At 45.7% G+C, this 126,550-nt stretch overlaps 1 protein-coding gene across 3 annotated transcripts; it reads left to right on the forward strand.

Moving 5' to 3' along the window:
- Positions 1-11,973: 11,973 nt before the first annotated feature.
- Positions 11,974-93,441, forward strand: FGD3 (FYVE, RhoGEF and PH domain containing 3). Of its 3 annotated transcripts, none has more exons than XM_053577843.1 (19): positions 11,974-12,254; positions 40,653-40,774; positions 41,818-42,319; positions 59,481-59,570; positions 60,277-60,413; positions 61,080-61,236; positions 65,086-65,224; positions 65,991-66,049; positions 67,362-67,508; positions 69,119-69,211; positions 70,401-70,480; positions 72,033-72,063; positions 72,490-72,597; positions 74,046-74,108; positions 81,100-81,222; positions 88,579-88,638; positions 89,048-89,188; positions 89,864-90,004; positions 90,719-93,441. In XM_053577843.1, the coding sequence occupies exons 3-19, from the start codon at positions 41,867-41,869 to the stop codon at positions 90,968-90,970; spliced, it is 2,274 nt and encodes a 757-aa protein (XP_053433818.1). In that variant the 5' UTR covers positions 11,974-12,254; positions 40,653-40,774; positions 41,818-41,866; the 3' UTR covers positions 90,971-93,441. The 3 variants fall into 3 exon arrangements, with proteins under 3 accessions (XP_053433818.1, XP_053433836.1, XP_053433826.1); XM_053577851.1 differs by lacking the exon at positions 11,974-12,254 and adding an exon at positions 28,956-29,038; XM_053577861.1 differs by lacking the exon at positions 88,579-88,638 and having other exon boundaries at positions 90,719-93,440.
- The last annotated feature ends 33,109 nt before the right edge of the window (positions 93,442-126,550 follow it).

The raw sequence follows: 126,550 nt of genomic DNA on the forward strand, positions 1-126,550 counted from the left end.
GGGAGGTTTCATTTTCATTTTCTCTCTCTCAACACTGAGTCAGACTTACTTGGGGTTTTCTTTTAAGAACTAAGTCATGCACTAGACTGTTTATTGCAGCTCAATTTACAATCGCCAAAATGTGGAAACAGCCTAAATGCCCACCAACCCAGGGATGGATTAACAAGCTGTGGTATATGTACACCATGGAATACTATTCAGCCATTAAAAAAAAATGGAGACTTTACAGCTTTTGTATTCACCTGGATGGAAGTGGAATACATTATTCTTAGTAAAGCATCACAAGAATGGAGAATCATGAATGCTGTGTACTCAATTTTGATATGAGGACAATTAATGACAATTAAGGACACTATGGGGGTGGGGGAAGGGGAGAGCAGAGAGAGAAAGAAGGGTGGGGGTGGGGAAAGGAAGAGCAGAGAGAGGGAAGGAGGGAGGGGGTGGGACCTTGGTATGTGCCAGAACTTTTGGGGGCAAGGCACAATTGTAAGAGGGACTTTACCTAACAAATGCAATCAGTAGAAGTAAACCTGGTTTCTTGTACTCTCAATGAATCCCCCACAATTTGAAGAAAAAAAAAAAAGAACTAAGTCATTACAAAGTCCCACAATCCACTCTCTAGCTCCAATCCCCCACCTTTCCTTCCCTGGAGAAAACCACCATCATAAATTTGCCTTCTTTGCAATCCAGGGTGTCTTAATTTTTAGCAGGTGTGCCTGTGCATTCATTTCTAAGTTCCCAAGAGTATTTTATACTGCACATAAAATTCTGGAACTTGCTTTGATCATTCAATGTTGTATCATTTATGTTGACATGTAGTTTAGTTCATTAATTTTTACTGTATTATATTGTATTTAATCATATTTATATACCTTCTCCAGATCATGGACATTTGGCATTTCACAAGTAAAAAAACATTTCAATGAATATTCTTGTGCTAATGGCCTTGTGAGAAAACACTAGCTGTTCCTGCTATTTTCCTGATCTTTACAAGAGATATTAACACTGCAAACATTTCCTAAAAATTAAAAATAGTCATAAGCTACATTTAAGAAGATATCTTCGTGGTAACAAATTTGCAAACCTAGATAAAATAGATGAGCACCTAGAAAAACATGATTTACTAAACTGACTCAGATAGAAACATTCCTGAAAATTCTAATAACCACTAATGAAATAAAATCAGTAATTTAAAAATTACTGAAAAAAGCCCCATTCTGAAAAAAGTCCTGGCCCAGTTTTATAGAAAGTACTACCAGACTAGAAAGGAGCACATAATTCCAATATTTAGCAGACTTTCCAGAATATGGAAGAGGAAGAAATACTCCCAATTCATTTTATAATACCAACATAAGCTGAATACTAAAACCTGAAAAGGATCATGTGGGAACTGCAAGTTAGAGACCAGTCTTCCAGGGGCAAGGTTATAACTCTCCTCACCAGAACATTAGAAGCCAAGCCAACCACCCATATGGAAGATACATTGTGTTCGAGTAGAGCTCCTCTCTACAGGTTTATAAGGCCACATCTGTCCTATGTCCAGCTTTCATTCTACATGGGTGTTTTCCAGGGTGTTTTGGTCCATTTTATTGATCATTTCCCTATGTCTGGGCCAACTCATCATAGCCCTTTATAATATATCTTGGGATTTTAGAGCATGTATTCCACCACTCTGTTTATTTCTTACGGCTGCAGCAACAAATTGCCACAAATTTGTTGGCTTAAGACAATGCAAATTTATTCTGTCACAGTTCTGGAGGCCAGAAGTCTAAAATCAAGGAATAGACTAGGCCAGACTCCCTCCAAGGTGCTAGGGGAGATCTGTTCCAGGCCTCTGCCAGGTCTGGTGGCTCTAGGTGTCCCTGACTTGTGGCCTCATCACTCCAACCTCTACTTCCATCTTCACATGGCCTTCCCTCTGTGTGTCACAGAGTCTCTCTCTCTCCTCTGGGGGGAAAAAAAAACAGTCATTGAATTTGAGGACTATCCTAGTTCAGGATGATTTCATCCTGAGATCTTTGACTTAATTAAACTTAGAAAGATCTTGTTTCTAAATGAGGTCACAGTCACAGGTTCCAGGGGTTAGGGCTTGGACATATCTTTTGGGGGGAAATAATTCAATCCATGACACCCACCTAGGTCTTCTTTTGCAAATTTGTCTTAGTTCTTGAACTTTTAGTGGTTTAGATGAAGTTTTGAATCAATTCTGTAGTTGTAAGAAAAATCCTGTATTAGTATTCTATTGCCTTTTTTTTTTTTTTAGACAGAGTGTCACTATGTCACCCTGGCTGGGACAACAGGTGCTTACCACAAAGCCCGGCCCAGCTATTCTATTGCCATTTTAAACAAATTCCTACAAACTTATGGTTTGAAACAACACAAGTATATATATATATTTTTTTACAGTTTTTCAACTCAGAGGTCCAGTAGAGGTCTCACCAGACTAAAATGCAGGTGTCACAGGCCTGCGTTTCTCTCTGGAGGCTCTAGGGGAGAATCTGTTGCCTTGCTCTTTGGAGTTGTTGGCAGAACTCAGTTCCTTGCTGTTGTAGGATTGAGAGATTCTCATTTCTTTGCTAGCTGTCAGCTGAGGCTGTGTCAACTCTCAGAGCTGCTGCATTCCTTGACTCATGGACCCCTCCTCTGTTTTCAGAGGCAGGAACAGTGAGTTGTGTCTCTCTCTAGACCTCAAATCTCTCTTGCCTTTTCCATTGCCACATCTCTCTGATCCTTTGTTTTCTTTTAAATCTTTTAGATTTCCATAGTATCCAGCTAAGCCCTGAAGAAAAGTTTGATGTGAAAAGCTCTCAGAACGTCAAGGAAATCCAGTCTGAAGTGGCACCTTTCGTGAGGAAGCAGCCTAGCCTCTCAGCGTCCATATCCTGTGAAAGGACCCTCAGCAGAGTTACCAGGGTCAAAAGAGAAATTCCTAAATGCCAGTGAACTCTGTGCCTGTGCAGTGCCTTAGTGCTCTGTGGGAAGGTTGGCTTTTCATTTCAGAAGCTGCCTTTAATGTTTGAAACTTGCTATAGAAAGGTTTGTTGTTTTTACAATTGAGGAGCAGAACAAAATGGCCAAGGGTGCCTGGGAGCTTGACCACACCTCCTCCCCATCCACTGGTCTCTCTCAGCTCAGGTTTCTGTGGTCAGAAGCGTTACCCACCCCTGCTCTGCTGATGCATGACTGAGGAGTCAGGAAGGAACTTGACCAGGTGGAGGCTTTCTCAGTGAGCTTGAGGGTGACTCAAAAGCAGTCCATCCTCCATGGTGGGTGGGTTTGTGTAGCCTCTCAAGTTTCTGACAAATAACAATTGGAGTGCTTTCATTTGGGGTTTACTCCTTGATCTACATGAATGTGGTGAGTTTTGGTGTGAGGAGAGTGCCAACTATATGCCCCTGGGCACCTTGGGCAAAGATGCTGTGTCTGTTTAAATTCAATTTGGCTCAAATGGATTGATGGTGGTTTTGCAGCTCAGAACACAATACCTTAAAATACAACACCTTGGAAACTGAGAAAACAGCAGAAACAGAGAGGTCCTGTTCTGACCTTTCCCTGCCTTTCTGTGGGAGAGCTGGCCATAAAACAAAGTCCTCTGGCCCAGCACCTGTGGCTCAAGCCAGTAAGGCGTCAGCCACATACATCTGAGCTGGCGGGTTCGAATCCAGCCCAGGCCTGCCAAACAATAATGATGGCTGCAACCAAAAACTAGCTGGGCGTTGTGGCAGGCACCTGTAGTCCCAGCTACTTGGGAGGCAGAGGCAGGAGAATCGCTTGAGCCCAGGAGTTAGAGGTTGCTGTGAGCTGTGATGCCATAGTACTCTACCCAGGGTGACAGCTTGAGGCTCTGTCTCAACAAACAAACAAGCAAACAAAAAAACAAAGTCCTCTGATCTGCCTACCCTAAAAGAGGGTCATAAGTCCCTTACTGGTCCCTCATTTCAAAGGGACCCTGCCCTATGCTCAAAAGAAAAAAGTATTTCACAGGAACTGCAAGAAAAGTCTGAACAAACAGGCCATGCTAAGTTCCTCTAATTTATTAATGTGAGGTCAGACCCCCTGTTTATCAAATCATATTAATAATTTTACAGGGGTCCCATTTTTTATCAAACCTGAGTATGAAAATATAGTTTTCCCTGGGGCTTTTGGCTGTTCCTTTCTGAAAGCTCCCATGTCACATGAAACTTTGGTTAAATAAATTTGTTATGCTTTTCTCTTATCTTTGGGTATAGGGATGTCAGCCATGAACCTTGCAATGGGTAAGGAAAAGATACTAATTTTTCTCCCTTACAGTGGCCAGGGGTGTAATGCCATATAGAGCATTGCCAAAATGTCATAGAGAACTCCAAGCCCTGTGGGAGGTGATATTACAGTAGTGTGGCTGCAGAGGGTGACAGTGCAGGTCTTGTGTTAAGCCTTAACATGTGATGCCTTTTTTAAATTTCTCAGTAACCAGAAGAGGTTGGTACTCTTTTAAAAAAATTTTTTTTAAGACTTTTTTTTTTTTGAGACAGAGTCTCACTGTGTTGCCCTCAGTAGAGCGCTATAGCATAACAGCTCACAGCAACCTCAAACTCTTGGGCTTAAGAGAGTCTCTTGCCTCAGCCTCCCAAGTAGCTGAGATTACAGGTGTCTGCCACAATGCCCAGCTATTTTTTTTTTTGGCAGGCCTGGGCTGGATTCCAACCGGCCAGCTCTAGTGTATGTGGCTGGTGCCCTAGCCACTGAGCTACAGGCGCTGAGCTGAGGATGGTACTCTTGTTATTCTTATTATATGGGTGAGGAAATGGAGACTCAGCGAGGGTAACTTGCCCAGCAATACACAGCTCCTAACCAGATGAGGTATAGGCACAAAGAACAGTCCTCAAAGAGATGATCACTGTTTTGAGACCCTGCCCAGTGACCCTGGGGATCAGAAGTTGAGGACATCTTGAACAATGTGTGTGTGTACGTGCGTATCTATGGTGTGGAGGTGACATCTTCGAGGACAGGCCTCCAAGATAGGTAGGAAGGTGTGACATTAACCTTATTTTAACCAGAATAGCTTTTCTCTTGAAGGATGAACTAAATGTCCTCCTAGAACTTACAGAAAAGTTGCAAAACAAGTACGAAGGATTCTCTTATATTTCTCACCTAGCTTCTTCTAATATAAACCCATACAAAACCATAGTATAATATTCAAAACTAAGGAAGTTTACATTAGGACAGTATTTTTAATTAACTATAGGCCTTTTTAAAATTTCACCAAATTGTCCACAAATGGTCTTTTTTCTGTTCCAAGATCTCACTCTGCGTCGAGTTGTTATTTCTCCTGCATTGTCCGCAGCTCATAATGGTGCCTTGGTTTTTTCTTGTCTGTCATGATTTGGACTAAGAGTACAGATCAACTATTTTTATAGAACAAATTTATTTAACCAAGCCCCTCCGTTTGGGCTTGTCCTGTGTTTTCTCATCACTGGAGTGAGGTTATATATTTTTGGCAGGAATACAATAGAAATGATGTGTCCTTTTCAGTGCATCCTGTCAAAGTTGGTATGTCATCACTGGCCACAACATGAATCCTGACCATTTGGTTAAGTTGGTTAAGTTTCTCCACAATAAAGTTACTATCTTTCCCTTAGTAGTTGATAATTGTCTTTGGGGAAACATATGCAAATGCTGTTTTTCTCCCCAGATTTTCACCTGCTGATTTTTGCCTCCATTGTATGATCTTGTCTGCAACCTTTATTCCTGGTATTTGTCTGTTAGTGGGGTCTCTGTTTTTGTCTCCTTTGTTCATTGGAAATCTGTGAGGAAATACCAACATTTCTGCATTTGTTTATTGATTTCTTCAATTACTGTGCCAGCATGGATTCATGGGTATTTATTTTATTCCTTAGGTTAAAATATGATTATTGCTCAACACTTTGCTGCTTAAATTGTTTCAGCTTTGACAATTAGAAGCTCCTTCATATTGGGTCCTGGGTTCTTTGGACCAGCCCTCATTTATCTTCTATATTTTCCCTCCTTCCTCCCTCTGTACCTCCTCATTTTGGGGTACTACAACATGCTTCAGGCTCATCTTGTTATTTTCCCTGCCCCAGCCCTTGAATTAGCCACTTCTCTTAGGATGCTGGGTTCTTGTTAAAACTTGGTGTTTAGAGACCAAGCTCTGGGTACAGGGGTGCTAATTGTTATTGGGGTGTTAATGTTTGGCTATTCTGATGATGAGAACCCATTTTAATTTATTTGTTTATCTGGGCTCTCCTATAATCAGGGCTTGGACTAGCCCTGTGTATGCCTGGTGCAGGTTGCTTGCTAAAATTGGACAATGCAGAGACTAACCCAGAATCCCCAAAATCAGAGCCTGGTTGAGAAGAGAGTTCAGGGGAGGCTGAGCTTAGTTTGGTCAAGGAGAGAATCTTGTCAGCTACTGTCATGGTTGGGGTTGGAAGCTTCCTTTCCATGGAAACCTGGACACTAAAGCTAAGAGGACACCATGCCAGGATCTCTCTCTCTCTCTCTTTTTTTTTTTTTTTTTGAGACAGAGTCTCACTATGTCGCCCTCTGTAGACTGCTGTGGTGTCACAGCTCACAGCAACCTCAAACTCTTGGGCTTAGGCCATTCTCTTGCCTCAGCCTCCCGAGTAGCTGGGACTACAGGTGCCCGCCACAATGCCTGGCTTTTTTTTTTTTTTTTTTGAGATAGGGTCTCAAGCTTTTGCCCTGTGTAGAATGCTGTGGCATCACAGCTCACAGCATCCTCAAACTCTTGGTCTTAAGCTATTCTCTTGCCTCAGCCTCCCAAGTAGCTGGGACATAGGTGTACAGCTATTTTTTTTTTTTTTTTGGTTGTAGTTGTCATTGTTGTTTAGCTGGCCTGGGCTGTGTTCAGACTGGCCAGCCTGGGTGTATGTGGCCGGTGCCCTAGCCGCTTTAGCTACAGGCACCGAGCCCCGGCTATTTTTTTTTGCAGTTGTCATTGTTGTTTAGCTGGCCTGGGCTGGGTTGGAACTGGCGAGCCTGGGTGTATATGGCTGGTGTCCTACCCACTGAGCTACAGGTGCCGCCCATGCCAGGATTGTGACTGGGCTTCTGGGTCCCTCCCCTCTTGCTCTTTTTCTCTGAGTAAAGAAAGTGTCTGAAATTGAGGTTTTGAAACACACCATTTTCCAAGGAAGAGTTGGCATGAGTTTAAGTACCATATTCCCGGAACACTGATGTGCTGATGCTGCCCTTACTACATTTTTTGTCTCGGCCTGAAAACATACCAGCAGCTGTGGTTGGGAGCCTCCTCTCAATGGGTGGAAACACTGTGTGTTCCCCTGTGTTTAGGTGCCCGTGGGTTTGCACAGCCTGTAATGATAGGATTGGGGATCTGGGATATGTTATCCCAGAGCATTGGAGCCTTAGGCAGAGCTGGAAAATGGAACTGCACAGAGGGAGCAGGGAGGACCCTGGCAGGGAGGATGCTAGGTGCATCACAGAGATCGTTTTGGAAACTCTTGCAAAGTCTCCCCACTGAGGCACTTTCTGGAGCAAAGTAGTTGTTAATAAAGCATCATATGTATGTGGCCTTGGTGGTCTCACACCTCCCTGGCATCCTTTATCCAGCCACCTCCACTCCTTTCTGCCAACATCCTCAGCCCTCAGTACCTGAGGCTTCTGGTCCCCTAATGTTCTCCTTTGTTGAGGTCTAGGGGCTGCTGCCATGCAAGACAGAAACTGCTACCCACTTCAGATGGATTCCAGGGTGCAGGAGGGGGAATCCCTGTTCAGTGTGGGGGGCACTTCTTTAGGCTACCGGGGAACCCCAGTGTCTCGGGGCTGACATGGCTACACCAGGTCAAGATTCAAAGCGAGACCAGGAACCCAGGAGGGAGAATCTGGAACTGCCATGTCAGGGCATGTTCGCTGATCACTCTTGCTAAGAACTGCTTCAGTTTGACCAATGGACACCCAAACAAATTCCATTTCAAAATGGGTTTTTGTCTGCAGGATACTGCTCAGTCTGCTACGTGTCCAGGCAGGTAGACTCAACATCTCTGAGGGACACTGCCCTTCCTGGCTTGGTTGGCCCTGGCAGGTGTGACACAGCAGGTGCCTTGCAGCCACACCCAGATACTGAAGGTTGTTCCTGGCTCAGCAGTTTGGGTGAGTCCATGCTGTCACCTGTTCCTTCTCCTCCAGACTCAGACCTAGAGGGGGCCAACAGGAGCCTGTGGGAGTCTGAGTCTGCTGGATCCATGGGAAGTCCCATTCATGCCTCTCTCATAAAATGTTACAGGCTCATGGCTGAAAGCTATAAAGAAACGAGAGTGTGTGTGGCTCTTTGGGGATGAGGTACTGCCACCTTTGTGCCCCCTAGTAGCAAAGGAGAACCATGTTATTGGCATGGGCAGCTGCTTGGATATATCTATTTTTTTTGAGACAGAGTCTCACTTTATTGCCCTCTGTAGAGTGCTGTGAAGTCACAGCTCACAGCAACCTCCACCTCCTGGGCTTAGGCGATTCTCTTGTCTCAGCCTCCTGAGTAGCTAAGACTACAGGTGCCTGCCACAACACCCGGCTATTTTTTTGTTGCAGTTTGGCTGGGGCTGAGTTCGAACCCGCCACCCTCGGTATATGGGGCCGGCGCCCTTCCCACTGAGCCACAGTTGCTGCCCATGCTTGGATATTTTTAAACCCAGTAGGTAAAGCTTGGAGTTGAAGTGTTTCTGCCGCTTTTCTCGGTGCCGTGGAGAAATTTATGCTGCTCAAAGCTCAAGTAAAGATGTTTTTTGTTGCTGAGGCTTCTGAATAAAATGTCCAGTATGGTCTCAGACCCTGTGGGGCAGGGTCTTGTGGGGAAGGACTTGCAGCTCTTGCCCCCTCCAGTCTTCAGGAGTTGGGGGTGTAGCCTATCTCTGAGAGGTGTGTGAATTTGAGGTGAAAGACCTAGATGATTACATGAATTCGCCTAGGGAAAAGTGCCTGGAGCATAGTGGATGCTCAGAAACAAAGGAAATTCCCTTCTTTGCTGGTTTTTGTTTATTATACATTTTTCATCACAACAATAAGAGAAAAAAGAAGAAAACTTGTACAGAGTCCCATGACACATGCAGAAATAGTTTTTACCAAGTGGCAACATGACTTCTACAGTTCTGCCTTTTCTCTTCCAAGTGTTTTCTCATGTTGCTACATAATCCTAATTATTTTAATGGCCACATAATATTTTGCACATCAGCTCTTCAGGAGCAAAAGAGCATCTAGTGAGACGAAGGCATTTTTCCTAGACCACGAGTCTATGTTTTTACTTGTGGAGATTTTCCATGCAAACAGTAAAGTTCAGATCAGGACATTTAGAGTGATGAACTCAGAGTCGTGTCCCAGGGAGAAATGAGAAGCCCAGCATTTCCTGGGGGCCAGGCCCTCTTCAGGCATGGCTTCGCATTTCTGACACTGTCACCCACTGTGTGGGCCTGCAGTGATGGTCCCGTGAAGCTGACCCTGCAGGACTGGGGCACAGGCTGCCTGCCACACTGCCAGTCCTTTCCCATCACAAGAATCAAGAATCAAAGGGGCCTGGGGTGGATCTCAGTTCCTTATACTCTGGACTTGCAGGAATTTTCCCATCCATCTGTGAAATGGACATGTGAACATGTAAAAACAAGTCATCATTTATGACAGCATGTAGGGCTGGGTGGGTTCTGCACTTCGGTGCTAGGGGAGAGAAGAGGCTCCATTGCTGGTTTCCATCCATTTCCACCTGCTGTCAGGGGCTGGAGTGGTGGAGGGTAGATAGGCACCAGCAGAAAACTGACTGGGACCCAGGAAGGACTGGGTAGGAAGAATCCAGTGGCCATAGGAGAATATTTATTGATAGGGGAAAGTTTGCAATACATCACAGGGTGAGAAAAACCTGTCTAAAACAACACATATGGTAGATTCTGGTCAAAAATTTAAGAGCACATGTAAATTCTGGAGTAATGGCTCCATACCTGTAGCACAGTGCTTACGGTGCCAGCTGCATACACTGAGAGTGGCGGATTCAAACCTGGCCTGGGTCAGCTAAACAACTGTAACAAAAAAATAGCCAGGTGTTGTGATGGGCACCCGTAGTCCCAGCTACTTGTGAGGCTGAGGCAAGAGAATCGCTTAAGCCCAAGAGTTTGAGGTTTCTGTGAGCTATGATGCTGTAACACTCCACTGAGCATAACAGAGTGAGAATCTGTCTCCAAAAAAAAAAAAGTCTTAAAAAAATTTTTTTTAAAAAAGAGTACCAACCTCTTCTGGTTATAGCTATGATGCCACAGCACTCTACTGAGGGTGACATAGTGAGACTCTGTCTCAAAAAAAGGAAAAGATTCTGGAGTAATATAATGGTACCTAATGATATTAAGGAAGCAGGGACCATGAGCTGAGCCCTAGTTGGGAACTGCATGTGCATTAGCATCTCATGGGATTCTCTAGCAACACAGGAGGGGGGCGGGGGGGGGGGTGTTGGAAGGCCTTTACTTAACGGATGAGAGTACTGAGACTCCTTGCTTGAAGAGTGGGCTGAGCCTCAGATCCCCCGTTCTGTGCTTATGGACAACCTTTTCCCTTAAAATATTTTCTCTTTGTTGAATTTATTTTTAATTTCACAAGTAATACATAAGTGCATTTTTTTGCAAGATATTTTATATACCTGTACATATACAGATACACACACACATATATAAACAGAAGAAGTGACAACTTTTGAATTTCTGACCTCCTCTATATCCTAACAGCTCCCTGCTGGAGGAAACCATGGTGGGCATTTGTGCATCTGTGGACATTTTTCTGAAGATTTCAGAAGGCTGGTAAGATGGTGAGTGAAAGGAGACTAGGCTGGACAGTGCTGGCCTTGCCTCAGGGCTGTCACTTCATGTTCCTGCCTGTGGGCTGGCATGAACTTGGGGACAGGGTTTCTGCAAGGCCCACTCACCTTTCCCACTTATAATAAGTGTGCACCTTATTGCACTGACTGTCCAGGTGCCTCACCTGAGCAGGATATTTATCTTCTCTGTCTAGGGGATGGAAATGCTGCAGTAATAGTACCTTAACTTTGCAGCAGCAGTTCTCAACCTGTGGATTGTGACCCCTTTGTGGTTTAAACGACCCTTTCACAGGGGTCACCTAAGACCATCCTGCATATCAGATATTTACATTACGATTCATAACAGTAGCAAAATTACAGTTAAGAAGTAGCAAGGAAAATAATTTTATGGTTGGGGGTCACCACAACATGAGGAACTGTATTAAAGGGTCGCAGCATTAGGAAGGTTGAGAACCACTACTTTACAGGTTTGTGGCAAGAATTAAACAGGTAAATCTGTCAGGTACTCAGCACACGCCTGGTGGAGAGGACAAAAAGATTCCCATCACTGAGGGCACACACACATCGCACATCACACACCACACACAGACACACAACACTAAACACAGCACATACCATACACCACCTACACACAACACACACATACCACACATCATCTACACACCACACACATACACAGCACACATACCACAACACACCATGCATATAACACACACATACACCACACAAACCACACACACAGCACGCACAGGCTCTACACAAAGGCCTCTTTAAGCAAATGCATGTTTCCCACTGTACCCTCCCTCTGCATGAGTAGTGTCCAGACACCTAAAAAGGGGGCTCATTGTGGTGACCTAGTTCTTAAAGTTCCTGCTGCCTCTGGACCCTCTAGAAAGTCGGTCAGAGGTGGTGGGTCAGGGTAAAGGTGTCAGGGCAAAGAAAAATAAAGAGTATTTCCTTCCTGCTGTCTGGACCCTCGGAAGCCCCAAGCCGCAGGACCGGCCCGACCGGCCGCCGCCCAGCCCCGGCCCCGCCCCCCGCCCGGTTGCCATGGTGAGCAGGCGGCGGCATCGCGGCCCGCGCCCCTGCCCGCCGCGCAGGCTTTCCACGTGCGGCTTTGTCAGGGCTCAGCGTGTCCCTGCAGCTGCGGCGACGAGAAGACAAGGCGGCTGCCTGCGGGTGCCGCGGGGACCTGCGGGGCTGGGCCGGAGGCAGGACCGCTCGGCAGGACCCAGCCCTGGGCTGACGCTGCCTGACCGGAGCTGCCCTTCCCGGCCGCCGGCTCTCTTGGGACCCGCCCCGGGCACCTCCCGAAGCTGTCCCGGCTGGCTGAGTTTGTCCGTGCTCGGCTGTGGAGAGCCGCGGGCTTTTCTTGTTTTTTCTTTCTTTCTTTTTTTTTTTTTTTTTTAATAGTTTTCGTCCTCCAGGGAAGGCGGTGAGTAGGATTTGAAAAGGTGGAGACTTTCCCTTGTCTCAGGTGGCTTTGAGAGCCCTGTGGGTCTTTTCCCGGGTATCCTGACTGAGCAGCTGCTCATTTTCCAGGGGGTGGGGATGGTGGGAGCCTTCTCCAGGAGGAGGCGGCGGCTGCCTGGAGTGTAATTTGAACAGGGGGTTTAATCAGCCCTCTGCCCCTCTTCAGCATGGCAAAGTTGGGAAGGAGCTGTGGAAGGCCACCGTGACGGCCCCTGCGGCGCGTCCTGGGGTCCCTGGCTGGTGGACAGAATGATCCATATTGGACGCTGTAATGAGACCTGTTTTTTATTTTTCTTCTGGATTTACCCCCCCTTCCCCACTCTTTCCATTTCTTTTCAAATGAATGAATGGAAGGAAAAATAGTGTGCTTAAAAAACATACCATTGCCTATGAGGTTTCCATGGAGACCCCATGTCAGACTGCCTTTTCTTTCTTTGTGTTAATGTTACTATCCTTGGTCAACATTTCCCCTAAGTGTCGCCTCTTGTAAGGGAGAAAATAAGACCAGGTTGAAAAGGGGTGCGTTGCCATGTGGAAGTTTGAGATTCATTAAGACAGCTAGCTTTTGGGATAACCACACCAGGAACTTTATAGAAAGAGGCTTGGAGGGTCATGGCCCTGATTTGTGGTTTGTGCCTCTGGTCCTTGGGGACTCCAGATTGTCATTGACACTTTGGCTCTATGTTTCTTGGGTTCTGTGTGTGTGAATCAGGATAGTTAAAATTGTTGTCATTTTCTAGGATAAATGAAAAAATGGGCATCATTGTCTAAAATCAATTTGAAGTGAAAATAATGAGTGTGTTGTATCTAATGCATGTGTGTTTGTGTGTGGGAGGGGGGTAGGATTTAATTTTTAAAAAGATGACAGCAAACACAGCTCCAGTGTCCCAAGGAAGTCATATTGTACAGAAAAGTTACACATTTCTCAGTGGCAGTGAATCCCAGCTGCTCTCTAGCAGCCATGCTTCCTTTCCAGGGTCCTGTGTTGGGGCAGTGGATGGCTAGCGGAGGCTAGCTGGCTTTAGACATAGGGTCCCAGGGGCCAGGGGCCCCTCCTGGCTCAACAAAGGCCATTGGCTCACTCTGTCTGCTCCAGGGTCAGGCTATGTCTTGAGGGCACCTCCTTATCCTCAGGCTTCAGGACTCAAAGAGAGCACCATTAGGCAGGGGTTGGGCAGGGGCCAGAGGCCTCAGTTTTCTCATCTGCTAACTGAGATCATGAAAGCTCCTTCTCTGGACCCTTGCTAATTGTCATGTGGTTCCTAGCTAACTTTCATGGTCTTGGCTCTGCTCTGAATGCCCATGAGAGGGGGGTCACACGTGGTCTGGGGTGTCACATCCTCCTGCCACTGTGGGGTATGCAAACTGAGGGGCTGGTGCCTGAAAGGGGATGTGGATAGAAATCTGGCCCCATTCTACTGTGTTTTTCCAGCTATAAATGGGGTCATGTGTCACCCACTGTGGCTTGCTCTTGGGTGAAGGAGCTGAGGGATGCATTTGCACTGTGTGTGGCTCATATGGGAGTGTCTCATCCTCAGTTATGTCTAACAACTTTGTGCCTATCTGCAGTGGGGTGGGAAGTCTGCCCACCCTCTCTGTGGGGGAGATGTGCACGTCCGTTTCTCCATTGTCCCTATATGCCCCTTCCTCAGCTTATGAGCATGACTGCTGACTGAGGCCTGCAGCATCAGGTCGGCGTCAGAGTGCATGTTCTCCAGGACATCCCAAGGTGGTGCACCCAGGGACTAGTATATGGGGATGCTTAGGAACAGAATGGGTTTGGGGTATGGCTGTGGCTTAGCATTCCCAGGTTCCCTGGGGCCACTAGGTAGTTCTCAGCCTGGCATGTGTCTGTGTGGGCTGGTGGTCCTGCAAGGTATGAGATGCTCACATGTGTAAAGATGTGCCCAGAAAGCAGGGAGGCTGAGGCTATCCCTGGTTGTGTTGCTGTCACTGCCCTTATTTGCTGGTGAGGGGTGTGGCCCCTTCCTCCTACCACAGCCCGCTGAGGAGCTCTCCCTGTCCTTGCTGCCCAGGGAGCCATGTGCCCACCAGCAAGGGCTCAACTAACTAAGTAACCAACCAGCTCATCAGCTCCCTTCCTTCTCTCCGTTGTCTCCCCTTTCTTCCTACCCTCTTCTCTCTTTGCTTGCATCCCTCTTTCTTCCTTTTTTCCCTTTCCTTCTTTCTTCTTTTGTTCACATCTTATTATGAAAGGATTTGGTTCAGCTTAATGTACAGAGGATAAAAATAACCAGATAAATCCTTAAGAGCATCTATGCAGAGAAGTGAGATGACTTTTAAAAAGAAAAGAAAGGGGGAAAAGTAATAGAAAAGTGAAAGCAGGTTGTATTTTCCAGGTAGATCTTGGAGTGGGGACAGCAAAGCCTGAATACACTTGTCTTGAGTTGTGACAACAGATGGGGGACAAAGTGGGTGAGGAAGGGCCATTCTAGGTTGGCAAATTTAGTACAGGAGCGGTTTGGAGAATAAGAGCCCCTAAAAGACTGTGGATGGCTCAGGGACAGTGCTATTCCCTCCACCTGGATGGGCAGAAACGGAGGCAGGGCCCTCCAGCTCTGGAGGTCTGCTTCTCACATAGAGCTGGCTGCCTCTGTCCATCTGGCCCTGAGAAGTGTGAAGAGAGGTGGGTGGCCCAGGAGAAAGACCTTGGAAGTGGAGGGAGCCCACACGGTGAGGGCTGCTTGGACACCAGGACGCTCCCAATTCAGGTCTAGTGTGTTCACAAAGGAATCCAATTAGTCTTTTAGAAATTTTACTGCAGGGCTTTTAAAATGAAAATGGAGAGTATGAATATATACTTGTTGAACAAATAAATGAGGAAGGCATCTTATTTTCTGGAAGCTAATTTCTAGTCATTCTAATCATGCCTAGCCTGTCTTCTCTGGGTAAATTATTTTGCATCTCAGAATAGTCCAGCTAGACATAATCAACAAGGTGGAATTTTTTTGTTGAATTTGTCTTACGCTGAACTTGTAACATCCTAAAGTAAACTGCACCTCGTGTACACTTTGCTTCTTGTGTTCTTAGTCCTTGAAACATCTGTGCCCCAAGGATCTGTGCAGCTGCTGTGGTAGTGGTAAACTGAATGAACAAAACTGCTGGCTTGGCCGGGTGCGGTGGCTCACGCCTGTAATCCTAGCAGTCTGGGAGGCTGAGGCGTGTGGATTGCTTGAGGTCATGAATTTGAGACCAGCCTGAGCAAAAGAGACACCCTGTCTCTACTAAAAATAGAAAAACTGAGGCTAGAGGATCGCTTGAGCCTGAGTTAGAGGTCACTGTGAGCTATGAAGTCACAACACTCTACCCAGGGTGACAGCTCCCCATCTCAAAAAACAAAATAAAAAAACAACAAAACTGCTGGCCTTTCACCACAGGCATGAAGTAGGCTTGCAGGTCCTGGTCAGCAGACCCTGACTTTTTCCCCAGGTATAGAATAGAGGAAATTTGACGGTCTAAGATCTTCAGTGGCAAAGCGGGTATCTGTTCCTCTGATCTTCTCCATGATCGTTTTCCTTAAGTTTGAAAAACTTTTGTCTGAAAAACAAACTATGCTGCTTCAGGGATAATTAATTGCCCTAATCTGTCTATTAGAGACCATTCATGACTCCCCAAGGGTTTCTTAACATGCCCTGGTTTCCAGCTCATGTGCATGTTGCATGGGGTTCATGGTGGGTGTAAGCAGATGTTCATAAATATCTCTGTTTATTCTCAAGTGTATGCAAAGGACACATTCATATATTATTGTTGAAATGAAAATGTAAATAAAGCTGAAGCCCTCCCAGCCTTGTCCTCCACCTTCCAATTCAGAAGCTGTCCTTAACACTGTGTTGCTCAGACCCCTGCTGAGGGACATGCCTCCCTTTCCTTCCCTTCCTTCTTCTTTTTTTCCTCCCTTAAGACCATGCTGCTATAAGCATCCTTAGGGGTCTGCACTCCCATCTTTTTTAGTTATCTTCTCTTCCCAGACCTCCCAGCTCAGCATTGTATCCTTAAAAGAAGACCTCTAAATAAACGCATGCTGAATTCTGAATAGTCTTTGGTTAATCAGGAGCTGGGACTAAAGACTGAAAAGTAAAGGGTGGATCCAAGTGATGGTGAAAATGCCACTTGGCAGAGTGAGATGTCTAGATTGGGCATAGAATGCACAGGAAGGGTCCCTGCATCTCCCTGAGCTTATGAGCAGTTCTGGTTGACGCTGTGCAGCTGCCCCTTAACAATGCTGGAATTATCCTTTATTCAGGCCCTGATTGAGTGGGGGCGTGGCCACCCCTTTATTGCCTTAGTTTTTATGTATCACTGTCTATTTACATATTGATAATTTTTTTACTTGCAGGATAAAAAAAAAAAAAAAGGCACCAGCACTTTGTTTAAATATAGACACATCAGAGCTTTTTATTAAAGATAAGAAACAATTGCTTCCACTTCAGTCTTAAATGTTATCACAGCTGACCCTGCTCTGTAATTGTCTCCTGAGTGGAAAGCTCTCAAAATGTCACTTTGTCTAACAATTTGGAACTGGGATTGCCTCTCCAGTTCAATGCTAAAAGCTCCTCTTGGCTGAGGTGACTAAACTGTCAAATATTTTTAAAGCAACTCTTTTTAAAAAATATATGGACATTAAAGGGAGTGAGGCTAGTGAGCTCCTCACACCTCAGTGTTTTACATGTGTTTTCCAGTAGCCTGGTGTTGAGGGATATTCGCCCCATATTGGGTGAAGGGCCTCAGCCAACATCACTTGTACAGGAGCCTCACGCTTCCAGATCTGAGCTTGTCCACACTCCTAGCTGCCTGATGAGGAGAGAGGGCAGGTTATGTTAAAGGCAGTGCCAAGGTTTAGGAAATAACGTCTATCTTTGGACCAAATGCAATTTCAGTTTAAAGCAACCTAGAAAACTTTTTGCAAAAAATGTATTTTCAGAAAGCAAAATTATACTTGGAGTCCCTTCTTTTTTGGTTTCTTGACCACATTTTTCCTTAGAGAGATTTACAACAGCTAAGTAGCAATTAAATTTTCCATACGTAAACAGATGTGGAGATAGCTGCCTTTTATTGGGCAATAGTTTCAGGTTAGGAATCTTGGATGAGCAACAAGAAGCTTTTATTCTTTTAATTTTAAACATGGCTTTTCTCCCAATTACAAATATAATAAGTAGCTTTTTTTTTTCCCTGTGAAAATATATATATTACTGAGGAGCATTGAGAAGAAAATTAAAATTCCTGGAAGCTCACCACCCAGAGACAGCCGTGGTCAAGGTTTCCCTGGGTCTGTCTGTTGTTAGGTCCTATGTTCAGTGGGACTTGTCTTAGGACCTGAAAGCTGACAAAGATGCTCCCCATCTAAAGCCCATTGGAAATAACTACTCTGATCTCACCCCTTCTGCCCCTGGCTAGTCTGATATTTCTGTGGCTTTCTCCTATTCTGTCAAAGGGATAAGAATAACTCAATGTAGACACTTTGTCCTATCCTTGGGGACTGAAGGGTGCCAAGAAGGAAGTGAGACTTGTGGCTCTTGGTTCCCCAAAACAGGCGGGTGACTGGAGAAGCATCTGAGCTCTGACCCCCGTGCCTTTGCAGCCCTAATGGCTGGCTGTGACTCTAACAATTAAGCAGAAAGGCAGGTACAGGGGTCACATTGTTCAGGAGGAGTGGCAGCCTTGAGGGTCTCTACAGGTCTCCTTTGCAAACTGTCTTCAGAGTCTGCAAAGTGTTTGTCTGTAACCTAGCAGCTACTCAGAAAATGGTTGTTGACTGAGTAAAGGCATCCGACTTCTCTGAACTTCAGTTTCCCCGTCACTGAATGGGGTTCTTTCCTTGCCTCCACCCCCTCTCCTTGAGCCCCTGGCTTCCCTGTGCCCTGCACCTCGGGCTACATCCTAGTAGTACCTGGGCTGCATTTCACTAGTTTCTGAGTGGCATGGCCTTGACAGTCCACCTCTCTGAACCATAACTTTCTCTTCTGGAAGAGGAGAAATAGAGAGGATGCTTTGTTCACCTGTGTTTATGGGAACTCAAAGTCTGGCTGGAGAATGACAGTGATGTGAAATCTGCCAGTCTGCAGATCCTGGAGTTTGTGTGGGCAGTGAAAGAGGTCTGGCCAGGTAGCCAAGGAGCTGAGGGAACAGGGTGATAAGCAGGACACATGAGGGCAAGAAAAAGTGCTCTGAGTGCTGTTGGTGAGGCCAGGTATAAGGCCGGGAGACAGGCAGGGGCCAGGAGGCCCAACTCTGATTCTGCCGAGGAATTCTGTCACTCATCAACCTGCTGTTTCTCCTAAGAGCCAAGAGACTCCATTAGCTCTTTTTTTTAAATTAAACTTTTTTTATTTTGAAACAACTGTATAGTCTTATGCAGTTGTAAGAAATAATAATATAGAGCTCCTGTGGGCCTTTATCCAGTCCCCTCAATGGGACATCTTGCACAATGGCATAGGACAGTATCATAGCTGAGAATTCAATATTGGTACAGTCTAGATGTAGATCAGCCAACACCACAGAAACCCTCCTACTGCCTTTTGACATCCTCCCCCACTTCCTGCCTGCCCCTGACAGAAGCTAATCTGTTCTCTATTTCTATAATTTTGCCATTTTAAGAATGGTATATAAATGAATCATATAGTGTGTAGGCTTTTGGACTTGTCTGTTTTTTTTGGTCAGCATAATTTCTTGGGATTCCACCTGATTGTTGGCTGTATCTATGGTGTATTCCTTTTTGTTGCTGAATAGCATTCCATGGTACGGACATAACACAGTTTAATCACTCATTGAAGAAAATTTGGGTTGTTTTTGACTATTAAGAATAAAGCTTCTTTGACGAAAAAAGAAACAAAAATTAAAAAAAAAAAGCTTCTCTGAGTATAGTTGAACAGATTTTTATGTAAATATAAGTTTTTATTTCTCTGGAATAAATGCCTGGAAGCACAACTGCCGGGCTGCAGGATAGTTGCATATTTAGTCTTGTAAGAACCTGCCAAACTGTTTTTCAGGGTGGCTGCACCATTTTACATTTCCACTAACAGTGTATGAATGATCCAGCTTCTCAGCATCTTCATCAGAATTAGGTGCTGTCACTATTTTTTATTTTAGCTGATCTGATAGGTGTGTAGTGATACCTCATTGTGATTTTGATTGGCGTTTCCTAATGATGATGATAACATCTTTTCTTTTCTTTTTTTTTTTTTTATTGTTGGGGATTCATTGAGGGTACAATAAGCCAGGGATGATAACATCTTTTCATGTGGTTATTTGCCATCTGTATATCCTCTTTGGTGAAATGTCTCTTAGTATCTTTTACCCATTTTCAAATTGGATTGGATTACAGTTGAGTTCTCAGAGTTCTTTGTGTATTTTATAAACTAGTCCTTCACTGGATATGTGGTTTGTAAAACTTTTTCTCCCTGTCTGTAGCTTGTCTTTTTGTCCTCTTCACAGGGTCTTTTACAAAGCAGATTAAAATTTTGATGAACTCTTTATTTGTCAGCTTTTCCTTTTATGGATGCTTTTGCTGTCAAGTCTAGGAATTCTTTGCCCAGGCCTAGATCCCAAATGTTTTCTATTTTTTCTTTAAGTTTTATAGTTTTACACTTTACATTTAAATCTGTGATCCATTTTGCATTAAGTTTTGTGTAAGGTTTGAGGTTTAGATACAGGTTCACTTTTTTCCTATGGGTGTCCAGTTGTTTCAGCACCATTTGTTGAAAAGACTGCTGAATTTGTGCCTTTGTCAAAAACCTATTGGCTGAGCCTGTCTGGGTCTCTTTCTGGTTTCTCCATGCTGTCCCATTGATCCTTGTGTTCATCCCTCAACCAGTACTACACTGTCTTCACCTCCGTAGCTGCAGATGAAGCCCTCATACTGTGTACAGTAATTCCTCACACTTTATTTCTCTTTGTCAAAATTGCTTTAGCTATTTAGGTCACATGCTTTTCCATAAAGATTTTAGAACAAATGTGTCTATATCTATACAAGATATTGCTGGAATTTTGATAAAAATTTAACTAAACCTGCTGATCACTGTGGCAAGAATGGATATCTTTGTTGTTATTATTAGTCTGGGAACACATGTCTATTTCTTTTTTAGATCTTTTTTTTTTTTGTAGAGACAGAATTTCACTTTATGGCCCTTGGTAGAGTGCCATGGTATCACAGAGCTCACAGCAACTTCCAACTCCTGGGCTTAAGCGATTCTCTTGCTTCAGCCTCTGGAGTAGCTGGGACCACAGGCGCCTGCCACAACGCCCAGCTATTTTTTGTTGCAGTTTGGTGGGGGCCGGGTTTGAACCCGCCACCCTCAGTATATGGGGCCGGCGCCTTACTGACTGAGCCACAGGTGCTGCCCAATTTCTTTTTTAGATCTTTTTATTTCTTTCACCAGCCTTTTGTAGTTTTCAGCATATAAGCTTTATGAATGCTTTGTGAGGTTTATATTTAAATTTTTTTTGAGTGTAAATGGTGATGTAGTTTTAACTTTAGTGTCTGCATGTTCATTGCCAGCATATACAAATTCAAGTGATTTTTGTGAATTGATTTTGTATCTGTGACCTTGCTGAACTCACTCGTTAGTTCCGGGAATTTTTATAGCTTCTTGGGATGTTCTGCAAACATGAACAATTTTATTTCTTCCTTTCTTTCCTTCCTCTGCATTCATTTTAGTTCCCTTTCTTGCTTTATTTCACTGGCTAGAACATCCACCACTACACTGAGTAAGAGTGGTAAGAGCAGATATCCCTGTCTTGTGCCTATTTTTAGGGGCTGGTATGGGCTGAACTGTGTCTCTGTGAAATCCATGTTGAATTCCCAGCCTTCAGTACCTCAGAATGTGACTATATTTAGAGACGGGGCTTTTAAAGAGGCAATTAAGTTAAAATGATGCTCTTAGGGTAGGCTCCGATCCAGTGTGACTGGTGTCTGATATGAAGAAGTGACCAGGACATAGACACACACAGATAGGGAAGACTGTGGATGGCTATTTGCAAGCTAAAGAGAAAGGCTTCTGGAGAAAGCAATTCTGCTGACACCTTAATTTAAACTTCAACCTCCAGGGCCGTGAAAGTAAATTCCTGTTGTTTCAGCCCCCTCAGGCTGTGGAACTTTGTTATGGCAGTCCTGGTAAACTAAGGCATCCCCCCTTCAGAGCTCCACAGGCTACCACTGTTCTGACTTCATGGACCAGTTCTGCTTGTCCTTGAACTTCACCTCATGTAGTCTTTTGTGTCTGGCTTCTTTTGAGATGCATCCACATCATTGTTATATCAGTAGTAGCTCGTTCCTTTTTCTTGCTGAGTCATGTTCCCTGCATAGTACAGCTACACTGCACTTTATTATGCTTCTCCAGTTGATGGGCACATGGTTGTTTCCAGTTTTGAGTTATTGTGAGTACAGCTGCTATGAACATGTGTGTACAGGTCTTTGTGTGGACAGGTGTTTTCTTTTCTCTTGGGTAGATGTCTAGATGTGGAATTGCTGGTAATAGAGTTTGTTTAACTTTGTGAGAAAATACCAAATAGTTTCCCAAACTGGTTGTACGTAGTACAATTTTCTGTTTCCGCTAGAGTTTTGCATTGACAGTCCTATTTATTCCACATCCTTGTCAACGCTTGGCATTGTCAGTCTTTGTAACTATAGCCCTTCTGATGGAGGAGTAATGATACCTCATTATGGTTTCAATTCGAGTTTCCCCGAGGACAGGGGGTATTGACCACCTTCCCACATGCTTATTGTCCATTTAGGTAACTTTTTACTCAAAAACCCATTGCAGTCTTTTTCTTATTTTTTAAATTGACTTTTTTTTTAATCCTTTTCTACTTTATTACTTCAAATTAACAACCACGATAAAGCTCAAAAAAGTCCAATATTCACACAGGAAAAAAGTACAAAATTCCCCCCAAAGTTCTTCAGTATTTTTTTCAGTTTTTTAAATTACAAAGTAATGAAAAGCTTTGCTCTGTGATTAAAAAAAAGCGGGGGTGGGGTTTGGGGCGGGGGAGGGGAAACAGAGGTAAATAAATTAGGAAAAACACACAGAGAAAACAAAAATAAAAACAAAACCAGGAGTTAACTAGGAAGGATGGGGAAATCCAACACCGTGATCCTAACCTCAGGCTCCTCCTCCTCAGAAAGGTAAAACCTGGGGAGAGGGGAGACCCCAGGTGACTATCAGAACCAGGGGAGTAATTTATAATCCACAGTCAGATGTTTTTAGAAGTAGTGTCCACAGATTCTGCCTTAAGACCAAGAATGGATGGTGGGGCTGGCACAGGCTGATGACAGTCTAGGGGTGGTGAGGACCCTCTGTGCCATGAGGGATGTGGATGTCACAGCCCACTCCATGCCCCTGTTAGGAGACATGGGAGAAAGGAATTCACCCTGGGAGGTGGGGACGTAGCACCTGCTGCCCTGGGGAACACAGGTCAAATATAGCCACAAACACACAAAACAAACACACAAAGCATCTTGGCCCTACTACCTCTCCATCCACTCGAGGTCTCCAAGGAGAGGCAAAGGAGAGGTGGGGGGTGTATCTCCTCAGTTCCGAGGCTCATAATACCCAGTGGGACCTGCTTTTGAGTGACCACACCACTTCCTAACGTGAGTTCCTCCAGCCACTTCTGATGGCATGTGAGACCCAGCTGCAGCACTAAGGCGTTCCTCTTCTAGCAAGTGGGAGCAGTGGCAGAACAGGTGGCTGGGCTGGGGACTTGGCAGTTGCCTCCTGTGGCCCAGGGTTGTGGGGATGAGCTGGGCAGCCAGGGAGCAAGGTTCCTCAGTGCTAAGGGTGTCCCATCTTCTTGCCATTGGCCAAAAAAAAAAATTAAAAAAATCCACTGTTGGTTTTGTGCTGGGTCTTTTGAGTGGTTTTTTTTTTTTTTCAATCTTATCGTTGTTGTTTAAAAGAAAATACAGTGAAGACCCTAAGCAAACACTGGTACAATGGTGGCACTCCTTACTTCCCAAGATGGTCAAATGGCATGCTTGTCTGTGAGGCGGGGATCCAGGAGACCTCTTGCTGCCCAGTGAGGACGATACGTTGGAGGGTGTGCCCCTGTGCAGCCTCATACTACTCACCTTCCTCTCCCGGTCGACCCATGAGATCGCTCTGGGAGATGTATTGCCAGCTTGCTGGATGCAGGAGGCTGGGGTGGAGGCCACAGGTTCGGCTGCACTGCGGAGCCGGTTGGCAATGGAAATTGATATGTAGGAATCTTTACATATTCTGTACACAAGTCTTTTGTCAGATATATGTATGGCAAATGTTTTCTCCCAATTTCTGGCTTCTGTTTAAAATTTTTTCTTAAAGACTTCATTTTTTTTAGAGTAGTTTTATGTTCACAGTAAATTGAGAGGAAGGCACAAAGGTTTCCCATATATCCTTACCCTGCCCATTCAGAAATGCCCCCATTATCAACATCCCCCACCAGAGGACACCTTTTTTACAACTGATAAACCTGCTATGACATATTACCACCTAGGGCCCATATATGTCTTCTCTTTTCATGCCCCTAATGGTACTGTTGGAAGAGCAGAAGTTTTTCATGTTGATGGAGTTGTTTATGAAGTTTTTCTTTTGTGGGCAGTGCCTTTGAGATCCTAAGAAATTTTTGTCAATGTCAAATTCATGAATATTTTCACTTATTTGTAGTTGTAGCATTCACAATTAAGATTTTGGTTCATTTCTAGCTATTTTCTGTGTCTAGAGTGAGTGAGGTGAAAAGGGGGGGGATGCTCTGGGGCAATTACCTAACATGAGGAGTCAAGTTTCATTTTCTTAGTATGAATATCTGAATGTCCCATCACTATTTGTTGAAAGGACTTTATCTCTTCTTGTGAATGTGCATTGGCACCTTCATTGACAATCAATTGAACAAATAAGTGAAAATCTATTAGTGCCATTGTTCTATCTATCCCTATGTTGGTAACCACACTATCTTGCTTTTAAAATTTATTTCATTTTATTTATTATGATAATTGTATTATTTAATAAAATAAATTACTTATTATAATAAATCTTGAAATATGATAACTGATTGAACCAGTTCTCTGCTTTTGGACATTCAGCACATCTCCAACACTTCCCTGTTAGAAATAGGAGTGTACAGATTGTCCTTGTTCATTTGTATGGGTATTTTGGAAGGTTGATGCCTAAAAATGTGTCCCTATGTCCTCATGTCCCCATGTCTTTATATCCTCATGTCTCCATATCACTATTTCCCTATGTCCTCATGTCCCATGTCCCTGTCTTCATGTCCCATGTCCCATGTCCCTGTATCCCAACTTCCCCATGCCCTCATATTCTCATGTCACCAATCACCATGTTCCTATGTCCTCATGTCCCCATAACATCATACCCCTATGTCCTCATGTCCCTATATCCCCATGTCCCTAGTCCTCACGTTCTCATATCCTCATGTCTCCATGTCATCCTATCACCATATCCCTGTGTCTCCACTTCCCCATGTCCCCATATCCTCATGTCCCCATGTGCCTGATCACCATGTTCTTACATCCTCATGTCCCCATATCTCCATATTGCCATGTTCTTTTGTCCTTATATTCTCATGTCCCTATGTTCCTATGTCCTCATGTCCCCACATCCCTGTGTTGCCATATCCCTGTATTCCCATGTCCCTATGTCCCCATATCCTCATGCGCATCACAAACCAGCCTAGGACAGGGTTTGCCTCATACCATGTTATTAGTAAATATAAGCTGCTTTCCACTCAAAGGCTGCAAAATCACCAGGGGTAACATGACTTCATTGAGAAAGTGCACCTGAAATTCACCTCTAGACACCAAGTGGACACTTTCCCCACAGAAGGCAAACTAGTAGCAGCCCTGGGAAGGAATAGTATGTGGTGGGGGGTAGTGAGCCCAGATTTTGTCCTTCTCCATGTTAACCGAGTGATTCATCCTCTCCTCACTGATTTCTAAGACATTTCTATTGCGTTTCCTTCTGTGTACACATGCAAAGGTGCACACATGTATACACAAGCATGCACAGACCCACACACCCATCCTCACCTGTAGTCTTGTACCTGGCACTTTAATTGGGCATACCCATTTGCAGAACTGTCTCTTTGCCAGCCTTTGGGAAGCCTGAGGCAAGGTCTTCGTTCTTCACTCCTTAAGATCTTGGCCTAGACTTAGGCCTGGTCTTAAATTCTCCCTCTCCCTTCCTCAGTTGTGAGATTTGGAACAAGTTAACTTCTTTCTGGAACTCTGCTCCTTCATCTGTGGAATGGGAGATAATATACCAAATTCATGGGTTTCTTGTAAGTATTTAGACATATAATGCCAGGAAGGGCGAACATAATACCTGATATGCAGTGAGTTTGTACACATAAGGCCTGTTATTAAATGACCCCTATGTTCTGGCTCTTGGTGCACAGAGGTGGATACATACTCCTCACTTGAATGGTGAACCAAGAGTTAAGAACTGGGAAACCAAGAGCTTGTCTATGGTCCCTATTGGGCATATTACCTGTTCTGGGTCAGATGCCTCCCTTCCTTTCTGGATGGCTCTGTATTTCTCACAAGAGTGGATGCTTCACCTGGGAACACCTCCACCCTGATGCTGGGCAGGAAGTCACCCTGAGGTTTGCTGTGCAGTGAGTTGCTTGGGGGTGGATGACAGCCTAAGGGGATGCTGAGGGCATGTGGCCTTTCTCTGAAGAGTCTCTGACTCCATGAAGTTATTCAGGATCTTTGAGATTGAACAACACATGCAAACCATCACTATGGCCCCTAGGAGCCCTCCATAGTGGCCAGGAGCACTTCAGGATTGAGGAACCATTTTGACTATTGGGACATGAATGGAGTAACTAGACAGAGAAATTAGAATGTTGCTACTTTCCAGAGCACTCTTCTCTGATCTACTACCCCCAACTGCCCATCATCCCTTGTCCTTTTTCCTCATGAAAATATTATATCCTTTGCCTATTAATGCCTAACAAATTACCCAAAACTTAGTGGTTTGAAACAATAGTAAATACTTATTAACTCTGTTTGGTTTTAGTGGGTCAGGAATTTGAGTATGTCTTGAATCTCTCTGGTTCAGGGATCTTCCATGTGGTTATAGTCAGATGGTGGCTGGCCCTGTGGTCTCATCTGAAGGTTCAACTGAAACTGAGGATCTATTTCCAAAATGACTCACTCACATATGGCAAGTAGGTGCCAGCTGCTGGCTGGGGGCCTCAGATCCTCCTCACAAAGGGTTCTCTTTAGGACTGCTTAAACATCCTCATGACATGGCAGCCAGCTTCCCCCAAGATTAATCCAGGAGGTAAAGGCAGAAGCTGCAGTGTTATATATGGCCTGGCCTCAGAAGTCACCCTATCATTTCCATAGTGTCCTATTGGACACTTGTGTTCATGGATCAGTCCTAGTCACAGTGGGAAGGGCTACATAAAGTGTGATCACTGGGCTGTTGGAGGAGGAGGCTGGCTGTCACTAACTTATTTCTTCTTGGATGGCATCATTCGCAGATGGAGGCATCACTTCCTTTTGCTCACCACTCGCTGAGGAGAGGACTCTTGGCCTTCGTTCTGCTTTCAAATGTTGACAACTCCCTATTCCCTACCCCCTGCTCTCTCTCTGTCTCTCTCTCTCTCTTTTTTTTTTTTTGAGAAGACTCTGTTGTCCTGGGTAGAGTAGCATCATCATAGTTCACAGCAACCTCAAACTCCTAGTCTTAAGCAATCTTCTTACCTTAGCCTCCCAAGTAGTTGGGACTATAGGTGCCTGCCACAATGCCCAGCTAGTTTTTCTGTTTTTGGTAGAGATGAAGTCTCACTTTTGCTCAGGCTGGCCCACTCTTTTTTTATGCTTCACTTGGCACAACCTTGCCTTTTGGATCGTCATCCCTGACCTTCCACTGGGCAGCCAGCATTCACCTCATCCTTAGTTCAGTTCTGTACTCCCAAAGGACCTGGGCCTCAGCCTGAGTTCCCTGGTCCTGATGGGATCCTACCACTGGCTTTCTGGCTCAGGGAGGTCACGAAGGGGAACAGCTGAACCAGATGATGGTCGCAGGTGCTGTCCTTCCCAGTCTGAGATGGTCCAGGGCTGTCTCTTCATGGGGGTCTGGCCCCTCAGGGAGCAGGAACCAAGACTCCAGGGCCTGAACACTGGATGGCAAGCAATAGTGATTCAGATGACAGTGGCCAAGATCCTTTGAGCACCTGCCATGAGCTGGGACCGCCTTCCTCACAAAAACTCAAACATGTCTCTCATCTTTTCTTTATTTTATAGAGGAAGAATAGAGACTTAAAAAGGCCCAGTGATGTGCCTGAGGTCACACCACTTATGTGCCAAGGTGTAAGCCTGAATCCAAGCTCAGCTGTCCTTTGAAACACTGGTCATTCCATCCCTGTCACAACTGGGCATGGCAGCTCAACTTCCTTAGATGGGTGGGGGCTGACAGGATCAGACAGAAGCTGGGGACAAACTCCATATGCCCATGTGTCCTGATCTGGGATCTAAGGGCTGGCACGTGGCATCTCTCAACTGCATTTTTGTTGAGTGGATGAACAAATGCTCCATGAGGGTGTCACTGTAATGCCCTTCCAATCTTCTTGGGTTAAAAGGAAGAATACCTGGAAGATGAAATGAGTACACATCACAGCCGAACATCCCCACTTGATGCCCCGCAAACATCTGTAAGTATTTAGAGGAGCTGAGACTCTGTATCTAGCTGGTGTAGACAGTGTTTGGGAACTTGTGGAGGAAGTTTCCACTTCATATTTTGTGGAAAGGTTAAAGGAAGTCACTATGAGTTGCAGAGATCATCCTGTTAACTGGTCCCTTTGATGTGTACTTTAGCCATAGCTTGATTTTATTTGTCACACATGTGACATTTCCTTTGCGCGAGGTGCTGCCGTAGGTGCTCATGGATAGTTGCTTGTGGAGCCTCCTCATGGCCCTGTGAGGAACTGTAGCCCAGTCTGACACCAAGGATATCGAGGCCAGAGACATCACTTTGTTTTTAAAATTAGAATTCAAGGCTGGATTAAAATGTCATTCTAAAATTGAGGCAGAATTTGCAATCTAAGGCTCAAAGGCTACGTGTGTCATTTATTGATTCTCCCCCAAAACAACAAGGGAGCCCTCCTGGTGGGTCTGTTCAGGGGGTTGGGTGCTGGGCCTTGCCTGAGCAGCTCTTATGGGCCATGTATCCCAGGGAGCACCTTGAAATAATCTATTTGCGGCAGAGCTTCTTCCTTTTCCAACTTTCTGTGGCCGTTTCACAGTGCCCACCCATAAAGTTCTGAGGAAGCCTCTAATGGTGTTTCTGAGCCATTTCTGGGCTTGTCTGGTCTGGATTTGGCTCCCTGACTACCTCCTAACAGCCTGACGGCCTCTGCAGCCAAGCCATGGCTCTATTTTGAAAAGCCCACTGAGGCAGAAGCAGGAGGATGGTGGGTCCTTTGTACCTGGAGCACTCAGGGGCCCCACAAGCAGCACCTGTTAAACTTTAAACCAGCACTGGCGGCTGCATCTGTGGCATGGCTGAGAGCTGTGGATGGTATGTATGCAGGTGCCCCCACCAGCCTGCATACACACCTCCAGAACCAGCCAGTCAAGCTCCTCTCACTCTGCGTAATGATACGGAAATGCAAATACACCATCATTTTGTGACCCATATTGCGAAAATTAGAAAAAGGAAGTTGTGTTTTGCTGTTGCATGAAGTTCAGCTCCAGAACAGAAACACACTCAACTTCGGAAACTGGTGAGTAGGATTTGGCTCCTAGGGTCTTCCCTGAGCCCTAAGATCCTGTCTGGTTTTGTGAGTGGGACTTTGGGGTAGCGGGGGAATTCAGAGCGGGAGCCATTTGAGGGAGACGGATGTTTTCAAGGCAGGAAGCTGCCTCGGTAGTGCTGAACAGTGTCTTGTTTTTGTTCTGTTGTCTTTCTGTGGGTTCCTCTGGTGTTATTTGTAAAAAGTCAGAGTTATTGTGAGCATTGAATGGCAAGTGTGAGAAGTCTTTGTAAACTGCGGAGTGCCAGGACAGTGCTGGCCATTGTCTGGGGAAAGCTCAGGCTATAATGAAGTGGATGGTGCCTGCCTGTAACCTAAGCAAAGCCCAGCAGGGGCCCACCTCCCAGGCTGATTGGATGCAGGGCAGCCTGTCCTGGATGGCCTGCAGGTGCACCTGCTCCAGCCGCTGGGACCCTTGCCCAGGTGAGGGGGAGCACTTGGGTCTTCCTCTGCCTGAGCAAAGCAGGGTGATCCCGGACATGTCTTGGGGGCCTAGGTCTTCCCACACCGTGTGGCTCTGAAAGCTTCCTCTACAATCTGTTATTTAGGTATTAACAGAAGAGGGCCTATGTAGCGTGGCACTACTAGGAAGAAGAGCTGAGCCCACAAGGGTTTCCTCGGGACACTGTCCAGATAACAATGGACAGTTGCAAGGCCATATTGAGAGGCTCACAGCCTGAGTGCAGGGTCACAGTGACAGTGGCAGTACAACATGATGCCACTACAATTGTGCCCTCTGTAAAGAGCAGGCAACAAGGCCCAAAGGGCAGGGATGTGTTCAAGGATGTAGAGCACAGCCACACCCAGAGTGCCAGGCTCCTGGGACCCAGTGGGGTTTACAGTGTGGGGCTTCTGTTCTTGTGGATCACCAGCCTGCTTGCATGACCCTAGGGTTGGTAAGTGCTGTGGGGTGGCGAGCTGCTGCCAGCCACTGTGGGTAACAGAAGGGCGGGCCTGGGGCTTCTGAGACTCAATAGGAGAAAGGAAGCTAAGGCAGCAGGGGACAGGAACTGTGGGGCACAGAGCTCCTGGTGGACCCAGACCCAGCACTATGACATGGGTAGCTGCTCAGACTCTGCTTTGATTTCCTTGTCTGTAAAGTGGCATCTAAGTTGTGCCAGGCTCAATACATTTTGAGGCTGGATATGTTCAGCACAGTTCTGCTGTTCACATCTGTCCTCACCAATACCCATGGCAGATGTTGCTCAGCCATTCTTGTAGGAGAGGAAACTGAGGCACAGAATGCTCCACTAGCTTGCGCTGGACCCCTGGCCTATGCATTGCCTGGCTGGGCCCCAACACAGTTCTGAACCCAATAACTTGCTCAGCGGTCCTGGAGTTGGGTGGGGCTGGCCAGAGAGGTGTGGAGGGGAGGAAGTGGTTTGTCCCCAGCTGGGCTGTTGCAGGCGGCTGGGGCCCTCTGATTCCACTCCTCAGGAGGTTAAGGTTTGTGTCTGCACAGAGACCAGCACCTCCTAGTGTGGGGGCCCCGCAGGACCACACCAGGCTGCATACTCTGTGCAGAGGCCTGCAGCCATGCTCTGCTGATGTTACAGCTGAAATGACCCACCGTGTGAGGCCAGGAGGGCCACAAGCCTCAGAGGACACAGCTGGCTTGGCTGCCCTGACCTGTGGACTAGAACAGTGACCCAGGGAGTGGCTGGTGCATTTTCGGGGAGCTCTTGCTGCATCCTCCCAACCCTGCCCCCATGGGCCTAGCCAGACCCCCATTTACAGATGAGGAAACTGAGGCTTCCCAGTAAAGGGAGGGGCAAGGGAGTCAAAAGCAGATTGGGTAGATGTGTTAACCAAATGTGTCTGGCTCTGTGGAACACTCTGGTGGCCACAAGGAGGCTCAGGGCCAAGCATATCCTGAAGACAATGAACAAAGACAGAAGGAAGAGCAGAGCAGGTCACTGTGGTGCCTGCCCGTCCCTGGGTGGGATGACCATCCGCTGGTGGGGACCAAGCCAGCTTGGGAAGGAAATAGGAGATTAGGGTACGCTTCATTCATCCCTGACATTTCCTTCCATCTGTTGGTCCCTCTGTTCTGCAGATAGTATGGGTCCTGGTGGGTTATACTGGAGCTGTGTGCCTGCCCCAGACTGGTCTCTGCTAGCTGCAAGGATGGGGTGGGGGCAGGCCATGTGTGAAGTAGAGGCAGGCATATGTGGGTCTGGGGACAAGCTGGCTGCTGCCTGGTGACATGCCCCTGTACCCAGACATCCCCAGTTCTGCATGTGAGATGGACGCTTGGCCTCCCTGCTCTTCCCATGTGGTGTCCGCTTCTCATCTTCCCCACTGCCCCACTCACTCACCCCTGACAGGCCTCCTTGTCTCCTCTTCAGCTTCCACTACACTTTAAATATCTGAATGGGATGCCACTCGCCAACACGACCCCTGGTGGCCCTCTGCTGTGAGATCCATCCTGGTACCCATTGGACTCAACCCCACCCCCTCCATCTCTGGTCTTGCCTGGGCATGCTGCAGCCCTCATGGCCGGGCCTACTCACTCTCCTCTGCCCTGGTGCCCTCCCTCAGCCTGTGATGCTGTTCCCTCTGTCTGAGCCCCACTAAGAGATGGGGGTGACTGGTCACTTAGGTGCTGAGAGTTGGCATGACCTGGTCACTTAGGTCTTATGAGGTGGGATGACCCGGTCACTTAGGTCTTATGAAGTGGGATGACCTGTTCACTTAGGTCTTCTGTGCTGGCTGATGATAGACCTTCCAAATCTTCCCTGGGGTTTTGGGTCCCTGCAGGTAGCTCTTGCAAGTCATGTGTGGCCATGGGAGGTGAATGCATTGTCTGGGCCTCCTTATCACAGTCTTCACCTGACTAGTCACAAGATGTTGTGGCAGAGCCGGAGCACTGCAGGACTGCAGGAGATGGACTTGGACTTTCCATGATCTCAATTTGGATTTTTTATTTTCAGAATTTGTACTCCTCAACCAATGCACATGTTTATTTGTTTACATAAAGTACTTATTAGAAAGGAAATAAAAATTCCTTGCAATGTTGATTCAAAATCTATATCTTTATTCACCAAGAATTTTACCAAGTTCTACTATGTGCCAGGCTGAAGACCATGGGAAGGAGATGAGGTTCCTCCTGTGTCACATCTCGGGTAAAGAGGACAGGGAGGAGGAGGCAATTGGGGGAGGAGAGGGTGTGTGTGGTCAGAGCAGCATGGGAGGGAAGCTGTCCTTCACAGAGGGAAAGGCTGTGCAAAGGCCCTGAGGTGACTCCTGGCAGAAGGCTGGAGGCAGAAGAGAGTGCTGAAGGGATGTCAGAGTGGACAGCGGGCAGAGGATTGCAGTGCAGATTGGAAGCTTTTGGAAGGTTCTTGTTTGTCTCGTTTCATTACTTTTTAGAAATCATCGAACTTGTCAAACATATTTAAAAGTAGAGATAATTATGCAATGAACCCAGGGTGCCCCTCAGGGAAGTTGAGCTAACCTGTACTCATGGAAAATACAGGGGGGTGCTTCTTAAGGGTCCTGAGAGTTGCAGGTTCAACTGTTTCCCCTCAGTGCTTTATTATGAAAATATTCACACATAGAGCAAAACTCAAAGAATTTTGCAGCCAGCACCTATGTTCTTACCCCTGAGAGTCTACTTGTTTGCACATCTAGCTACCTAGGCAGGGAAGAAATATATTTTATTTTAAAGGTTGAGATTTTATTTTTGTAGTTGCTTTTTTGTTTGTTTGTTTTTTTGAGACAGAGCCTCAAGCTGTCGCCCTGGGTAGAGTGCTGTGGCGTCACAGCTCACAGCAACCTCAGACTCTTGGGCTTAAGTGATTCTCTTGCCTCAGCTTCCTAAGTAGCTGGGACTACAGGTGCCTGCTTTGTTGCAGTTGTCATTGTTGTTTTAGCAGGCCCAGGCCAGATTTGAACCCACCAGCCCTGGTGTATGTGGCTGGCGCCCTACCCACCAAGCTACGCACTGCCCTGTAGTTGCTTTTTATGTTTGGCAATGGAAAGTGATTTTTAATTCATGGCTATAATGTTTGTGTATATATTCCTTCTAGATAAAAATAAAAAGAGGAACAAAATAGAAAAGAAATGAAAAATATAAAAAACATTTAAAAAGAGAAAATAAAAGAAAAATATTGAGTAAGTATGTAAGTAAAAAGACTCAGTAAAAAATGGTATAAGGTGCTAATTTCCTGATAATATCCTGCATGTGACATGGCCCAGTCTGAACATGTGCTGGGACTTCTTGTTACAACCACCTGCATTGGACCTAAGGCATCCTGGGGCTTTCTATCTCAGGCTTACTATCTTTGGGAGTTTCTTCTACTTTTTACTTGATTTTACCATGTCCTGCTGTAGCTGAGAGGGCCTTACAGCCTCTGTGACAGGACGTGGGAGCACCTCAGGTAACACTAACCCACAGGACTGATGAAAGCATATGAAATGGCCAGTCTAAGGTATAGTTGTTGTGCACTGCCTTGGGCTTGGGGACTCTTTACAGTACTTTTCTTGTGTCCATTGTACAGACACGGAAACTGAGGCTCAGAGAAGTTGAGCTTGTCCCTGGTTGTCCACACAGTAAAGGGCAGAAACAAGAGCACTCTGGACATAGACTCTCAGGGCCAGCTACTCATACACACCCTTCACTATGATCTTATGAGGGGCTCCCAATGCCTTTCAGTCTGGGGGTTGCTGTTGTGTCCTAAGAGACCCTAGAGGGCTGGTCTGAGGCCAGAACTGGGGCCCTCCTAGGAAGCTAGAGCTGTGTGGAGCTTCCTATCAGCTTGACTCCAGGGTAGGTGGGGTTGGCTCCATCTCCTCCCATCTCCTTTTGGGTTTGCCACCCGCTCAGTGAGGCAGCCACACTCTCAGGAATGTAACCCCCCAGGAGATTGATCCTGCACTTCCCCACAGACATTTGTAATCATACCAGAGCCATCAGGATGGCATCCTTGGTCTGTGCCTCCATGCACACTGTCTCCCAGCCTCACCCAAGTTGTGACACCACACAACTTGACCAGGGCCTGCTCCACCCTGAGGTCTGTGGGAGCCCCTGCTCAGGGTGCCAGTTGCCAGAGGTGCATGGATGGCTGCACAGTGGGGACCTAGGGGAGGGAAAGGACAGGGGAGCACAGATGGACACCATGTGCAGCGGCCTCAGAAAGGGGCACTAATGATTCACCTCTTGTGGATGCCCCCAGCTGGGCCAAGGAGCTTGCAGGGCGACAGCTGGCCTGGTGCAGGGCTTTGTCCTCAGTGGGCCAGGTGGGATGTGTGGAGAAAAGGCTGCAGGCATAGAGGCCCTGGGTTCCTGCTTTTGAATCATGGTCATCTTGCTATGAACTTGCAGAACTTCTGGTGAGAACCTTCCGAAATGCATTTTTAAAAAGTTTTTCTTATGAAATACACATTAACACAAAATGTGTCACCTTAACCATTTGTAAGTGTACAGTTCAGTGGCACTAAGAACATTCACGTTGTGCAGCCATCACCACCGTCCATCTCCAGAACTTCTTCATCTTCTAAGCTGAAACTCTATCCCCATTAAATACTAACTTCCCATTCCCCCTCCCCAAGCCTCTGGCAGCCACCATTCAACTTTCTATCTCTATGATTGTGATGACTCCAGGTTCTTCCTTAAGTGGAATCATAGAATATTTGTCCTTCTGTATCTGGCTTATTTCATTTAGCATTACATCCTTGAGGTTAGTCCCTGTTGTAGCATGCATCAGAATTCCCCTTTTTTTAAGGCTGGACAATTTTCTATTGTATGGACAAAGACTACATTTTCTTTACTCAGTCCTCTATGGATGGCTGCTTGGGCTGTTCCCACCCTTTGACCATTGTAAACAATGCTGCTCTGAACATGGCTGTGCAAAAGTCTATTCAAGATCCAGCTTGCAATTCCCTTGGGAGAAACAGTGGAGTCTTGTTGGCAAATGGTGTTGGATATAGCTGCTCTAAGCAAAGCTGCTGCATACCTAGAGAGGAGGTAGGGCCTGGCCCCCAGCTAGCCTGCCCACCCGCTGCATGGTCACAGCCTTGGTGCAAGAGCTACGGGTTATTTTTACTTCCTTGTTTTTCCATACTTTCTAAGTTTTCTAATGAGGACTCATATAGTTTTAAACAGTATCTCTTTTAAAGGTAGTCTGAGCCAAGGGAGAGGTGCTATGTTGATGCATCTCCTTTTCCCCCTGCTCTGCTTGGCCTCACGTTCTGTCTTCTCCAAGATCCACCATGCCCACAAGCAGTCTGAGAATTTCTCAGCTGGAGACCCCAAGGGGATGACTCTGTGCTTCCAGGCACCTCTGGGTCATGGAACAGCTTTAATTCAACCAGTCACTGGTCAGTCCACATGGGCATGGCCAAGGTACCTTGGGACTTATTCTCTGCTAACATGTCCTCTGTGAGATTGGGACCTAAAGGCACCAAAATGAAGCCAAGGAGAGTCTGTGTGGTTTTCCAGTGGTAGCCTGTGCCCTGCAACTGCTGGTGTGAGCAGCACAAGCAGTTTATTTTGTTGCTGGTGGCACCTTCACTGTTTGGATTCTCTATTGCAGTGTAACCAGCCACCCAAATGTAGGGTCTGAGCAACAGCCACCCTTGTCACCCCATCACATGATTCTGGGGCTCACTGGCTCTCACAAAGTTTCTCTTAAAGCTCTCGCCCACAGGGCTGGGACATACCTGTGTGGCCTCCGTGTGGCTGGGGCTTCCTCACAGCATGGTGGCTGGCTTCCAAGGGTGAGAGTCCTAGAGTTGTGTCTTCTGATCTGGCCTTGAAGGCCACTCAGCCTCATGTCCACTGTGCTTTCTGGTTACAGCAAGTCTTTAAGGCTGGTCTGTATGTTAGAGGCCATACAGGTATGTCCCAGCCCTGTGGGCGAGAGCTTTAAGAGAAACTTTGTGAGAGCCAGTGAGCCCCAGAATCATGTGATGGGGTGACAAGGGTGGCTGTTGCTCAGACCCTCTAGATTGGAGGGGTGGCAGACATGAGGGCAGTTTTAAAACTACTGCAAAGGTATCTGCTGCTTCCTCAACACATAGTTATGGAGTGCCTATTGTGTGCCAGGGCCACTGGATTATTGTAGTGACAGGACAGCAGAGGTCCCTGCCCTTATGGGGCCTCTAGAGTGCTGATGACCAGGGTGCAAAGTGGACAGGCGCTGTGGTGGATTTTAGTGGGGTGACTCCCACACTGTCCTAGGAGGGGATATCTTATGGCAGGAGTGGCTGAGCAGTGGGCAGACTTGTGGCCCATCTGTAGTACTGTCCCTGTCTGTCTTGTGGGACATCTGGGACCCTGGGGCTTTCAGGGCAGGGACTGCAGCATTTCACCCCACCCTATCCTCTGGCTGCTGCAATGGATCCACACAGGCAGTCCAGGATGCCCTGGTTCTGGGGCATGTTTAATCTCTGAGGCTGAGAGTTGCAGTGTGAAAAAGAGACTTTATCACAGGGTGCCAGGCAAGGAGTACAGGCAGTTAACATTTAAGACCTAAACTGTCTGATAGTTATAAGCCAGGGTTTTTAAAAGCAGAGGTGGATTTCAGGCAGGAAATATTGTAAGTCACTAAATGGAGGTTGTACATTGATCTGGCTTCAAAAAGGGAACCTAGATGGAGTCAGAGATTCCCAAATCAGTGGAAAGGAATGTTAAAGTGGTTGTGAAATTTAGGACAAAGAATGACTATCAGAGTTCAGTTTCTCAGTTCCCCCTTATCTGCAATTTCCTTCTGTTGGGGGTTTCTGGAAAACAACTCAGGATCCTATGTTAAGATGCCATCTTGTAGTTTCCGTAGAAAACCAAAACACCTCATGACTCTGGCTTCCTTGGAGAGCCCTGATCTCATGGGGTTGCCCATTTGCTTTTAAAGACTAACAAGGTGCCCGGAATATCCTCTGAAGGAATTCAAGATTTTCCTTTATTTCCAAGCTGTCCCCCAACCTGGGACCTTGCCCTACATCATTTTATGTTTTCATTACCTCTTTTATTTTAGAGCAACACCATACTCTTTGTAAAAAGCCATTGAAACAGAATAGATGGGAGTGAAGCGACAATTACAGGGTCCTCAACCAAGCCCTACAGATCCCTTTCCACCGTCTTGATCTTCTGCCCAGATCCCCCTAAAGACTTCACTTTAATTTGATGACCTCTATAAAGATCCTGTCTCCAAATAAGGTCCCATCCTAAGGCGCTAGCTAAGTGTTAAGACTTCAGTGTGTGAATTTGGGGCAGGGGAACCAACATAAGACACAATTCAATCTGCAGCACAAATATTTGAAATGCAAATTTACAAATGCAAAGTTGGAGGAGAGCATCCTACAGAAGCCCTTCCATGGAAATATCATTCAAGGGCCCCCAAGGAGCACTGCACACCCCTCTCCTCTGTACAGGGATGTCTAGGGTGGGGATGTCTAGGCAGGCCCTGGGCTGCTCGAGCCTCCCTAGGCTATGGCTACACACCTTCTTGCCTCCCACTATGATCCGTCCTCCCTTCTATGGAGAGGAAAGTGATGCTGAGGAACATTCACAACTCAACCAAGTTCCTGCTACTGAGAGGTAGTAAGGGTGGTATTTTTCTTTTTTTTTTTTTTGTAGAGACAGGGTCTCACTTTATGGCCCTTGGTAGAGTGCCGTGGCCTCACACAGCTCACAGCAACCTCCAACTCCTGGGCTTAGGCAATTCTCCTGCCTCAGCCTCCCGAGCAGCTGGGACTACAGGCGCCCGCCACAACGCCCGGCTATTTTTTGGTTGCAGTTTGGCCGGGGCTGGGTTTGAACCCGCCACCCTCGGTATATGGGGCCGGCGCCCTGCTCACTGAGCCACAGGCGCCGCCCGGGTGGTATTTTTCTTAAACAGCCCTATAAGGTAAAATTTTTTCTTTCTTTTTTTTGAGACAGAGTCTCACTGTGTCACCCTAGGTAGAGTGCATGGCATCACAGCTCACAATAACCTCAAACTCTTGGGCTTAAGCCATTCTCTTGCCTCAGCCTCCCAAGTAGCTGGGACTATAGGAACCTGCCACAATGCCCGGATTTTTTTTTATTTTTTGGTTGTAGTTGTCATTGTTGTTTGGCAGGCCCGGGCTGGATTTGAACCTGTCAGCTCTGGTGTATGTGACTGGCGCCCTAGCTGCTGAGCTACCAGCACCGAGCCTCTATAAGGTAAAGTTGACATACAATTAACTGTGTCATTAACTTGTTTGGCATAGGCCTATGCCTGGGAAACAGGCTAATGAGCACATCTCTCATCATCTCCTTATGCTCCTTTGTAACCCTCCCCACCACAGGCACTCCTTCTAGGCACCCACTGATCTGCTTCCTGTCACTGTAGACTAGTTTGCATTTCCTACTTCTAGGTAAATGAAAAAACACAGTGGGTCTTTTTTGCCTGGTTCCTTTTACTTGGCATAGATGTTTCTAGAGTCACAGATATATATTCCCTTTTTATTGAGGTTTTGGAAAGCCTTGTGTAGAATTAGTACTACTACTTCTTAAATATTTGGTAGAATTCACCTGTGACAATCTCTAAGCCTAGAGTTTTCCACGTGTGAAATATTTTAACTACAGACGTTTCTAGTGCTTGGTATTTATTGCAGTTCTTAGATATGGGGATTTGTAGTTTACATCAAATCTGGAAAAACAATCTGGAAACTTTGGCCATTATTTCTTCAAATATTTTTCTGCCCACTCCTTTTTGGGGTGCCAATTACACATATATTATGCTGCTTGAAGTTTTCCCACATTTCACTAATTCTCTGTTCCCCTCTGTACTGCTTCATTTTGGACAGTTTCTATTGCTGCCTCTTCAAATTCATTAATTTTTCTTCTACAATTTCTAATCTGCTATTAATTTTTTCCAGGTTGTCTTTCATCTTACACTTTGTGGTTTCCAGTTTGATGTCTTTTATATCTTCTATGTTTCTACTTTTGAACATAGAGAATACAGGCGTAATAGCTATTTTAATGGCCCTTTCTGAAACATCTGCATCAGTTATGGATCAGTGTCAAATAATTTGTTAATTTGTTAATATTTGAGAGTTGGGACCAGAGATATGGTCACTGTAGGGCTAATTATCCCCCCCTACTGAAGCAAGACCCTGCTGAGTAATCAACCTAATGTTTCGTGGATCTTGTGGCTTTTCAGAATGGCTGGTGGGAACAGTTACCTCCCTGCCCTATGTGAGCACCTTCTGGTCCACTCAGGTGGTGCTTCTTTCTTGACCTTCATGTAGTTTCCTCCCACACATGTGCTGAATAGTCCTTGAGGGACCCCTCTGCAGATCTTAGGGTTGTCTCTCTGTGCAGAGCTCTCTCCTCTCCCAGGCTGCATCCTGTGAACTCTGGCCACCTTGATTTCCTGGGACCTCTAGTTCTATCTTATCAACTCAGAGGGTCCACGGGCTCTCTTTCTTTGATCCACGGCCTGGAAATGGTCTCCAGGTAGTGAGCTGGGGCAGCAGGAGGGCTCACCTCATTTGTCTCATCTCTCAGGGATCACAGTGCTTTGCTGCCTGGTATCGTGGCTTGCAAACTGTTGTTTCATGTGTTTTGTCTGTTTTTTTGTTGTTTCAGGTGAGAGTAAATCTGGTTTCTGTTACTCTTTCTTAGCCATAAACATAGTTTCCCTAAGGTGGGATAGAAGCAGGCTCTGCTTTGCCAGGCAGCTGCCTCTGACCACACCGAGGCTGAGCCCAGCTCACATTCCATCTGGTGTATTCTTACTGCTGTGTCATGTCTGACTTCTGGAAACTTGAGTTTATCTCTCATGCTATGAGAAGAATGCAGCAAAACATGTATTTTCTGTTTAGAAATCTTAAGATTGCACCCCATTAAACTGGCTAAGAATGTGGCTGTAGCCAGTGATGAACACCCACCTGAGTGATTTTTGGAGTCACTTAAAGAAAGGTTCACTCAAAAGTAGTTCTGACATACGAGATCAAGGGCCCAGGATCTTGTACCTGGCAGGAAGGGAAGCTCTGCTCTTGGAGTCTGTTAGCTTCCACAGCCACAGGAAACTCTGCTAGGGCCTGACCTCGACCCTTGCTCTGCCCGGAGGCACGTCTCCCCAAGGCAGCAAGGGCAGGGTCTGGGACAGCTTTTTCTTTGTGTACATGTGAGTGTGTGAAGCCTGAGTGCAGTGTTTCCTCTCTGATCATTCTTTATTCTGCCCAGCAAGTGGGGAAGGGAGCATGTACAGAAGCTGCTAGCAGAGTACTGAGTGTGAGTGTGTGAGGGGGCTGCTATGTGCATGTGACTGTGTGAGGGTGTGGCATGTGGGCTGGGGAGGGATGTGGTGATGCCTGCTGGCCCTCATCACACATTCAGGTGACCCTTGCCCCTGGCCATAGGGCACTGCATAGCCCCAGACTGACTTTCAAGCTGAGCCAAAATGTTGCCCACTTCAGTGTGTGGCCAGTGGGCCTGGCCCTGACCTTCTCAGGGTTGTGTATATTGTCCTGGTGGCCAAGACATGGCTGGGTGGATGCCTGGGTCCTCAGGGCTGGGCAGTGGCATGGAACTGCCCTCCTTCACCCCTCCCTCCAGCTGCTCCAAAGGCCAGTTGGAGCAAATGGTTTTCATTCTTCTCTAATGTTTTTTCAGCTCCACTTCAAACCTACTGGGGAAGACAGATTTCCAAGGAGTCAGTCCCTCCAGCCCTGTGTGGGCCTCTTCTGGCCTCCTGCCCACCTGGCAACATTAGCACCCTCATTGGACGGCGTCAGGTAGGGGGATAGGTGACTGCCACTCAAAGCCCCTGCTTCTCTGCCCCTGCATCTTGGATTCAAGAGGACGATTTCAGGTGTAGTCTCACCTTGGGTTCTCTTAAGAGGAGCCCAGTGAACTCCCTGTGCACTTAGAATTGGCTCTTGAATTTGCCTTCCCTTCGAGGGTTCTAGGAGGGGTGTGGAGGGCAAATGCCACGTGGCCCAGTGCATGGGGAGGAGTTCCAGGACAAAGGTCTCAGTCAATGTCCTTGGGCAAAACCTACCTACTATCTCAGCCCATGGACACGATGGGACAGCCAGGGCCTGGGCCCTCTAGAGGCTGTCTTCCCTCTATAGGCAGTATGATGTGAGGAGGAGGAGGCTGTGGTGGGGACACTAGCCTCATCTCCTGGGAGTGTCCTAGGATGCAGACGCACCACATCCATGAAAGTGCTATATAAATGGAAGCTGTGCTGCTCCTGCCAGTTCCTGTCACTATTTTGTGCATGTGTTTTGAATTTATTTTATTTTATTTTATTTTTGAGACAGGGTCTCGCTATGTCTCCCTCGGTAGAGTACCATGGTGTCACAGCTCACAGCAACCTCAAACTCCTGGGCTTAAGTGGTTCTCTTGCCTCAGCCTCCCAAGTAGCTGGGACTACTGCTTCCTTCCACAACGCCTGGCTGTTTTTTGTTGCAGTTGTCATCATTGTTGTTTAGCTGGCCTCGGCCAGGTTCAAACCTGCCAGCCTCGATGTATGTGGCTGGTGCCGTAACCAGTGTGCTACAGGTGCAAAGCCTGAATTTATTAAATAATAGGTAGCTTCATCTTACAGGATTACTTTTTTTATATAGAAGAAACTTAATTTTAAAATAAAACATTTTCCATTTTCCATTCCTCAAAAGCCTATCTGGACAGGACCCAACCAAAGCTGATCAGGGTGTTCTTGGGGCTGATTTTTCCTGGGGGTGCTGCCTAGGAGATGCATTTGGGGGGATTGCACCTGGAGGACTGGCCTATAACTGGTTAACATTGAGCCAGGTTCCTTTCTCCTCTCCAGGAAGTGCTGGTCCAAGCTCCGACAGAGCCCAGTGAACTCAGCTTTGAGGATGGAGTCAGGTGGGGCGTCCTCAACCCCTCCAGAACTCATTGCTACTCTGGGGATGACAGATGCTGGACCTGGCAGCTCCTCTCTAGGGAAGCTCAGAGCACTCCCTGTTGGACCTGGGGTTCACTCCAGGGACCCTGGCAGCCCAGCTGCAGCGGGGGACAGCTCCCCAGACACCGGCCCTGTTGGGGAGCTGAGCAGTGTCATGAAGATCCCCAACCGGGACAGTGGAATTGACAGCCCGTCCTCAAGTGTGGCTGGAGAGAACTTCCCCTCTGAGGAGGGTAGTGACGCCAGCCCAGGCCCTGCAGTGCTGGGATTGAACCCTGAGACAGCGCCACACAGCCAGGTCTTGCAGGATACTCCCCAGGAGGAGGCTGACAGTGATGTGGATGAGGAGCCCGATCCTGAGAACTCTGCCTTGAGGGCTGACAAGGATGCCAGCCTGGCTCAGGTAGGCTCCCCTTCTCTGTTCCAGACACAGGCTGCAGGGCTCTCTGTGAGAGGTGGGTGTTGAGATTTGCTGTGGGCATCACCCCATTCCTTGTTCTTGGGAATGAGGTGCACAGGCTTGTGTTGTACAAGGGGAGGCTGCATGAAGGGGTCTCTGGGAAAAGCCCATGAGAAGGACTCATGCAGGTCAGACCAGGGCTACCTGACACCGTGGGCAATGGCTTCCCGAGCCTCAATTTTCATGTCTGTGTAGTGGATGCATCCCTTGCCTCAGGAAGGCATAATGGCCAGTCTTGCTGGTGGCGCCACCCACAACCACCCTTCCCAGGGTTCCCACTGCCAACCTTGCAGAATTCCTGTGCAAGGCAGCATGAATAGGGAAAATTGCTTTTCTAAATGGGGAAACTGAGACACTGAGAGCATGGTCCCTGCTGAGGGTCACCCCCGGGGTGTGGCACAGTCTAGGTGCTCTGTGCTCCTTAGGATGTGGGCAGGACCTGAGACGCCTACAGCCTGGGAGGCCACAGCAGAGTGCTCCTGGTAGCAGGTGTCTGTAGCATGGTGCATCTGACTTGAGAGAAGTTGCATTCTCTTTAGCATTTTCTGGGCTCTGGGATCCAGAAGGAGAAGGAAATGCAGTAGATTTCCCCAGGCTCAGAGAAATCATGTGTGCATTGAGGTCACAGCATGGGTAAGCTGCCAAGTGACCAGGTCCTAAGAGCGTTTGATGGGTCAGATCTACTGGCTCTGGGTGGTGACAAGAGACAGGCTTGGGTTGGGGGTTGTGAAGGTCCTATGCCTGGGCTGCTGTGAGCCAACTTCAAGGAGGGGAAGCTGGGGCTGTGTTTTTTTTTTTTTTTTTTTTATTGTTGGGGATTCATTGAGGGTACAATAAGCCAGGTTACACTGATTGCAATTGTTAGGTAAAGTCCCTCTTGCAATCATGTCTTGCCCCCATAAAGTGTGACACACACCAAGGCCCCACCCCCCTCCCTCCTTCCCTCTTTCTGTTTCCCCCCCATAACCATAATTGTCATTAATTGTCCTCATATCAAAATTGAGTACATAGGATTCATGCTTCTCCATTCTTGTGATGCTTTACTAAGAATAATGTCTTCCACGTCCATCCAGGTTAATACGAAGGATGTAAAGTCTCCATTTTTTTTAATGGCTGAATAGTATTCCATGGTATACATATACCACAGCTTGTTAATCCATTCCTGGGTTGGTGGGCATTTAGGCTGTTTCCACATTTTGGCGATTGTAAATTGAGCTGCAATAAACAGTCTAGTACAAGTGTCCTTATGATAAAAGGATTTCTTTCCTTCTGGGTAGATGCCCAGTAATGGGATTGCAGGATCAAATGGGAGGTCTAGCTTGAGTGCTTTGAGGTTTCTCCATACTTCCTTCCAGAAAGGTTGTACTATTTGCAGTCCCACCAGCAGTGTAAAAGTGTTCCCTTCTCTCCACATCCACGCCAGCATCTGCAGTTTTGAGATTTTGTGATGTGGGCCATTCTCACTGGGGTTAGATGATATCTCAGGGTTCTTTTGATTTGCATTTCTCTAATATATAGAGATGATGAACATTTTCTCATGTGTTTGTTAGCCATTCGTCTGTCGTCTTTAGAGAAAGTTCTATTCATGTCTCTTGCCCATTGATATAAGGGATTGTTGGCTTTTTTCATGTGGATTAATTTGAGTTCTCTATAGATCCTAGTTATCAAGCTTTTGTCTGATTCAAAATATGCAAATATCCTTTCCCATTGTGTAGGTTGTCTCTTTGCTTTGGTTATTGTCTCCTTAGCTGTACAGAAGCTTTTCAGTTTCATGAAGTCCCATTTGTTTATTTTTGTTGTTGTTGCAATTGCCATGGCAGTCTTCTTCATGAAGTCTTTCCCCAGGCCAATATCTTCCAGTGTTTTTCCTATGCTTTCTTGGAGGATTTTTATTGTTTCATGCCTTACGTTTAAGTCTTTTATCCATCTTGAATCAATTTTTGTGAGTGGGGAAAGGTGTGGGTCCAGTTTCAGTCTTTTACATGTAGACATCCAGTTCTCCCAACACCATTTATTGAATAGGGATTCTTTCCCCCAAGGTGTGTTCTTGTTTGGTTTATCAAAGATTAGGTAGTTGTAAAATGTTAGTTTCATTTCTTGGTTTTCAATTCGATTCCAAGTGTCTATGTCTCTGTTTTTGTGCCAGTACCATGCTGTCTTGAGCACTATGGCTTTGTAGTACAGACTAAAATCTGGTGTGCTGATGCCCCCAGCTTTATTTTTGGTACAGAGAACTGCCTTGGCTATACGGGGTTTTTTCCAGTTCCATACAAAATGCAGAATCATTTTTTCCAAATCTTGAAAGTACGATGTTGGTATTTTGATAGGAATGGCATTGAATAGGTAGATTGCTTTGGGAAGTATAGACATTTTAACAATGTTGATTCTTCCCATCCATGAGCATGGTATGTTCTTCCATTTGTTAATATCCTCTGCTATTTCCTTTCTGAGGATTTCATAGTTTTCTTTATAGAGGTCCTTCACCTCCTTCGTTAGGTATATTCCTAGGTATTTCATTTTCTTTGAGACTATGGTGAAGGGAGTTGTGTCCTTAATTAGCTTCTCATCTTGACTGTTATTGGTGTACACAAAGGCTACTGACTTGTGGACATTGATTTTATATCCTGAAACATTACTGTATTTTTTGATGACTTCTAGGAGTCTTGTGGTTGAGTCTTTGGGGTTCTCTAAGTATAAGATCACGTCGTCAGCAAAGAGGGAGCGTTTGACCTCCTCTGCTCCCATTTGGATTCCCTTTATTTCCTTGTCTTGCCTAATTGTATTGGCTAGAACTTCCAACACTACGTTGAATAGTAAAGGTGACAGAGGACAACCTTGTCTGGTTCCAGTTCTAAGAGGAAAAGCTTTCAGTTTTACTCCATTCAGTAAAATATTGGCTGTGGGTTTGTCATAGATAGCTTCAATCAGTTTTAGAAATGTGCCACCTATGCCTATACTCTTCAGTGTTCTAATTAGAAAAGGATGCTGGATTTTATCAAATGCTTTTTCTGCATCTATTGAGAGGATCATGTGATCTTTATTTTTGCCTCTGTTAATATGGTGGATAACGTTTATAGACTTGCGTATGTTAAACCAGCCTTGCATCCCTGGGATGAAGCCTACTTGATCATGATGAATGACTTTTTTGATGATAAGCTGTAATCTATTGGCTAGGATTTTGTTGAGAATTTTTGCGTCTATATTCATGAGTGAGATTGGTCTGAAATTCTCCTTTTTGTTTGGGTCTTTTCCTGGTTTTGGTATCAGGGTGATGTTTGCTTCATAGAATGTGTTGGGGAAGATTCCTTCTTCCTCAATTTTTTGGAATAATTTCTGCAGTACAGGAATAAGCTCTTCCTTGAAGGTTTGATAGAATTCTGGAGTGAAGCCATCTGGACCAGGGCATTTTTTGGTTGGAAGATTTTTTATTGTTTCTTTGATCTCAGTGCTTGAAATTGGTCTGTTCAGGAGCTCTATTTCTTCCTGGCTGAGTCTAGGGAGAGGGTGTGATTCCAAACATTGATCCATTTCTTTCACATTGTCAAATTTCTGGGCATAGAGTTTCTGGTAGTATTCAGAGATGATGTCTTGTATCTCTGTGGGATCAGTTTTTATTTCCCCTTTATCATTTCTGATTGAGGTTACTAGAGATTTTACTTTTCTATTCCTCGTTAGTCGGGCCAGTGGTTTATCTATTTTATTTATTTTTTCAAAAAACCAACTCCTTGTTTCATTAATTTTCTGAATGATTCTTTTGTTTTCAATTTCATTGATCTCTGATTTGATTTTGGATATTTCTTTTCTTCTACTAAGTTTAGGCTTAGATTGTTCTTCTTTTTCCAATTCCATAAGATCTCTTGTGAGATTGTTGATGTGCTGTCTTTCTGTTTTTCGAATGTAGTCATCTAAAGCGATGAATTTTCCTCTCAAAACTGCTTTTGCAGTATCCCACAGGTTTTGGTAGCTTGTGTCTTCATTGTTGTTATGCTCAAGGAAGTTAATGATTTCCTGTTTTATTTCTTCCTGCACCCATCTGTTATTCAACAGAAGATTGTTTAATTTCCATGCCTTTGGGTTGGGTCGAGCATTTTTGTTAGAGTTGAGTTCCACCTTTAGCGCCTTATGGTCTGAAAAGATACAAGGTAAAATTTCAATTCTTTTGATTCTGTTGATATTTGTTTTGTGTCCCAGGATATGATCAATTTTGGAGAATGTTCCATGGGGTGATGAGAAGAATGTATATTCTTTATCTTTGGGATGGAGTGTTCTATATGCGTCCATCAAGCACAGTTGTTCTAGGGTCTCATTTAAATTTCTTATATCTTTGTTTAATTTCTGTTTAGAGGATCTGTCCAGCTCTGTAAGAGGAGTGTTAAGGTCCCCTGTTATTATGGCATTATCAGATATCATATTGCTCAGACTGAATAAGGTCTGTTTCAAGAATCTGGGAGCATTTAAATTGGGTGCATAGATATTTAGAATTGAAATTTCTTCTTGTTGTATTTTTCCCTTGACCAATATAAAGTGACCATCTTTGTCTTTTTTGACTTTAGTTGCTTTAAATCCACATGTATCTGAAAATAAGATTGCAACTCCTCTTTTCTTCTGAATTCCATTTGCCTGAAAAATTGTCTTCCAACCCTTGACTCGGAGCTTTAATTTGTCTTTTGAAGCCAGGTGTGTTTCTTGCAGACAGCAAATGGATGGCTTGTGTTTTTTAATCCAGTCAACCAATCTATGTCTCTTCAGTGGGGAATTCAAGCCATTAACATTTATTGAGATAATTGATAAGTGTGGTAGTATTCTATTCGTCTTATTTTGTGAGAGTCCATTGCTTACTTTTATCTTTTGCAACAGTGTGGAGGGTAGGTTCTGCCCTTTAATTTCTGAGTTCTTACTTTGCTGCTGATCCATTGTGGTGGTCAGTGTGCAGAACAGGTTGAAGTATTTCCTATAGAGCTGGTCTTGTTGTGGCGAATTTCCTCAATGTTTGTATATCCGTAAATGATTTGATTTCTCCGTCAATTTTTAAGCTTAGCTTAGCAGGGTACAGAATTCTGGGCTGGAAATTGTTCTGTTTAAGTAGATTAAAGGTAGATGACCATTGTCTTCTTGCTTGGAAAGTTTCATTAGAGAAGTCTGCGGTCACTCTGATGGATTTGCCCCTGTAAGTCAACTGGCGCTTACTCCTGGCAGCTTGCAGAATCATTTCTTTTGTCTTGACTTTGGACAGGTTCATCACAATGTGTCTTGGAGAAGCTCTGTTAGAGTTGAGGCGACGTGGGGTCCGATAGCCCTCTGAAAGCAGTGTGTCAGAATCTTTGGTGATATTTGGGAAATTTTCTTTTATAATATTCTCTAGTATGGCTTCCATTCCTCTGGGGCATTCTTCTTCCCCTTCTGGAATTCCTATAACTCGTATGTTGAAACGCTTCGTAAAGTCCCATAATTCTGACAGTGAACGTTCTGCTTTCTCTCTCTTCTTTTTTTCCTCTTTTACTATCTGAGTTATCTCAAAAACTTTGTCTTCTACCTCTGAAATTCTTTCTTCTGCATGGTCTAACCTGTTGCTGATACTTTCCATTGCGTCTTTAAGTTCCCTGATTGACTGTTTCATTTCCTTCAGCTCTGCTATATCCTTTTTATATTCTTCATATCGTTCATCTCTGATTTGATTCTGTTTTTGGATTTCCTTTTGGTTAATTTCCACTTTATTAGCAGTTTCCTTCATTGTTTCCATCATTTCTTTCATTGTTTTCAACATATGTATTCTAAATTCCCTTTCTGTCATTCCTAACATTTCTGTATAGGTGGAATCCTCTGCAGTAGCTACCTCATGGTCCCTTGGCGGGGTTGTTCTGGACTGGTTCTTCATGTTGCCTGGAGTTTTCTGCTGATTCTTCCTCATGAGTGATTTCTTTTTATCTGTTTCCTTGCCCTAATTTTCCTTTCATTTCCTCTTGCTCTTTAAGTTCTCGTGCCTGTGGACTAAGGGTTACAGGACCAGAAGGGTGAGAAGGTTGAAGAGCAAAAAAGGGATTAAAGAAAGGAGGACCGAGTGATAAGAAAAAAAAAAGAAAAATAGAGAAAGGAGAGGGGGTGGGTAAAAGGAATATTGACAAAAAGAAGAGAGGCACAGAAAGAGGGAGACAGAGCAATATAGGTGTACAGTAGGGTACTTTGATACAACCTTAAAAAAAAAACCCACCTTCTGGGGGTGCCCAGTTGGGTGGTTCCCTTGAGGTCAGCAGCTCTTTGCTAACCTGATCAGACACAGTACCCCACCTCCACCAAGTAGAGAGGAAAGACAAAAATGCTATAAATCAAACCAAGACAAGCAAACAGAAAACTTTACGGGATAAAATTGGCTGGAAAAACCAAATAATAGCGGTAGAAACACTAACAAAAATGAAGTTCTAATTATTGAAATAGGCAGCAATGGGAAATTATAATTAAACTAGAAAAATTGAGAAAGAAAAAGGATCTGTATGGAAAAGGTTGAACTTAAAAAACAAAACAACAATCAACAACATCAAAATAAACAAAAAAACCAACAAACCAAAAAAAAAAAAAACACAACCAAGAACAAAGCAGTATGTATATGTTATTGAATATTGTCTGGGCAACACGTGGTCTTCTTGGGTATGAGATGTTAATTACAGTTCTGATACGACTGGAGGCTGCTAGTTTCTCAGACCCCAGCAGGTAGACACCCTAAATCTCTCTTCAGCCCACTTAAAAGGCACTTTGCACTTGTTCACTTGCTGAGCAAAAGCTTTCCCAGGGGAAGTGCTTGTCGCTGGAATCACTGCTGAAGTGGCTATCCACTTACCCTGTGTGCCAAAACTGGTCTCCCTCTGCCCCCGAGGGTTAGGGCTGCAAGGCGGCTCAGACCCCGCCCTTAGGCTACTTGGTCGCTGGGTTACCAGCTCCCACCCAATTGTAGCTCTGCGACCCTGAGGGCGGAGCTTGCTAGGGCAGATGGCTCACAATGGCTGCCTGTGACCCAGAGCCAAACACTATTAGCTCCATCTGGCTCAGCGGCTCAGACTGGGGCCCTAGACAACGGCCAAAGTTCTCCGCACTCCCGCTCAGGCTCTCCCCAAGGCAGTTCAGCTGAGTGCCAAGTCCAAAGACACCAAAACAGTTCACAGGTAAGGCCTTTCTGGTTTGCAGTCTCGCTGCTACTGAACTTACAGTTGCGGGCGGGTTTAGACGGATTGAACACACACGACCACTTGCTGGTTTTCCACTGTTTCAGTCCTCCTCTTGGGGTCCAGAAGTCTCTCGCTGACTCCCTGTATCCTCTCAGGGGTGATGATAGGCAGATCCCACCAGCCAGAGATGCCTGGAGTCCTATCTCCCCAGACTCACGTGTCCAGATGCAAGGAAGCTGTTACTCGGCTGCCATCTTGCTCCGCCTCCTGGGGCTGTGTTTTAATGTAGGTTTATTATTACTCAGGTATAGTAAGGCCAACAGATTAAGGATAGTTTGCTTCTCATAGACCCAGGAGGACAGGGCACATCATGCTATGGTGGCCGCATAGGAAGTACTAGGGTTGGTCAGGAGGCAGAAGGAGCAAGGAGAAAATGTGGACAGGAGACTTTACTGTAGTTTCCATGAGAACAAATGGGTGAGTTGGGGTAAGCAGCGTTTGAATCCGCTACTATTTCAATGGGCTCTGGGAAGAAGGACTGTCCCTAGTTGTCATACCCAGGAATGATGAGGGCCTGTGGACAGTGGCCCAGAGTGTGAGAGCCCCATGGAGGAGGTGGGGGGTGTGAACTCTGTCTTGGTTTGAATTTGAAAGGTGTGACCACAGGCAAGTCCTTTACTGTCTCTAGGAATTGGCTGGCCCTGGGAGGGGCAGTCCCTCTAGTATCAGCAAGGCCCAGATATCAGAGCATCAGAACCTAGAAAATATAAGACCTGGTTAATAGCAATCGCACGCCCTGAGGCTCTTGAGTTGTGCTTCAACCAGGACCGAGCTGGCTGCCTCAGCCTCCAGGTGCCGGGGGTGATCCAGACCCCTAGGCCTGGGGACTCGGGTTCTAGGATGTACCAAGAGCCAGAGTCTTTGTCAGGAAAGGCCCAGGTCTTGGTGTCTCTAATAGGAAGACTCCGATGTGTCCATCACTGATAGGAGTGTATATGTCTTCTCTTTCTTGGGGTGCCTGGGTGCAACACTGCCTACCACACACTAGCCTATTCTCAGTGCAAGGCACTGGGCCAGGAGCTTGGGACACTAGACCTCATTTCCCTCTATCCGAGGGTAGAATAAGGGGTACTGACATGGGTAAGGGGGACAGTGATGCAGGTGTATACACACCCCAGGTGGGCAAGCTGGGCTCTGCACAGTAGGAATTAGCTAGAAGAAAGCTGAAAAATAACAAAGGTAAGGCATTAAGGAAAGATTAAGGCCATATTTCACCAGCACATTTCTTGGACCCCAAATCACCCAGCTCTCAGGGGCCACATGGAGTTGCGTGGGTCAGACATGAAGCTGCCACTCACATGAGGATGTGAGGGTACCAGGGCTGAGATGTATGGGGGGACAGGAAGAGCTGGGCAGGCACCCCTGGACTCATGGGAGTTTGAGCCCCTTCCCAGAGATGAGCTCTCTCCTAGGCAGGGTCTCCAACCACCCTGCCAAATAATTAAGGCTTACTTAGACAAAAATGTTCAGTACCTTGAGTTTCTGTCCTTGGTACATGGTAGGGTGAGGTGTTGAGAGCACTGGGGACACTGCTAGTTTGTGTGTCCTTTCGAGGTCATACATAGGGGAGCCTAGGACCAGGGTCTCTATTATAAATAGAGAAAGTGAAGCCCAGAGGGACTGAATTATATGGCCGGGATCAAGGTTGCAGGCTGAACCCCTCACCTTCTCCCTAGTGCCTCTCCAGGCCAGTTCCTGTGAAAGCACCCTCTGGCACACTGCTTTCCTCCCCAGAACACATGGCTTCTCCAGCTCTGTAGCTGGACCCCTCAGTCCTCAATGATTGTTCCCTGCCCTTTGTGCACAACCCTGGCCCACCCGATGCCCTCCTGGCAGTGCCCCCCCCCCCCACTCTATCAGTGACCTTCCCTGTCTTCCTGTTTCCCGGGCACTGTGGCCCCACCTGAAGGCCCCAGCCTTGTTCCACCCCCAGCCACAGGCAGGCTGGTGACCTCAATCTGTGCTATCCTCCCAAGAACCTGCAGGAAAAGCTGCCTATAGAATTCTGCCTTTGGGTGCCACCCTGTCTCATTGCCTTGTGCAGTTTCCCACTACCCCGTGGCTCCTTGCAGGAGAGTCTCAGGGCCTCTCCCCCCAGGTGTGGGTATTAAGGACTCAGTACTGTATCAGTCAGTGAACAAATGAGCAAGCCAGGCCCAGGTTGCCTAATCTGAAAACTGCAGACCCAAGACAAAACCATTTTTCCACAAATAGGTTTGATCAGGGACCCTTTATTGGAAGTCTGTGAGAATCAGCATGAAAACTAATGGTGGCAGGGGGCAGATGACACTGACTCTGCCATGGGAAGACGTAGCTCCATCTGGTGACTAGCCACTGCCTCCCGGACACAGGCTTCTTGTGCCTTCTCTGCCGAAGGCTTTGTTCCCTATCCCAACTCAGAGCTTTGGGCAGACTGAGATTGAGGAGGCAGCTCAACAAATGCGTGTTGTGGGTCAGAGAGGGGAGTGCCCAGAAGCCAAACCAGAAAAAGCACCCCGGAAGTTAGTGAGAGCCCCCGTGCTGGCTCACCCTAAGATGCTCTGCACCTCTTTATTTTCCTTTCTTTTCCCCTTTCTCCAAGCTTCAGTTTGAATGTCCTAGTCTGCTAAAAATATTAAGACGGGAGGCTGATGGTCACCTAACCCTCACATCGATGCTTTCAAGAAGATGCTGCTGTTAGCTCCATCCTAGAGATGGGGAAACCAAGGCACAGAGAGGATGTGTTCTCAAGCCAGTGTACAGTACTGTGGGGATCTGAAGTCTGTGTCCCCTCTCCAGACTATGTGTTCAGTTTGTATCCTACGACTTGATGAATTGGTGCATTAGTCCTAATAATTTTTTTAATGGAATCTTTAGGGTTTTCTACATAAAAAACCTTGTCATCTGTGAATAGAGTTAATTTTACCTCTTTTCCATTTTGGATGGTTTTTTCCTTTCTTTTCCATGGCGGACTGCTCTGTATAGGATTTCCAGTACTGTTATATATTGAATGGAAGTGATGAGAGTAGGCAACCCTGTCTTGTTTCTCACCTTAAAGGAAAAGCTTTCCGTTTTTCACCATTTAGTATGTTAGCTGTGGGCTTGTTATATATGGCTTTTATTATGTTGAGTCGGTTTTATTCTATTCCGAGTTTGTTGAGTGTTGAGTATTTTTATTATGAAAGGGTGTCGAATCTTGTCAAATGCTTTTTCTGCATCAGTTGAGATAATCATGTGGTTTTTGTCCTTCAGTATTTTTTTTTTTTTTACAAATAATGCATTACTTCTGTCTTTAAGCAGATTTTAATGAGACACCTTCAGTATATTAATGTGATGTATTATATTAACTGATTTTTGTATGTTGAACAATAATTGCATTCAGGGAATCAAGTTGGTAAACCTTCTATGTGTTGTTAAATTTTATTTTCTAGTAATTTGTTGGGGACTTTTGCATTAATATTCGTAAGGGATACTGGCCAATAGTTTTTGTTTTATTTTGTGTTTTGTTTTTCTTGAAGTGCCTTTGTATGGCTTTGGTATCAGGATAATTAATGTTGGTGTCATTGAATGAGCTTGGAATTGTTCCCTCCTCTTCAATTTTTTTGGAAGAAGTTCAGGAGGATTGGTGCTAATTTTTCTTCAATGGTTGGTAGAATTCATCAGTGAAGCCATCTGGCTCGAGACTTTTCTTTGTTGGGAGATTTTTGATTACTAAACCAATATTACTCATTATTCATCTTTTTGGATTTTTTATTTCTTCATGATTCAGTTTTAATAGGTTGTGAAAATTTTTTTCCATTTCTTCTAGGTTATTCCATTCGTTTGTATAGAATTGTTCATAGTATTCTCTTATAATCTTTTTTTTTCTTATAATCTTTTTATTTCTGTGGCACCAATTGTAATATCCACACTTTCATTTCTCATTTCAGTTGTGTCTTTGCTCTCTTTTTCCTACTTAATCTAGTTAAAGTTTTGTCAGTTTTGTTGATCTTTTCAAAAAATCAACTCTTAGGGTTTTTTTATTGTTTTTCTGTTCTCTATTTTTATTTATCTCAGTTCTGATCTTCATTATTTCCTTCCTTCTGCTAGCTTTGGGTTTAGTTCACTTTTTCAAGTTTCTTGATGTGTAAAGTTAGGTTGTTGATACAAGATATTTTTTCTTTTTTAATGTACTTGTTTATAGCTATAAACTTAGCACTACTTTCACTGCATCCATAATTATGCTGTGATTTCATTTAGTCTCATTGTATTTATAATTTCCCTTGTGACTTCTTTTACTCATTGATTATTCAAATGTGGTGTTTAATTTGCACACATTAACCGGGCCTGGTGGCTCCTGCCTGTAATCCTAGCACTCTGGGAGGCCTGGGATGGGGAGTGGCCGGAATTGCTTGAGCTCAGGAGTTTGAGACCAACCTGATTGAGCCCTTTTCTCTAGTAAAAATGGAAAAAACTAGCCAGGCATTGTGGCAATCTCCTGTAATCCCAGCTATTTGGGAGGTTGAGGCCAGAGGATTGCTTGAGCCCAGGAATTTGGGGTTGCAGTGAGCTATGATGCCACAGCACTCTACTGAGGGCAACAGAGTGAAACATTTTTAAAAATAATTTTTTTTTTTTTTTTTGAGACAGAGTCTCAAGCTGTTGCCCTGGGTGGGGTGCTATGGCATCACAGCTCACAGCAACCTCCAACTCCTGGGCTCAAGTGATTCTCCTGCCTCCGCCTCCCAAGTAGCTGGGACTACAGGCACCCACCACAACGCCCGGCTATTGCTTGGTTGCAGCCATCATTGTTTGGTGGGCCTGGGCTGGATTCGAACCCGCCAGTTCAAGTGTATGTGGCTGGCGCCTTAGCTGCTTGAGCCACAGGCGCCAAGCCTAAAAATAATTTTTAAAAAACTATTTTAAAAAAGTACTTTGGGCTCGGTGCCCATAGCTCAGTGGTTAGGGTGCTGGCTATATACATCAAGGCAGGAGGGTTCGAACACAGCCCAGGCCTGTTAAATGATGACAACTGCAATCAAAAAATAGCCAGGCGTTGTGGCGGGCGCCTGTAGTCCCAGCTACTTGGGAGGCTGAGGCAAGAGAATCACTTAAGCCCAAGAGTTTTGAGATTGCTGTGAGCTGTGGCGCCACAGCGCTCTACTGAGGGTGACGTAGTGAGACTGTCTCAAAAAAAAAAAAAAAAGTAATTTGCACATATCTGTGGATTTGCGTTGTTATTGATTTCTAGTTTCATTCCATTGTGACTGGAAAAATTACTTTGTATGATTTGTCTTTTTGAATTTGTTAAAAATTGTCTTATGCCTAACTTGAGGTCTATCCTAGAGAATGCTGTAGGTATACTTGAGAAGAATGTGGATTGTATGGTTATTGGGTGGAGTGTTCTGTGTTTGTGAGGTCCAGTTGTCTATAGTGTTGTTCAAATTCTGTTTCCTTGTTGATCTTATGTATGGTTCTATCCATTATTAAAAATGGGGTATTGAAAATTTCCTACAATTATTTAGGTGCTCTCCATTTCTCCCTTTAATTCTGTCAAAGTTTGTTTCATATATTTAGGAGCTCTGAGGTTTGATGCATAAATATTTATAATCATATCTTTTAGTGACTTGACCCTTTTACTATTATGTAATGGTTCTTCTTTACTTCTTATAACAGTTTTTGATTTAAAGTCTATTTTGTCTGATATAAGAATGACCCCTTCTGCTCTCTTTTGTTTACCATTTGCATGGAAAATTTTTGTCTATCCTTTTACTTTCAGCCTATATATGTCTTTATATCTAAAGTAAATGTCTTGTGAATAGCATGGATGCATTGTTTTACTTAATTCAGTCGATCTATTTTTTGATTGGGGAGTTTAATTCGTTCACATATAAAGTAATTACTGATAAGGAAGGACTAACTATTGCCATTTTGTTAATTGTTTTTTACATGTCTTATAGCTTTTTTCCCCTTCCTTTGCTGTCTTCCTTCCTTTGTTTTTATTGACTTTTTTTGTAGTGATATGCTTTGATTCCCTTTTCATTTTCAAAGTTTTATGTTTAAAGTTTCATATAATTGCAATGGGAACTGCAAATAAAATATCTACAGAATATATATGAAAGGAAATGAAGGAAATAGAATTATTTCCCTTATTTTTGAGGCAGGGTCTTGCTCTGTCACCCTGACTGGAGTGCAGTGGCACAATAATAGCTCACTATAACCTCAAACTCCTGGGCTTCAGCAATCCTCCCACCTCAGCCTCTTAAGTAGCTGGTACTATAGCAGAATGCCACCATGCCTGGCTAATTTTCTTTAGATTGTGTAGAGATGGGGGTCTCACCCTGTTGCCCAGGCTGGTCTCAAATTCCTGGCCTCCAGTGATCCTTCTTGATGATATCTTATAAGCCACTTAAGTCTCTACTTTTCTTCCAGGCTCAGCCTCCCAAAGTGCTGAGATGACAGGTGTGAGCCACTGTGACTGGTCTTCATTTCCTTTTATATATATTCTGTAGATATTTTATTTGCAGTTGCCATTGCAATTATATGAAACAAAGTTACAGTATTCTATTTTAAACCGATAACTTCAATCACACATAAAAACTACGTTCTTGCAGTTCTACATCCCCCTCCCTCCTCTATTATTAATATCACAAATTCATCTTTATATGTTATATACCAATTAACATAGATTCAAAGTTTTTTTTTGGAGACAGAGCCTCAAGCTTTCACTCCAGGTAGAGTGCCTTGGTGTCACAGCTCACAGCAGCCTCAAACTCTTGGGCTTAAGTGATTCTCTTGCTCAGTCTCACAAGTAGCTGGGATTACAGGAGCCTGCCACAACGCCCGGCTATTTTTTTTTTGGTTGTAATTGTCGTTGTTTGGCAGGCCCTGGTTGTATTTGAACCGGCCAGCTCTGATATATGTGGCTGGCGCCCTAGCTGCTGAGCTGCAGGCGCTGAGCCAGATTTAAAGTTTTTAAATGTTTTTGTATGTAATTTAAATTTCATGCTTCAGAATTATAGTAGTATTAGATAGATAAATATATCTATATTATGTGAGCTATATTAGATAGGTAAATATATCTATGTTATATCTATCTATAAATAAATATAATAATCATTACTGGAGAACCTTATGCATATTATCATGTAGTTTTGTGTTGCTATTTGCCATTCTTTTGTTTCAATCTGAAGTACTCCTTTTATTCTTTTTTTAGAGCAGGTCTAGTGGTAATGAACTCTTTTAGCTTTTATTTATCTAAGAAAGTCTTAATTTCTTGATTTTTGAAGGACAATTTTGCTGGATACAGTATTCTTGGGTGATAGGTTTCTTTTTTTTACTTTTGGCATCTTAAATATATCACCCCGTTCCCTTCTGGCCTGCAAAGTATGTGCTGGGAAACCCTCTGGTAGTCTTATGGAGGCCCCTTTGCATGAGACAAATTGCTTTTCTCCTGCTGTTTTCAAGATTTTCTTTGTCTTTGAGTTCAGACAGTTTGATTATAATGTATCTTGACGTGATTCTCTTTTGATTTTTCTTTAAATAAACTCTCGGCCCCTTTCTCTCCCTTCCCCTTTGGGACTCATTTTATGTGTATCTTGACCTACTTGGTGATATGTATATATTGGCCTACTTGGTGGTGTCTCATAAATCCTTTAGTCTCTCTTTGATTTTCTTTATTCTTTTTTGCTTTTACTTCTCTGGATAACCTCCCTTCAAGTTTGCAAATTCTTTCTTTTACCTGATCAACCTGCTGTTGAGTCGCTTTTAAGAATTTCTTAGTTCAATTTTTGTATATTTCAGCTCTAGAATGCCTGCTTTGTCCTTTTTTATAATTTGTTTCTTTGTTGATATTCTCATTTTGTTCATATATCATTTCCTGCTTTGTGTGTGTCTGTGTTCTCTAGTAAATCATTGAGCATCTTTATTACCTTTACTTAGATTTTTCTCAAGCAGCTCATAAATCTGTGTTTCTTTTCTTTTTTTTTTTGACAAGAGTCTTAAGCTGTCACCCTTGGTAGAGTACCATAGCGTTACAGCTCACAGCAACCTCAAACTCTTGGGCTTAAGTGATTCTCTTACCTCAGCCTCCCAAGTAGTGGGGACTACAGGTGTCCGCCACAATGGTCAGCTATTTTTGTTGTTGTTGCAGTTGTCATTGTTGTTTTAGCTGGTCTGAGCTAGCTCAAGCCTCCCAGCCTTGGTGTATGTGACTGGTGCCCTACTCACTGAGCTACAGGCACCGCCCAGATCTGTGTCTGTTTAGGGTCAGTTTTGTAGTTTTTATTTTGTTCCTTTGATAGGCTATGTTTTTCTGTTTCTCGCTATGCCTTATATATGCATATAGGCCATACAGGATTTGGGCATTTGAAAAAACAAATTCCTCATCCAATCTTTGCATGCTTGTTTCATGCAGGAGAAGACCACTAATCAGCCCAGCTGGAATTTCCTTCTCCCAGGTTTTCTCTCAAACCTTTTCTAATCTCTCACTCCCTTGGCATCTGCCTATAGAACTGAAGTTCCAATGTACTGCCAGCCTTTATTTCTAAACTCTGGTGCTGGTCTTGTCACCACTCCAGTCAGGTGAAATAGTGAGTAGTCCCTTGGGCAGCCCCCAGACAAGCCAGAATGTTGGACATACAGTTCCCTGTCTTGATTCTGCCCTGTAGAAGGAGCCCCAGTAAGGGAAGTTTCCTCCCAGCTGTGCTGTGCTATGCTTCATGCAGAGAGAAGCTCAAAAGGTGCTGCTGTGGTCTGAATGTGTTCCCACAAATTCACCTGTTGAAACTTAATTGCCAACGTGAAAGTATTAAGTTGTGTGACTTTTTTTTTTTTTTGTAGAGACAGAGTCTCACTTTATGGCCCTGGGTAGAGTGCTGTGGCATCACACAGCTCACAGCAACCTCCAACTCCTGGGCGTAAGTGATTCTCTTGCCTCAGTCTCCCGAGTAGCTGGGACTACAGGCGCCCGCCACAACGCCTGGCTATTCTTTTGGTTGCAATTCAGCGGGAGCCGGGTTTGAACCCGCCACCCTTGGTATATGGGGCCGGCGCTTTACCGACTGAGCCACAGGCGCCGCCCAAGTCGTGTGACCTTTAGGAGGGGATTAAATCATGACGGCAGAATGATCATGGATGAGGTTGGGGCCTTTCTGAAAGGAAACAAGAGAGTTCATGGATGAGTTCTCTCCTACTCTTCTACCATGTGAGGACATGGCATTCACCCCCCTCCTGCCCTTCCATGCTTCCCACCACGTGAGGGTACACCATTCAGAGCACCATCTTGGAAACAGAGATTGGGCTTCACCAGATATCAAACCTGCTGGCGCTTGATCTTGGACTTCTGGCCTCCAGTACTATGAGAAACAAATTTCTGTTGTTTATAAATTATCCTGTCTTAGGGATTTTGTTATACCAACACAAATACATTAAGACAGGCATGGTAAACACCACCAATTTTCTTGCTGTTTTTGCTGAAATTCTTTCTTGGTTTTATGATGGCTTGGGTGCTATAGTTTTTTTTATCTAGTCTCTAGAATTCTCCCAGAGGTATTGTGGTCCATATATTGTGGTTAACAGTGTGTGTCTGTTGGGCTAGGAGGGTGGCCTGTAGCTTCCTCGTTCACCATCTTGCTGATACTATTCTACAATAATATTTTGATGTGCTTGCTGCAGCTGTTCTTTAGTCAAAGCCCCATGAGGATAGAGTCATCTCAAGGCTGGAGAGGCTTTGGGGGAATTGGCAGAAACTGTTGCGTTTTTCCCAGAAATCTCCCTGGAAATACCATCTGTGGAAACTGGGTGCCCAATGCCAGTCCCAGCAGCCTCATGGCCTCTGGCCATCCCAGGGCACAGCAGGCAGCCCTTGTTAGGTGCTGTGTCCCCAAGGCTCATCTTCTCCAGGTGAGCTGCATCTCTTCTCTCCACAGCACTCTGACCCCCAGAAGCTGCTCCACATTGCCCAGGAGCTCCTGCATACTGAGGAGACCTATGTGAAGCGGCTGCACCTGCTGGACCAGGTAGCCCACATGGGGTAGGGGGCTGCTTTTGTCCACTTTCAGAGTTTCAGTGGGCAGTTTCAGGGGCAAATGGTCTATCTGTTAGCATTGGTTGAGTATTACAATTGGAGTATGAATTACTTACATACTAAAACTCAGACAAATGTAAGTCTAGTCTAGAAATATTTTTTTTGCTTTAGGTGCTTATGGCTCTGGGGAAAGGGTTTGCACAATCACCTTTGGGGCAGTTACATTATCTGAGAACATGAATGATTTCTTGACATTTTTTCTGCATATATAGTTGGGACAGTGGGTGCTGCTCATCCCTGTCCGTGTGGCAATGCAGGATTTATGAGCACAGGAAATAAAACACCAATCAAGCCAGGGGTTTAACAGAGTGTGTTGTGTACGTTTATGTTTCACAAGCCAGAGAAGGCAATCTGGACCTTCTGCTTCCTATGAGAGGTGGCTGAGGAAGGACGTCCTGCCCTGTCACCAGGACAAGTCTCTGCCTCACCCACAATCCTAAGCCATAAGTAAACTTGTCTTAAGACCATGAGGTTGTTTAAACCAGTTTGATGGAAAGGGAGGGACATGATTCTGAAATTCATTAAGAAACCACAAGAAACCACAAGCCCCTCCTGATTGTCCACACCTGTGGCTGATGCCCGATGGTAACTGTCCATGGTAGATGATGTTCAGTGGCCACTGTGTGGGCTTCTCCCAGGTTTTCTACACCAGGCTGACTGAAGCAGGGATCCCTCCAGAAGTCACCACTGGCATCTTCTCTAACATCTCCTCCATCCACCGTTTCCATGGGCAGTTCCTGCTGCCTGAGCTGCAGACACGGATCACAGAGGAGTGGTGAGTCAGACACCTGGAGATGGCGTCTCAGGTGGCCTCTAAGCCTGGGGTTCATGAGCCTGAAAGCCAGGTAGGCACTTGGGGGACGGTCTCATGGCGACCTGCACGCTTCCTTTCCCTGCACAGTTCCGGATCCAATCCTGACCCCACTCCTTCCTGGTTGGAAATCTATCAGTATATTTTTCTGTTTCTTGAAACTTATTTGTAAATTCCTATCCAAAGCAGCAGCTAGTTTTTATTATCAGTACTGCAAAATACTACTTTCCCCATGACTTTGCCAGCGACTCACAGAACCATCGTTTTGAATCTTTGCTCACCGAAAAGGAGTAAAGTAGTATTTCACTGATCTTTTGACAACTGCAGCCCATCATTGCACTTCTTTTAACACCTCTTGTATTTTGGGCACTGACTCTCATCTTGCCGTGGTGAAGTGTGTTATAGATGTCTTCTCATTTAATCCCTCAGTGACATGCTATTTTCTAACCAACGTGATATAGGGGAGGAAACCGAGGCTCAGAGAGGGTGACCAATCTGCTCAGCATCACACAGAGCTGGGAGCCATCTCAAGCCCTCTCCTTGGACACCCTTCGGGAAATTCCTGTCCATTAACCTCAAGCCCCTGTCCCAGTCAGCTATTTTTTCTGATGTTCTTACTTCCCCATACAGGGACATGAACCCCCGGCTTGGGGACATCCTGCAGAAGCTGGCACCATTCTTGAAGATGTACGGCGAGTATGTCAAGAACTTTGACCGGGCTGTGGGGCTGGTGAGCACTTGGACCCAGCGCTCCCCTCTATTTAAAGACGTCGTCCACAGCATCCAGGTAAGGGGGCTGCTGTGGGTGCAGACATCCTTCAGGTGCCCAAAGCTGGCTGTGTTATTTTAAAAACATATATATTTTTTTACTACAAAAAGTAATATATGGGGACACCAAAAACGTATAAACATTTTAAGAAAGGAAAAACTGAATTAAAATTGTAATACTTCGCATTTGACTTCTGCAATTACTTAGTACAAGAGGTGCTCACTGTGACTTGTTTTCATCTTTTGTTATCAGTATAGTTCGATGATTGTGGTATGTGGTAAGAATCCAGTTTTATAGTTAGATGCTTATCCCAACATCACCAGTGACCCATGTGCACACATACACACACACGCTTGTGTACACCCACGCACACATTCCCCTGTCCCATTCAGGGTGGCTCATGGCCCTCAACATTCTCTGCGGTGATCCTGGATTTGAGGCGGCACCTGTTAACTTTCTGCATTTTCCCCCGGCCCCAGTGTCACCAGGTCATGCACAGTTTCCTAGTGCAGAGTCCTAGACCCTCTAAGTCTTTGAAATCTCCCCATCTCGGTATCAGCATTAAGTCCCAGAGAGGAGGGCTCTGTCCTCATGCAGAGCCCCTTCTTTTCCCCTTTTGTGTCCCCGTGCCCATGTTCCTCATATACCTCAGGCCCTCCAAGTTCTCACCCCAGCTGTCCCCAACGAACAGTCACTCCCAGCCTCCCCATGCTCCACGTCTGCTGACCTGGCAGCCCTGCAGCCTGTGCTGCGTGTGTCTGTGGAGCCAGGGTCTGATCATCCCCAGCTGAGGTGATAGCTAGGCCTATGGGATAGACTGGGGACCAGGAGAACAAGACAGGGTGCTTAGGCTGGTGCGTGTGCTGTGGTATTGCAGTCCTGCGGAGGGAATGAGAACAGAGTCCTGCTGTTTAGGACTCAGTTTCCTTTTCCAGGAATAAGACCAATCCCCTTGGTCTTATTAACTTAGCACCAGATGTTCCATTGCTCTTAGAGCCAACACTATAAATCATCAACAGGGGCCATGGCCAGTGTCCCCTGCTCCACCCTAACTGGCTCCGTGGGGCCCTGGGTGTCCTTCCTAGTCCTGAAGTGTCACTATTTTTCTTTTCCTCTCTTCCCCCACTCCCCCACATCATCATCATCATCAAAGCCATAATCAAGGAAGTTGGAATCTGTCTAAATTTGCATTAGCCAATTAGTATCTGATTTGGTTATTCTCATGACAAACAGAAGAAAAAGACAGAATCAAGACTAATTTGGTTTTCTTCTCAGGTTGCTAGTTGAGCTGAGACTCCACTCTAGGCTTTGGAAGGCAGGAGGAGGAGAGGGCGTACTCTGGGAGCCTGTCCTTCCTCTGTGTAGAGGCCACAACACCAAAATCTTCGCACAACCACGAAGCATAATGGAATTCATGTGCTGTTGAGTGTGAATGATTTCTTCCGAATGGCAGCAAAACAGGCTGTCACCTGGCATAGGCCGCGTCCCCCATCTACACCTGGCAGACCAGGTTTTTGGGGTGGATAGACCTTAGGTGGCTAGACACTTTCCATATTGGAATGACAGACAACTGTCTGCAGCAGCTGCACCAGCATTACCTTGTCCTGGGTGCCATCTGCCTGTGGATATGAGTGGGCACTTGACCTCTGGTCGTAGGCTAGCTGCTGGTTAGCGTGTCCATGTCCCCTTATCCTGAGCATGGGGCTGGGCAAGCTGTGGGAAGAACTGTCCACCCCAGACTCAGCACAGTACAGCCACTCTCCCCAAACAACTTTGCCCTCAAGGCCCCTGGGCTGTGCCTAAGGACATTGGTGGTGCTCCAGGCATCTGGGGGGTGGAGGCCTGGACACTGTAAACACATTTCAGGGCACTGGGCAGCTGCAACTGAAAACTATCTCACTCAAACGTCCCTCGTGCTGAGTCTGAGAAGACCTGGCATGGAAAAAATGGGGCCGTATGATAGTCAAAGTTCCTGTGGCCTTTTTTTTTGTTCCATCCAAAGAATAATTCAAATTATTTAAACTTTAATTTTGAAGTAGTTTCAGATATTTACAGAAAAGTTGCAAAAATGACAAACTGTTACCAGCTGTTAACATTTTGTCTTCTTTTTTGTTCTCACTAAACACACATATGATTATTATTTGAGCTTTTTGAGACTAAGTTGCAGATACTATAGCCCTTTCTCACTAAACGTGAACAAGGACATTCTCTTTCATGACTACAGCGCAGTGATCAAAATCAGGGAATTTCACATTGATGTCCCAGTATTATCTACTCCACAGCCCATGCTCAAATGCCACCAGTTGTCCCAGTTGTGTTCTTTTCTTCTGGTCAGGGCCTGGGGCCCCACATTGCATTATTACTCTCATCTCCTGTTTAGAACAGGCCTCTCTGCTTGTCTTTCTGAAGGATACAGCTCCTATCTGCTGCCTGTCAGTGTGGGTTTGTGTGCTATTTGTTTATAGTTGGATTCAGGCTGTGCTTTTCTGCTGTAGTGAGCCTGTGTCCCTCTCATGGAGCCCTGCCTGGAGGCCCATGATCTTTGTCCCTTTTCTGGGGATGCTCGCTTGATTAAAGGATGTGTCTGCTGGGATTCTCCAGGTGAAGTTAGGTTTCTCCCCCATTGATAAGTTTCTTATAGGTAGATACTTGGAGATAACATAAATCTCCTGCTCCTCACCATCCCTTGAGATTCTTGCAATTGAAACAGTTGCTTTTAGGAAGGTTATAAACCAGGCTTTTTCTCACTCTGGTATAGCCAAGGCACTTTCAAGCTGGAAGCCACTCTGTTCTGGGCCCTGAGCCAGGTGAGAGCAGCTAAGCTTCTCATGTCACTGGCAAGTGGGTAGGGGAAGCAGGTGGAGAACAGCAGCCATGGCCCCCTCAGCTGGAGGAACAGCCCAGTGGGTGTTGTCGGGCCAGGAGGAGACAAAATGGCATGGGCTGTAGGACCTGAGCAGGGAGCACAGAGATGACAGGTGACAGGATCCAGTGTACACGTGTGTGTCTGGGCCTCGGATGCTGGATCAAGGGTATGGACACATCCAGCAGCAGTGAGGAGGTGCTGACAGTCTGGGAGGGAGCTGGGGGGAGCTGGGGCACTACTAGGCAGCGCCTCTGGGGTCTCAGCACCTCAGGTGCGCACCCGAACACTCGGTGTTTGTAACGAGAGGTGTCTGCAGAAGGACTCTCAGAGTGGCTTCAAGCATGAGGAGAGACGCTGACCCGGTTACCTGTGGAGAGAGTTGGGCAAAGCTCCTCTCTCCTTAGCAGAGGGTTGAAGGAGAATCAGGCCCAGGGTGAATGTTAGTGGGGAGGAAACCACTCTTTTTTTTTGAGACAGAGCCTCAAGCTATCGCCCTGGGTAGAGTGCTGTGGTGTCACAGCTCACAGCAACTTCAAATTCCTGGGCTTAAGTGATTCTCTTGCCTTAGCCTCCCGAGTAGCTGGGACTACAGGCGCCCACCACAATGCCCGGCTATTTTTGTTGTTGTTGTTGTAGTTGTCATTGTTTGGCAGCCCCTGGCTGGATTCGAACCCGCCAACTCTGGTGTATGTGGCTGGCGCCTTAGCCACTTGAGCTATAGGTGCCACCCAAGGAAACCACTCTTGAGGGGAAAATGTCATCTTGGCCAGGCATTTATTTTCTCCAGTGAGGATGTACATAAAAGAGCAAGCGCTGGGCTAGAGCCAGCCCACCTGGGCTATAGGTCCTTGCTCCATCAGTTAGGCTCTCTGAGCCTTGGTTTCCCCAGCTGTAAAGTGCATTCCATGCCAGCCTTATCTCAAAAGACAGACTCCTGGGGCTGTGATACCCAGAGCAAGGGGTGGGACTAGTATCCACAAGCTGCCCTCTGTCCTCCACAGAAGGAGGAGGTGTGCGGGAACCTGACACTGCAGCACCACATGTTGGAGCCCGTGCAGAGGGTCCCCCGGTATGAGCTGCTGCTGAAGGACTATCTGAAGAGGCTCCCAGGGGATGCCCCAGACCGGAAGGATGCAGAGAGTGAGTTGGGGAAGGTGCAAGGCAGAGGGCTCCACGGGAGGGTGGGGGGACTGCTGAGAACCCTGGAGGTGAAGGGGGAGGAGGAGACAGACACAGAGAGAGTGGGGGGAGGGAGGCAGAGACACAGAGAGATGCACTGAGAGACTGAGAGAGAGGAAGAGAGAGATAAGAGAGACAGAGAGAATGGGGGGAGGGAGACAGACACACAGAGACTGAGAGAGAGGAAGAGAGAGTCAAGAGAAACAAAAGAGAGGGAAAGAAGAGGAGAGGCACACAGAGAGACACACAGAGAAACAGAGAGAGGAGGGGCAGAGAGAGGGAGCCCCTAAAAGTGACTCAGTGTCTTTGAGGACAGAGAAAAATCTCCCCTACTTGAAATGTGAGAGTGCGTGTTGGTCTAGATAAGGCATTGCTGAATGCTGGCCCTCTCCAGAGCTTAGGCCCCAGGCATGGGCCCCATGGGGCTGGTGGGGGCCTCTGATCCAAGGGCAGTGACCAGTGTGGCCGGCGGCCAGCACAGGGCAGGGTCTGTGCAGGAGAGTGGGGGTCCCACTGCTGTTACCCCCAGCAAATGCAGGTCCACAGGTCACACCCCGACCCCTGAGCCAGGCCTCTGGAGCAGCCCAGGTGCCTGTGGGGAAGACCAAGAGCAGGGACAGAACCTCTCACTGGAGGCAGCTGCCTGGGAGCTCCAGAGTCAGCCTCTCACAGGAGAATGTGGAGTGTCCCATGGCCCCCAGGCTAACCCTGAGTCTTCCCCCTGCAGGGTCCTTGGAGCTCATCTCCACAGCTGCCAACCACTCCAACGCTGCCATTCGGAAAGTGGTGAGTGCGGGGGAGGGGCTAACAGGGTGGGTCAGGGAGAGCGAGAGGGTAGGCTTGTCCCTCAGGGGGGCTCCCTGAGTGAGCACCTTCACCCCACCCTGTCCCCAGGTGGCCAGGGGCTCCACCTTGGTCTGGATAGGCCCGGCCCGTACTAGACCTATGATCCTTGGTAAGTTACTTAGCACTCTGTGTCTCAGTTTCCTCATCTGTAAAATGAAGGCTCATGACAGAACCTGTCTCATGGGGAATTAAAAGATTCACTCTACATGAAGTACTGAGAGCAGGACCTGGCTCAGTAAACATCAGTCTCAGTGTTGCTGTCATTCATTCATTCACCCGCTGACACTGCATTTGTCCCTTTCACAGGCTGATTCTGTGCACACCCAGCCCCCCAGTACATGACAGGTGCACGCACAGCCCCCCAGTACCTGACAGGTGCACACACGGCCCCGCTAGCACACGCCAGCTGCATGTCTAAAGTCCCCGTAAACACACCAGTTACCTGTCCACTCCCCCTAACTCCCTCAGCCCTGTCCTAGTCTGCCCTTCTAAGCTCTCCCTCTGCCAGCCCCTCTCATGCCCCTACACTCCACGCCAGGCCATATAGCCCACCTGCATCTACCTACACCTCATCTCTGCCAGAGACAGAAGGTCCAGCCAAACCAGCCTGCTAAGGGTATATAGGCTGAGATCATTCACATCCAAGGTCAGGGGCTGCTGAGGCACGGCAGGTCTAGTCTCAGACCATGCTGTGTTATTAAGGTTCCTGTGGGCTTGGCTCTGCTTTCTGCTGCGTTGGCTTCCAGCTCAGAGCTGGGGCCGTAAGCTGTGACTTTGTCCCTTCACACCTCTGGGTGCTGGTTAGCCATGTGATTACCCCAGCAGTCACTGTGGCCAGGGAAAGGTGATGTGCAGACTGGCCGAATCTGGGTCACAGCCATCCAACTCACATTTTCATGCCCAAGTTTCCTCGTCTGTAAAGTGGAGATGTTAATGGTATCCACCTGATAGGGTTGGTGTCAGAATTAAATGAGTTAAAATATGTATCTATGTAGAACAGCACCTAGCTCAGGTATGAAGTTAGCTGCTGTTATTTATTATTGTTGTTATTCTCTGCATGGTGAACTTCTATTCATCCTTCAATACCCAACTGGAACATCCTCCCTTGTTTTCCCTCCTCACCTGTTGTTAGGAGGCTCATTACCTGTCTGAAACCTGGGTCAGACCAAGCCTTTGGCGCCTGAGTCCCCACAGCTCGCAGGCTTTTGGCCCCTGTGACTGTGCCCCTGCCTGAGCCCCATGTCTCTTGCAGGAGAAAATGCACAAGCTCTTGGAGGTTTATGAACAACTGGGTGGGGAGGAGGATATTGTCAACCCAGCAAATGAGCTGATCAAGGAGGGCCACATCCAGAAGCTGTCAGCTAAGAATGGCACCACCCAGGACCGTCATCTCTTCTTGGTAAGTCTGGCCCTGCCAGCCCAGCTGCAGAGCTCCTTGCCTCCTCCCTGCAGCCCCAGGTGGTGCTGGCAGGGCTCTGCTTGCCCAAGGAATGGCTCTTCTATGGCCTCTCCTGCTGGCATCATCTGTGGCTCCCCAGCCACATGGAGCTTGATTCCTCCACATTGAGGCACCAAGCCTTTGCCACAGCACTGCCGCATTTGCTGTACACATCTCCTGTTTTTATCTCTCGCAGCCAATCTCTTGTTCTCCCTAATCTGCTTCCACTGGAGTTGAGCAGACTCTAGCTCATAGCAACCCAGAAAGCATAAAGAATCATAGCAGGGTGTTATGATTTCAACCATCCCCAAACCAAACCCTGGCCTGGAGGGAAGGGAAAAAGACAGGAAGTATAAGGAGAGATCTACTCTGGGCGCCCCTGACGAAGTGGGAACAGACATGACTCTTCTTCCCATTTCCATTTTCCTCTAGTTCTTCTTATATAAACAATTATTTCTTTGAAATATTTTTTTAAAAGTTTTTAAAATTTACATCGAGTAAAACTCACTTTTGCTGTATAGTTCTGAGTTATGACAAATGCAGTTGTTGTAACCACAATGAAGTTACAGAACAATTTGATCACCCCCTGCCAAACTCCGTTGTCCTGCCCGTTTGTGGTTAAGCGCTCCCTGTTCTGCTCTGCCATGACAACCAGTGATCTGTTCTCTGTTTCTATAATTATGCCTTCTCCAGAATGCCACATAAATGCTATGAAATGAGTCTGGCTTCTTTTCCTTGACATGTGCATTTGAGAGGTTCATCCACATTCTTTGTTCATTCAATAGTTTTGTTCTTTTTATTACACAGTTAACCCATGGTTTAAATTTTCTTTTTTTTTTTTTATTGTTGGGGATTCATTGAGGGTACAATAAGCCAGGTCACACTGATTGCAATTGTCAGGCAAAGTCCCTCTTGCAATCATGTCTTGCCCTCATAAAGTGTGACACACACCAAGGCCCCACCCCCCTCCCTCCGTCCCTCTTTCTGCTTTCCCCCCCATAACCTTAACTGTCATTAATTGTCCTCATATCAAAATTGAGTACATAGGATTCATGCTACACAGTTAACCCATGGTTTAAATTTTCTAAAAGAGAAATTTGGACAAAATAAAGCTATTATCAATAGACTCCTTGCCCAAACATCTACAGAGTTAAAATAATCCACACATTTACTTTATGACTTATACCTGTAATCCCAGCACTTTAGGAGCCTAAAACAGAAGGATCTCTTTAGGCCAGGAGTTTGAGACCAACCTGAGCAACACAGCAAGACCCTGTCTGCACAAAAAAATATTTTTATAAAATTAGCTGGTTGGAATGGCATGTGCCTATAGTCCCAGCAACTTGGGAGGATGAGGCAAGTGGATTGTTTGAGCCCAGGAGTTGGCGTTATAGTGAACTATGATCATACTACTGCACTCTAGCCTGGAAAATAGAATGTGACCCTATCCCCCACCAAAAAAAAAAAAAAAAAAAGAAAAAAAGAAAAGTTCTGTGTGAGACGCTCACTGGAGCCTCTGGGTCTCCCACCGGGAAGCCCCTGCCCTTCACCTGTGCCCATTTCTCTTCTAGTTCAACAGCATGATCCTTTACTGCGTGCCCAAGCTGCGGCTCATGGGCCAGAAGTTCAGTGTCCGGGAGAAGATGGACATCTCAGGCCTCCAGGTGAGTGAGCCCATGTTGGGGGTCATTGCCCATGAACCCTCACCTGGTTTGAAAGCCGACTGGGAAAATGACACTGAAGAAGAATAACTCACACCAGTTTTAAAAAAACATAAGGTCTGAGAATGCCTGGAGAAGGCTTACATTAACTCAGGCTGAGTAAACAGAGAAAATGCAGCCCCTCTCAGAAGGCTTTTTATTGATTTTTTTCAGAAGGCTTTTTATTGATTTTTAATAAGGTACATATGCAGAATGAAAAAATGTCAAAAGATAGGGTTGAAAGAATCCCAAGTCCCCAAGAAGACTGGATAGAGAGGGAAGCTGGGTAAGAGGTAGGGGGTTGCTAATAGACAGCCTGCAGATGGTGTATTTGGGAAGAGGGAGGGAAAAACTAGTTCTGTCCCCACAGGGGAAGTAAGCCAGGTTTCCTAATCTGACTACATACCAAAAGTTCAAAGAGCTTAACCCCTCCCACCAGTTGCACAGGGATCTTTTCATTTTCCAAGGTTTTTATATAGTTAGGAGAAACCATTTTTCTAGTGTTTCTCTCTCAAATGTTAGTTGTATTGTAATTAAATGTGTTAACGCAGAAATTCTCAACTGAGGGCTGGGAATGTCCGAAGATTGGGGGCAGGGTCTAAGGTCTGTACTTCCTAAGACCACCCGCTGGTTGTGTGGGTGGGTGGGGCTGGGGGCTGGGCCTGAGGATCACCTGGAGCCACCACACCTGCTATTATGCTCTATGGTCAAGTACTGAGGAAAGAGGATGGAAGCTGAGGCTGTAGTTTTTGTGAAGAAATGACTGTTTCATCAGTTCTGGGTACCCATTGTCCTACTTATGTGTCTGAACTCAGGGCACACTTGCTCAGAGGACTCAGATGTCTGTAGGGTGGCTGAGGCCCTCCTTACTCTTCTCATAAGACCCTCATCCCTCCTGAGAGGGTGCCTGGCAGTTCTGGTGGGAAAGGCGCAACTCCACTGGGGCTGGTTGGGGTGACACCCAGAGAAGGCCTGCCAGGCTGGCAGGTTTGGCCAGCAGACACCCTCTGTGACTCTGAGCCTTGGTGGCCCCCCTCTCCACAGACCTGAGGGGCTGTTGTGTCTCCTCAGGAAATAAATCCAAGTCAGAGATGGTGAGTCTGGAGTCACTAAACTTTCCTGCCTTGTTTTGTTCTTTATCCTTGTCCTTCAGGTGCAGGATATTGTCAAGCCCAATGCAGCACATACGTTCATCATAACAGGAAGAAAAAGGTCCTTGGAGCTGCAGACTCGGTAGGGCTCAGGCTGCTCCAGTGTCTACAATTGTGTGAATGAATGGCTTTGAAATTTCAGCAAATGCCTCTTCTTTCACCCTCAACTGGATAATTTTGCCATATCTTTTTAAAAATTAATTAATTTATTTATTTATGGTTTAAAATTTAACAGTGTCAAGGATAAGTTAGTAAAAATTAAACCTCTACCCACCTCCTGTCCCCAGGCTGGCAGACATTCCTAACCATCCCCTAAGTATCTTTCTAGGATGTTCTGTGTATATACATATGTCTACTTTTTTTTTTTTTTTTTTTGAGACAGAGTCTCACTTTGTTGCCCGGGTAGAGTGCTGTCATGTCATAGCTCACAGCAACCTCAAACTCTTGGGCTCAAGCCATCCTTCCAATGCCTGGCTATTTTTATTAAATCATAGCTGTGTACATTAATGCGATCACGGGGCACCATACACTGGTTTTATAGACCGTTTGACATATTTTCATCACACTCGTTAACATAGGCCTGGCTATTTTTAAAGGCGAGGTCTCGCTCTGGGTCAGGCTGGTCTCAAACCTGTGAGCTCAGGCAATCCACCCACCTCAGCCTCCCATGTGCTGGGATTACAGGCGTAAGCCACCACACTGGGCCATATGTCTACTCTTTGAATTACAGATGACTGTTTACTGTGTAGCCTGCTTTGGCATGTTGCTTTTTTCATTTAACTTATCAAGAATCACTCCATATGGGTGCCTCATTTCCTAGAGCAGTGTAATTCTCCATTGTCATCAATCAACTCCCACTGATGAGGGCCTGGGGTCCTCCCAGACCTTACTGTTGCAAGCAGTGCTGCAAATGATATCCATGTATTTAGGTTTTTGTGCATATGTCCTTAGAGCCATCATATAGATTCCTGATGTAGACTTGCTGCTCAAAGAGTGTACATCTGTTTTGGATTTTGGTGGCTGCTGTCACCCCATCTTTCAAAATAATGCCAGCCTGATGCTCTGACTAGCCATGTGTGAGAGTCCCATCTCCCACATCCCACAAATGATGAGATCTTTGTAATGACCTGTGATGGTTCAGGGAGACATTGATGTACATCTGTTGCACAGGGCTCTGTGTGGCACACCTAGCTCCACCAGGCACCACTTGCCCAGTGTTCTGGAGACCTCCAGGCTAGTCTTTGCCTCAGGCTGCATTTATTTATTTTATTTTATTTTTGTAGAGACAGAGTCTCACTTTATTGCCCTCGGTAGAGTGCTATGGCGTCACAGCTCACAGCAACCTCCAACTCCTGGGCTTAGGCGATTCTCTTGCCTCAGCCTCCTGAGTAGCTGGGACTATAGGTGCCTGCCCGGCTATTTTTTTGTTGCAGTTTGGCCGGCCCTGGGTTCGAACCTGCCACCCTCGGTATATGGGGCTGGCACCCTACCCACTGAGCCACAGGTGCCACCCACTCAAGCTGCATTTATAAGACAGGGAGTGGCTTGGGTGTACCCTGCAGGCTGAGAGGCAGCTGGTGGTGTAGAGTTAGTATACAAGACTGGATTAATAAAATACTGTTTTGATTATATAGGACAGAAGAAGAGAAGAAAGAATGGATTCAGGTAAGTTCCTAAAGTTTTAAAGTAATCAAATGACCACATTATTGAGCAGTATGGCCGTTCATGTTGGAGCAGAGAGAGAGGGTGGCCTGAGGTCCCCAGCACTGCTTGTCTCCCATGTCTTGCCCTGAAGGGATGCAGTGACCGTGCCGAGCACCTTCAGATGCTATAAGCCTGTCAATCCATCAGCTTGTTTTAGGCCCCCCATGTAAACATAAATGGGCCCCAAATAAACACTACAGGCTCAGTGTTCTCTCCTGGTAGACTCTTGAGTTGTTTGTTTGGGGGAGGTGAGATGGCCAGTGGCCGGAGAGCTATTCCAAAAATGCCAGGACCCTGTCTGCAGGACAGAGATGGGCACGGCCCTTCTGTGGGGTGGTGTCCTCCCACGCTCCCTGATGGCCCTTGCTTCTTTCTCACTGTGTTCAGATTATCCAGGCCACCATCGAGAAGCACAAGCAGAACAGTGAGACTTTCAAGGCATTCGGAGGCTCCTTCAGCCCAGACGAGGACCCCAGCCTTCCTCCAGACATGCCTGTGAGTCAGCAGGCTGGGTTGTGGAAGCAGAAGGGGCAAGTGTTCCGGAGGGAAGCTTATCCCCCTGATGCTTTCTTCATGCTGGGACCAGGGACCAGGGTGCTGGTGGTGGGCAATGCGCATTCATCTGTTCATTCTTTACTGGGTGCCCACTGAGCCTGCTGGGCCCTGAGACCAGAGGTCAGTGCTCGGTTGTGCAGGAAGGATGCAGGCATGGAGTAAGTGTTCCTCACAAGCTGTTTTGTCATCTTGTGCCTATTGCACTGCAGCCCAATTATGTACCCAGGGTTATTATCGTATCCTGTGGAAACTGAGTCTCAGAGGAGGTTGGTGACAGGCCCAGGCCACAGGTGGTAGAGCTTTGGCATCCTTCCTACATGCCACATGCATGGCACATCCAGCAACTGCAGGCATCTTTCTGTTTTACCCCCAAACACTCCTGTCCCTGGGAGATAGAAGTTCAGAGCCCCTTGGAGTGAGCTTTGGGGAAAGCTCATTCCCTGTCCCCATATGGAGCTGCCCCCTGGGCCCAGCCTCCACCACTCCTGGAATTTCCTGGAGTCAGGGAAGGGAGGATGGGAGGAGGAAGCAGATCTCTACCTGCTGTGAGGACAGCCCTGGGAGTGGCTGGTCCTAGGAGAGGTGGATGGGAGTGGCTAGAGCTGCAGCAAGAACACATCTGAGCTGGAGGCACCCAGGAGAGGTGGTGGTGCCCTGGGCCCTGTGCCAGGCTCCAGCCTTCGTGGGGGCAGCAGGCACGACTTCAGAGTGAAGGTGCCCTGGCTCCTGTCCCCTTGCCTGGCCCCAGGCTGGCCCAGCAGGCCCAAGGCCCAACTCTAGGCTAGCTTCCCCTACCCCTAACTCCCAGAGTCCGCTGGCAGCAGCCCAGCTCTCCAGTTATCCACTTCACATTTGCATCAAATCGGCTGCCTTTTTTCTGCCTCCCAGTCTTATTTTGTAAGAAAACTTTGCACCATTCTCAGCCTGTGACCCGCCTTATGTGGAGATGACTTAGGAGTGGGAGACACTGAGAAGGCTGTTGGCTCAGAGGCTGAATCCAGCACCTTGCTCTGTAGGAGAGAGTAGGGGGCTGCAGAGATGCTTCACAGGGACCCCTGGAGGATGAAGAGAGAATCCAAGGGACCTCCCTTACTGGGCAGCTCAGTGTGATTAGAGCCTTCATCAAGGTGGGCCGCAGGGAGGGACCACCTATCAGCCACCCACCATGTTGGGAAATGTTCATTCCCGGGATGCCTTCTAGCTAACTAAGGACAAGGCCAGGAAGGGAGCAACTTCTCCAAAGTCACAGCAAATGCTAGGCTCCGAGAATTCCTTCTCCCAAACCTGCCCTCAATGTACAGAGGTACTAGTGTTTCAGAAAATGTCCTTCTGCTACATGGGGCTGTATGACCTTGGAATCTCTCACTCAGCCTCTGTGTCCCTTCCAGATGGGGAACGCCAGCTCTGGGGAGACTGCGGTGACAGCTGAAGGCAGCAGTGCTACAACAGGGGTGAGTGGTCCATACCCAGTGGTCAACAGGGGCAGAAGGTGGAAAGGGAGAGTCTGATGAGGGTGACCTGGTAGGAGGAAGACCAAGGCAATATTCTCAGCCTGTGACTGGCCTTATGTGGAGATGACCTAGGAGTGGGAGACACTGAGCATGCTGTTGGTTCAGAGGCTGAATCCAGCACCTTGCTCTGTAGGAAAGAGTCAGGGGCAAAGGGTCATTCTTATCCCTGGGCTGTGTGACTGGGGCCTGGGTGCGTCAATGTGAAGCTGTGTCTGTGAACCAGGGATAAGGCAGGCACACAGAAGTCTGTCAGTGTGGGGATGTCCCTTACCTGGCCTAGGAGTGGTCACACAGCTGTGCACACATGTGAGAATCCTCTGAGCTCTATATGAATGTCTGTGCTGTTAACATGAGTGAATTGCGGTGGTAAAGCATGTGCTTGGTAAAGCATGTGCTGACCATGTAGCACCGAGTCCTTAGGAGGCCCAGTACTACAAAGAGGACAGATCAGTTCCTACGCCAATCATGGACTTTCCATCACTCTCATCTGTCTTCTGGTTCTCCTTAAGGCAGTGTGGCCTGTAGTGGCATGGCTCAGGGCCAGGCAGCCTGTGTCCACATGTCTGCCTATCAGGGATGGCCATGGGCACTTTATGAGGCCTTTCTCCCTCCATTTAACCTGGGAAAGTGAAACAGCATACAGAGTGTGTCACTGCATCATGAGCATCAGAACCTGGGGCTGTTGTCCTTGGCTCTTGGCCTGACACTTACTCACACTGACAGCCACATGCAGCCCTAGACCACCCTGGTGCAGCTGTGGCACCCACCTGCTGGGAGGGCCACTCTCTCAGGCACCTCACCTCCTCTTGCCACTGGCCAGGCTTAGGAGGAATGACACAGCACCTGTGTGGGTTGGCTGCCCCAGATATAGGATCTGCTTCTCCCCTTGGTCACTAGGCCACCACTGTGGGGACACAGCCCCCACGTTCTCTCCTACAAGTCTTCCCCTCTCTCATGCTTAATCTGTCTGTTAATCTCTCTGGCTTTCTCATTCTATCTCTCTGTCTCTGTCTCTCTCTCTCTCACACACACAAGAGACTCAGGGCTCCATCTTGGAGTGTGTGTCCCACTGGTCAAGGCATAGAATAGCTGATGATTGAGCCTGAAGTTTAACTCCCTTTGCTCAGAGTTCGCTATAAACATTACCCTGTTAGGTAGCTCAGGATGTGAGCCATTCTGGGGTTCTGCTATGGCCAACCTCATTTTATGGAGGAGGAAACAGGCTCAGATAAGTGAGGTGAGCTAGACTCGATGATGGGGGAGGACTTGTCATGGGAACAAGACTGTCCTAGGGGTAGGAGTGGAGGGAGGGCAGGGCTGACTGACTACCTTCCCCACTTCCCGCTATCCCTTTGGTCTTAGGGAACAAGTGTCCCTGTCCTGAGCTAAATCTCTAGGAGGAACACATAAGCCCTTCCTCTGGGCTGTCTGCATGGGCCAGTGCTGAGCCCTGCTAAGGTGGGTTTGTCCAGGTGGGTGGCCAGATGCTGGCTACCACATTGTCCCTGGACTTAAGCTGTATCAGGTTACACCAGTTGTGTCCTCAGGTGGTTGGGCTTTGGGAACTTCCAGGAAACTCAGTAGGCTTCAGGGAAGGATGTAGGATTTCGGGGGCACAACAGAGGATAGGAGGAAAGGAGGGACTTCAAAAAGTACCAAATGGGCCAGAGGAAAGGCACTTACTCAAGCGGTGTGGCCACCTGGCCTCTGCAGAGCAAACAGCCATGCCAAGGGTAAATCTGGTCAAAACTGAAAATCAGGAAGTCTGAACACAGCACCGCGGTCTCACTGCATAACCTCCTGAGCGGCTTCCTGCGTCTCCTCCAGGCTGTCTGGCCTCACCCTGCTTCCTGGCCACCCTCCCCCACCACACCTTGGCCTCCCCTTGCTCTACCAGGCCCCTGGCCCTTGGCCCTTCTGCCTGCCCTGCCCACATCCATGAAACCATGTGTCCTGCCCCGGGGTCCCTGGTAAAAACATTTCCCATCAGCAACTTTTTGAATTGCCAAACCATGTGTGTGCGCCTGGCTGCACCCCAGACAGATAAAGCTCTATTAGCCACTTTTCTGAAGCATTTAGGGATGTTATGAAAAGCAACATGTACTCATGAGTGTGTGACTGCACTCCCCAGAGCATGAGCGGCCTAGAGTGGGCAGGCACACAATTGCACAGTCATGATGGGACCCTTCTGCCCTCACACATGAGTATGAGGCACTCCCCATCAGCTCCTCATCCCTCAGCCAGGGCAGGTACCCCTGACATCTCCATGATCAGGCCCTGGCACAGAGCACTGCTTCCCACCTAGACAGCTCACATGGGGAAGCTGAGCTGGAATCTGCATGGTGACCTCCACAATCCAGCCTGCGACAGGCCTGTGGAGGCCTCAGTGATCATTCACTGGCCACAAAGCCATCAAGGTGCAGAGAGAGCTATCCATTCTTTGTTTGGTGCCACCGTCCCTGGATATAAGTCCACAGGCACTGGAGATAGGACCTTAGTGCCTTGGGGATGCAGGAAAGCAGAAATGGGTGGTGGCTTTGTGGTCATAGAGGCCCTCGGGTGAGCAGGACCTGGGCTGATTATAGGAGCCTTTGAGATAAAGCACAAGGCATCTGCAGGTGGGATGGGGTCCTGCAGAGACATCCAACATCAAAGACTGACAGGCAGTTGTTGCCTAGATCAGAGAATGTTCTAGCTAGAGAGAACCTGAAAGGCTATGTTTTAGGATGTTTTAACCTGTGGAAAGGCATAGGCTCAGAGCTGGCCCTGGAGCAAGGCTTTGGGCAGGTACCACATCTGGAGACTCTCTTTGCCTTGGGCAGAGATTGGAGAAGCTATCAGGTGCCCATCAATGAGTAAAAAGGTAACTGGGAGCCCCTGTAGCTCAGAGCCTCTGTCCATGGCTGGGGGTCTGCCTGCATCAGGCTGTGGTCGGCTGGATCTCAACAGCCATGGTTGGCAGGGTGGTCATGCAGTCTGCCTCACTCCCTTTCCTTCTCCTGACCCAGAGCTCAGCCTTCCTGGGGTTCTGCAGTGTCCCATGGCAGCCAGATGCTCAGAGTCACATTCCAGTTCCAGTCTCTTGTCTCTGTCCCATACCAAGCTAGGGCTGGCCCCACAGCAAACAACTGAGCAATAAACTGCAGCTGTAGCCCTGGCCTCACCACCACCAGTGGCTGTGGCCTGGCCTGGCCATGCATTTCTCATTGTGTCTTCCTGTGAGCAGAGACTGGAGGCAACTGCACAGGGTGAGTGTGGTGCATTTTACAAGGAAAGTGGGTTTATTCTTACACTAAAAGGAGTGACTTTTCTATAGTATTCCAAACTTAAACACTTACTTTTAGCAAATTTAAAGAGGAAAACAAATTCATTCGTAGGGGAATGGTTTTATTTCCTAAGCCCCAATTTCTTCAGCTGAACAGTCTCTGGAAGTTCCTCTTTCCCAAGAGAAGCTAAACCCAAAGTTGGTAGTTTTTCAAGGGGCCTCGCAGAATTCAAAGCCTTCTCTGTTTCGCAAAAGTCACATCACCCTAAACAGAAATCCAACATGTCAGAGTTTGGGCCCAGACTCATTGTGGGTGACACATGGGCCCCACCTGCTTCTAGCTCCCTTTTCTGTCTCCCTGGGACACAGCCCCACCTGTGCCTGCCCTCGGGGCTCCAAGGCAGAGTAAGGAGCAGAGTGACCACTACTTCCTCAGCTGCCTCCTGTTGGAAGAACCCCAGGCAGTACCTGAAACCCATGGCCTGTGCGTTGCTGCGGGCTCATTTCTGATGTCTGATGTAACTCAAGCAGTTTATCAGGGCCACTGATTGGGATCTGTCTTACTGAGCTGTTCCCCAAGTTCCCAGATGTGCAGCTAAATTTGCTGAAAAGAAAATGCTGAGAGAAGAGTCCCATTGGCCCTTTCTGTGTTGACTTTGGCATGTTTTGGGTGCTTTGAGGTAGGGTCACTTGGCCACTTACTGAGGAAGCCACAATTCTCCATCTTCCTGGAAAGACTTGGGCCCAGCCTTTCTGATGTCCTGACATCCACATAGAAAACCTGAGACACTGTAGGGGTGGGTGCAGGGCCAGTACCTGCCCTGCCTGACGGGTAGGCTCAGCTCCTTGGCTCCTAACAGTAGGAAGACTTGCCAGATGAAGGATGCCTCTGGGACCTTCAGTGCTAGTCCCAGCCATGAGCCACCCTGCCTGCTCCTAGAACTGTTCCCTGACCCTTCAACTTGGATCAGTCTCTACCAGTCCTCAGAGACTGAACTGTGGCCCAGTTATAGCCTTTCCTCCCCTGAGGGTTGGCCTATGCCCTTCAGAGATTTCCTGTAGCCCCCATAGCCTCCTGCGTTTTCAGCCACCATGCAGTGCTATCTGCTGTCTCAGGGCCCCCTAGAGCAGGCAGTTCTGGTCTGAGGTGTGTGTCAGGCTGCCCTGCTGTTAATCATTCCCACATCTGAGACTCTCAGAGTCCTCATCTGGAGAACAGGAATTTGAGGACAGCCTGAAGGTGGATGGAGGGTGAAGGCTGCTGGGTCATGGCAGACCCTGTGGATGGCTTCATTCTCTCTTATTTCCCTCTCCTGCCCCAGACCCCTCTTTTCTTCTCCTTTTCAGTGCATATTTGCCCACCCCCACCCCCCACCAGCAGTCCTGAGAGATCATCACAAGGAGAGAAGCCCTAAGTGGGACAGAGAGGTCTAGGGGGCTAGGTTTGAACTCCCAAATCCCATGTGAGAGGCTGGCTGCACCCGAGATTCATATAGCTCTATTAGCCCGTTTTCTGAAACGTTTCGGGATGTTATGAAAAGCAACATACACTCATAAGCACTTAGGGTAGTGCTTAGGGAAGAAGGGAGGCCCAGAAGAGCACAGTTTTGTTCTTGGCCTATTCTCTACCTGGTGGGTTTGGAGTCCTGACTGTGGTCCAGAGTATGAGATAAACTGCAGAGGGAACCCAAGGCTGGCCCCCCCACCAAGCATCCTCAGAGTGAGACCCATGAGATGGAGGTGCTGGGAACCAAGGCAGAGCATACATTTCTGTTAACCCTTGGAGAAGCCAGCTCTGCCCCTGGGCTCTTGTGCAAGGTGGTTCAGGGTGCTTTCCTCACGGTAGTGGGACCTGTGGATGGGTAGGCCATGTACCAGGCCTCACAGCTAGCAAGTGCAAATCCAGAGTTTGAACCCAGGTGTCAGTTTGCATGGGCTTCCATAACAAAATACCATAGACTCGATGACTTAAACTACAGAAATTTACTTCTCACAGTTCTGGAGGCTAGAAAGCCTGAGGTCAAGGTGCCGGCAACATTAATTTCTCCTGAGGCTTTTCTCCTTGGCTTGAAGAGGGTGGCTTCTCCCTGCGTCTGTCCCTCTGTATGTGTTTGTTTCCTCATCACCTCTTGTTATAAGGATACCAGTCAGATTGAATCTGGTTGCACTCTGAGGACCTCATTTTAACCTCATCATCTTTTTAAAGGCCGAATACAGTCACATTCCAAGTACTGGGGTGTTAGAGCTTCAGCATATGAATTTGGGGGACACAGTTCAGCCCATCATAGCCTCCAGTGCTGAGGCCCAGTCTGAGCCACCCCTTCTGGTGCAGTGAGCCCTCTTCCCTCCCTAGCCTTGGCAAACTATGACTTTGTACCATTCTTGTTTCCTCTGTTTCCTGGCCTGCCACACAAATACATTTGCCATTTTTTGTTTTTTTGGCTGTAATATTTTAAAACAAACCTCAGACCTCATTTTTTTTTCTCAGAAATACTAATGGTAAGCTTATTTTTGATGTTTCACTTTTAAATAGAAAAACAATGCCTCCTGGCCTCAGTTTCTCTGTCTATTCACCAGAGAGGTTGAGATAAACATTTCTAGTGGCAGTTCCTCCTGGGGAATTCGATAAATATCTTTGACGTTTTTTAAAACCTTAATAGTCTATGTCACCAGCAAGAAGTCTCATGGGAAGCCACCTGCTAGGAGATGTAGCCTCTGCAGAAAGGAAACGCTGGAGGTGGGAGGAGTTTCAAAGCACAGGAAGTTATTTCATCAAAGGATGGAGCACTTCCGTGGTTTGGGGCCATTGTAACAAGAAAGGGTAATTGTCAACTTGCCAAAACTATCAGGATTTCATGTACTGTAATAAGGCCTATAGCCCCCAGGCCTTCACTCATCCCATTTTACAGGCTCAGAGAGGCCAAGTGACTGGTTCAGGGTCTCACAGCTGATGAGAGGCAGGAGCCTGTGGTCTGCCCCTCACCCTGACACTGCTCATAACCAGCCAGGGAAACCAAGGCTTGACGGGGTGGCCCCAGGTTGCACCAACATCCCACACTTTATACCACCCTCCTTTGTAGGAAGTTTGGGCAGCACCACAGAGGCAGAGAGGAGTAAAACCTCTGACCCCAGCCTCTTTTGGTTTCCTCACGTGTGCTCCTGATGTTTACAAGCCTTCTGCTGCACACAGGCCAGGTGCACCTCATCCATGTGATGCAACTGGCAGGATGGTCGCCCCCTGGCGCCCACACAGAGCAGGTGCAGGCCATAGCCTGAGTCTGGGGGCAGAGCATGAAAACCCCAAAGTCCCCAGTGCTGTGGGCTGTGTCTGGGCCCCGTGCCCCAATAAGTGCTGTTGTCCTCCAGCTTTGGCTCCCCTTCATATTTTCTCAGACGTACCAGACAAAATCATTCACAGGTTGTTCCAAACACAAAGGTCTCTGCTTACAACCTTACTTAAGGTGATACCACCAGGCAGCCTCTAACAGGTGAGGCTGAGAAGGGAACATGGCATTCTTGGCTCTGTACTTAATTATCTTTGGCACATTCCACTTTTCACCCTAAGTGGGCGTTGCTTGTGCAATCAGAAGAGCTGCCCCTCCATCACCCATGGGCAGGGGGCACACTTGACTCAGAAGCTGATGATGGTTATTTGCCTTCTTGTAGCTTGAGCTCAGAAAACTATCATCTAAGGTCAGGCGTGACAAGGAGAAGCAGAGCTGTAAGAGCTGCGGGGAGACCTTCAACTCCATTACCAAGAGGAGGCACCACTGCAAGCTGTGCGGGGTGGTGAGTCCTGGGGAGAGGGAAGGCCATCACACCACATGCCCAGTTCTGCAGGGGGCCTCTCAGATCCAGGTCCCATTTCACAGATGCAGATGCCCTTGAGGGTGAAACTGTCCCATCTGAAGTAGAGAGACAGTTGCTTTTCCCTGGTCAGCTATGGTGTTTGACAAACACTCCTTGTGGTTGAAAAGTTGTACAGCTGGGCATGGTGGCTCACGCCTATAATCCTAGCACTCTGGGAGGCCAAGGCAAGTGGATTGCCTGAGCTCAGAAGTTTGAGACCACCCTGAGCAAGAGTGAGACCCTGGCTCTGAAAAAATGGCTAGGCATTGTGGCGGATACCTGTAGTCCTAGCTACTTGGGATGCTGAGGCAAGAGAATCGTTTGAGCCCAAGAGTTTGAGATTGCTGTGAGCTATGACACTTTGGCACTCTCCCAAGGGTGACAAAGTGAGACTGTGCCTCAAAAAGAAAAGAAAAGAAAAAGGTGTTCAGGAGACAGGGGAAGGTGAAAGGTGTGGGTGTGGTGGGAGCTCCTCCTGCTGGCCTTTGTCCCAGCACTCCAGGGGTGTGAAGATTGGTAGGCCTGTGTGATAAGGGGGAGTGCTGTCTCTGACTAGTGCCCCAAGTGCACACCATCTCCTTTCCTCCTCACTCAGCCCCAAAGCCCTTTCTCTAGAGAACAGGCTGCTGAGTTGTTGCTCAATAATTGAGCATAAAAGTATCCCTGAGGAAAGAACTAATGATTCAAGTATTTTAGGTTAAGATATTAAAACTAAACTTATGTTAGCAAGTGCATCTTAGCACAGAGCTGCCTTGGAGGTGTTTTTACCCAAAGGGTACTAGCAGCCTGTACCTGACCTGGTGTTTTTTGTTGCACCTTGCCACTCTAGTAGGGAGTGGAGGGAGGAGGAATAAATAGTTGTCTTTGGGTGGATGAATATATGGATGGATGGATAGATGAGTTGATGTATGGATGGGTGTGTAGATGGATGAATGGGGGTAGATGGATAATAAATGGATAGATAGATAGATGGACAAATGATTATATGGGTGGTGGATGGATGGATGAACAGATGAGTAGATGGATGGATGGATAAATGGATGATGGATGGATGAATAGGATAGATGACTAGATGATGGTGGATAATGGAAGATGGATGGATGGATAAGTAGATAGATAAAAGAATAGATGGTTAGATGGGTGGGGGTAGATATTTAGGTAGGTAGATAGATGGATGGTTGGATGGATGGATGGGTAGGTGAGTGGCTAGATGGATGGGTAAATTAGATGTGTGAATAGATGGGTGGGTGGATAAAAGGGTCGATGGGTGGGTAGATGGATGGATGGGTGAATGGAAATATGGATGGAAGTGGAAATGTAGGCAGTATAGATAGATGGATGGGTGGAGAATTGATAGGTTGATGCATGGAGAATGGATGAATGGATGGATAGGCAAATAGTTAGATGAATGGCATATGGAAATATGGATGGTTGGGTGGATAGATGAATGGGTGAATGGATGGATAGCTGAAGGATGGGTAAATAATGGATAGGTGGGTGAAAGATGGATAAATGGGTGAATAGAGGTTGGATGGATAGATGAATGGGTGAAGGATGGAGGGATGGTGGATGGGCAGGCAGATGGGCAATATGATCTATACCTCTTAAAGAACTCTCAGTTTGGGGCCCAGTTCTCACTCTCTGGAATTAGGGAGATTTAACTCAACCCTGCTTTTCCTACCATTCCACTTGAATGGAATCTGTTGCTTTAAGAACCATCCTCAGAATATATTTCCAAGCCCCTGCTAAGCTATGGGCTTCAGGCTCTGTTAATCTTCCCTGGTGTGAATGTCCTCCTGGCCAACCCATACTTTACCACCCAGCATGGGCAGCTCAGCACTCTCAGTGACATCACTGTTTCTCTGTGCCGTCCTCCTTCCCTACCAGGATAACCTTTATCCTAACTTGTGACAGCACAGGGTAGTTTTCCCTGGAATTTTGGTGTCTGGCTTCTTTTGCTCGTCAGTGTGTTTGTGAAATTAATCCATTATCTATTTTTTTGGCTCAATTTACTTATACATCCTTCTGTTGTTAGACACTGGCATAGTTTCCAGTTAATGACAATGAGACAAAACCGGAAGACTTTTCCTGGTTTTTATTGCTTTGGTTTGTCCAGTGTTCCTGTTTCCTCACACAGGAAGTGATAAAAGGAAGAGAAAAGTCATTTCATACTGGTCAAGGGAACAATACAACAAAAGGACATTTAAATTCTAAATATTTATGCACCCAGCTTAAGTGCTCCCAGATTTATGAAACAGACCTTGATTAGTCTGAGTGATATTATATCCCATAACACCATAGTAACTGAGGACTTTAACAGAACTGGACAGAGCCTCTAAACAGAAACTAAAAAAATATATAAAGGAGTTAAATGTGACCTTGGAACAAGTGGGCTTAATAGACATACACAGAATATACCATCCTAAAGATAAGGAATATATGTTGTTCTCATCAGCCCATGTAACATACTCCAAAATAGATCATATTCTAGATATAAATCAAACTTCAACAAAAATTTAAAAAATTGAAATTATACCTTGTATATTCTCAGACCACAAGGCAATAAAGGTAGAACAAAAATGTGCATCCCTACACAAAGGCTTGGAAATTAAACAACCTTATACTGAATAACATTTGGGTCAAGAAAGAGATAAAGGAAGAAATTGTTAAATCCCTCAAACATAACAACAATGAAGCTACAAGTTACCAAAACCTGTGGGATACTACAACAGCAGTCTAAAGTGGGAAATTTATTGTATTAGATGCCTACATGTGAGAAACAGAAAGAGACCACATCAACAAACTAATGAAATTGTCTTAAGGAAATGGAAAAAGAAGAACAATATAATCCCAAACCTAGCAAAAGAAAAGAAATAACCAAAATTAAATCAGAGATTAATGAAATTGAAAACAAAAGAATCATTCAAAAAATTAACAAAACTAAAGGTTCTTTGAAATAAAATTAATAAACCTTTGGCCAGATTAATTAGAAGCAGAAAAGTAAAATCTCTAATAACTTCAATCAGAAATGATAACGAAGAAATAACAACAGATATCACAGAGATATAAGAAATTATCTCTGAATACTACAAGAAACTCTATGCCCAGAAATTTGACAATGTGAAGGAAATGGATCAATATCTGGAATCACACCCTCTCCCTAGACTAAACCAAGAAGAAATAGATCTCTTGAACAGACCAATGTCAAGCACTGAGATCGAAGAAACAATAAAAAATCTTTCAACAAAAAAATGCCCTGGTCCAGATAGCTTCACACCAGGATTCTATCAAGCCTTCAAGAAGAGCTTATACCCATACTGTAAAAATTATTTCAAAAAATTGAGAAGGAAGGATCTTCCCCAACATGTTCTATGAAGCAAACATCACCCTGATACCAAAATCAGGAAAAGAGCCAACTAAAAAGGAGAACTTCAGACCTATTTCACTAATAACTATAGATGCAGAAATTCTCAATAAAATCCTAGCCAATAGCTTACAGCTGCACATTAAAAAAATTATACATCATAATCAATTATACGTCACAATCATGCCCAGGATGCAAGGTTGGTTTAACATATGCAAATCCATAAATGAAATTCACCATGCCCATAGAAGCAAAAACAAAGACCATGTGATCCACTCAATAGATGTGAAAAACGTATTTGATGAAGTGTTCTAGGAACACTTAAGAGTATAGGCATAGTTGGCACATTTCTTAAACTGATTGAGGGCATCTTGACAAACCAACAGTGAATATCATTGAATACAGTAAAACTGAAAGCTTTTCCACTTAGAATTGGAACCAGACGAGGATATCCTCTTTCTCCACTACTATTCAACATGGTGCTGGAAGTTCTAGCCAATACAGTCAGGCAAGAGAAGGAAATAAAGGGCATCCAAATGGGAACAGAGGAGGTCAAATTCTCCCTCTTTGCTGATGATATGATCTTATACTTAGAAAACACCAAAGACTCAACCCCAAGACTCTTGGAAGTGATTAAGAAATATAGTAACCTCGGGCGGCGCCTGTGGCTCAGTCGGTAAGGCGCCGGCCCCATATACCGAGGGTGGCGGGTTCAAACCCGGCCCCGGCCAAACTGCAACCAAAAAATAGCCGGGCGTTGTGGCGGGCGCCTGTAGTCCCAGCTACTCGGGAGGCTGAGGCAAGAGAATCGATTAGGCCCAGGAGTTGGAGGTTTCTGTGAGCTGTGTGAGGCCACAGCACTCTACCGAGGGCCATAAAGTGAAACTCTGTCTCTACAAAAAAAAAAAAAAAAAGAAATATAGTAACCTCGGGTGGTGCTTGTGGCTCAAAGGAGTAGGGCACTGGCCCCATATACCGGAGGTGGGGAGTTCAAACCAGGCCCTGTCCAAAAACTGCAAAAAAAGAAAGAAAAAAAGAAAGAAATACAATAACCTCTCAGGATATAAATCAATGTCCACAAATCGTAGCCTTTGTGTATACCAACAACAGTGAAGTTGAGAAGCTAATAAAGACACAATTCCCTTCACAATAGCTTCAAAGAAAATGAAATGCCTAGGAATGTACCTAACAAAAGAGGTGAAGGACCTCTACAAAGAGAATTGTGAAACCCTAAGAAAAGAAATAGCAGAAGATACTAACAAATGGAAGAACATATACCATACTCATGGCTGGGAAGAAACAACATTGTTAAAATGTCTATACTTACCAAAGCAATCTACGGATTCAATGCAATCCCATTAAAATACCAACATCATACTTTGAAGATTTAGAAAAAATAGTTGTTCATTTTGTATGGAACCAGGAAAAAACCCATATAGCTAAGACTGTTTTTAATAATAAAAACAAAGCTGGGGCATCACCCTACCAGACTTAGGCCATATTACACATTTATAGTGATCAAAACAGCATAGTATTGACATAAAAATAGAGACATAGATATTTAGAATCAATTAGAAAACCATGAGATGAAACTAACAGCTTATAGCCACCTGATCTTTGATAAACCATATAAGAGTATACACTGGGGAAAAGAATCCTATTCAATAAATGATGCTGGGAGACCTGGATAACCACATATAAAAGACTGATACTGGGCCTGTACCTTTTACTACTTACAAAAATTGATTTAAGATGAATAAAATATTTAAATCTAAGGCATGACAAAATAAAAATCCTCGAAGAAAGTGTGAGAAAAAATTTTGAAGATGTTGGCCTGGGGAAAGATTTTATGAAGAAGACTTCTGTGGCAATTACAACAACAAAAATAAATAAATGGGACTTAATTAAACTGAAAAGCTTCTGTATAGCTAAGGAGACAACAACCAAAGCAGACAAATTTCAGGCAAAGGCTTGATAACTACGATCTGCAGACAACTCAAATTAATCAACAAAATAGAGCCAACAATCCTCACAATCTTGCTCTATCACTGGGCAAGACACATGAATAGAGCCTTCTGTAAGGAAGACAGATGAATGGTTAACAAACTTATGAAAAAAAAAGGTCATCATCCCTAATCATCAGAGAAATGCAAATCAAAACCACCCTGAGATATTATCTAAACCCAATAAGATTAGCTCATATCACAAAGTCCCAAAGCTGCAGATGCTGGTGCTTATGTGGAGAGAGGGGAACACTCAGTTTGGTGGGACTGCAAACTAATGCAGACTCTTTGGAAAGAAGTATGGAGAATCCTCAAAGAACTCAAATTAAACCTTCCGTTTGATCCCGCAATCCCTCTACTAGGTATCTACCCAGAAGAAAAAAAATCATTTTATCTTGAGGACATTTGCAGTAGATTGTTTATCACAGCTCAGTTTACAATCACCAAGATGTGGAAACAACCTAAATGCCCATCAACTCAGGTAATGGATTAACAAACTGTAGTATATATTCCATGGATGTCATGGATTTAGCCATAAAAAGATGGTGACTTCACATCTTCTGTATCAACCTGGATGGAGTTGAAACACATTCTTCTTAGTAAAGTATCACAAGAATGGAAACGCAATTATCCAATGTGTTCAATACTAACATAAAGCCAGTAGAGGATCTAAGGCATGCCACATAGGAGAAAAACTCATTTCAATTCAAGTTGGGGGGAGGGGTAACAAGGGAGAGGGAGAAGAGGGGGAGAGTGGGTGCTCCCACTGAATGGGCATGGAGTGGGGGTGTTTGGCATATAACCGAAGAGGAACTCTACCTAACAAAATCAAATATTTTGACCTGGTTGTTTGTACCCTCCCATTAACCTGAAATTAAAAAAAGAAGAGGGAGAAAAGGAAAAAATAAGAAAGAAAGAGAAATCCCAGGAACAAAGTCTCCACAAAACTGAGACTTCAAAAGAGGGTGCCTTCCATCTATTTAAAGAGAATAATCTCTCTCTCTCTGTGGAATCTCCAATAATGCCTGTGAAATGCATGTTTGAATGCCACCGTCCCTCAGCAACCAGTGCCCACAGGGTGAAGTCCAAGCTAGGACCTTATTGCAAATTTGGAACCAAGACCTCAGGTCCTCCACAGCATTCAGTAGGTGAGACAGGAGGTGGTGGGGAGAAGGAGATGCTAAAAGGGGGTGGGTGGGTGGTGCTGAAATGTGAGGAGATGCTCTGTGTGTCAGGAGAAGGAACCAGCAGAGGAGGGAGACTGAGGCAGAGAGAGACAGGATAACTGACGATGTACTCCTGTGGGGCCTGAGTAGGGGAGCTGAGGAATGTGCTGAGGTGGGCTGGGGGCAGGGTGGAAAGAGCTCTGGAGCATCCCTTGGCTTAATTCTTCTGCTCTACTTGTCCATCTGAAAACACTCCACTACTCAGACCAGGATTTCTCTATCCAACTGCCTGCTGGTGGACGTGGGTTGTTTCCTACGTTGCGTCTTCATGTTTTGGCTGTTATGAATAACGCTGCTGTGGACATGAACATACAAATGTCTATTCAAGATCCTGCTTTCGATTCTTTGGGGTATATATCCCGAAGTGAAATTGCTGGATCATACAGTAATTCTGTATTTAACTTTTTTTTTTTTTTTGTATTTAACTTTTTGAAAAACCATCACATTGTTGCCCACAGTAGCTATACCATTTTCCATTCCCACAAACAGTTCAGGGACTCCAGTTTCTCCACATCCATGCCAACACTAGTTATTTTCTGGTTTGGGGTTTGTTGTTGTCGTTGTTGTTTGTTTGTTTTTGATAACAGCTATGCTGAGGGGTACAAAGTGTTTTCTTGTCATGGTTTTAATTTGCATTTCCCTGGTGACAAAGGATGGGGGAATTTGCTCATGTGCTTGGTGGCTTCTCCCACTCTTCTTTCAGGGCACACAGACTCCTGGACCCTGGACCCTCTGGGCAAGGAGATCAGGCCCTGGATACCAAGTACGGCCAGCCTCACTCTCCACTGTCAGACAGGGCAGCTGGAGGAGAAACCCTTACCCCTCTTGCCTCTCCTGGCCTCTTCCTGGATAGTCCTCTGTCCCTGTGAGGTGGGGTCACAGGTGCCCTCTCATTCAATTTTCTGACTGAAAGAATTTCTTTTAGCCAATTCAAATGCTGATGATTTTAACAAGCAGACTTCTGGATTTGGGGATTTGGACTGAAACTTTTAAATGATTACTTGAACAAAATTCATCTAAAATATGTTAGGTAAGGATGAGAAAGATTTTAATATTCCAAGATTGAAAACACGAAGTACCACCAGGAATATGTACATAGTATTACCAAGGAATATATCTGGATGATATATGTAAAAACGGTTTTAGGATTCTAACCTAAGAATGTTTTGTAGGTCATCTGTGGGAAGTGCTCTGAGTTCAAGGCTGAGAACAGCAGGCAGAGCCGTGTTTGTAGAGAGTGTTTCCTGACACAGCCGGTGGTCCCTGAGAGCCCCAGTCCTGAGGCTTCAGCTGAGCCCAAGCAGAGCACAGAGGTGGGTGCTCGTGGTTCCTGCTCCCCTTGGCGTAGCACAGCGGAGCCTCTCAGACCAGACATGTGTCCTTACCTCCAACCCCACAGCTCCATTAGCTCTGCTCCCAGAGCTCCCTGGGGGCCAGGACAGATAGGCGGTGTCTTAGTGAAGTCCACAGGCCCTGAGAACCACCAGGGAGAGCTTCGGGGAATAGCCAGAGCAGCCCATATTTGAATGCGTGTGCGCACACACGCATGTGCAGTATGTGCATGCACATGTGCAATGTGTGTGCATGCACATCTGCAATATGTGTGCACACATGTACAGTGTGTGTTTGTGTGTGTGGTATGTAGAACTAAAACATTCTCAGCCCCTGGGCCGCGACCCACTTCAGGTACTTGATGTTGGGTTTTTCTATTATTTTGATGCTGTCCTGACCCAACACATGGACTCCCTCCCTTAGAGGGCCTAGCCTACAAGCCCCACCTGACGCCACATGCACCTATGTTCTACAGGCCTGGCTTCAAGTGACTCTTGGTGATGGGTGAAGCTGGTCCCCATCTCTGTCCAGGCCTCGGTTGTGCCTCCGCAGCCAGCTTCCTCCCAGTAGTGGCCCTGGCTCTGCCCCAGCTTCCTCAGGAGCGAGCATGACCACTGTGAGTGAGATACCCTTAACCTGTGCCTCTGTGTCCCCAGAAGCCATCCACTGTAGAACCCCGGCCCAGCCTGCTCTGTGGGCCCCTGCGACTGTTGGACAGTGGTGAGGCCTGGAGTGAGGTATGGGCCACCATCCCCGTGTCGGACCCTCAGGTGCTGCACCTGCAGGGAGGTAGCCAGGTACGTGTCGCTGACCCAGGCTGGGTGCTGGGGGCTCCACTCTGCTTCTGTAGTCCAGAGCCTCAGGCCTAGAGTGCCCACAGCAGGCCTGGGCCACCTGCCTAGGGACCATCTGCTTGAGCAGTGTTATCTGGGGCCTCAGTTTTCCCAGCCACTCAGAATTCCCCTCTGCTCCCTACTCACAGGAGACAGGACCTACTGAAGCCAGGACCCCAGAGCCAGCCAGGGTTTGAGGAGGGCTGTGGTTCTGGCTCCCCCTTTCCACATGCATGCGCTTATTCACCTTTTCATTCATTAATGCATCCTGGCTGGGCTGGGAGCTGTAGACCCTGTGAGGACCAACTCAGGAACCCTTACAGCCCCTCTCCCAGTCAAGGACCCTCATCTGTCCCTTTTGAGCTCTAGCTGCTGCCCTGTCACAGAGGCTCTTCCTGCCTCACCTCCCCAGTGACCTGGCAGCCTGAGAGAGGCCCTGGAGTCTAGGTGTCCTGTGAGGTGGGCAGGGCGTCCCCCTCCCCATATCCTCTCTCAGAGGGCCAGTGGGTTGCCCAGCCTTCTGTTAACAGAGGGCAGCACAGGCATGGCTATCACCTACCAGGCCCATCCATCTCAGCACTTGCCTTGTGTGCATGGAGCTCAGGGGGCTGCCTGGGAGAGAGCTGAGTCACAGGGGTGAGTCTGAGGACTCCACTCACCCTCCACTTTTTGCTGCAGGACAACCGGCTGCCTCTCACCATCCCTCTCACAAGCTGCATGGTAAGCGTGCCTGATTCCAAGGAGAGGCCGGACTCAGGGCATGTGTGGAAGCTGCAGCGGGCCCAGCAGTCCTGGTACCTGAGTGCTCCCACTGCAGAGCTACAGCAGCAGTGGCTGGAGGCCCTGAGCACTGCCACCCAAGGGGACATGGCCCAGGACAACTCCGGGACTCTGCAGCTTCAGGCTTCTGTAGATGCAGCTGCTCTATGAGCTAAGCCTGCCCTTTGGACTGCTGTGTTGGGCCTATGCTGTTCTGGGAGGTGGCATGAGAGGTCACATGAAAGGTGCCTGGAACTGCTGAGGATGGGCTAATAGCCCTGAGCTCTGAGCACTTGGCCCTGGAGGGTCCTCCCTCTTCAGAGAGAAGGAAACTGAGGCCCAGAGCAGGACAGCCCAGGGTCACCCAACAAATCTCAGCCAAGAGCCCAGCCTCCACCCAGCCCCAGCAGTATGGCTCAGAGCAGGAGAGTGTGGCTGCATGGTGACACAAGCTCCAAAAGGGAAAAGGAGGCAGCCTGGGCACCACTCAGGGACAGCCACGTTACTGCCTGGTCAACAGATGTCTGCAGTGTGGTCCGCCCCAGCCTCTGCCCATCCTGTCTACGCTGTGGACTCTGAATCATGACTTACTCCCTCTGGGCTCCCCTCCCTTCTCTGCCCCTCTCCTGTGGTCCTGCCTGCAGCCCACAGGAGGGGCGAGTGATAGGCCTGCCCCATCCTGGCTAGACTCATGGTTCCTGAATAATTCCACAGAAACTCTGCCGGGAGACTCACCCCAGCCACCAGGTGGCCAGTGTGTGAGATTCGTGGCTGTCCCCTTTGCAGGCAGCACAGGTGCTTATCTGCATAAATAAATCCCAGCCACCAGTAGGTGGCCACAGCCTCACATTCTCTCCCTATCCCTCAGCGGTGTCCCCCCAACAAGGCAGACCCATTGGTAGATGGCTAGGGGACAAAGGTGGCAGAATCACCTAGGTCACATGCCTTGTCTAGAGAGCAGTTCTGTACCTGTGGTCCTGCCTGTGGGGAGGGTGGAGCACTGTGCTGTGTGTAGCTCGTGAGTGGCCAGGCTCAGAGATGAGCAGGGCAGGGTACCAAGCACTCCAGATGGCAGCTGTGGGCACCTCACAAATATCGTGGGTGGGGTGGGGCTCTTTGCCCAGAACCCCAAGGGCCTCTGGGAGAGAGTGGGCAGATTTAGGGACCAATGATGTGGTTCACTGTCTCTCAGGACCCCCCCCCCCACTCTAATATCCAGTGACACCCTGTGAGGACACCTGGTCAGACGTGTGGGGCACCTATCTTTGGGGAGACTGAGAGGGCAGCAGTGGGAGCTAGAAATAGGAGACTAGGCACAGGTGAAGTGGGGGACACAGGTAAGGTAAGAGGGCACAGGTGAGGAGGACACAAGTAAGGGGATGGAGACAGGTGAGGAGACACAGGTGAAGGGGTAGAGGTGAGGGGGGCAGGTGAGGGGACACAGATGAGCTTCTGCAAGTTCTAAATAGGCTGTACTTGGGATGCTGCCTCAGCCACTGCACACAGAGTCCCTGCCATATACCTGCCCCATGCTCCCCATGCTGCCCTGGGTGCCCTAGTAGTCCCACCTCACTGAGGAAACCGAGGCTCAGGGAAGTGAAATACCCTGTATGCTTCCATGCTGGATGGGGCTGCAGGGTCCAGTGGGGTAGAGATGGAGACTAAGCCTTCTTCCCAGTGGGTCATGGTAGACAGAGGCCCTGCAGTGGCCAGTGGGCAAACAGAGGCGGATGGCCTTGGCAATTGGGGAGCTTTAACAACTGTCCTCACCCAGGTGTCAGCCTGTATGGCCAGAGATTCTAGCTTTTTCTAGCGATGAAAGAAATCTAGATGTTCTTGTAGAATCTCCTGAGAAACTTTAATACCTGCTACAGGGTCTGAGATCACTGTGGTCCCAAACAACCCTGGGTGAGCAGCCAGTGTGGACCCAGAAAGTGAGTCCTCTGGGAAGCAAGGAAAAGGCACGTCACCACAGGCCTTTGGCAAGGCATGCCTCTAGACTCTGTCACCTGGTGCAGGGACCGCTGGATGCCAGCCAGTTGGCCTGGATCTGGGCTTCTTTGCTCTTGCACTGGCAGCTGCAGGCTGTTGTTCTCACTTTTTCCAGAAGAGGAAGCTGAGGCTCAGACAGGAAGAGTGAAAGAGGCACACTTCCAGCCTCCAGCCTGCTGAGTCCACATGCTGCACCTTATGGGGCAGACACTTATGGGGCCAGCCCTCCTAGGGTCTGCCCCCAGAGAGGCCTCCAGCTGGATGCTCCAGAAAGGGGGTTACTGAGGAACAGCTGCACAGAGGGCTGCTGGTCACCCGCACCTAAGTGTTGGGGGTGTTGGGCCCTCACACCCCCTTGGCCTCTTCTTGCCCCACAGCCCAAGGCCTGGGCACACTCCACTGCTCCTCCGTGGACCCCTTGATGGACACATGCTGGCTCTTGGCCTCCTCACTATCCTTTCCCTTCCTCCTCTTCCCCAAGGCCAGCACCCCCCCACCCCCTTTCACAGGCACGCTCTGGGAAAAGGGACACAATGGGCAGGGCAGGGAGGTGGCTCCTGGGGTTTCTGGGGCTTGAATGTTGAATGGGGCAGGAAAGGATCTGGGGTACCCAATTGCCACACGAGTTAGAGCCTTTCTCCCCTCCCTTCCCCCCCGCCCCCTCCCCTCACCCCCCCTCACCCCTACACCCACTGGTGGCTGCACCTGCCCAGCCTGCAGGCTGGGGCTCCTAGTGTCAGCGCAGGGGCTGAAGTTGGAGTACAGTGGGCAACACAGTGGAAAGGTTTTCACAGATGGGAAAGCAGGAAAAAGAAGAGAAAATTAGGGCAGGGGAGTGAACAGGCTCTTGGCAGAGATTCCTATAAAGAGGTCAAAGCCCAGGGACTGCTAACCACATACCACATAGCACCACATAGCATAGGGGGATGGGGGGAGGGGGGTTGCTGGTCGCATTCCCTGCAGTCCTGGGGGAAGAGAATGAGCCTCCAAGAGGGCCTGCTGCAGGCCAGATGCTCTCCAGCCATTCAAGAGAATTACAACTTAGAAGGCACCTTAGTAGTAGTGAAACTGAGGCCCAGAGAGGGAAATTCACTTGCTGGAGGTCACACAGTGAGTTAGGTGCCAGTGGGATTTACTCATTCACTGTTCATCCACTTGTTTTTTCCCCAGGCACTCCTAGCACACCTCCTGGAGGCCCAGCCTGGGCCACGCAGAGGGGAGGCCAGCCTCTGAGGCCCCTGTCCTGTGGGGAAGCATGTAAGCTGAATACTACTTGGGTTTCTGAGAAGGAGAGTTGGACACCACCTGTAGCTCATGGCCCAGCCACACTTTCAGCCCTATCACCAGGCCCCTGGCCTCAGAACTGGCAGCCTCCTTCCCACCTCAGGTCTTGCATTTGCTGACCCTGTGCATGGGGGCGCTTCCTGCCCATCCCTTGTGGCTGCCTCCTCGGCACTCACAATTACTCAGCTGCCTCCACAAAAAGCTTTTGCTGTAGTCTCTCCACTTTTTTAAAAAACTATTTGCTGTCTTGTTTAACCTCTCTTTCCCCATGTAGAATAGAAGCTCCCAGAGGGCAGGATGGAGCCCCTCCAACACTTCCAGGCATAGTAGATGCTCAGGGAATAACTGCTGATAGTGGTGGAAAGGCTCAGGGACTCCTGCCCCGAAGGTGGCTGCTCAGAGGTACTCCCTTGCTGCAGGCCCTTAAGTACATGGGTGTTGAATCTTCATTTTACAGATGGGGAAGTAGAGGCTGCCTGAGGTTGTAAAGGCCCTGGGCTCTCTTGCCTCCCATGAGGTCTTGGGTCTCAGAGACATGAGAGTCAGCTTCTACTCAGATGTTTGGTTCCATTGTGAAGATGGACACACTGAGACCCAGAAAGAGTCATATTCTCGGGACACAGGTAGAGGAGGATTTGGCCCGTGATCGGTCTGATTTCAGCTGTGTTTGCCTACCATCCTTCCATGGAGGCATCAAGATTGGCAGCAAGGGAGTACCTCTGAGCAGCCACCAGCCCCGAAAGTCTCATCCTGAGAGGCTGGCTTCCACCAGGCTGGAGGCCCCAGAGCGTAGGCCTTGGGGCAGCCCTAGCACCACCCTCCCTGCAGCCTGTGGGGTCTCCAGGCCTTGACTTTTAGCGCCAGCTGCTCCAGGGACCTCATGTGCCTCCTGGAATCCAAGCTCCTCTGAGTAGCCACTTCTGGCCCTGGGTATCCAAGAAGGAGAGTGGGCTCACCTCCCCTGGAGTCACTTGCTCTGTCTCTACAGATAAGCTCCTTCATGCCAGGGACCATCCAGGAAGAGCCTGGGTCCATCTGGCAGTGTGACCCCAAGGCCCATACCTTTCAGGCACCCCCCTCAAGAAACCCTCCTTTTGGGGAGCCAGTGGGCCAGGGGCAGCAGATGTCCACTCTGAAGCTGTATACTACATTCATGTGGGCAGGTGGGCAGCTCTGGGCACAGGTGGGTGTGGTCCAGGCCTGTTGCCTCTTCCCCTCAGCATCTCTTCCTCTCCCCTGGATGAAACAGCCATGGTTCCCGAAGGGCACTAAGTGGGCTGCGACGAGAGTCCAGGCTGTTCCCTGGCCACAACACCTCTCACACTGTTCATCTATTACTCAGATTGGAGAAATTCCTACCTCCCACCCCATGTGGAGGAGGAAACAGGGAAAAGGACCCAATGGAAGCCACAGACGACTCCTCTAAGTCCAGGGCTTCTCCCTCCATTCCAGGGGCCTTGGATGAAGTTGAGGGAGGGCAGGCGATGTGGGGGGATGAAGAGGAAGGCAGGGGAGGAGAAGCCCCCACCCCACATTCTGCACATTCCGTCCTGGAAAGTGGCCTCCTCGGTTGCTTGGTGCTAGGGCCCGTCCTGCCCTCCTGCTGACCTGGTGGATTTCTGGGCTCCATGCCCTGCTCCTAGGTGGGAAGCTCTGACAGAAGCTCCTGCAGGCCTAGGAAAGGCTGCATCTTAGTGATGATGACAATGAAACAACCATGTGGTTGTACAGCAGCAACATACAACCTCCTAAACAGGGTTCAATTCCCCTAAAACCTCTAGTGTGCTTACAGGAAGTGCAGGCCCTAATGCCACTGTGGGCGAGTGTGGTTGGGACCAGGATGGCAGCCCACCCACTCTTCTGTCCTGGCTCCCTTGGTGCCTCCCCTAACCTCTGTGGATGCCCCGTAAAGGCCCCAGGTTGGACCCAGCCCTCCCCAACCAGCCAGGATGGAGTAAACATAAGGTTGTGCCTGGAAGCTCAGGGACAGCAACAGGAAGAGCTGGAGGATTGGTGTGAGTAAACACATCCTCGAATTTCTGGAAAACCACGGTGTACCTGGAAGCGGGCTCCACCTGTGACCCAGGTGTGGCTAATCAGCAGTCCCTATCCCTGCAGCCACCAGGATTGGTTTGGGGGTGGGCATGTGACCCAAGATGGCCTCCCCTCCAGGAGATTGTGGGGGAAAGTCTGAGTTCCTAACTTGGGAGGTCATCTTGGAAGGAAAGAGTCTCTCAGTGAGACCCAGCAGTGGGAGGAAATCTTGTCTCATCTGACATAGTTATGTGAATAAATAAATACATAAATAAATAAAGTAGTTATTTGAGAGAATAAATTTCACGTGAGGTAAGATTTTCTGCTAACTGCTATTGCACTCCACCCAGCAGCCACCATTTTGCAGGGACCAGCCTACACCCTTCAACATGTCCTGCCTTGGCCATATTTCCCCTACCCAGAATCCAGGTTCACAGCTACTCTGAAGACACAAAAACCTTTCCTCTTTCCTGCTAGAGCCAGACCTGTCCCCCCATTGTCAGCTCAGTCTCCAATACCCCAGCTCTGATCACTATAAATGCTACATACCACCTTCTTCTGAATCTCCATCCAAGAAAGGGAGCTGGGCTTTCCCTTTGCCTATGAAAGCTCAAAGAAATAAATTATCTGGGCAGTGTCTGTGACTCAGTGGGTAGGGCATTTTCGAGGGTGGCAGGTTCAGACCCAGCCCTGGCCAAAAAATAGCCGGGCATTGTGGAGGGTGCCTGTAGTCCCAGCTACTCGGGAGGCTAAGGCAAGAGAATCACCTAAGCCCAGGAGTTGGAGGTTGCTGTGAGCTGTGATGCCATGGCACTCTACCAAGGGTGACAAAGTGAGACTCTGTCTCAAAAAAAAAAAAAAAAAAATTATCTGCACCCCCCCCCTCCAAACAACACCTGCCCCAAAGGGGCACTAGAAAACTGCTGACACCCAAATAGCCCATTCACTTCTGAGGAAAATAATACTGGGGGTATAATCACAAAGCACCCTACTTACCAGAGTCAAGGAGTGACTATATTGTGTTGTGTGAGGCCATAAGCTCAGAGGCCGACAGGATTTTATCCTCTGGCTTTACAAAACCTCAGAAGAAGTGGCTATGGTCCTCACTTTGCTTATACAGAAGGATGTTGCTGCTCAACATGGGGAGGCCAGACCTTAGGTGGATTCTCACAGTAGCAGACTATGGATTCCAGTGTAAGAAGTTTATTTGGGAGGTGATCCATGAAACGTGGACTGAGGCAGAGAAGGGATGAGAGTCAATGAGTGTCTCCCCCAAATTCATGTCTGCCCAGAACCTCAGAACATTACCTTATTTGGAAACAAAATGTAATTAGTTAAATTAAGATGAGGTCACTTGTGATGTGTATAAAGAGAGATATTTAAGTGAGGGGTAGAGTGAGGGATACCAGACCAGAATGGCAAAAACATATAACCTTATGTTTCACAAAACCCAGAAAGCACAAGGCAGCATGCTTCAAGGCAAATGGGCAGAGGAGGGTATGTTCAGGACATGTGTGCATAACCAGTGGGTAAGGACTAAGAGAAAGAGAAAGAGGGACTTATCGGCCAAAGCCTTTACTAGGGTCCATGGTGTTACCTGGATGAGTTTTCAAGACAAGGCTAAATTGGTTAATTTAAAGGGAGCATGAGAACTAGGACTTGGGGCTTATGTTGTCAAGTTCCTCAGACTTAAAGCAGAAGTAAGGTGGTCAAGCAGTTCAGGGTATGGGACCTTATCTGTCTAGAACACAAAAATGGGAAGTGGGTGGAGACTGCATCAAAATATGTAAATCAAATGTGACAAGCCAGGAACAGGACAACCAGATGGGTTCCAAGGCAGCATTAGTATGAATGAGAGTATCAGTAGTCATACTGGGTTAGGATGGGCCCTAAATCCAATGACTGGTCCTTATAAGAAGAGGACACAGAGGGGGAACAGGGCATGGGACAGGAGAAGCCAAGGGATCTCAAGGATTCCAGCAGTCACCCCAAACTTGGAAGTGGCCAGGAGGGATCCTCCTTTAGAGCTTTTAGAGGGGACTTGGCCCTGTCAACATCTTAATTTCAGACTCCCAGACTCTAAAACTGTGAGAGAATTACTTTGCAAGGTAGCCCTAGCAAACTATATGGATTTTGTACCAGGAAAGTGACAAATACAGTAGAACCCCCATGGTTGACCACCTTCTTAAGTTGACCTAATGTTCATATGCCGGACATGGTACCACATGTACATCATCAGTACAGTAGGCCTGTACTGTTCCTTGTTTTGAACAGCTCCATATGTTGAACAGTTTGCTATGGTCCCTTGGATGACCAAGTCGCAGAGGTTCTACTGTACGTGAAAATGTGGAAGTGACTTTGGAGTTGAGTAATGGGTAGAAGCTGAGAGAGTTTTAAGGTGCTTGATAGAAAAAGCCTAGATTGGCTTAAAGGGATTATTGGTAGAAAAGTGGACATTTATTTAAGGTGCTCCTTGTGAAAACTTAGAAAAAAGAAAAACTGTAGAGAGAGTGTTTGTCATTTTGGAGAACACATATATCATCAGGAACAGAATGTTGGTAGAAATAGGAACATTAAAGATGCTTCTGACGATCACTTAGAGGAATAAGCAAGATTTTATTGGACACTGGATAAAAAGTGACCTTTGTTACAGGGAGGGAGAAAACTTTGCTGAACTGTGTTCTACTGTTGGGTGAAACATAGAACTTATGAGTAATGAACTTGGATATTTAGCCAAGGAGATTAACAAGCAAAGTGTGGCCTGGCTTGTCTTTGCTGCTTGCCATAACATTTGGGAGAAAAATAAATTGAGGAAGGAACTATTAAGCAAAAAGGAACCCTCACTTGGTGATTTGGGAGGTCCTGAGCTTGTGCAGATCTCTAAAATTAGAGAATTCACTAGGGAGAAAGTGTCTAAAGAGAACAACAAGACACACCTTGTTGAAGAGAGTATAAATGTGATTTGCGGATCCAATCAACCCTCTCAGCAGTATCCAGGATGGGCTTATCCAGAATGATCTGTGGAGGAGTCTCTTGTTTGGTGGCATGGGTGCTGTGAATTACACAGGAAATCATGAGATTTCTGAGAATGTTACATCAGCAGAAACACTGCAATCCTGGACTGAAAGGCACAGAGATGGGATAAAAAGAGAGAAGAATGCCTTGGAGAACAGAGCCATGGATGCAGAGGCAGGCTCAAGAAGGTGATGCTTCAGTAGCTGCTAAGACTCCAGAGAGCAGGGCCACCACCACAGGCCAGAGGATAGATCCTCAACCACTGAACTCTCAGTGGTTTCCAGATTTGCTTAAGACCATGTGGCCCCTTAATTTCTTCCATTTTTTTCCCTTTGGAATGAGTTAAGACTTTGAGGGATGTGGGGATGGGGGGAATATATTTTGAACATTGGACCAAAGAGATTCTTTGGGGGTCAGACTGTAGTGGGTTGAATAGGGTCCCCCCCAAATTTATCTCAACCTAGAAGGTTAGAATGTGGCCTTGAAAATAAAAGCCTTCAGATATAGTTAGTAAAGATGTCAGTCATACTGGATTGGGGTGAACCTTAAATCCAATAATGGGTGTCCTGATAAAGAAGATGAAACAGAGATGTGATGAGGGGGTAGTTAGTGATTGGAGTGATACAGCTACGCACCAAGGAGTGCCAAGGATTCTTCTGTTGTTTTAAGGCCACAGTTTGTTGTGCTTGGTTGGAGCAGCCCGAGGACACTAATACAGATGGTGTGTAATTAAGCCACTTAGTTCTGGAAGCTTCTGGAACTTAGTCTGCAGGGGAGCTCTGGGAGGTTTTATGTCCTCTCTCCAGTTGAAAATCCCGAAGAACACACCTGTCACTAAATGAAGGGGGTGGGGTGGGGGTGGTACAGACTTGCTTTAATGAGTGAGACCACACACTGTGGGAAAGCTTTGTGTGTCCCAGCAAGATGGGGTTAGGTGGGACTTATTGTAGGATTTGGGCTTGGATTAGAGAGCAGGAATTCCAAGGAGCCAAGATGTATTGGATGATATTAGAAAGTGGGAGTAATCCTATGCTTGGATATCTTAGTAAATTTTATTAGAAAGTGGAAGAATGAAGCAAGATTAACACTGCAGCATTCGTTTGCCCAGTGACTTTGTTTCTTCTGTGCCAAGACAAGATTGTTGAGTGGTCTTGTGTGATATTGATGTTCTATGAGATTGGTTGAGTTCAACAGGGCTTCTCACAGGGTATAACCGTCACCTCAGTTCATCCACCTGAAAGTGCCAGGGAGACTGGCTGACCATTTGTTCCCCTACATTTCCAGCCTGCCCTGCCTGGGCAGAGGGGCTTCAGACCTGTTTTTAAGTGATTCAGGTTTATTTTACTCAGGTATAATGAGGCCAACAGATGAGGAGATGACTGCTATTGAAAAGATAGTTTGCTATTCACACCCCCAAGAGGATAGGATATATAGCTCGCTCTGTGGGGGGGACCACATGGGAAGGACCAGGGTAAGACAGGAGACAGAGGGAACGAGGAGAAAACATGGACCAGAGACTTTATTGTGGTTTCCATGGGAACAAACAGGCAAGGCAGGGTAGGCAGGCTTAGTATTGGCTAGTTTGAATCTTTTCAGTGGGCTCTGGGCACAAGGGCTGTTCCTAGGTGTCTGGTACCTACTTGCTCTTTGGTGATGAGGGCAGGTGGACGTGGCCCAAAATATGAGAGTCCTGAAAAGGAGGTGGGGGATATAGGATCTGGGTTGGTTTGTTTGCATTTGAAAGGTGCGATCTCAGGTGAATCTTTACTGTTTCTAAGGATTGGCTTGCCCTGGGTGGGGCACTTCCTCCAGAGTCAGCAAGGTCCAGATATCAGACCATCTAAATACAGAAAATAGAAAATGTGGACTCAGCGCCCATAGCACAGTGGTTACAGTGCCGGCTACATGCACCAAGGCTGGTGGGTTCAAACCCGGCCCGGGCCAGCTAAACAAAAATGACAACTACAACAAAAAAATTGCTGGGTGTTGTGGCAGGTGCCTGTAGTCCCAGCTACTTGGGAGGCTGAGGTAACAGAATTGCTTGAGCCCAAGAGTTTGAGGTTGCTATGAGCTGTGATGCCATGGCAGTCTACCCAGGGCAACATAATGAGACTCTCTCAGAAAGAAAGAAAATAAAATAAAATAGAAAACGTGATTAATATAGGATTGAAGAAGGAATCTTCAGCAGCTGGGAGTTGGGCCGAGGGGCCCTCTGAGTGGGCATGACTGAAGAGACGTGGCAGGCAGACAGCATCTGCTACAGATGACTATCCCAAAGTCAGCCAGAGCAGGACCAGGGTTTGAGCTCAAGATGGTCTGAAGCCCCCATTCTGAGCCACAGCTCGATTTGGTGGATGGAGAGAAAGGAACAACAGATGTTTGCCAGCAGTGTTGTCAGTGTTAACTCCCGTTCACATATTCCATGGACTATTAGGGATGCCTGCTCTATACCTGGCCCTGTGCTCTGGAGGTCACAGAGATGAACCAAATGTGGTTTCTATACTTGAGGTATGATTTGTCTGTGGGTTTGGGGCATCAAGAGGGTGACAAGCCCATAGTCTGCCCCAACATAAGCTGGAGGAGGTGGGGCCTGCCAAGTGTTTGAAGCAGAGCCACAGAGCTGGGCAGGGCAGGCTGGAAGGTCAGTGTGGCTGGAAGGCTGTGAGGAAGGAGCAGGGAAAGCTGCTGAAGATAAATAAGTAGGGGAAGGTTTTAGTGGCTCCACTGAGGACTGAGGACTGAGGACTTTATTCCTGGATTTGGGAGATCACCAAGGCCAGCAGCGTGGAGCACAGAGCAGCCTTGGTCAGTATTTAGTGAATGGATGGAATAAAATTGGGAGGCAGGGAAGGAGCTTTGGATCTAAGGAAGAGCTGAGCCAGAGCCTGTTAGCATAATCATTCCTTGGAGTCTAGCTTCCAGAGTCAGTGATCTTCAGCAAGGGGAAAGTGGTCTGTGGCTGCCCTCTGCAGAACCCGTGAGCCCTCTCCAGAACCTGAAAGCTGCAGTGACATGCTCCCCACCAAGAACTGCCATGTTCAGGTGAGCAGGCTGTCCACTGCACAGAGGCCCTGGTGAATACGTACACACACTGAAATCCAACCCATTCACTACTCTCAAGATTGTGGCCTTCTCCTAATCTGAACAAAGCCAGCAAATGGGCTAGCTTTGTCCCTCCCCTTGCCCTCTGTAACCACCTCCCCGGTGAGGTAGCTTCTAGGAGGGCTCAAGACCATGGGAATAGAAAGTGGTGGGGAAGCAAAGAGTATTGGGGGTGGGGGGTATCCTGGATGGCCACAAGAACTTGAACCTACCTGGGTTGAGTCGGGTCTTGTAGGGAAAGAAAGAACCGTGCACATCATTACCAGGATGCCATATGTACTCATAGTCTGCTACCCAACAGGTGATCTTGTCTCTGGAAACAGGGTGCACCTGCCTCTCCCCTCTCTGACAGGTTCCCTACAGCATAGGGGAACACACAAGTGAAGTGTCCATTCTTGTAAATGTTTTAGCAAATATGGATACACACCAAGAACATGCACATCACCTATATCCTCACTCAGCAATAACACCATGTACTTAGTGCCCTCCAGCCTCTCCCTATGTTGGTATCTGTCTATGTGCCTGTGTTTTATCAAAAAAAAGAAAGAGAGAGAGAGAAAGAGAGAAATAAATAAAGGAAGAAGAAGAAATGACATAAAAAAGCCAAGGAAGCTCAGCACCTGTACTTCAAGCAGCTAAGGCACCAGCCACATACACCAGAGCTGGCGGGTTCAAATCCAGCCCGGGCCTGCCAAACAACAATGACAACTACAACCAAAAAGTAGCTGGGCATTGTGGCAGGTGCCTGTAGTCCCAGCTACTTAGGAGGCTGAGACAAGAGAATCATTTAAGCTCAGGAGTTGGAGGTTGCTGTGAGCTGTGACGCCACAGCACTCTACCCATGGCAACAGCTTGAGGCTCTGTCTCAAAAAAAAAAAAAAAAAAAAAAAAAGCCAAAGGACTTTCATTTTGGGCCTCATCTCAGTCCCAGTTTTCCAATTTGGAGCAGACTCCTGGTGTTCAGATGCTTGACAGATACTCAAAAGGTTGGGGCTTGTAATACCAACATTTTGGGAGATCAAGGCAGGAAGATCAGTGGAGGACAGGAGTTCTAGACAGCCTGGGCAACATTGTGAGACCCTATATCTACAAAAAGAATTTTTAAAATTTACTGGGTGTGACACTGGAGCCTCGGGCGGTTGCCCTGGGTAGAGTGCCGTGGTGTCACAGCTCATAGCAACCTCAAACGCCTGGGCTTGGCGCTGCCAAGACCTCCATAAGAGCTGCACCACAACCCCTGACCTGCAACCTGCACCCCCCGGGCCTCCGCATACCCTGATCAGAAACTGCGGGAGCCACGCAACCCTGCGTCCTCCCTCCTGTACTCCCCCTGCCGCCACACTGGCCTACTTGTCTGGCCAGGGACTCTGGTAGCTGTGTGCCCCCTGGAGCCCTCCCTGCCTCTGCACAGAGCCCTTCTCCTGGCCAGAGACTGCTGTAGCCTTGGGCTCTCTGTGCCAAAGTCACTGGGCACCAGACACTCCCAGAAACATGCACACCACCTCCTGCCCTGTTGCTGGATCTGGGTGTGTCACACTCCGGAGCTGCTTTCACAACCAGAACTCCCTAGCTGGGGCAGCCCAAGAGGAACTACACAGGGCCACTCCCTACAAAAATCCAGCAACAATACAGTGATCGCACTGGGGTCTAATCTTGGAGAAACACCTCCTCAACTCTGAGGACGGCCAGAGGCAATGGTGAAAAAACAATCATGAAGTGAAATCAATAGAAAATCTCTGGCAATATGAATAGTCAGAGTAGATCAACTCCCCCAAGGATCAATGGGGCAGACACAGCACAAGATCCCATGCACAAACAAATAGCTCAGATGTCAGAAATCGAATTCAGAATCTGAATAGCAAATAAGATCAAATTAGAATTCCAAGCAGTAACCCAAAAGATATCTCAAGAATTCAATGAATTCAAAGACCAAATGACCAAAATTTTGACACATTGAGACATGAAGTTGCATCCATCAAAGAGCTGAAAAACACAGTAGAATCCCTCAGAAACAGAATGGAACAAGCAGAAGAAAGGATTTCTGACATTGAAGACAAAGCTTTCGAAGGCTCCCAAACTCTCAAAGAGGAAGAGAAATAGAGGGCAAAAACAGATCACTCTCTCAGAGACCTCTGGGATAATTCGAAGAAAACCAATGTTTGTCTTATAGGGATTCCCGAAAGTGACAAAGTGGCTTCACAAGGCACAGAGTCTCTTCTCCATGACATTATGAAGGAGAACTTTCCAGACATGCCAAGAGACTCTGAAATTCAGATAGCAGACAGTTTCAGAACTCCAGCATGACTCAACCCAAATAAGACATCCCCCAGACACATCATAATCAAGTTCACTAAAGTTAATATGAAGGAGAAAATTCTGAAAGCAGCCAGATGAAAGTAAACCATCACCTACAAGGGCAAAAATATTAGAATAACTGCAAATCTCTCTGCTGAAACCTTTCAAGCTAGAAGAGGATGGTTATCAACTTTTAATCTCCTAAAACCAAATAACTTTCAACCCAGGATCCTGTACCCAGCTAAAGTGAGTTTCATTTATGACAAAGAAATTAAATACTTTAATGACATTCACATCTTTAAGAAATTTGCCATAACTAAACCACCTCTCCAGGACATTCTCATATCTATCTTCCATAAAGACCACCATAATCCTCCACCACAAAAGTAAACCTACCCAGAAAATTTTGATCAAATTCCAACTTCCACAGTCACAAAAGGATTAAAAATGTCCTCCAGACTCTCAAAAGGTTTATCAATATTCTCAATTAATGTGAATGGTTTAAATTGTCGTCTAAAGAGGCACAGGTTAGCTGACTGGATACAAAAACTCAAGCCAGATATCTGCTGCATACAAGAATCTCATCTTACATTAAAAGACAAATATAGACTCAAGGTGAAGGGATGGTCATCTATACTCCAGGCAAGTGAAAAGCAGAAAAAAGCAGGCATTGCAATCCTATTCGCAGACGCAATAGGCTTTAAACCAACCAAAATAAGGAAGGATAAGGAAGGAAAATTCACATTTGTTAAAGGTAATACTCAATATGATGATATTTCACTTATTAATATTTATGCACCCAACCAGAACACACCTCAATTTATTTTTTTTTTTGAGAGATCAACAATTTTACTTTATTATACAGGAAAGCCAGCAATTCCGGCAAGCAACAGGCATATCTCTTCAAAGAACTGTTCTGCTCTCCTGTTTCCCTTTGTTATTTGTTTATTTTTTGAAACAGAGTCTCACTCTGTGCCCTGGGTAGAGTGCTGTGGCTTCATTGCTAACAGCGACCTCAAATTCTTAGGCTCAAGCAATCCTCTTGCATCAGCCTCCTGAATAGCTGGGACTACAGGTGCCTGCCACAATGCTGGGGTAGTTTTTCTATTTTTAGTAGAGATGGTGTCTCACTCTTGTTCAGGCTGATCTCAAACTGCTGAGCTCAGGCAATCCACCTTCCTTGGCCTCCCAGAGTGCTAGGATCACAGGTGTAAGCCACCGTGCCTGGCCTCCCTTTGTTATTTTTATATTCTTAACAGTAAAGGTAAGCATTAGTAATGTTATTAATTATCCTAGTATATATTAAATATATTTTCTTCATAGGTTATAAGGTTATATAATATCTCTTTTTTGTTTGTTTGTTTGTTTTTTTAATTTTTTATTGTTGGGGATTCATTGAGGGTACAATAAGCCAGTTACACTGATTGCAATTGTTAGGTAAAGTCCCTCTTGCAATCATGTCATGCCCCCATAAAGTGTGACACACACCAGGGCCCCACGCTCCTCCCTCCATCCCTCTTTCTGCTTTTCCTCTCCCCCCATAACCTTAATTGTCATTAATTGTCCTCGTATCAAAATTGAGTAGATAGGATTCATGCTTCTCCATTCTTGTGATGCCTTACTAAGAATAACGTCTTCCGCGTCCATCCAGGTTAATACGAAGGATGTAAAGTCTCCATTTTTTTTTTAATAACTGAATACTAGTCCATGGTATACATATACCACAGCTTGCTAATCCATTCCTGGGTTGGTGGGCATTTAGGCTGATTCCGCATTTTGTCAATTGTAAATTGAGCTGCAATAGTACAAGTGTCCTTATGATAAAAGGATTTTTTTTTCCTTCTAGGTAGATGCCCAGTAATGGGATTGCCAGATCAAATGGGAGGTCTAGTTTGAGTGTTTGAGGTTTCTCCATACTTCCTTCCAGAAAGGTTGTACTAGTTTGCAGTCCCACCAGCAGTGTAAAAGTATTCCCTTCTCTCCACCTCCACGCCAGCATCTGCAGTTTTGAGATTTTGTGATGTGGGCCATTCTCACTGGGGTTAGATGATATCTCAGGATTGTTTTGATTTGCATTTCTCTAATATATAGAGATGATGAACATTTTCTCATGTGTTTGTTAGCCATTCGTCTGTCAGCTTTAGAGAAGATTCTATTCATGTCTCTTGCCCATTGATATATGGGATTGTTGGCTTTTTTCAGGTGGATTAATTTGAATTCTCTATAGATCCTAGTTATCAAGCTTTTGTCTGATTCAAAATATGCAAATATCCTTTCCCCTTGTGTAGGTTGTCTCTTTGCTTTGGTTCTTGTCTCGTTAGCTGTACAGAAGCTTTTCAGTTTAATGAAGTCCCATTTATTTATTTTTGTTGTTGTTGCAATTGCCATGGCAGTCTTCTTCATGAAGTCTTTCCCCAGGCCAATATCTTCCAGTGTTTTTCCTATGCTTTCTTTGAGGGTTTTTATTGTTGCATGCCTTAAATTTAAGTCCTTTATCCATCTTGAATCAATTTTTGTGAGTGGGGAAAAGTGTGGGTCCAGTTTCAGTCTTTTACATGTAGACATCCAGTTCTCCCAACACCATTTATTGAATATATACCTTCTTTCCCCCAAGGTATGTTCTTGTTTGGTTTATCGAAGATTAGGTGGTTGTAAGATGTTAGTTTCATTTCTTGGTTTTCAATTCGATTCCAAGTGTCTATGTCTCTGTTTTTGTGCCAGTATGATGCTGTCTTGAGCACTATGGCTTTGTACTACACACTAAAATCTGGTATGCTGATGCCCCCAGCTTTATTTTTATTACTAAGAACTGCCTTAGCTATATGGGTTTTTTTCCGGTTCCATACAAAACGCAGAATCATTTTCTAGAATCTTGAAAGTACCATGTTGGTATTTTGACAGGAATGGCATTGAATAGGTAGATTGCTTTGTTAGACATTTTAACAATGTTGATTCTTCCCATCCATGAGCATGGTATGTTCTTCCATTTGTTAATATCCTCTGCTATTTCCTTTCTGAGGATTTCATAATTTTCTTTATAGAGGTCCTTCACCTCCTTCGTTAGGTATGTTCATAGGTATTTCATTTTCTTTGAAACTAGGGTGAAGGGAGTTGTGTCCTTAATTAGCTTCTCATCTTGACTGTTATTGGTGTATACAAAGGCTACTGACGTGTGGACATTGATGTTATATCCTGAAACATTACTGTATTTTTTGATGACTTCTAGGAGTCTTGTGGTTGAGTCTTTGGGGTTCTCTAAGTATGAGATCATGTTGTAAGCAAAGAGGGAGAGTTTGACCTCCTCTGCTCCCATTTGGATTCCTTTTTTTCCTTGTCTTGCCTAATTGTATTGGCTAGAACTTCCAGCACTATGTTGAATAGTAAAGGTGACAGTGGACAACCTTGTCTGGTTCCAGTTCGAAGAGGAAAAGCTTTCAGTTTTACTCCATTCAGTAAAATATTAGCTGCAGGTTTGTCATAGACAGCTTCAATCAGTTTTAGAAATGTGCCACCTATGCCTATACTCTTCAGTGTTCTAATTAGAAAAGGATGCTGGATTTTATCAAATGCTTTTTCTACATCTATTGAGAGGATCATATGATCTTTACATTTGCCTCTGTTAATATGGTGGATAATGTTTATGGACTTGTGTATGTTAAACCAGCCTTGCATCCCTGGGATGAAGCCTACTTGATCATGATGAATGACTTTTTTGATGATAAGCTGTAATCTATTGACTAGGATTTTGTTGAGAATTTTTGCATCTATATTCATGAGTGAGATTGGTCTGAAATTCTCCTTTTTGTTTTGGTCTTTTCCTGGTTTTGGTATAAGGGTGATGTTTGCTTCATAGAATGTGAGAAGAAGATTCCTTCTTCCTCAATTTTTTGGAATAATTTCTGCAGTACAGGAATAAGCTCTTCCTTGAAGTTTTGATAGAATTCTGGTGTGAAGCCGTCTGGACATGGGCATTTTTTGGTTGGAAGATTTTTTATTGTTTCTTTGATCTCAGTGCTTGAAATTGGTCTGTTTAGGAGCTCTATTTCTTCCTGGCTAAGTCTAGGGAGAGGATATGATTCCAAATATTGATCCATTTCTTTCATATTGTCAAATTTCTGGGTGTAGAATTTCTGGTAGTATTCAGAGATGATCTCTTGTATCTCTGTGGGATCAGTTGTTATTTCCCCTTTATCATTTCTGATTGAGGGTACTAGAGATTTTACTTTTCTATTCCTCATTAGTCTGGCCAATGGTTTATCTATTTTATTTATTTTTTCAAAAAACCAACTCCTTGTTTCATTAATTTTCTGAATGGTTCTTTTGTTTTCAATTTCATTGATCTCTGATTTGATTTTGGATATTTCTTTTCTTCTACTGAGTTTAGGCTTAGATTGTTCTTCTTTTTACAATTCCATAAGATGGCTTGTGAGATTGTTGATGCACTCTCTTTCTGTTTTTCGAATGTAGGCATCTAAAGTGGTAAATTTTCCTCTCAAAACTGCTTTTGCAGTATCCCACAGGTTTTGGTAGCTTGTGTCTTCATTGTTGTTATGCTAAAGGAAATTAATGATCTCCTGTTTTATTTCTTCCTGACCCATCCGTTATTCAACAGAAGATAGTTTCATTTCCCTGCCTTTGTGTGGGGTCAAGCGTTTTTGTTAGAGTTGAGTTCCACCTTTAGTGCCTTATGGTCTGAGAAGATACAACGTAAAATTTCAATTCTTTTGATTCTGTTGATATTTGTTTTGTGTCCCAGGATATGATCAATTTTGGAGAATGTTCCATGGGGTGATGAGAAGAATGTATATTCTTTATCTTTCGGATGGAGTGTTCTATATGCGTCTATCAAGCACAGTTGTTCTAGGGTCTCATTTAAATCTCTTATATCTTTGTTTAATTTCTGTTTAGAGGATCTGTCCAGCTCTGTAAGAAGAGTGTTAAAGTCCCCTGTTATTATGGTATTATCAGATATCATATTACTCAGACTGAGTAAGGTCTGTTTCAAGAATCTGGGAGCATTTAAATTGGGTGCATAAATATTTAGAATTGAAGCGTCTTCTTGTTGTATTTTTCCCTTGACCAATATAAAGTGACCATCTTTGTCTTTTTTGACTTTAGTTGCTTTAAATCCACATGTATCTGAAAATAAGATTGCAACTCCTCTTTTCTTCTGAATTCCATTTGCCTGAAAAATTGTCTTCCAACCCTTGACTCGGAGCTTTAATTTGTCTTTTGAAGCCAGGTGTGTTTCTTGCAGACAGCAAATGGATGGCTTGTGTTTTTTAATCCAGTCAGCCAATCTATGTCTCTTCAGTGGGGAATTCAAGCCATTAACATTTATTGAGATAATTGCTAAGTGTGGTAGTATTCTATTCATCTTATTTTGTGAGAGTCCATTGCTTAGTTTTATCTTTTGTATCAGCGTGGAGGTTAGGTTCTGTCCTTTAATTTCTGAGTTCTTACTTTGCTGCTGATCCATTGTGGTGGTCAGTGTGCAGAACAGGTTGAAGTATTTCCTGTAGAGTTGGTCTTGTTGTGGCGAATTTCCTCAATGTTTTTATATCCATAAATTTTTTGATTTCTCCGTCAATTTTGAAGCTTAGCTTAGCAGGGTACAGAATTCTGGGCTGGAAATTGTTCTGTTTACGTAGATTAAAGGTAGATGACCATTGTCTTCTTGCTTGGAAAGTTTCATTAGCGAAGTCTGCGGTCACTCTGATGGATTTGCCCCTGTAGGTCAACTGGCGCTTACTCCTGGCAGCTTGCAGAATCTATTCTTTTGTCTTGACTTTGGACAGGTTCATCACAATGTATCTTGGAGAAGCTCGGTTAGAGTTGAGGCGACCTGGGGTCCGATATCCTCTGAAAGCAGTGTGTCAGAAGCTTTGGTGATATTTGGGAATTTTTCTTTTATAACATTCTCTAGTATGGCTTCCATTCCTCTGGGGCATTCTTCTTCCCCTTCTGGGATTCCAATAACTCGTATGTTGGAACGCTTCATAAAGTCCCATAATTCTGACAGTGTATGTTCTGCTTTCTCTCTCTTGTTTTCTGCCTCTTTTACCATCTGAGTTATCTCAAGAACTTTGTCTTCTACCTCTGAAATTCTTTCTTCTGCATGGTCTAACCTGTTGCTGATACTTTTCATTGCATCTTTAAGTTCCCTAATTGACTGTTTCAGTTCCTTCAGCTCTGCTATATCCTTTTTATATTCTTCATAGTGTTCATGTCTTATTTGATTCTGTTTTTTTATTTCCTTTTGGTTATTTTCCACTTTATTAGCAGTTTCCTTCATTGTTTCCATCATTTGTTTCATTGTTTTGATCATGTGTATTCTAAATTCCCTTTCTGTCATTCCTAACATTTCTTTATAGGTGGAATCCTCTGCAGAAGCTACCTCATGGTCCCTTGGCGGGGTTGTTCTCGACTGGTTCTTCATGTTGCCTGGAGTTTTCTGCTGATTCTTCCTCATGAGTGATTTCTTTTATCTGTTTCCTTGCCCTAATTTTCCTTTCACTTCCTCTTGCTCTTTAAGTTCTTGTGCCTGTGGACTAAGGGTTCAGTGAGTCCTTATGGTACAGGACCAGAAGGGTGAGAAGGTTGAAGAACAAGAAAGGGATGAAAGAAAGGAGGACCGAGTGAAAAGAAAAAAGAAATCGAGAAAGGAGAGGGGGTGGTTAAAAAGAATATTGACAAAAAGAAGAGAGGCACAGAAAGAGGGAGACAGAGCAATATAGGTGTACAGTAGAGTACTTTGACACAACCTTTAAAAAAACCCACCTTCTGGGGTTGCCCAGTTCGGTGGTTCCCTTGAGGTTAGCAGCTCTTTGCTAACCTGATCAGACACAGTACCCCACCTCCACCAAGTAGAGAGGAAAGACAAAAATGCTATAAATCGAACCAAAACAAGCAAACAGAAAACTTTACAGGATAAAATTGGGTGAAAAAACAAATAATAGTGGTAGAAACACTAGCAAATATGAAGTTCTAGTTATTCAAAAAGGCAGCAATGGGAGATTATAATTAAACTAGAAAAATTGAGAAAGAAAAAAGATCTGTACGAAAAGGTTAAAATTAAAAAACAAAGCAACATCAACAACATCAACATAAACAAAAAAACAACCAAAGCAAAAAAAAAAAAAAAAAAAAAAAGAATAACACACAACCAAAAACAAAGCAGTATGTATATGTTGTTGAATATTGTCTGGGCAACATGTGGTCTTCTGGGGTATGAGATGTTAATCACAGTTCTGGTATGACTGGAGGCAGCTGATTTCTCAAACCCCAGCAGGTAGATACCCTAAATGTCTCTTCAGCCCACTTAAAAGGCACTTTGAACTTGTAAACTTGCTGAGCAGAAGCTTTCCCAGGAAAGTGCTTTTTGCTGGAATCACTGCTGAAGTGTCCATCCACTTATCCAGTGTGCCAAAACCGGTCTCACTCTGTCTCTGAGGGTTAGAGCTGCAAGGCGGCTCAGACCCCACCCTTAGGCTACTCAGTCACTAGGTTACCAGCTCCCACCCAGATTCTAGCTCTGCAACCCTGAGGGCAGAGTTTGCCATGGCAGGTCACTCACAATGGCTCCCTGTGGCCCACAGCCAAACACTGTTATCTCCGTCTGGCTCAGCGGCTCAGACTGGGGCCCTAGACAACAGCCAAAGTTCTCTGCACTCCTGCTCAGCCTCTCCCTAAGGCAGTTCAACTGAGTGCCAAGTCCAAAGACACCAAAACAATTCACAGGTAAGGCCTTTCCGGTTTGCAGTCTCGCTGTTGCTGAACTTACAGTTGCGGGCGGGTTTAAACTGATTGAACAAACGCAACCACTTGCCATTTGTACACTGTTTTAGTCCTCCTCTTGGGGTACAGAAGTCTCTCGCTGACTCCCTGTATCCTTACAGGGGTGATGATAGGCAGATCCCACCAGCCAGAGGTGCCTGGAGTCCTGTCTCCCCAGACTCACGGTGCCCAGATGCAAGGAAGCTGTTACTCGGCCGCCATCTTGCTCCAATAGTCCACACACCTCAATTTATAACAGAAACTCTAAGAGACATGAGCAACTTGATTTCGTCCAGTTCCATACTAGTTGGAGATTTTAATACCCCTTTAGCAGTGCTGGATAGAGCCTTCAAAAAAAAGCTAAGCAAAGAAATTTTAGATTTAAACTTAACCATTCAGCATTGGGACTTAACAGACATCTACAGAACATTTCATACAAACAAAACTGAATACACCTTCTTCTAATCAGACCACAGAACATACTCCAAAATCGACCACATCCTAGGACACAAATCTAACCTCAGGAAATTAAAAAAAAAAATAGAAATTATTCCTTGCATCTTTCAGACCATCATGGAATAAAAGTTGAACTCAATAACAACAGGAACCTGCATACCCATACAAAAACGTGTAAGTTAAACAACCTTATACTGAAGGATAGATGGGTTATAGATGAGATTAAGAAGGAAATCACCAAAAAAAAAAAAAAAAGAAGGAAATCACCAAATTTCTGGAACAAAACAACAATCAAGACATGAATTACCAGAACCTCTTGGATACTGCAAAGGCAGTCTGAAGATGGAAATTCATAGCACTGCAAGCCTTCCTAAAGAAAACGGAAAGAGAGGAAGTTAATAACTTAATGGGACATCTCAAGCAATTGGAAGAGGAAGAACACTCCAACCCCAAACCGAGCAGAAGAAAAGAAATAACCAAAATCAGAGCAGAATTAAATGAAATTGAAAACAAAAGAATTACACAACAGAACAATAAATCAAAAAGTTGGTTTTTTGAAAAGATCAATAAAATAGATAAACCTTTGGCCAACTTAACCAGGAGAAAAAGAGTAAAATCCCTAATTTCCTCAATCAGAAATGGTAATGATGAAGTAACAACAGCCCCCTCGGAAATTCAAAAAATCCTTAATGAATACTACAAGAAACTCTACTCTCAGAAATATGAAAATCTGAAAGACATACCTGGAAGTACGCCACCTACAAAGACTTAGCCAGAATGAAGTGAAAATGTTGAACAAGCCTATATCACGTTCTGAAATACCATCAACTATACACAATCTCCCTAAAAAGAAAAACTCAGGACCAGATGGCTTTACGTCAGAATTCTACCAAACCTTTAAAGAAGAAATAGTACCTATATTACTAAACCTCTTCCAAAATATACTAAAAGAAGGAATATTACCCAACACATTCTATGAAGCAAACATCACCTTGATCCAAACCAAGGAAAGAATGCAACAAGAAAAGAAAATTATAGAACAATACCACTAATGAATATTGATGAAAAAATACTCAATAAGATCCTAACAAACAGAATCCAACAACACATCAAAAAAAATTATACACCATGACCAGGTGGGATTTATCCCAGGGTCTCAAGGCTGGTTCAATATATATAAATCTATAAATGTAATTCAGCACATAAACAAACTTAAAAATAAAGACCATATGATTCTCTCAATTGATGCAGAAAAAGCTTTTGATAATATCCAGCATCCCTTCATGATCAAAACACTTAAGAAAATTGGTATAGAAGGGACATTTCTTAAACTGATAGAGGCCATCTATAGCAAACCCACAGCCAATATCATACTGAATGCAGTTAAATTGAAATCATTTCTACTTAGATCAGGAACCAGGCAAAGTTGCCCATTGTCTCCATTGCTCTTTAACATTGTAATGGAAGTTTTAGCCATTGCAATTAGGGAAGAAAAGGCGATCAAGGGTATCCACATAGGGTCAAGAGATCAAACTTTCACTCTTCGCAGATGATATGATTGTATATCTGGAAAACACTAGGGATTCTATTACAAAACTTATAGAAGTGATCAAGGAATACAGCAATGTCTCAGGCTACAAAATCAACACCCATAAATCTGTAGCCTTTATATATACCAACAATAACCAAGCCGAAAAAACAGTCAATGACTCTATTCCTTTCACAGTGGTGCCAAAGAAGATGAAATATTTGGGAGTATACCTAACAAAGGATGTGAAAGATCTCTACAAAGAGCACTATGAAACTTTAAGAAAAGAAATAGCTGAAGATATTAAGAAATGGAAAAACATACCATGCTCATGGCTGGAAAGAATCAACATTGTTAAAATATCTATACTACCCAAAGCAATATATAATTTTAATGCAATTCCTATTAAATCTCCATTGTCATATTTTAAAGATCTTGAAAAAATAATACTTTGTTTCATATGGAATCAGAAAAAACTTCGAATAGCCAAAACATTACTGAGCAATAAAAACATAGCAGGAGGAATCACGCTACCAGAACTGAGACTGTACTATAAATCCATAGTGATCAAAACAGCATGGTATTGGCACAAAAACAGAGAAGTAGATGTCTGGAACAGAATAGAGAACCAAGAGATGAATCTTGATACTTACTATTATTTGACCTTTGACAAGCCAATTAAAAACATTCAGTGGGGAAAAGAGTCCCTATTTAACAAATGGTGCTGGGTGAACTGGCTGGCAATCTGTAAAAGACTGAAACTGGACCCACACCTTTCACCATTAACTAAGATAGACTCTCACTGGATAAAAGATTTAAACTTAAGACATGAAACTATAAAAATACTTGAAGAAAGTGCAGGGAAAACTCTTGAAGGCATTGGCCTGGGTGAAAATTTTATGAGGAGGACTCCCCAGGCAATTGAAGCAGTATCAAAAATACACTAGTGGGACCTGATCAAACTAAAAAGCTTCTGCACAGCCAAGAACATAGTAAGTAAAGCAAGCAGACAGCCCTCAGAATGGGAGAAAATATTTGCAGGTTATACCTCTGATAAAGTTCTAATAACCAGAATCCACAGAGAACTCAAATGTATTAGCAAGAAAAGAATACGTGATCTCCTATCAGGGTGGGCAAGGGACTTGAAGAGAAACTTCTCTAAAGAAGACAGATGCAAAATCTACAAACACATGAAAAAAAGCCCATCATCCTTAATCATCAGAGAAATGCAAATCAAAACTACTTTGAGATATCACCTAACCCCAGTAAGAGTAGCCCACATAACAAAATCCCAAAACAAGAGATGTTGGTGTGGATGTGGAGGAAAGGGCACACTTCTACACTGCTGGTGGGAATGCCCACTAATATGTTCCTTCTGGAAGGATGTTTGGAGAATACTTAGGGACCTGAAAGTAGGCCTGCCATTCAATCCTATAATTCCTTTACTAGGTTTATACCCAGAAGACCAAAAATCACAATATAACAAAGACGCCTGTACCAGAATGTTTATTGCAGCCCAATTCACAATTGCTAAGTCATGGAAGAAGCCCAAGTGCCCAGCAACCCACGAATGGAGTAGCAAATTGTGGTACATGTATACCATGGAATATTATGTAGCCTTAAAGAGAGATGGAGACTTTACCTCTTTCAAGTTTACATGGATGGAGCTGGAACATATTATTCTTAGAAAGTATCTCAGGAATGGAAGAAAAAGTATCCAATGTACTCAGCCCTACTACGAAGCTAAATTATAGCTTTCACATGAAGGCTATAACCCAACTATAGCACAAGAATACGGGGAAAGGGCCAAGGAAGGGGAAGGGATGGGGAAGGTTAGGGTGAAGGGAGGGTAATGGGTGGGGCCACACCTACGGTGCATTTTAGAATGGGTACAGGCAAAACTTATTAAATGCAGAGTGTCTGCATACAATGACTAAGAAAATGCCATGAAGGCTATGTTGAACAGTTTGATGAGAATATTACAGATTGTATATGAGACCAGCACATTGTACCCCTTGATTGCATTTATGTACACAGCTATGATTTAACAACAACAACAAAAAGAGTAGTTCTAATGTTGTCTCAAGAAATTAATGAATTCAAAGCCCAAGTCACCAAAGATATGGGCATAATGAGCATAGAGATAGTAGAGCTCAAGGAAATGACAAAGTTAGTTGAGGAGCTCCAAAATACAGTAGAATCCCTCAGTAATAGAGTTGACCAGGCAGAAGACAGGATCTCTGAAACTGAAGGCAAATCTTTTGAACGTTCCCAAACACTCAAAGTGGCAGACAAATGGAGAGCAAAAACTGATCATTCCCTGAGAGAGTTGTGGGATCACTCCAAAAGATGAAACATTTGTCTTGTCCAAATTCCCAAAGGAGAAGAGTATGGTTGTAAAGATACAGATGCTCTACTCCAAGAATTTTTGCAGGAGAATCTCCCAAGCATTGCAAGAAATACAGGACTTCAGATAGCAGACAGTTTCAGAACCCCAGCAAGACTCAGTCCAAATAAAGCATCTCCTTTAGACACATTGTGATGAAGTTTGCCAAAGTTAAGACGAAGGAGAAAATTCTGCAAGCAGCCAGATGTAAGAAAAGCATCACCTACAAAGGGATAAGTATCAGAAAGACTGCAGATCTCTCAGCCGAAACATTTCATGACAGAAGAAGATGATCATCGACCTTCAGTCTCCTAAAAGTAAACAACTTCCATCCCAGGATCCTCTATCCAACTAAACTGAGTTTCATTTGTAATGGAGAAATCAAATACTTTAATGACATAGACATGTTGAAGAAATTTGCCATAACTAAACCAGTGCTCCAGGATATTCTCAGACCCATCCTCCACAATGACCAGTGCAATGCTCTACCTCCAAAGTAAACTCACCCATAAAATTTTGAACAAAACCCAACTTCCACAGTGGTGAAAGGATTAAAAATGTCCACTGGACATCCAAAAATCATGACATGCAAAACACAACGAAGCTTATCAATTCTCTCAATTAATGTGAATGGTTTAAACTGTCTTCTAAAGAGGCACAGGCTGGCTGACTGGATACATAAACTCACACCAGATATCTGCTGTATACAAGAATCTCACCTTACCTTAAAGGATAAAAATAGACTCAGGATGAAGGGATGGACTTGTATAATGCAGGCAAATGGAAACCAGAAAAAAGCAGGGGGTGCAATTTTAGTAGCAGATACAATTGGCTTTAAACCAAAAAAGATAAAGAATGATAAGGAAGATCACTACATATTTGTCAAGGGAAACATCCAACATGAAGATATTTGGATAATTAACATTTATGTGGCCTACCAGAATGTTCCTCAATTCATAAAGCACACCCTAATAGATATGAACAACTCGATATCTTCCTGTACTATAATAGTTGGAGATTTTAACACCCCTTTGACAGTTTTGAATAGATTCTGCAAGAAGAAACCAAACAAAGAAATATTAGACTTAAACCTGACCCTAGAACAAATGGACTTTACAGACCTCTACAAAACATTTCACCCTAATAAAAATGAATATACATTCTTCTCATCAGCCCACAGGTCATCCTCCAAAATAAATCGATTCTAGGACACAAGTCTAACCTCAGCAAATTTAAAAGTGTACAAATTATTCCTTGTATCTTCTCAGACCATCATGGAATAAAAGTTGAACTCAACAGCAACGGGAATCTTCATACTCAAATAAAGTCATGGAAGCTAAATAATCTTAGGCTGAATGATAGCTGGGTCAAAGATGAGATTTAGAAGGAAATCACCAAATTTTTGGAACTAAATAATAACAAAGACACAAATTATCAAAACCTGTGGGATAGTGCAAAGGAAGTCCTAAGAGGGAAATTTATAGCATTGGAAGCTTTCATCAAGAAAACAGAAAGAGAGGAAGCCAACAACTTAATGGATCATCTCAAGCAACTTGAAAAGGAAGAACATTCCAACCCCAAACCCAGCAGAAGAAAAGAAATAACCAAAATTAGGGCAGAATTAAATGCAATTGAAAAAAAAAAAAAAAGAATTGTTCAGAAGATCAATGAAACAAAAAGTGGGTTTTTTGAAAAAATAACAAAATTGATAAACCTTTGGCCAATCTAACCAGAAATAGAAAAGTAAAATCTCTAATATTGTCTGTCAGAAATAATAAAGGAGAGATAACAACAGACACTTCAGAAATTAGAAAAATCCTCAATGATTACTGAAAATGGACCAATACCTGGAAGTATGCCACCTTCCTAGACTCAGACCAGAAAGAATTAGAAATCTTGTATAGACCTATATCAACCACTGAAATAGCATCCACAGTATGAAATCTCCCTAAAAAGAAATGACCAGGACCAGATGGCTTCATATCCGAATTCTATCAAACCTTTCAAGAGGAACTAGTACCTATATTATACAACTTTTTCCAAAGCATAGAAAAAGAAGGACTACTTCCCAACACATTCTATGAAGCAAATATCACCCTGATACCCAAACCAGGAAAGGATCCAACAAAGAAAGAAAATTATAGATCAATATCACTAATGAATATTGATGCAAAAACATTCACTAAGATCTTAGCAAAAAGAATTGAACAACACATCAAAAAAATTATACACTATGATTAAGTTGGTTTTATTCCGGGGTTACAGGGTTGGTTCAACATACGCAAATCTATAAATATAATACATCACTTCAATAAAATAAAAAACAAAGACCATATGATTCTCTCAATTGACATAGAAAAAGTCTTTAATAATATCCATCATCCTTTCATGATCAGAATTCTTAAGAAAATAGGCATAGACAAGACATTTCTTAAACTGATAGAGGCCATCTACAGCAAACCCACAGCCAATATCATATTGAATGGTGTAAAATTGAAAACATTTCCACTCAGGTCAGGAATGAGGCAAGGATGCCCACTGTCTCCACTTCTATTTAACATAGTAATGGAGAGAAGGTGATCAAGGGTATCCAAATAGGGTCAGAGGAGATCAAACTCTCCCTCTTCACTGATGATATGATCCTATACCTGGAAAATCCCAGGGACTCAACTTCAAAACTCTTAAAAGTGATCAAGGAATACAGCAGCATCTCAGGATACAAAATCAGTACTTACAGGTCAGTAGCTTTTATATACACCAACAATAGTCAAGCTGAAAAAACAATCAAGGACTCTATTTCTTTTACAATAGTGCCAAAGAAGATGAACTATCTGGGAATTTACCTAACAAAGGACGTGAAAGATCTCTATAAAGAGAACTATGAAACTCTGAGGAAAAAAATAGCTGAAGATGTTAACAAATGGAAAAACCTACCATTCTCATGGCTGGGAAGAATCAACATTGTTAAAATGTCCATATTACTCAAAGCAATCTATAGATTCAATGCAATCCCTATTAAAGCACCATTGTCATACTTTAAAGAACTTGAAAAAATAGTACTTTGCTTTATATGGAATCAGAAAAAAACTCAAATAGCAAATACATTACTCAGAAAAAAGAACAAATCAGGAGGTATCACATTACCAGACTTGAGGCTATATTATAAATCTATAGTGATCAGAACAGCATGGTACTGGCACAAAAACTGGAACAGAATAGAGAACCAAGAGGTGAACCCAGCTACTTGTCGTCATTTGATCTTCGACAAGCCTACCAAAAATATTCAGTTGTGGAAAGACTCCCTATTTAACAAATGGTGCTGGGTGAACTGGCTGGTGACTTGTAGAAGACTGAAACTGGACCCTCACCTTTCACCATTAACAAAAATTGATTCTCACTGGATAAAAGATTTAAACTTAAGACATGAAACTATAAAAATACTAGAAGAGAGTGCAGTGAAAACACTTGAAGAAACTGGCCTGGGAGAATATTTTATGGGGAGGACCCCCCCTCCCCAGGCAATTGAAGCAACACCAAAAATCCATTACTGGGATATGATCAAACTAAAAAGCTTTTGCACAGCCAAGAGCACAGTAAGTAAAGCAAACAGACAACCTTCAGAATGGGAGAAGATTTTTGCAGGTTATGCTTCCGACAAAGGTCTGATAACTAGAATCTACAGAGAACTCAAACTAATCAATAAGAAAAGAACAAATAACCCTGTTTCTATGTGGGCAAGAGACTTGAACAGAAACTTCTCTGATGAAGACAGCTGCATGGCCTACAAACACATGAAAAAATGCTCATCATCCTTAATCATCAGAGAAATGCAAATCGAAACCACTTTGAGATATCATCTTACTCCAGTAAGATTAGCCCACATCACAAAATTCCGAACTACAGATGTTGGTGTGGATGCGGAGAGAAGGAAATGGCTTCTATGCTGCTGGTGGGAATTCAAGTTAATATGACCTTTTTGGAAAGAAGTTTGGAGAACACTCACTGAACTAAAAGTAGACCTACCATTCGATCCTGCAATTCCTCTACTAGGTATATACTCAGATGATCAAAAATTATATTACAACAAAGACACTTGCACCAGAATGTTTATTGCAGCCCAATTCATAATAGCCAAGACATGGAAACAGCCCAAGTGTCCCTTGACCCATGAATGTATTAACAAATTGTGGTATATGTACACTATGGAATACTATGCAGCCATAAAAAAGATGGAGACTTCACATCTTTTATGTTTACCCGGATGGAGCTAGAACATATTCTTCTTAGTGAAGTATCTCAGAATGGGGAAAAAAGTATCCAGTGTACTCATACTACTATGAAATCAATGTATAATCACCTACATGCTCATATGAATGGCAAAACATAACTATAGTCCAGAAAATAGAAGGGAAGAGGAGAGAGACAGGAGGGGAGGGAGGGTATTTTGGGGGCCCTCACCGAATGTGCATGATACAATAGTACATTTCAAAACTAATAAGAAATGAACATAATTGTGATGGATGAGTTACTTAGTTCAATGTAAGCATTTCACATTGTATATCAAAGCAGTACCCTGAACCCCATAAATGCATCAATGTATAAAGTTATGATTTAATAAAAAATAATTAAAAATAATAAATGAAGCAAAAAATCTAAAAGAAAAGAAAAGAAAAACAAAACAAAACAAACAAATAAACGGTGAGGTCTTTGTTTCTATTCCTCAGATCTGGGCTCTATGCTTGATGAACAGAGAACCACAGAAGTGAGGTTTCTCACCAAGGCCTTGAGAAACTGACAGCTTCTACTTCCTGCCTTTGGGAATGCTTGCTCTTGGAAAGCTAGCTAGCATGCTATAAGGAAGCCCAAGTAACCCTGTGGAGACGTGTCAATGGCTTGCACTAACTTGTTGGCCTAAGATTAGCCATCTTGGAAATGGACCCTTTGCCCTGCCTAAATAACAAGTTCATAAATAAAAGAAAAGACTGTTGCTATTCTAAGAAGTATCTATTGCAGAGACAGATATTGAGATACTAAAACCCTGGCCCACATCTGAGCTCCTCTTCCTGGCCATGGTGATTGGTCCCATGTGATCCATCCTGGGATGAGACCTTAGGATCTGGGGAGAGATAGTCACTTGCCTCTAGGACCATGAACCACAAGGGTCTTGCTGAAAACCCTGAAGTTGCCATGGTAGGGTGGAACAAGGCCAATAGACAGAGGGAAGCATGCTGAGCTGCTGAGCAATGCAGCAAGGACAAAGACTGGCAGACACTGCACCCTACCACCCCACCACCCAAGAAGGAGGGTTCTGGCTCCTTTCTCATCAAGTGAATTTAAGTTCAGGTTTTGCCCCTTGCAATTAACTAAGGCACCCTCTTAGCAAATGTGTGACTTGCAGGCCTAAGCCCCAGTTCCCCACCTGTAAAATGGGGGCAGCGAAGCCTTCATCAGTGGTAGCTGAGTGACTGTTAGAAAACTGGAGCTGTCAATGCAGGTAGGGTAAGGGGTGAGCACAGATGTGGAGCCAAGAGCAGTGCTCCCTGCTCGCCACTTTACTCCGGAGGTGGCAGCAAAGCTCCACCTATCACCCGGCTCCACCCTTGGCCCTGGGTCCAGAGTCCTAGCATGCCTATTTTGCAGGGAGAAGGAACTGAGACACAGAAAGCCCAGGTAACATGTCCAGGTCCCACAGGCCAAGTATAGGCAGTCAGGTTCCAGATCCTAGGTTGTTGGGAGAAGGTCTGGGATGGGCTGTATTGGTAGAGGAAGACGGTCAAATCTCACCCCTACCTCAGTTTCCCCATTTCTAAAACAGGAGACCTTTAAGAAGCCTCCTGAGGCTAAGTCTCTCAGATGTCTCTATTTGGACAGTCTTAAAAGTCATTGAGAGGCTGCCTGGGGGCTGTACTCAAATGCCACCTCACTAGGGGGCCCTAGGAATGCCTCTCCCAGAGGTATGAGCTTCAGTAGAGCCAGTGTGGCTACCACCTGCTGGGACCATGCTGAGCCTACCCCATGCTGTCAAGAACCTTTTTAGAAGGAGGTGGGGAAGGAGAGTGGAGCACAGAGAGGGGGAGGGGCTTACACAGGGACTGGTGGCTCAGCCTGTGGGCTGGTGGGGGCTGAGCAGCCACCACTCGGGCTTGCCCTGCTTGCTGGGCACCAAAGAAGCTTAACTGGCTCTTGAGCATTAAGCCTCAGGTTGCCCTTGGCCCACCTGCACCTTCTGACCTGCCAGCTTAGCTGGGAGCATCTCCAGGCCAATAAGTGTACCAACCCCCACCTGGAATCCTATCCTTAGACGTGAACTCCTTACATCACGATAAGAGGTGTAATCCCAACAGCCAACTGACCAGGTCAGTACACATGTTTTCTGGTGAGTGGAAATCAGACCAGTTGGGGGGAATATTTGCAATTGTTTACATCTACAAAGCATTTAAAAATCTTTGTTTCCTGTTTTCAGTTAAGAGAATAAATATACAGTCATTGTGGGAAATTCAGAAAATACAGAGAAGAGTCAGGAGGTAGGAAAAAACAATCATCTATAATCTGACCTTCCATCACTGACCAGGTGAAGGCCTTAGTGAAAAGGATGAGGATCCAGGGAGCAGCCCTCAGACAGATTTTGTCCCTCCTGTGCCTGTCAGTGTCCCCAGCTCTTGAACTGGCCTGGCACACAGTAGTTGCTCAGTAGTATCTGTTCCATAAATCTGTCATTCCTTCTACCCTCCAAGTGCTCTGCAGTGTGTCTCTTAGTCATCATCTGAACCTGAAGGTGGTGGCTCAACATCATGTCACCTGGGCTAAAGCATTTTGCCTGTGTAGGCTGCAGCCAGGTAGGACAGTCCAGTGGTCAGAGCCCAGGGCCCAGCAGGGGGATAGCTCTGGTCAAGGCTGTTCACCTCCCTTGTCTATCTGCAAAGTGGGATGAGGCTCTTGCCTTGATTTAGGGTGGCCAGGACGGTTAGTGGTGTGCTTGAGGGTGCCAAACAGCCTGAAAAAAACATTTTTGGGAAAATTGTTTTCTCCCCAAATAACCAGATCATTGGACCTACAGCTCAGGTTACTTTTGTAAATTATTGCTTTCGTATTTATTTATTTATTTATTTATTTATTTATTTATTTATTTATTTATTTATTTTAGACAGAGTCTCACTTTGTTGCCCTCAGTAGAGTGCCTTGGCTTCACAGCAACCCCAAACTTCTGGGCTCAAGAGATTCTCTTGTCTCAGCCTTCCAAGTAGCTGGGAATACAGGTGTTTGCCACAACATCCGGCTATTTTTGTTGTTGTTGTTGCAGTTATCATTGTTTGGAAGGCCCCAGGCTGTGTTCAAACCCATCAGCCCTGGTGTATGTGGCCGGCACCCTAATTGCTGAGCTACAGGCACCGAGCCATTGCTTTTAGTTTTAAAAGGTGATATATTTTTTCAAAAGAAAGGAAGTCCATGAGGCTTATTTTGCAATAGAACTTTCTGGGCTTGGTTCACTACAAGAGATTTTTAGGAGGAAAATTTCATTTCTCTATTGAGTACAAAACAAAATCAAGAATAAAGAAAAACAAAAAGCATTTTACATTTCCACAATCATTATACAATTTTAGGGAAATATAGCCAGCCAAGAACTCTGCCACCACCACTAGCCTTGTGCTTGGGTCTCTTCCCAGGCCACCAGGGTCCATGGATGCTGAGTCAGGCCAATCAGGGGGGTGAAGAAGGCTTGCTGGGGAAGCAACACCTCAGTTAATTCCTGAGACAAGAGGAGACCCCCAGGCCAAACCCTCTCTGGCAGCATGTGTAGTATGTGTGATGCCCATTTTACAGAATGAAACACTGAGACCCAGGGCTTACAGACATCCCTCTGCCTGTTTGGTTTCTTCCCCACCAGTTCATCCATCCAGCAAACATTTTCTGACAGTGTACTGTGTATTCTCATTTGCAAACAGAGACAGGGATAGACTGAGGTTGTGACAGCTCTTCAAGTGTCTGTGCAAAACTGTGCTTCCTTTTTCTGGCCTCCTGTGCCTTCAGCCTACCTGTCCCTCCCATCCTCCCCTGCCTATTCCAGGGTATCCATGTCCCCTCCATTTCACAGATGCGACAAAGGCTGAGTGGGCCTTGTGAACAGGCAGCACAGAATGGCTTTGCTGGAGTGTGCTGCATCCGGGAGAGCCCCCTGGAGGAGGCTGAGGCCTGGATGATAAGGACACAGGCAGGCATAGCCCAAGCACTATTCCCAGTCTGCTTTCTGACAAGGAGAGTCTGGGAACTGGGAGCTTATGCAGCCAAGAGAGCAGGCGGGTGGGCCAAACCCAAATGCTGGTGGGGACCTTGCCAGTGCAGCTTGGAGGCCACTGCTCCATCCTGAGCACATCACTGTCTCTTACTAGCCTTGGGAGAGTGGCAGGCCCATCTCCATCCTTTAGTAAGCCTCAATGCAAGGTTGCCCAACCTTATCCGGGGGACATGGAGGCCTGCCAGAGAGCAGTCATTTATACCATGAGATGAGAGTGGCCCAGGCAATCTGTCGTCCTTAGTAAGTTGATGCCTTTCCCTCCACGTACCTCAGTTTCCCTCCCTGCATATGGTTGGTATTGCTGGGCTTTCTAGGAGCCACCGGGAAAGATGGATGGGAAAGCCTAGATCAGGGTTCAAATAGCCTATGAGTCCACCTCCAGAACAAACCCTGGATCCCTTATGCTGCTTCTGAAGATGGTTTTGGCCGCAAGTGTTTGTTCTGAGGCACAAAAAGGTGTACAGTTTTCTGGAGAATGTAAAAGAGGTCCTCAGGCCACCACTTGGTCCCCTAACAGTCCAAACAGAGGCCCAGCACCACATGCCTGAATATTCATAATGTGTAAACAAGGGGATAGGTTCAGGAAAACATGCTCTGGCCTCCTTGATACCACCTGTCAGGAGCTGAACCCAAATCCTAACCCTTGGTATGTCAGAATATGACCTTATTTGGAGACAAGGTGTTTATAGGTCTTTACAGATTCTTTAGAGGATTTTTTTTTTTTCTTTTTGAGACAGAGTGTTATTATGTTGCCCTCAGTAGAGTGCCGTGGAGTCACAGCTCACAACAACCTCTAACTCTTGGGCTTAAGTGATTCTCTTGTCTCAGCCTCCTGAGCAACTGGGACTACAGGCGACCACCACAATGCTCGGCTATTTTTGTTGTTGTTGTTGCAGTTGTCATTGCTGTTTAGCAGGCTTGGGCCAGGTTCAAACCCACCTGCTTCTGTGTATGCGGCCAGCGCCCTAACTGCTGAGCTACGGGTGCCGAGCCTCTTTAGATGAAAACTTAAGATGAAAGATTAGGGAGGGTCCTAATCTACTGCAACTGGTGTCCTTATAAGAAAAGATTTGGACCCAGAGAGACACACACCCAGAGAGCACTGTATAAAGATCACAATTAAACTGCATAGGATAAGGAACTACCAGAAGCTGGAAGAGGCAAGGAAGGTTACTCCTTTAGAGCCTCTGGAGGCAGCATAGCCCTGCAGACACCCTGATTTCAGACATTTGGCCTCCTGAACTGTGAGACAATTTTCGGTTGTTCTAAGGCACCCAGTCTATGGTACTTTGTTTCACAGCCCTAGGAAACATACATACCCTAAATGGCCAGGTGTTTAGCATTTTGGACTCCCGAATGCCTGGGGCCCAGCATGGTGGTGTGGGGAGCCACAGGCAGCACCACATTTTCTATCCTTCACCCAGCTCCGTCCAGCAACAGGAGTTCAGCCCCAGACAGCCCTGTCCATGAGCCTATAGGCAGCTGCCCTTCACCTGGCAGGGAATCCTGGTGTCCCAGAAGGTGGTCTGGAGGGGCCGTGGTCATGGTGGGCCTTTGGATGCTCCTGCCCTTCCTCACATGGCACAGGAC

This window comes from Nycticebus coucang, chromosome 2, assembly GCF_027406575.1.
Source record: "Nycticebus coucang isolate mNycCou1 chromosome 2, mNycCou1.pri, whole genome shotgun sequence".
Lineage (NCBI taxonomy): Eukaryota > Metazoa > Chordata > Mammalia > Primates > Lorisidae > Nycticebus > Nycticebus coucang.

Coding starts and splice junctions, on each gene's coding strand:
- FGD3 (XM_053577843.1), top strand. CDS start 41,867: ATGGAGTCAGGTGGGGCGTCCTCAACCCCTCCAGAACTCATTGCTACT. Junction 72,598..74,045: donor GCCTTCCTCCAGACATGCCT/GTGAGTCAGCAG, acceptor TGTCCCTTCCAG/ATGGGGAACGCCAGCTCTGG. Junction 89,189..89,863: donor AGCCCAAGCAGAGCACAGAG/GTGGGTGCTCGT, acceptor CTGTGTCCCCAG/AAGCCATCCACTGTAGAACC.